This window comes from Hakea prostrata, chromosome 1 (assembly GCF_041222555.1).
Source record: "Hakea prostrata isolate BN-2017 chromosome 1, UWA_Hpros_2, whole genome shotgun sequence".
Classification (NCBI taxonomy): Eukaryota; Viridiplantae; Streptophyta; class Magnoliopsida; order Proteales; family Proteaceae; genus Hakea; species Hakea prostrata.
In genome coordinates, this window is record NC_142600.1 from 33,285,010 (window position 1) to 33,429,188 (window position 144,179).

Genomic DNA, 144,179 nt, shown 5'->3' on the forward strand with positions numbered 1-144,179 from the left:
TTTCTTCGGAGGGATGCTTAGTAGGTTGCACAACGTCTACATCTTCAAGCTCTTTGAGAATCCCATTTACATGCTTACATAGTATGTTATATCCAACCTCCGTTTCACAAAGCTTGGTTAATGACTTTCAAACATGTCGGAGTAATCAGCCTACTTCGCTGTAAGCAACTTAATTTCCCATCAACGTCATTCTCTCTTCCCTGTTCGACAACCGGTGTTAATTCTCGGACTGATCTTCTCCATCTCATCAAAAAATATTTGTTCGGGATGCACATGAGCTGGTGAAAATTGAGCACCCTTAAGATATGGACACAAAGGATCCCAACAGTCTCAAATTTCTTACAACTACATGTTAGGCTTTCTTCTATCAGTATACGCAACACCGTGTATGCCTTACCCGAATAGGAACCAGTCACATCCGCCTTCAAAATCACATATTCAACAAAATTACTTGACACATTCTCGCTGTTGATACCGTGACTATCCACCAATTCAAACTCGATCAAAAATTTTTTGAATATAGTTGGAGTATATAACTGGTAAGCTTGATTCAACATAGGTTTAAACCTATGTGCACCTCCAAGAACCTCATTTCGTGCATCAAATTCTTTTTTCATTTCATTTGCACGTTTTGCCTCCACAACATCGTTGAAATGTCTCATAAACCTTACAAGATCTAGTTTGCGTCCAAGACATTGTTTCAAATCAGCATTCAAACTTTCAGCCAACTGTGTGCTCCTCACACCTAGTGTGAAACAGTCCTTCATGTAACAACAAGCCCATTTATTCCTTATTTCATATGTTCTATCTAGCCAAGCAAGTGTTTACAACCCCATGATTTTCTCTTAAATTCCTCCATGCAAATTCAAATTCCTCAACTTCTGTATAATTGTAGATGCATTTGTACAAAATTCTGGAGAATTGTGACTTCTCACTCATCAAATATCCATGGTGTTTCTTTGCATTTTGCCGTAGATGCCAAGTGCACAATGCATGGACTGTATTGGGTGCAACCTCGAGTTAGTGCCCTTGACATTGCAAAGATCCCTGGTCGTTGAAAATTGTCATTGGCTTCTTGTCACCATTAACTCCAAAGAAAGTTTGAAATAACCATTGAAATGACTCAGTTGTCTCATCATAAAGCAAGGCAGCTCCAAAGATAACCATAGTCCTATGATGATTAAATCCCACAAACACAGCCAACGGTCTATTTTCTTTGTTTGTGCAGAAAGTAGTATCAAACACAACTACATCACCAAAAAGTTGATAATCACATTGCATCTGTGGATCAGCCCAAAATACATTTGTCAACTTATCCTCATTGTCCATTTGTACAGAATACACAAATGCAGGGTTTAAATTTCGTTGATTGTCTAGATATAACATCAAGCTCCCGGCATCCCCATATGCCAAATCATGTTGCCGTTTGGTATTCAAAAAATTTTGCAAGTCTTTCTTTGTGAAACCCAGATTTTCATTGCCCCCTGCTTGCAAACCCATCAAATTATATGTCAACCTGGTCCCCAATCCAGATCTGTCTGCCATTTCTATTTCTGTGGCTTGGGTAGTTGATATTGCACGTTGGGAGCGCAACAAATGTGCAACTTCTTCAACCTGAAGAGCATGGTTGTGTTCCTCACAAAATTTATCTACTAGTAATCGTCCATCATTATCTCTTTTGACAATCAACCTTGCTAAACAACCAGTTCTAGTCTCAGGACGTTGTCCTTTGACTTCTACTTGTTTCTCTCTTCGATGTCCTTCATTACTACACACGTAACACCGTTGCACGATGATACTCTTATCTATAGTACACCTGTGCAAATAATTTTTCCTAATGCTGAACCCAATCATACGCGCATACTTGTTATAACAGTCATATGCTTGTTCAAAAGATGTAAATTCCATGCCTATTCGAGGTGTCACATCGGCATCCATGTCCACCAATGTTGACAGTTCACTATAAAGACACATTTACAAAACTTAGTTATGAAAAACACTTAACATTATTCAAATTCAAAGATGAAGCCAACAAACATTATGAGATGTGAAAAATTTAACACCAACTTCCCATCGCATCGGACACATTTGTAATGAAATCGATGAGATAAGTTGGAACCTGCCATCCGATCACACATTGATCTAGTAGTATATAGGCCTGAACATTTTGACAGAAGCCGTGTCTTAGAAGAACTGAAACAAGTTGTCCCACTCTATCGAAATAAGCCTTTTCATGTTTACAACATGAATGCAAAGAGTTATAAACATTTGATTCAAAACAATTTACAAAAAAAAAATATAGAAGAAAAAAATTTCCAAACCTTCAACACAAACAACCGAAATAGGGAACAGCCTCGGAAAAGAAACGCTTTCACAATGCGAGATACTCGTTAGAGGAAAAAGGCTGGAAAAATAAGTGATCGGACTCACCAAATGCAAAGGGATATCACTGAAGGACCTTAGTTGCACTATTGCGCCGCTTCAAATGTTGAGGGCAAATGGAATATTCAGATTCGGCTGTACAGGGGTAGTTGAAGAATAGTAAGGGAGAAGCGTCGGAGGCGAAAATTTATCACAGACTTATTTGCATCGAAGTTTCATCCAAATCGAGAGTGACAAATGAGAAACCAGAGAGGTTCAACGAACTGCTTTGCGTCAACGAAGCACAAATAGCCTCAGCAAAAAATTGCCAAAAACCTAGAGATTTAATCGATTCAAGGGACAAAGAGAAATCGAGCTTGAATAGGGACAGAGAACGAAAAAGTTCGAGGTTTCGCGCCTTTCTCGGGTTCGCGCCTTTTGTTCCATTATGTATTTCTTCATTACGAGTCTGGATCAAGTGGTCCCAGTGGTGAAATTTTTTATTTTTCATATTTTCCGAATTATTGTTTTTCACCGTGCGTGGTGATGTTTGTGGTGAGGAAGCGTGGGGGGAGCACTTTGTGCACCCCGTCGGGGTCGCTGATCCGTACTCTTCCGAGGCCTGGTCATTCTTTTCGTAGCTGACCAGGCGTCATATGTTCCGCGTGGGTTGTCCCGACATTCCATGTGTGAGGCTGAAGTAGCCAGGCTTCCAATGCCTAATAATGCTTTCCGAATGTGATTAACAAAAGTTATTACGCAGATTGAAGATTATAAATTTGCGGATAAGCTAGTCACCAATTACTAAATGACAAAAGCTTTGATCAAAGAAACACGAAGACAATCTTATAAAAGATACAAAATTCAATGTTAATTTCCTCAAAATATCCTCAAAATAAGGAGATAGATTGACCAATACATCGAAAAAGAGTGACTTAAACAAAAAATAAGAGTTCCTTAAAGTATTCTTTCCAAAACATGATTGACATCAGATATGTGGGTCAGCAGGAGAGTCATCATCCTTGGTTGAACTTGACGTCTCTCCATCTTCGAATCTTTATCTTCACATTCTTCTTCACTTTCTTCGTTATCCCCTTCGATTCATCAGAGTCAGGATATTTGAGATTTCTAAGGTCAAAGAACTTCCGGGAGGGGAGAATCCCCGAAGGAAGCATCTTGAAGTCAACAGATGGACAAATTTTATGAATTTCAGAGAATATCTGATCGGAACAAACCTTCACCATATTTTTGCAGAATCCAAGAAAGGCTGGATTATCTCCAACTTTCTTCAATTGCTGATGTAACGGTACTTTGAACAACTTCATGTTCATATTCAATTCTTTTCTTTTGTAATTCAAAATTTTTCCTCTCTCGATCGTATTTCTTCAACCATAACAGTCTTCTCCTTAACAGTCTCATCCAATTCCAATTTCAAATTTTCCTTCTCTTTAGAAACCAAATCTAAAGACACTCTGAGATTATCCTTCTCCTTAGAAGTCTCACAGAGGGTCAATCCCAATTGGTTTTTCTCGACACTCTAAATCGGATTTTTCCTTTGAAACCGAATCAAAGGCTTTCTCGCAGACATTGATGTTGTTGCTCCAAATCGGACTTAAATTTATCAATCTTCCGGAAATTTTCCAGAATCTCATTTCTTTCTTTCTCAAACTGTTTAGACCAACTAATGGCCCTTGCTAATTTCTCGTCTCAGTTCATCCCTCTCAAGCGTAGCAAGTCCGGCCCTTTCCGAGACCATCGTTCTTCAACATTTCAATCAAGAAGTTCATCCTTATGATTTAGAACCGATGCCCTTAAATTTGACACTTCTTCCCGCAGATCGCTGCATAGATCAGAACACATTTCATAATCACTATGTAAACCATCTATATCGGAACATAGTTCCATTTCTCCGAAATGAGCAGCCTCTAAATTTCTTTCTCGATGATTTCAACCTTTTTCTCGGTTCTTCTACCTCATCAATCAATTCAAACTGCCGCTTTATGAGACTCGTCATTTTCCAAAGAAAGAACCTTCTCTCTTTCCAACACTTCGTAAAAGGCATTAAAGGCAGCACCAAAACATCTCGCATCCAAAGTGATGAACAGCTAACAAAAACTAGATAATAAAAGATGAAAAAAAAACCCTTTCTCTTGAATCAATGAACCTGAATAAGAGAAATGGAAATTCATTCCTTACCCCCGGCATGTGAGTACGTAATGGATCAGCCATGCTGGATGTCTCTCTTTATCTCGAGGAATTCTCGCCTTTTGTTCCCCATTCACGTGCTACTTCCCGGGCCCAGATTAGCGTGATTTTCCTTCAATTTCCAAACCGGGTTAAAGTCATCCCCCGAATCACCATCGGTGTGGGCATCATCTAATCGCCCAAAGACCAATCGGAAGAGGATTGGCGGGTTCAATTACTTCATGGGGGTTAACATCAACAACGGCATCACTAGAAGGAACTTGTAAGTCAACAACTTCAGCCGCAATATTTACCTCGCTCCCCGTTGACCATTGGGAGGATCAACCGGCATAACTAAAAAAGGGGGAGCAAAGATCTTCTAAATCTTTACCGGGGACATTTGGGACAATCTCTTCAACAACATCGGGCACAACATTGATATCTCGGAATAACATTTTCAATAACAGGACAAGAAAAATTAAATTTGGAACAGCAGGATGATCACCAAGTTCCAGTATCATTGTCGGGAACATCCATCGGGATATTTTGTTCATTTTCATCTTCATGATGGGGAACAGAACTATTGTCACCAAACAATTGATCGGACATTTGATCAATGATATTACCCGCAGCATGTGTACCAATTTCGTGAGCCATTCTCTTCATGTGATCAATAAAGTAAGTAGAAAAGTCCTCACCTGGTTTTTCGGCTTCAACCGTATTTTCCGAGGGGGCAACAGAATATCATGGGGAAGATGAGGTGACATGGGGGCAGTAAACGCCTCATCCGCAGAAGAATTTTCAGGATCAATGGCTTCTTCAACAACTTGTTCCATTGAACTTTCTTTTTCAATGGGTACTGTCTCTCGGGGGATACTTCAATTGGGGGACAAACAGAGGATATTTTTCTCTTGCCTTTTTTGGCGATATGTAACTCTTCAGCAAATGAAGGACCCATGGAGCGAAGTCGACTTCTCAAGGTCCTCGCTATTTGAATCGGAGTTTCAAAGAGGGACAACTTTGACAAACACAATATCAGATTTATCAAGATCTTCATTTCTTTCTACCCGATCCTGCTCCCCGCCGATCGATGGAATTTCCTCTTTAGCAACATCTTTTTTGGGCAATTTGCTTTTCTTCTTTGAAGTTTTCTTAACATCCCGCTTTCTTTTCTTCCCCGACTTCCTTGACTTGGATTGAGGTTTCTTTTCAGATTTGTTTTCTTCAAAACAGCCTTTCGGAGTTCGTAAACATTGGGAACTTCGTATACATCAGTTCCTAATGAAAAACCAAATGTAAAAGTGCAAAACAAATATTAATTTATATTAAAAAAACCCCACAATTTATCAAACAATTTAATTGTATACCCGGAAGAAGCCCATGGCTGGCCGACACTCGCATCGCTTCTTAGATCCGCCGCATCAATCGGTTCTCCACAGGGAATTAAACCCCAAGTCTCGTTGGTCATACTCATTTAGTTCAGGACGCTTATTCAAGGGAAGAAGAGAACTCGAGAGAGTGCAAACACCAACGGGAACGATAGTTAGGAGTGGGAATGGCACAGAAAAAATACTTTTCTCTCCATTGTTTGTTGTCACGAGGGATGGAGGAATCGGTAAAAATACGGGTTTCTGGACCCAACTCACTCGCAATACAAGTTCTTCTCGCAAAGTGTATGTAACCTCTCTCACGGGAAACTTTCGAGTATGATAGTTTCTGAACAGTTCTATAGAAGGGAGACGCCCCATTCTACGAATAAAAGCAAAAAAAGTGTAAACCAATCTCCAACTGTTTGGAGTCGCTTGAGAAGGACAGACATGGTAGTAGTCAAGCGAAGGATCGAACTATGGGAAGCAAAGGAACTCTAAAACCAGACTCAAGATGGTCCAGGTAAACAAAGCAATAACTCCGGGCTCGCATCATATGGACGTTCGGAGGGTTCAGGAACCCATACCTTAGCATCGGAGGGAAAGAGATAATCTTCCAAGTACGAAGACAAAAGCGATTTTTTAAGCTTACTTGGATACCACTCCGGACCAGCATATCTTGGATCTTTCTTCTCTACGGACATGTCTACAGTGTGTAAGGAACTATATCTTCATAATGAGCATAAAGAGCGGGTTTCCAGTCTAAGGGGACTAGATCAGACGACAAAAAATTTAGGGTTTCCTCTGTTTGATCGGCAGTAGAAGGAGTATCAGGTCGGTTTGAAGTACTGGGTGCTGAAGGATTACTTGCAGAATCCATGTCTTTCGATAAAAGAGAGGAGTAAAGATTCGAAGACTGTAGCGTAAGAGCAATGAAAATGGCGGATGATTACAATATGTTTTCAAATGAGCGAGAGCAGATCACAAATGGATGAATAAATAGAAGGACGACGTAAGGCGAAAGAGGAGGAGGTGGGTTCTTGAAAATTTGGAGGGAAGTATAAGGCGTTTCAGATCAATGGATATATGTATTCGTACTCGACGCGTGGAGTCAATCAGTTGATTTAAAAGCATTACCTCCGGACACGTGGATGATATCAAACGAAAGAAGAGAGATATGATAACCGCATGTTGGCAAAAATTTTAATTTATGATCAAATGGATCGCGCAAAGGAGGAAAACGTCAAAGAAGACGAAAAGTAAAATTGAAGAGAGAGAACCAACCAAAATGTCTGACATACTAAGATTTGGCTGATCTTACAGAGATTTGTGGGCTGAGCACAGTAATCTATGGTTAGGGTTACGATGCACGGATCGACTCCCGATAAATTTACTGTTTAAATTCATAAATGCAAATAAGTGATGGGTCACCCCATCACCAATTTTTCGACTTAATTATAAGGATTTTTTTTAATTTTTGTTTTTTTTTTTGGGAAATTGACTTAATTAAAATGATTAAGTCTGAGGTTTCAGTATTTAAAATATAATTAATTATGGAAATTACAGGGCGTTCATCAAGTAAAACCCTGCGAGGTGGAGGATATATTAAAAAGTCTGATATGTGGGGAAAATATTTTCTTAACAAAAACGAAATTTAAAATACGATGACGTGCACAACATTCTGGAATGACCTATTAGTTCCAGAAAAAACCTCCTGACCATACTCTCAGATAAGTTGAACCTGATCAGCATGGGGCCAACTTTGTCAATAAAATACCCCAACCTCGGTTGAACGTGATTCACTCCGGTCTAAATCTAAGATTATCGGTTTAATTCCATTATATAAAGCAGTCTGGGTCGGCCAACAGCTAAGAAGGTCATAATAATGGTGGATGCTACTCAACCAACCATTAAAACACAAAAAGGATGTTATATTACAAATGACAATAGATAAATTGATATAGAAAAAGGAACTAAGGGGCAAGATATATTAATATATCGGAAAATAGTGAAACCGACTTTTTTCTAAAACAAAAAATTTAACAAATGACTTTCAATGTTTCTATTCAAAGTTAAACATCAAAGTTTTGGGTCCGCAGGAGTGTGGATATCATCTTTCTTGGATGCTTGGTTGATCGCTACAATCACCATCCTTACTTGAACATTCGGTTTCTTCCTCTTCGAATCATTATCTTCATTGTGTTCTTCACTTTCTCCATTATCATCTGCAGAATCCTCGAGTCGGGATGCTTCAAATTATTGAGATGAAAGAACTTACGAGATGGAACAAACTCTGGAGGAAGCGATTTAAAATCAATGTTTGGACAGATCCTGAGTATCTGCGAAAAAATATTATCAAAACAGACTTTCACTACAGTCTTGCGAACCTCGGGAAAGTTGGGTTGTCTCCTCGCTTCTTCAATCTGCAGAGGTAACAGAACTTAGGAGAAGTTCATGATCATCCTTCATTTTTTTCTTCTCAAGTTCAAATTGCACTTCGCTTCTTTTTTCTCTTCCTCAAACTTCGCAACCATGGAAGTCCTCTCTTTTACACTTTCTTTCCAGGCAACAGATAATAATTTTTTTAATTCCATACACACTTCATTGTAAGAAGTACTCATATTGTCCTTCTCCAAGGACATCCGACTCGACCCAAAGTCAATTTTTTTTTCGGATTTCCAGATCTTCTTTCTCCTTCGAAAGAGAATCAAATGCTTGTTGCAACAATTCATTTCTTCTTTCAAAGTTCAAATTCAATTTCTCCACTTCTTCTAATCTCATTTTCCATTCTCATTGCTTTCTCTTTCAAAACCTTGGGACCAAGCAATTGCCCTTGCCAACTTAGCCTGAATTTCATCTCTTTCATAAGTGGCAAGTCCGGCCCTCTCCAATGCATTATTCTTCAAAGATCTCAATCCGCAAGAAGTCTTCCTTATATTTCATTAACGAATCCTTTAAACCTGAAACTTCTTCCCGCAAAAAACAAGTGGTTGTATCGAAGAAGAAATTTTAAAATCATCTTCCAAAATATATATCTCGGAACATAAATCCTTCTCTCTCAACTGAAATGCAGACTCAAATTTCCTTTATGACGATTTGAAACAATTCTTGAGCTCTCGTACCTGATCATTCAATTCAAAATTACGTTTTATCAAATTGTCATTTTCCAAAGACATAGATTTCTGTTTTTCCAAGACCTCAAAAAAAGCATTGAAAGCAAGCACCAAAGCATCTGCAGCAAAAGTGATAAAGACTTAGCAAACAATGGATAATGAAAGTAAATTTATCTTAACAATAACGATAATAGTTAACTTTTTACCCCCATGCATGTGTGTAAAGCCCATCAACGAGACATGGCAGCAGTCTCTCTTTTGTCACGGGGTATTCTACCCTTGGTCCCCCATTCACGGGCAACTTCCCATTTCCAATTGGCACTATGATTTTCTTTCAAATCCCAAACAGGCTGAAAATGGTCACCAGAGTCAGCAACACTTTGGGCATCTTCTTCTAATTGGCCAGGGCCAATTGGGTGTGGGTTCACATCTTCAACCACATAATCAGGATTAACATCTTCAGCGGCGTCATTCGAATCTACTTGCATGTCAACAACTTCAGCCGCAATGTTATCTTCATCATCAGGTCCATTAAGAGGATCAACTGGCATATCAAATTCAGGGGGAGCAAGATGAACAAAATCTTCATTTGGCGAGCAATCTGGCATTCTCTTCACCAATATTGTCAAAAACGAGGGGCAGCCAAAGCAGGATCATGTATAGGGGGAGCCAAATGAGGGGCAGGCAAAGCAGGATCATGTATAGGGGGAGCCAAATGAGGGGCAGGCAAAGCAGGATCATGTATAGGGGGAGCCAAAACAGGGGCAGGCAAAGCAGGATCATTTATAGGCGGAGCAAAAACAGGGGCAGGCAAATCAGGATCATGTATAGGGGGAGCAAAAACAGGGGCAGGCAAATCATCATCATGTAAAGGGGGGAGCCAAAACAAGGGCAGACAAATCATCATCATGTAAAGGGGGAGCCAAAACGAGGGGCGGGCAAATCATCATCATGTATAGGGGGAGCCAAAACAAGGGCGGGATCATGTATAGGGCGACCCGATAACTAAAACATGGTCATCATCAGCAACAACATTTTCATTTTCAGGAATATCCTTACGGATATTCTCTTCTCTTCATCAATAAATTCAGGGGGAGGAGCGGGAACAGAAGTGTTATCATCAAACACCAGATCAGCCATTTCTTCAATAACATCACCTGCAGCATTAGCAAGAATTTCTTCTGCCATATTCTTCAAATTTTGAATGGAATAATCAGGTACTTCCTTACCTTGATATTCATTCTCAACCAGGACATTTGGGAGAACAAAACATCATCGGGTAGGATGGGTGACATGGGAGGAGGAGTCTCTTCACCTACACTTGTCGGGTCTTCCACAGGAAGAGAGGTTGACTTTTCTTCCTTTCTTTTCTTTGAAGCCGATACCTTGTGGCTTGAAGAGGGACCTGGTGAGTTCACTTTACATCTGAGGCTTCTGGAGGTTCTTGAGGTTCTTGTTCGAACAGGAGGGTTTTTACTTGACATCACTTTCACAATCTCAATATCGGGCATTTCTTCATCAGCATTTTCTCGGTACAATTTCTTCTTGTACTGTTCTACCTTTTGTTGACCGGATGGACATTTTCTCGTCAAGACTCTTCTTACCAACCTTTCTCTTGGTGGGTTGACGAACAATGCAGAATGTTTTCTTTTCTTACCGACTTCACAAGTTGACCTGACTTCACAGGTTTGGAATCACGCTTTTCTTCTTCTGAAGCAACCTTTCGGAGTTCATAAATGTTAGGAATTTGATAAACATCAGTCCACTCAGAAAGAAACAGTTGTGAACAACTGCAACAAAATTTATAGTATTAAAAAAATTTAGAAGAAGAACACGAAAAACCCTATCTTATGTACCTGGTAAGAGGTTGTGAGTTGCCAATCCAAAGCATCAATCTTCGGTTCTGTTGCATCAATGGGTATTCCAGACGGGATGAGGCTCCATGTTTCCTGATCATATGCACTGAGCGTAGGACGCTGGTTCAAAGGACGAAGGGATTCCTTTGTATGGAAACACCATCGAGAGCGGTAATTGGGAATGGGGATGGAACAAAAAAAATACCTTTCTCTCCATTTCTTGTTGTCATGAGGAATAGAGTGCTCTGTGAAGATTTTGGTTGTGTCACCCAACTCAGCAGCAATACTATTTCTTCGAGCAAAATGGAGATAACCACGCTCACGGGAAACTTTGAGTCTGTGAAAATTTCTAAAAAGTTCGATAGATGGGGTGCGGGCCATTTGACGGATGAAGGCAAAGAAACAGTAAACCAACTTCCAACTGTTGGGAGTAAGTTGAGAAGGGCAGACGCGGTAGTAGTCAAGTAAAGACTGGACAATCGGAATCACAGGAACTCTAAATCCAGAATCAAGGTGATGGAGGTAAACGGCAATAACGCCGGGGCAAGCATTATATGGACGCACAGAATGTTCAGGAACCCATAACTTGGCATTAGAAGGAAAATGGAAATCTTGACGGTAAGACGAAAGGTGAGATTCTTTGACCGTAGTTGGATACCATTCTGGTCCAGCAAGTCTGGGGTCCATCTTTGCTTTGGTGGTGTCCAACGGAACATATGGAGTTATTTCTTCGTCCACAGCATACGGAGCAGGACTATCAACATTAACATGTGAAGGCGCATTCACTTGTTCGGAGGTGCTGGGGCCTGATGAATTCATAGAGGGATCCATGAAGAAGAACAAGAAATGCAGCAACGAAGGTTCAGGAATTATGATAATGGAAAGAGTTGCAGAGGAATGCAGTTTGCAGTTTGAGTATGAAGACCAAAACTGCGGGTTATGTGCCGAAGCGGATGACAGGGAGTAAATAAATACAATATGAAGATGAGGTGACATACTGAAAAGACTCTTGAAAACTGGAGGGAAATATGCGATGCTTCAGATCGACGGCTATAACTGTTCGTAATCGACGCTTGGGGTTTATCGGTGGATTTGGAAACATTGCGACCAGACACGTGGATAAAATAAAAACGATTAAGGAGATCATTACAATCGTGCGATGGGAAGCAAATAATATTTATTGATCAAACGACGGAGAAGAAGATAACGTCAACGAAGCTGGACAGGTGCATTAATGAGGTGATTTGATTTGGGACGGTGACCTCGAAATTTGGATGATTACAAAACATTTGGGGCGGCTGACCACAAGAGGCATTATGTGCAATATCGGCGTTAATTGGTTAAATTGATGACAACCTGACAATCCGAATTCCAATACTTGTTTCAAAAATTAATGATTTCTGGAAATAATACGAAAGGTTAAAGGATTGATAAAAAACTTGATGACGAAGATTAGCAATTTTGCAGCAATTAATTTTGCATTGAACTGAACCAAAGGAGTCAAAAGTACAGAATGAACGGAACGGTTATGATTGAGTTAAATCCAACTTCTATTGATTAATATTTCCGAAGTTGATATGAATTGAACTATACTGATGACCTAAAGTACCGAGGATTGGGAATTTTTCACAAACGGTACAAAATATAGAATATTCTACAGTCATGTGAAGGAAAGTTTCAAACCTACTGACCAGACTCTCATACAAGTTCAACCTGATCAGCTTGCTTGTGCGCTCATGCTGTCACAAAAATATGGTCATCCCGGTTATTCCCATTATACACAGATCAAGCGACATTGATCTGTCTCGGACCTCCAGCCCGTCAACCTAATTCAAACTTCCAAAAATATAAGAAACAACATCCAACCTACTCAAAATAAATAATTTCAAAAGCAAATACGTGCTTCTAAAAGAATAATTAAATCATACCAACATTTGTTTACTGAGACAAAGTTCTCTACTACATCAGCTGTAAAACGATTTGGTAAAGTACTGAATGTAATGTGGCAACCTGAAATCCACCAACTTCTGGTATGACACACCAGACTTGAGAAACAGACAATAGAAGTAGCAATATACTTGATAGTACCTTCATAACGGTGATGGGCGATTCCACTATCTGATCGATCTGATGAAACGGAATCATTCCCTTTAAAATAGGTTCGAAACAGAACCATTCAATTTTACCAAGTTTGCCTAAACGTAATCGCAATCATACATACAAAACCTTCATATCTTCATAATTTTTTGGTAAATTAGAATAGCAACTGTACATACCAACTCTTTACGTGAAGACTTTTTGTATTGGAAACCCCAAATAAAAACTAAAAAACATCCCATAATTGACCAACCAATCACTGTTATGCACACTGAAATTTCCAAACGAAGAATTACAATAACGTGTATGGTCTATCATTGTTTTATACAAATTTCAAGGGAATAAACAATGTTTCAATATGAATGTCATGTTTCAATTATTTGTTTCATCAGACTGTAATGTCATATGAAAGGTTGATACGACAAATAAAAGAATTGGATGTCCAGAGCATCATATATAGAAGCTGTGGTTCAGCAAATTGCTGATACCTTAATGTTCACTACACCAAAGACAATATTATTCACCGTGACTTGAAGCCCGACAAATGCCGTTCTGAATGAAATCCACAATTCGCCTTTGAAGATTATGGACTTTGGTTTCAGTTTGTCGATGACTTCACTGACCCAATTGTTGGAACGTTTGCTTCAATTGATTATGTCTCACAAGAGACTTCATCACGTCAAAATTCCACTTTCCCTCCTTTCTGGGTAATGTCTGCAAAATTCATGTGAAATATAGTCGATATTCATGCACAGACTAAAATTTAAATACATTAATAAACTTAAAAGGAATCCTAAATGATTCCTTAATGAATATTAATTGATAGTTTACTATTATAAAGAAGAATACGATGCAGATTATAAGACATAAAACCATGAGTGTATATATATATATATATACCAACCATATGAATTTCAAAGGTTACCATTTTTCAGATCACACCAACCGCTGTCTTGTTCCGGGAGGTGTTTATTTCATGCTGAATGGGATTAGACCTATTTAGGTTCTAATCTTACATTTATTTGTGTCTTCCAATCTCTATTTTATAAACACAGAAGTACAAAAGATGGATCAGTTAAGATGACGATTGATAGGGGGATTATCCATATATGGTTTCAAGAAATAAATGTCAAATTAAAGGAAAAAGAAGGTTCTTAAGACTCTGATGCAAAGGAAAACATCAGTCAAGCATCAGTATTTGTCAAAAGTACTGATTTAATGAAATGAAGTCTGTGAACAACCACCCCCTGTATACCTAAACCAGAAACACCTAAAATCCATCCATATTAGAAAAAAAACCTATTATATGGTGATCCATCAGATGCACCCGATGGATAATAAAACATGCATTCTATAAAAAGAAGTCATTTACAGCAATAACTACAAACATTAATGTGTAAAGACAGAAAAAACCAGAAATGCATCCAAAATGCATTTGTGCATGTTGCATGATTATCACTGATGTAAATACACCACCGACACAACGAGAATGTCTTGTTCTAGGTGCTTGGGCGAGGAGCGGTAAGTGAAGATTGTTAAGTAAGTAACAAACAAAATGCAAGTGGTTTATTGTCAAACTATTCTGGTTAGCACAGGTTCTTATTGTTCCTAAAGCTCTAGACCTCGAAGACAGATATGCCTTTGGTCAGTGTCTAATCTTCAGCTCTGCTGATATCCCACTGTCTAGCCTCTTCACTGATTCGTGAGAGTTAATCCAAGAATCTCTAATTTGTCAAGGTCACCCCGAAAGCAAATAAATCATAAATTTCTCTTTGAAAATTGAAGAGGCAACAAATAGTCATTGAAACCTCAAACATATAACAACTTATAATCTACAAGGGCACAGAATTAAGGATATTGTATCAACTCATATTCGAAAGATAATAAATCCAAACACATCATCACATGTCATCAAACAAAAGAAGTTGGAACCACTCACCTGGCAATCCTAGCATACTCTTCATAATTTTCAAGTAACATCTTGCTAGCCTGTGCATTCAAAGCCGATTCGGAAATGGCTCAATCAATAAACACCTGGCAACCCTGTAAGAATAAAGAGAAACCACCATCGAGAAAAATACCGGATGGGATTTTGAAATGAACCAGGCCCCGGTAAATGCTTGACTTAGAGAAATCTTAAATCACTCATTGCAGCCAAAACTAAGTTGCTGATTCAGAAAATCTTAAATCACTCATTGCAGCCAAAACTAAGTTGCTGATTCAGAAAATTGACTTTCAGTTTTACATGGTAGAGGACAAATGGATTATTTCACAATTCATGAACTGTTGAAACTTTAAAGTCTAATGAACAAAACACAGCTCACTACTCCAAACCTACATAAGCATTTATAAAGGATAGCGATGCCTATCCATAGGGTGCCCAGGATTATGCTCAAAATCTTCTACTCCTCTTGCTTCTCTTCTTCCCTGTAACGGGGCAATCAAATAAACAACCAAGACACCAAAGAAACATTCAAAATCTTTTGCTCAATAAAATCCCAAAACTGGTTGAAACAATGATAACAGAACAAAACAGAACCAACAAGGAAAACTACCTTGAAGGTTTCCTTAGTCTTTTCATAATCTTCCTTCAGCTCTTGTGCCCTATCAATGTAAGGCTTCTTCTCCTTAAGAACCAATGAACCATGGAAATGTTAACTGAAGAATACAAGCAAGAAAATATAAACAGAAACAAATATAGTACTTTTGACAAAGAGGATATGATTATTTACTCACATCATCAGTCAGAGATTTCAATTTAGCTCCACCTTCTTTTGCAACCTTTCTTATTTGATTTACAACAAATGTCAGTAAAGTTAAAATCAGAAATCCACAAGACATACACATAAAAAAAGGAAACGAACATTTTAATTAAGTAATAAATAGATAAATATTACCGATTTATTTCCATTTGGGTTCTCTTCCTTCAATGATTCTCTTAAGCAATCCCTGTAACCAAACTATACTATTAAAAGCCATCAAAATCAATAAGACAGAAACAGTGGCAGGGAAAAGGATAGAGACATACATAAAAACCAGGATGGCGCTTAGGCTTAGGAGCTTTCAGGTTTTTACTTTCTTAACAGATTCGGTCTTCTTTCCCTTTGATTTGGACGACACCAGATATCCTCTTCTTTTCTGCTGGCTTCTTCACTTCTGTACCTTTTTCTATGATACGCACCTCTGAAGGAAACGGAGAAGACCAATCAGAAAAAGATCAAATGCTAGAAAAATGAAAGCAAATACACCAACGTACTCATCGATAAACAGAGCAACCATATAATAGGAACATAGACATGCCAAACGTCATCTTGATTTTTGACTCAATGCTACATTCGTTCATATCAATAAGCGCCACCAACTAATATGTAATTTCCTCCATAGAACCTGACCAAAGAATGATGGATTTATTAATAAAGCCAGAAGGTAGAAGAGCCCGAAGCCACACAAGAATAAAAACAAGCAGATACAGAGCATTACTCCTGGTGCAGTGCCACTCATTTCGGTTGCAGGCTTTTGACGGCCCGTCTTTATCTCTCTCCTCTCGTCTTCTCATCATCTTTGTCTTCCACACCTCCTCTTCGGCTGCTTCTCTGCAATCATCACAAACGAAATATCTGGAATCCCTGTTCACACTTCTGCTTTTCTATCCTTTCAGACAAATAGCTTTGTGGTACAATGGAATGGGTGAAAATTTACATATATCTTCAAACCAAGAAAAAGCTTGGAGATTCTAAAACTATGAACATGCAAGTTAGCCTTCGTCGACCTGATAGCCCCAAGTTTGTCTTCGTCTTCGTCTTCGTCTTCTCCTTCTGCAAGTTCGTCCAAAATTTCTCCTTCTGCAAGTTCGCCTTCGTCGACCTGAAAGCCCCAAGTTCGTCTTCGTCTTCTCCCTCTACAAGTTCGTGTTTAGAGTTGTCAGGCTTTTGATTTTGAAATGAAACAGATGCTTCTCCAAGATGCGATCAACGAAGCGAGTTCATTCTCAAGATGAGCAACTGTTTTCGATCAACGGAAGCGAGTTCGTTCTCAAGAGCGAGAGGGCTTGCTGTTCTTCTCCAGATTTTCAGAGCTCCAAATCGTAAAATGAGTTGGGCGAGGTGATTGCCATGGGTTTTGGGTATTTTCAAAACATTTTGAAAAGCAAAATTGAACCGCGCTCCTTTTGGTTTTTGAATTCGTATATACCAAGCTGGGCGGTATTTTGTGTTTTTAAAACGTATTAACCAAACTTGTATGAAATACCAATACTTCAGTTACATAAGATAACCCAAACCGCCCAACTCGAACCGGTTTAGCGTCATTGGACCGAGCCGTTCCCAAAAAGCTGCTTTTACAGGTTGGACGTCATTGTTTAGATTATTTTAATGGCGAACAATGCGGCGGGGCGGCCCGGTGGCCGCGGGCGTCCCCCGCGCCCTCCCGCCGCCTTCCGCGCCGCCCCCCCCCCCACCGCCCCCCCTCCTCTCCCCCCTTCCCCCTTTTTTTTTTTCTTTTTCTTTTGTGGCGCCGGGGGGGGGGGGGTGGGTGTTGTTCTCTGTGCCCTCTCTTTTTTGGCGGCCCCCCCCCGGCCTGTGTTCCTTTCATTTTTTTCTTTTTTTTCTTTTCTTTTTTTTCTTTTCTTTTTTTTTTAATGAGGTTCATCCGGGCCAGCTTGCGCGCACCACGATTTACATCATCAAGGGAGCTTTTTTATATTAATGCCGTGGAGTGGGTGCAAACCCAATACCTCCCCTAGGAAAGTTGGATCTTTAACCGCTTTAACATAGCACCTTTGGACTGTGCTTTGCATTACAGGAATGCGAAACTTGATGGTCTGATAGACCATGAGTCGCTGCTCCAGATTTCACGCTTGCATGGCTCGCTGCATGTGGGAGGGCCTTACCGTTGGCAGAAGAACTTGCTCGTTGTTTCTATAGCCATAAGGAGTTGGCGAATGCATGCAAAGGGTTTTACCTTAAGAGACATTAATCTTCAATTGACTGATGTTGTTCGATGTTTAAAAGTTCAGATTGCGGAAAACCGTAGAGGTGATCAAAATCTTTTTTTTTTTTTGGTAAATAAATCACAAACCAATAAAGAATTAAAAGAAACTCAATCCACCAAGATCTACTTAGGAAAGGAATAAACGTATAATATTATATGGGTCGTCCATGCATAGAAAGTGTCGGGTTATAAAAAATCCACCAAATAAAGCAATCAACAAATAAATAAGAAAAAGAAGAACACAAGGATTTACGTGGAAAACCCTTAAAGAGAAAATAAAGAAAATTGTACTATAAATAAAGAATTATACAAGAAGGAAGATTCTTTGGGATGAACTACATGTAGAGGGGAGGCATCCTTTTATAGCATCTTCACATCCCACCTTCTCTCACATCTACTCGATGTGAGACTAAAACTCCCAACAAACTCCCACTTCTTTTCGATGTGGAATAACAACTCACATTTCTACTCGATGTGAGACTAAAACTCTCAACAAACTCCCACTTTTTTTCAATGTGGGATAACAACTCACATTTCTACTAGATGTGGGACTAAGACTTTCAACAATCTCCCACTTGAAGATTAGATTGAGAACCAATTAATTTCCATGCCATTCTCTATCTTGCCACCACCATGCTGTCTATGTCTCTATCAAGCCATACAAGGATCTGCACCAAATGAACTTGCCAGTGTTAATTGCCTTTGTTAATGCATCTGCTAGGTTCTCTTTCGTGTAGATTTTCTGTATATTCACCCTTCCATCTTCCACCACTTCACGAACAAAATGATATTGTACTTCTATGTGTATTGTTCTAGAATGAAAAGCTGGATTCTTTGCAATGTGCAAGGCACTCTGACTGTCACAATACAAGAGAGTCTTCTATTGTTTGTACCCAAGTTCTTCCATGAATCTTCTTATTCAGATTGCTTCTTTACAAGCTTGTGTAGCTGTCATATACTCAACTGTGCTATGTAGACAGGACCAAATCTCCATCCTGCATGGAATACAGGACCCACCTTTTAGGTGTGGGACCCATGCCTTCAGAACATCTAGTCCTACCTATGCCCATGTGAGTGGACAATTTAAGCTTTTTCAATTAACATCTAACTTCATTATGCAATTTTGGTATGGTTATGATGAATATTCACAATTCTCATGGCTAGGGTTCATGATGAAATTTATCCAAAATCGTGATCCAGCACTTTGGTGAATACAAAGCTAATAAACAAATTTCTGAGATACCATAGCACTTTATAGAAATTGCTAGAATCTGAAGATTTAACATAAGCAATAATGTAGCAATTTATATAACATTTATGAGATTTCCCACTACATATTTTCAAGATTATATAAACTATAAAAGAGATTTAAATGGATTATCCTAATAGATGGACTCAAGTAATTCTGTAATTTAAAAGAATTCCACTGCATAGAGCCATAGACAGTTGTGGGTTGTAATTTTCTTTGGAGGTGGCTCTGGGGATCCAACAGTTATATGTAGTTCACCTTTTATCTTACACTGATGGTGACCTATACTTTACTGATTCCGGTATCAATTCCCCCCCCCCCCCAAAAAAAAAAATCTTTGCTAGTGAATCGAGTCAAACATACCTAACAAGGACACAATGGAAGGTGTCGTTGAACCATTTGGTTTCATATCTGTACCTGCAAATCCAGTAGGCATAAATGAGGATATCCTGTTACCACTGAGACAATAATCAAGATGCATGGACGTGCTACCCTAAAAGAGAGAAAGAGAGAGAGTTCCATCTTAAACAGAAAATAGTATTAATTTGCCTGTTCCAAAAGCAAGGAAAGCTGCATTAGACACAAAATGTTACGCACAACTTAAGGATAAAAATTTATAGCAGCAGGGAACCAGGAAAAATGGATTAGTAGAAAAAGAGGGCAAGAAAATTCAAGTCGCAGTCAGCTTTTATACATGTACTTATTAGCATCTGCAAATATTTTTGGTCATGGCACTTTCTTCTGGAAAGAAGCCATAGCAATTCGTTTAAGTTATTTATTCTTTTAATTTTTATAATATTACATATTTGATAAGACAATGAGAATGGCACATGTGCTGTTTATCATAGGTTTACAGCTAGTCATATTGCTAGTCTTCAAGGGTTAGACTCTTAAAGAAGCTACAATTTATGGATGCAAACAGTACCTCCAGTAATACTAAAAAAAAAATTTTTTTCCAAAAAAAAAAAACCACCCCCCCCCCACCACACCCCCGTGTGTGTGGGGGGGGGGGTATTGTGCTAAATATGCGTCTGTTCACAACAAGACTACACCATAGCACCCTAACTAATACTTTAAAAAGCCAGAAAATTTTGCCTGTTTTAAATAACCATTGATGAAGTTTCACTAGCATGCTTGAGCATGTAACATTTTTGAAATATGAATTTCTACCAGGAAAATCCTCTATATGGGTGTATTGTGATGAAAATTGTCCTAAGAGACTGCAAAAATTAGCAAGGCTGATCAAACAGTGATTTACTGTGTTGAGATGCAACTCTGATTAAATAGTGATGTGTTGAATTAAGATTATAGAAACAAAAGCCTTGTATAAAATATGTCTGGTGGAATTAAATATGTTTACATTAGGAGTAATCAAGGATGTTTCCCAGGAACAGATTTTCATTTTCAATGTTCTATTAACTTTCTACTACACTTTCAAAAGATTTATGATGACTACATCAATACTATCATTAAGGAAAGGCTCTGCACATTTGGGAAACATAGCCTACCCTGTTTGTCCTGTCCATCCCATAGAAATTCTTGTCAACTGCTAAAATGCATACTCTATTCAGTTTCAAATATACAAATTGGAATTCCTCCCGCCCTCTTATTTAAATCCCAGACCTCCCCCATTGTGCTCATTTCTTGAAGTGCAGAAAATGGACTTCCTTCCCAGAGCATGAAACCTACAATTAGGTTCCCCCAATCACATTTTTCTAATTATCCTATTACGATCTGTTAATCATTCATCTCAATGAGGAGTTAATAAATGAAATTTGATTTACTGTCTAGTCTCTATAGATTAATGTGTCTGACCTCAGAACCCTATGAAATACATGCACCTGACAAATGTGTAACTGAAAAGCAAGTTGGACACCTATGGAATCTACTAATTAGCAGTGAACCTAAGAAAATGAAGAGGTATACAGGATAAAGTGTCTAGGGCACTATGTAGTAGTAGGGAGAAACTCACCTGTCTCTATACAGGGAATAGAAGTTGTAATGTCAGAGAACATGACGTGAGAAAAAAGAAAGTACAGAAGAGTCAAGGGACATAAGAAGTGTTGGAGGTAGTAGCAATTGAATATATTGAAAATCTATCAATATGTATAAGCAAGGAACACTCTATGGCTCTTACAAGGACACTGCATTATCAAGACTTCTGTGTCCATTTTCAAGATCCAATTCTAATATTCTTTATTTTCCTTTATTTAGGAAAATTATTTTATTATTTTATTATTTTATTATTTTATTTTTTTCAAATACTGTTCAAGTGTGTCTGTTAATATCTACAGCTCTACAATCCTTTTTTTCAGTAAACTTTTACGTTGTAATTATTGGTTTCCAAACTTCCCTGAAAAATAGCTATGCTGTTTTATTTCATCTCATCTATTTCCATGGACCCACTCCATCAATATTGATAATAGAGTTCAAATTAAAAAATGAATTATAATCAGAAAATAATAAAAAAAGAATATGGCGTTGCAGCACTAATGTAAAATGGGGAGTAGGCAAACCCATCATGAAAAAAACATTTTACAGAAACGGAAACCTGAATATCAACCCACCTGAAGTTCCAATTGATTTTAGCACATCTGATTTCTTGTAAGTATATCCTAAGAAATTGGCATCTTTTGATGTCAACATCTGCAATATTCAACATAAGAGAACATGTGACGGTATTTACAACTAATAGAATATAGGATACAGATAGCTTGACAGAATTAACAATAAATAAATTCATTTGTCCTATGAAATATAAGAAGATGTGAAGTAAAGAATGTTTATAGATGATGAAAATAGCTCTGTAACTCATAAAATGTGTCTCACGAAAAAGCAATACAAATTTACAGCAAGAAAAATGAGACAATTTTTCCATCTAAGGACCAAAGTTTTTTCTTTAAAGTAAGCAAAAAATATAGAATTGTTACCTAGATATCTGCTCTTAGAGGACAATACTTTCTTTATACAGATTTTTGCAAAAACTTGGCGAATCATAATACCTCAAATCCAACAGACATTTTTTTTGGGGTGTGTGTATTTTGGCCCCCGGGGGGGGGGATTGTTGGTAAATCCAACAGACCCCTTCATCTGAAGAAGAAAAATAAGAAAACACTGACAGAATCGTTTCTCCAGTCACTGGTTCCTTTTACTGCTAAAGAACTGAAAATAGAAAACAAATTGTGTCATCAGGGATCAAACTCCCTAGCTGACAGTACAATTCTACTTGATATAAGTTCTTAATGACATTATAAAATTGAACTTGAGTTCAGAGGTTCCCTTGAGCTTGTCCAATTCCAGGAAGTTGTTAGAAGAAGAGAAGACCATAACAATAGAATATAGGACAGGAGAAAATTTTAATCAAATACAAGAAGATGAATTTTAACTGAAAGAAAGAATATAAAAGAATTTTCCTTGTACCTAGGTGGAAGTTCCATTTAAGCTCCCTCAGTTTCTAGCATTTCATCATGGAGAATACCAATAGATATATTAAACAAATTGCACTCCATAATTTGACAAAAAAGTTGGATACTATCAAGGAAAAATTTCAGTCGAAACCTGGATTTCAACCCGGGGAAAGTGCGAGATTTCCAAGTTTCGACCAATTTTTTTTTTTTTTTTTTTTTTTTGAAGTTTCGACCTTCAGCTTTCAAGCCTTATATGGACTTAAAATGATTTGAATTCTTGCAACCTACATATTTCAAGCATAATAAACACAATGGAACTAGCAGTTTACCACAAAAACATTGAAAAGGTAACATTCAAGTATACAATATATACGAGAAGAACCAAGAATATTACCAAGTGCAAGTTTACCAAACAATTAAAACTAATAATTAGCAACAAAAAAATCTGATTCAACACCATCACAACATAGATGAAGTGATGGTGTCTCACATTCATCAATTTGAAGCATGTACATGAGTGTATACATGTGTATATTAGGGTGTACATATTTTAGAAAATAATTTTTAAATACAAAAAAAAAATGGTAGAAATATGCAAAAATTAATTTCAACTTCACATAATCATAGATCAACACCCGAATAAACATACTTTAATTTGAAAGCAATCTAAGTTGATTTGAGCCATAAACAAAACAAAAATAAAAAATGGAGAACTTTGTTAACTCACCTTGTATGATTCTCAAAAACCCAACAATGGGGGTGCAAGAGTGGAGAAATAATGCAAAGAAGTTGCTAAAATGTGATGAAATGGGGGTAGAATCCAAGAAAAATGAGAAAAATTTTGATTTAGGGTCGAAACATGAAAGGCAGAACTACCGCTGGAACTGTTGGGACCTGTGAAATTTCACTGGTTCTGATCAAAACAGCTAGTTTTCATAACATGTGATTGATCGGTTCGGTCGGTACCAAGATTTTGATTCATTTTGACCAAAATTCCGTACCATTCGGTCGAAACAATACATTCCAAAGAATTTTTTTCAATTTCGTTTCAATTTGGAAAAGTGCAGAAATTTTGACAATTTCAAGCAAAATTTATTCGATGGATACTATACAGCAGTGTTAAGACTATTCAACGAATTAGTCATCAAGCAAGCATCTCCGAGGTCTTGTAAAACAGGAACTTCTAGTCCTCTGTCCTTGACAAGTTAACAAGGTTATCTCTACTAATTCAACCAAGCATTAATAAAAAATATACATTTTCTTCTTCTATCTACCACCACATGTTACTTTAATGGAACATAGAAAACTTAATTTGGTTATGAAATGACAAACTTTGGCAATAGTACAAAACAGAAAGGAAAAAGGAACAAAAGCCAGTACCTTGCGCCAGGGTCCTACCTTTGGCATTGTTGATGATGTACCTACTACCTAATAATGAAAAGAAACTTATTACAAATATAACCTCAGTGTAAGAGAAGAATTAGAAGCAGTTAAAGCTACAAGACTGAAAGAAGCAAAGATATGTGTTGTATGAGAATACAAATTAAAAAAGTCAAAAACAGAAGATGTATATCTGTCCAGAGAAAATTCATTGGTGGTAACAGTAAAGTAAAATGGATAGCATTATCCATTTAGTTACACCCAGGAAAAACAAAATCATGTGTTCTTTTGATGATAATATTCACTTCATCTGATATTTTCCATATTTTAAGAACCATAACTCCAGCGACGTTGAATTACAATGGTTAAATAGAGTAGAACGAAATAGACAGGTTTAAACAATATATTCTTGATTAACAACACTTCTAATATCAGTCCTCTAGCATGTTAGATTAATATGATAAGCCTAAGAAGATTACAAATAGGTGTCTCCAGTATTTCATATCATGATGTCAGGAATCATACTGCTTGATGCGTCAACAAATCTTGATGTAATTCAATTTTGTAGTTACAAAACACGTTTTTATACCATCTGATCAATAAAATCCACTAGGAACTATAGCTTCAATAAATATTGTGAAGACCAAATGGAGCATCTACTATATGGTTTAAGAGCTCACCTCATCAAACTTCTCAAAATTTTGAGTATCTAATTCTCCATTCACAATAGGCTTGTAGGCTGCTTCCATCTCATATAGTGTGTCCCACTGAATGCATCTAAACCATGGATGTGCCTGATTAATCATTCATGAATTGGATTAATATTTTTCTTGCCCAGCTCAAAAGAAATACAATATGAAGACAAATACCTAATGCATGTTGAAAGAGGGGAGGGGGGAAGAAAAGGAAAGAAGAGAAAGAAGCAAGAAAAGGACACGAAAGTCTAACTATATCATTGATAGCTCACTCACTCATTACATTTTATTTTAAAATAAAAAGAACTTTTAGATAAGGTGTTTCTGATATGCAACTCAGCTCACTTGACCCTCATCCAACTAATGAGAGATGGCTAAACAAACTTCACGTTCCTGCTTTGGCATTTAACTAGAGAATCACTGACATCTAAAACCATATTGGCAATCATCCAAAAATAAGAGAGAAGATGCAACCACTGGATCTGTGATTTGAATAGCAAAGACTACGTGTACATTTTTAATAGCTATACCTTTAATTCTTCTACTCCTCTGGATCCCAGTCTTGTGTCAACATCACAGAGTAAGCGACATATCAAATCCCTAGCCTCATCTGATACTTTTGGGTCCTCTGGGAATTTTAAGCATTTTCTCCAGTTTATTATCTGACATGAAACAATGAATCACTTTTCAGGATGAAGGGACCAAAAAGGAAGGAATAAGCAACAAATGGGTCATACCTTTTTGCAAGTGATCCTTGGATCATCAGAAAAAAAGGGAGGATAACCTATAAGCATCTCATACATGATTGCCCCTAATGACCACCTAAATGATAAAGCAACTTATAAGACACGGTTTAGAGAACTCTGATTCCAACTACTGTATCAAAACAACTTCAAAAGTAAATCCCACCAGTCACATTCCATTCCATAACCTTTCTTCAGCAATACCTCAGGCGCCATGTAATCAAGAGTTCCGACAGTAGAATAAGCCTGCAGATTAAAGAAGTCCAATTATTATCCTAACACATCAGTGTGCTCTTGTACAAGTGTAACATATGTAACAGCTGCCAGTTGAAGAAACTCATTTGCTCAAAATATTTGCATCTAAGCACGAACAAAAGCGATCAAAATAACAGATGAAAATAATCATACCAGTACTCTTCGATTGCGTTTCCATTGCTGCAATTGTTCTTTTGGCATTAACCAGGGAGCTCTTTCAACATCTCCATCAGATTCAGTTTTTGCATGCTCCTGGACACTGAAGACTTCATTTTCCAATACAATTGTTGAATATTTACCCTCTAGGGGCTTACATAAGCCAAAATCTGAGAGCTTCAAATGTCCTTTTTTGTCCAAGAGCAAGTTATCTGGTTTAATGTCCCTACAACAAGAATAAATTTGTAAGAAATTCTGCATTAACATGTGGAAAATTTTAGTACTTAAAAAGTTACGTGAACTACAGATTTAAATTACATGACCTCATAAACTGCAAAAGATGGATCCTCTAAAATAGCTATAACTCTAGATATTGCAGATTACACTGGAAGAAACCAAAAGAAGTCAAAGACTTCATATAACGTGTTGCAGAAAGCACACAATGTAGGATTTGAAGAGAGAAGTGAGGGGAGGGGAGGGGAGGAAGCCCATCACTGGCCACATGGAGACAATGTTATCCTGGCACCAAGTGTTACTGTGCTTACTTCATAGCAAGATAAATGATTTTCGGCGATCCCTTGATTTTGTGAAACTTTTGTGAAGCTTTATGTAATCTTTTTCCTTTCTTCTTTATTATACAGTTTTTGAGAAGTATAATTTATCCAGAAGATTATGTTTTTATCCAAGCAACTCAGACATTTTGAACTATGGTAACTGCAGGCGTACCTTGCTTTCCAGAAAGAATCTAGTGGTAAAAGTATTCAAAACAGATTATGTTCTTCTTAAGCATTATACCTGTGAATGTAGTTATGTTGGTGAATAGAATGAATGGCTAGAATGCTCTCGGCTATGTAAAATCGTGAAACATCTTCAGACAGAACATCAGCTCTCATTAGAAGGGCCATGATATCACCACCAGGTAAATACTCCATGATAAGGTACAGAAATTCAGAATCTTGGAAAGAATAGAATAGCTGTACAATGTAACGGCTATCAACCTCAGCAAGTAGGTTTCTCTCAGATCTAACATGCTCAACCTGAAAGAAAGAAACAGATAAGGAAATGAATAAGCATAAAAAATAGAAACCAAAACCACAAAGCCAGTTGAGTATTTATGTTCCAAGTTAAAGCCCTGTTAAAAATTATAAAAGATGCCATGAACATGTCCACACATAAACTGAATTCATTATTTAGATTTATGTATATAGATATACTATCACAAAAATATAATGTGCAAGCAGCATTGTAGCCATATGAGTCTTTACAAAATTTTAGTTCAGAGGATTAGTGACCTGTCCACGACTAAGCATTTCTGACTTCTTCAACTTCTTCAAGGCAAAAATTTCTCCTGTGTTTTTAGAACGGCAAAGCCTTACCTGCATTTATGAAAAAAAACATAGACAACAGATATATTAGGAGAAAAAGAAATGCCAATGAATAAGAATCAATATCCAAAATTTTAAATAATCAATTTTTCCATCATAGCATGATAAGGAAATACAAATTAACAGAGCTGTTGAGCTTTTATATTACAGTCATTCAAGTAACCACGTGCTAATGCAGTTATTCATTTTTGCGTGGAACTACAATAAAAAAAAAAATGCTTCTTGTTGAATTAAGTATACTTCTTGCTGATTGCAAAACTAAACCCAATTCAGCAAATAAGCGTAGACAAGGCGAAGGTTGAACTTATAAACAGATAAAAGAAAATGTAGCTGTGCAATAGTGGATCCCCTCCCTTCCTCCTCTCGCCTATCCATCCCCCCTTCACCCCAACCCCTCCTGCCCCATGGTCTTCCCTGTTCTCCTCGCATTCCAAACCCACCTCCAAAGCTGGTATCCCTTTGTGTTTCATCCCTCCCTCTGTCAAAGATGGGCGTGTTATTGCCTTCTGTCCAAATGGTGGTCTCAACTCTGAAGCTTCCATTTGAAGTTGCCGTCTTGTTGGCAACTTCCTTGGCTCGAGACCCCCCTTCCACATTGTGCAAGCCTCACTGACCAAGCGATGGAGGCCCTCAGGTACTCTTGAAATATTCCTGCTTGACCATAGCTTCTTCCTGTTTTGTTTCTCTTCTGAAGATGTCAAGAACCAAGGCTTAGATGAGGGGCCATGGATGGTTGGCAAGAAACCCGTATTTCTCCGACCATGGCATCCAAATCTACTGCTCACTCATGAGAACCAGTCTTCTCTCCCCCTTTGGGTTTGGCTGCCTCGCCTCCCTCTTCACTACTGGTGTGCCAACGGCTTGAGTATTGTTGGATCTGCTTTAGAAACTCATCTCTTCTCGGACACTCGAACTCTCAAGAAGGATCAGTTGTCGTTTCCATGCATTTACGTTGAGTTCTCATCAATCAAAGAGGAATCTGGATTCAGCTTCAATCAAGAAGTCAAATTTGAATGGAAACTTCCCCACTGCTTGGTGTGTAAATGCTTCGGTCACAACACTTGCACTGCGGACATCCCCTCTGAGCCTTGCAAAACCCCTGCAGCTCCTATTCCACCTCATGATGATGTTCCAATAGAAGGCCATGCACCTCCAACTGTTCCTCGCGGCACTGGCAATCCCCCCCAGTGACTCTGGTCTTCCCTTCACTGGCCTGAATCAATTCCAAGCTCTGTCCACTGACAATGAAGACAGACATTTGCTTGCTGACTGCTCTCCTCCAATTGCTGCCCCTTCTTTGTAGTTGGCTTGCATCCCATTGGTTGCAATCTCACCCCTCTCAATCTTAGCTCTCGTCCTCTCTTCCCCCTCATTCTCAGCCCTGGCCCACCTCAACCCCCTCTTCCTCCCTTCCCCTTCAGTCCACCTTCCCCCTACCCCCGTGGTCCACCCCCTTTCCATTCCCCCCTCCCCTCTTCCCCCAAGGCCCAACCTCCCCTCTTTCTTTCCCAGCCCACCCCCCTTTGAACCTTGACGCTCCTCTCCCTCCCCCCTTTCATGGGCCTGGCCCAATCTTTGTTTCGTCCCTCAATTCCCCCATCCCTCTTGATTCCCCTCCATATGAGGTGGGTATCTCCACTTTCCTCAAATCCATTTCTGGCCGGTATTCTTGCCTCCATCCAGGAGTGGATCACCCCCCCCCCTTTCCCAATGCCATCTCCTTTGGTGGCTGAGATCTCAGAGCCACTTGTTGTCTATTCCTTTGGTTCCCCACTTGAGCTTGCAGTTGATCCCAGCCCTTTAGAGACTGATGGTAATCCCACTGGTTTTGAGGACTCTTAACACTTTCGAGGGCACTAACAAGTTTGATCACGATGGTTGCCAAAGGAGCAACCGCTCTATAAGGGTCGGCATTTTGGTGAAAATTTCGTTGTTGATTTTAATTCTTCGAGGAGAAGGGGAAAAGAAGAAGAAGAATAGAGGAAGGAAATAGCTTTTAGTTCTCCTCTTTCTAGCCTCTGGTTTGCTTTGTTGGCTGCTTGGCTTGTCACTGTTAGTTGTTCCTTTCTCCTTTGGTTGGGTGTGGCCCTGTTGTATTCTTTCTTCTCCCCCCACCTTTTCTCCCTTTTTTGGTTAATGAATTCTTTAACTTGTCGAATCTAACAATTAGAATACACATGCAGTAAAGAAGGAAAATGTTACAAAAAAAAAAAAACTGGAGGACATCAGATTTCATAATACATCCAAGGAAAATGAAGAACAAGTCGAATAGCTGAGCAGCAGCCACACTTTTGCTTCCCTAGATTGTTTATGCATTTTTCCTTATTGAGTTGTAGTAGTCTAAGCTTAGAGTATTTACTTTCTGTGTTTGCTGTAAGCAGTAGTTGCTATTCTCGTAATTAGTAGGTGAAAAGTAGCATCACTTCAGTTTGGGAATTGAGCTCTCTTGTAACCCAAGTAAGGGGTCATGGGTGGAAGTTTCCGTTTCTGAAACCTTCCAATTTTGAATTTTGATATCCTGCTATTTTCTTCCCATTCTAATCTTTAAATTCAACCAGAGAAGCCAAAACAAGCCCCAATATTTACTACTCACTATTGCTGTCAAGCTGAATGCTTCTATCAATTTTCCTTGGTGTTTGATCCTTGGACAAGGGTTTGTGTAAATCCTACTGACTCCTTGCAGTGTGAAGCCCAAGAGATCCTTTTTTTATTTGCTGTTCTTCATCTTTCCAGGCTCTAAAGCCATTAGAAGCAAGGTTTACAGTATTAATATGGAGTATCGTATAGGTCAGGTGATTTCAAGAGTATCATTTCGCATTGAGTATTGTATTGTACTGACCAATGCGTTTTAGTGCAATCCAATAGAGAGTTGTATCAATTGTATCCATATTGGATACATATAGGCTAGTATCTTATCATATTGTGGGATACTTTAAACCTTGATTAGAAGAGTTATCTCTACAATCAAAAGAATCTGCTACGGTCTCCTTTGCAATTCCTTGGTCAGCTCCTAATTTCTGAACCAACATTCAAATTCCATTACCCTCTTCGCATACCAATTCAGCCCCCTTCCTAGGGCACCACTCGATCCCATTCTCAACAATCCCCATCTGGCCTGCAGATCAACCTCCAAAACCATTACCCCAAGACCCCTTAACCCCAGTTTTCCTCGTTGTACAGACTCAATCAACTGAGGCAACAGCCTGCAATAGATTTGTTTGCCTGAATCCCTAGCCCCTTACTTTCCACACTTGTTTCCCTTACTTTCCACACTTGTTTCTTCATAACAAACCCAGACCCTAATCAAAACCCAAACCTACCCAACCCACCTTCTGTACCCCCATCAACTGGAACCTCCCACCGTATCCAGACCAACAATATTAGTTCACCAAAACTTTTTTGGTATTGTGGATTTTCCTCAAATTATGAGAGACTTGATTCAGTTTCCATGAACTACATACCAATGTTTGGGGTCCTTGCCTGAAGATCGACAAATCCACGCTCAAAGCCACAGAACATCAACTCAAAACTATGCGTTTTTATACAGAACCTTGGTACATGCCTTTCTTACAGCCCTTGGGAGTACTTTTATGTCATGGAAGGACATGGATATCTTCTTAAGCATGTCTAATGCCTAATCATTGATGTTTGGGAATTCTTAGCTCATGTTGAAATCAAACTTTCCTTTTTTCTTGGGTAGAAGTTTAATATACATGCTGAAATTCATCTTAAGTTACTATTGTCTATCATGCGCTTTCAGAGAAAAGTAGTTTTCAGTTGTTACTGTAGAAAGTTTTCCTAATAAAATGCCCGCACGGACTGCAACAATATCAAAAGACACAAAATCTAAAATTCTTACTCCTACCATAATTCAGAAGTACCTCACCAAATGCACCTTTCCCAATAACTGTTAATTGCTCAAAATCATCGATTCCCATCTTATGTCTTTGCAATCGCATATACTCAGTTTCTTTGCGTTCCAAATTCCTCAGCATCTCTTGCTGTTCTTCATTTGAGATTTGAGATTCTTTTGCTCTCCTTTGAAGTGCCCAACGTCTGAAACAAATTTAATTGAAACTATATCAAGAAACAGAATTACAGCTTCATTCAATCTATTCAAGAAACGTTACCGAATGTTCAACGACAAAAGCTTGCGAAATAGGTTATTAACTCAATAACAACTTATCATAAGCTCTAAATACTCAAGTAGTAACCTTTCTTTACGATCCTGTAGACCTTGAAGATGGTTCCTATAATGATTCTCAATAAACTGCTTAGCAGCAGCGGCTTTCTGACGAGTTACCGGCGAAGAAACAGAGACATCGACAGACGACACCTCAGTTCCTTCAACACCGACACCTCGATCGTCCTTCAACCTTCGATTCCCCAGTTTCATTTTACCATCCGCACCAACAGCAGCAGCACCTGGTTCCATCTCCCAACACAAGCCGATCAGAATCAGATCTAGCGAATAACAACTCTCTGTAAAGACTTCATAATATCGAAAACAATTGGAATATGACAGTTGTGATTCTGTGAAGCTTTACAGCTATCAAAAACTCAACATCAAAATTTTATTTTTCATTTTTTCTGGAATACAGATCTCAATGGGACCAAGTTGAGCGATTCGCATTGATCGTGAGAGTCTCGAAGAGAAGCGAAGCAAAGCAAGTAAGGAATATACGAGAAAACTTCTTTGAAATGTGAAGCCTCTGAACTGTCAACTGTACCATACAACTGTGAAGTGTTGCTGTCTCCAGTCCAGTATGAGCGTCTCTTCGTCTCGCTTCTTCTTCACTTGTATTCACTGTCACTTGCCACGTGTCAAATTACTACTGGAATCACACCTGTTAATTCAGATTACGAGACGGAGCTGATTGAAATGACGGACACGTGTAAGAATATGGACGAGCTGACAACTCATTTGGTTAAATGAGACAGTTGTTGTCCTGTGTGCCAGTTATTTAATAGAGGTATGGAGAGGTTGATCAAAACCGTTGGATGCGATACATGTGTACATCGGAAGTTTGATCAACAGAGTATGAGAGTGAGAGCTGGAACGTGTCAAAACATTTTATAAAGGTGGCGATGGGCCCGAGCTCAGGTTGTCCCAACACACCGTTGGGGCCCACAGATCTTCCCATCCGTTAAACGATGTGTGAAGTGTGAACCGATTGCACCATTTCGTCGTCACAGAAGTTGGCACAGGAATGGTGAAAAATGGATTCGAATCCGGCTGGAAAAAAAGTCAGTGCAAGGTTGGTTGAGTGGTAAAGTTCTATATTTCTTAGTGAAGAGGTCATGGATTCGATCTTTGCGGATGGCATTAAATTTCCAGTATTAAAACACCGGTACCAAAAAAAAAAAAAAAAACCCCTCCACTAGGACTTAAGATTGATTACGTGCGTTTGACTCTCACCCAGCACGTGTGGTTAGCTTGGACGTAGAGCATTTATCTCTCTAAGGAGTAAGAACACGTAGAGCATTTATCTCTAATTTATGGGAAAAAAAGCGTCTTCTAGTTCTAACAAAAGAAAAAGACAGTAAAAAGTATCATATTATTCCAGCATTATCTTCTTTCACAAACATGGTTAGAAGCAAAATGGGCTTCTAATTAAGGCGGTCTCTAAAAGTGAAATGTTTGGGTCTACAAATGTTGGTGAAGCGCTAGCTCTGAGGTCAGCTATTTTGGACTCGTTGGGAGAATGCCTAGATAGGGTGATTTTTTTTGGTACAAAGGCGCTTTTTATATATAGGGATATGGATATTACATATGTCGCCGATAAGAGTTGAACCCATGACTTCTCCATTGAGAAGGAGGTTCCTACCCATCCTACTACTACTCCTCCATTGGCACCTAGATAGGGTGATTTTCCAATCCAATTGTGAAGAACTTATCCAACTCGTACAATAGCAACGGATATCAATAGCTCTAGATTTGGCACCTATCATATCGGATATCCTACAATTAAAATCCTACTTTTTGGATTCTAAGTTTGTTGTAATTCCTATGTCATACAATGTAATTGCTCATGTCTTAGTCCGGAAGTCCATGTCGATTTTAGGGTCGACTGTATGCCCTCTTTCTTCTCCTTGGTTGTCTTCTTCAACCTCGGCTTCTGCCCACACTTAATGAAATTTATTACCAAAAAAAAAACATGGTTAGAAGCAAGGGATAAAAGTTCGTTACGGTTGGCGGGTTTGCTATCGAATGAACTGCACCAATTGGTTTAGGTATCATAGTGAAGGTGCTACCCATTAATAATTCATCCAGACATGGGTCATCGACCTTGAAAGATGTAAAACAAGAAGATGAAACTTAGTATACTCTGTTTGTTGGATCCTCCCAAAATCATCTTGTTTTCCATTCAGACTTAGTTGCCAGAACTGGATGCATCGACAATGACCCTGGCTGGTGAGGGAAGAGGGTAGAAACTTGGGTTTTCTCCTCGCAAGTGAGTCGCTTCAGGTTGGATCAGTGAGCCAGTTTATTAGACCGGTTTAACAATGTAATCCGAAGACTTAAAGAGTAGATGGTTAGATTTTAAAGTCTACGTGGCGCTCATTCAGTAGTAGCCGCTGGAATGAGCGCGGCATACAATCTCAATCCCCCCACCCCCCAACGGAAAATGATCCAACGGCCCGAAATCAAATGGCGGGGGCATATTAATAAATATGAATTTTTTTTATTTTTACATTCAAGAGTTTAATCTTTTATAAATTTACAAAGTGAAATCCCTGAATTTATTCGATCCCAAAACCCCTAATTCTCAAGCCCTAATTGGAGATTAACATTTCTCTGAGTTATTTTCTTCAAGATTCATTCTCCACCATGCAAGTGCCAGCGTGGGCCTCCTCCTCTGGTGTATGAATACATTCTTGAACAGGTAGCAGTCATCAATTGTTGTGGTTTCTCAGACTATGTTCTCGCCGGTGACCTTGAAACCAGATTCCACAAAACTCAAATCCTTCCTAGTAACGAACTAGAAGCCGAGTTGAGAAATGAGGAAAGTTTTCCTTGCTTGGATTCCAATATCTCGATATTTCTATTTTTATTATCAAAATAATAGGGGTTATTTTTTTCATTAGTGGCAAAATTGTTTACAAAAATCAAAGGTATGATGAGGAATACCCTTTTTTTTTTCTATTTTATTATTTTTTTCTTTTTTTGTAAGATTCGATTTTGATTTTGACTTCGAGCCCTTTGTCACCCTACGTTTTTTAGAAGTAGAAAACACATCTTTTATATCAGAAATTGGGCTTTCTTGTAGCTCAATATGTACAAGCTTAGGCAGGGAATCAGTGTAATCTCCGAGAAGAGCTTCAGAAATAGGGGTTTTGGGATGGGTTACAGCCAGGGACTACATTTCATAAATTTATAAAAGATTAAATCCTTAAATTTAAAAATAAAAAATTATATTTATAAATATGCCCTTACTATTTGATTTCTGAGCGTTAGATCAATTTTTGTAGATTTCAGGGCGTTGGATCATTTTTTGTATTCCAATTCAACAAAATTGGTCTTCACAAATAATGCAATTTTTTTTTAGGCCAGTGAATTAATTTCTTCATTTTCAAATGTCAAAACTTGAGCAAATTGCTCTTAGTTGAGATTAGAGTTTGGCAACCATATTTATTATCTTAATTAATAGGGTAAATGTCACTTACATTCCCTCTTAGCTGAACAAATAACACTTAGATCCCCTCTTAGTTGGATAATGTCATTTATCTTCTCTCTTACCTAGCAAATATATAAAACATCTTCCATCTGTTAACTTTCTTGGTTAAATTTAACTTTTATCGTTAAATATTTTTCTAAAACCTCAAACTACCCTGGCAGAAAACGTTTTTTTAGTTTAAATCATAAATTACAGTCGTCACCCCAGAAGTTAAAATACTAAATTACCCTCAACTAAAATAATTGTTAAAAACAAAAATACTATAGTTAAAACCCAAATTATCTTTAATTATTTAAACCTAACGTACCCTTTTATTTTTTAAATTTTATCAAACAACTAAAAAAACATGTACTATTTGATGTCAAATTGCAATTAAAATTGAGATATTTTGGCTCAAAACACCCTCAATTGATGTTATTTTTAAGACCCAAAACACCCTTAATTAACTTCGATTCTTTAATTTAAATGTTATTAAAAAAAAAAAAAAAGAGAGATCAACGCTTCATCTTCTCAATTTAAATTGTATTTTGATATCAAGTAGTACGTGTTTTGTTAGTCTTTTGATAAAATTTAAAAAACAAAAAAAAGGTACATTGGGGTTTTAATAATTAAAGATAGTTTGGGTTTTAACTATAGTATTTTGGTTTTTAACAATTATTTTAGTTGAGGGTAATTTAATATTTTAACTGTTAGGGTGATTATGGTAATTTAGGGTTTATACTAAAAAAATATTTTCAGCCAATGATAGTTTGGGGTTTTAGAAAAATATTTAATGGTAAAGTTAAGTTTAATCGAGAAAGTTAAGAGAGGGGAGGAAAATGATATTATCCAACTAAGAGGGGGTTTAAGTGCTATTTGTTCAGCTAAGAGGGGATGTAAGTGATATTTACCTTAATTAATATCATATACTTTAATTATAAAAAAAAAAATTCAATCTCAACGTGAGAATTTTTCAAAATTTTCGCTACTATTGATCTATTTTAAAATTTTTCGCCAAGGCACCCATTTAAGTGCGCTAAATTGCACAGCGCCCACCTTCACGTTTTTGTGTAATTCCAAGTTATCCACTCTTAAAGGTCAAAGCTTTAATCGTTATCTTTGTTAGTCAAGTGACTAAAATACCGTTGTATGAGTTAAATGATGAAAATGCCTCTCACTCAATTAAGTGACCCAACCCCCTAGGTTAGAGAGACTCAATTGAGTGACCCACTCCCTCCCTTCACCCATCTTCTTCCTATATCACTGGAAACCACATCATTGTCTGTCCCTGCCGATGACCATGAAAAGGGAAAAAATAGATAAATTTTTTATCCTTTTTCCTGCAATAGAGACAAGCAATCTTCCCTCCTTTTGCTGAATCTTTCTGCCGTTGAAGGGTTGGATCCTTACAACAAACCCCCCAAAAAGAGATGAACAAGAAACTGTAATATGCAAAGGATATAATAAGAAATGCATTGACAACGGCAGAGCAAGTTGATCTGTTGATGGAAAAGAAAGATAAGATGCCACAGGAGAAGCAATAACCATGATTAAGAGAAAAACTCAAAAGATAGATAGCTGTAGAAATCACAAATAAGATCCAAAAATGTAGAAGATTGCACTCATTGCATATCTAAACACCAAGATTGCAAATTTGAAAAGCAAAACTTCATATCTGAACTCTAAGATGAAATCTGCAGAAACAATGTGCCAAGAAGATGCTTGAAAATAAAGAACTCCATAAACGTCTCGTTTGTTTCCGTCTGCTATGGATCTGTTCATCTGCTGGTGACTGGAGCTGATCCAGGTTGGATTTGTGCGAAGAAAAAGAAAATTAGGGGCATTTTGGAAGAGGAAGAAATTTCGATGTTGTTTTCTCCAATTAAATAGAAATAAAAAACCCTAGACATGAACACTCCATTTATCTCTGTTGTATCGTCCTAAGGGTCATGACCTAAAAATATGCAACGTCTTTAGGTTGTAGAGGGTGATGTTAGTGTTGCTATTACAGGGTCTGGTTCGACAATTAGGGTAAGTAGCTGTTATGAGCCAAGATGATATAAGGGTAACCACTATCAATCCTCTCATAATAGAACCACCTAGAAGGCTTTCTAAAAGGGTGGGGCGATCACCTGCATACCTCAAGGAATATACTCGGTAGCCATGACTATAACAGTTGTTTTGTTTGGTTGTTATGATAGGTTCATTACTGTTTTTCTGTTATGCTGTTTGTCTTTATTATCTGGTGTTTAGGAAATTCCATTTGCTGTAACCGACTTGTTATAATATTAAAGGTAATTCCCGCAATGTGAGGGACAAGATTAATGTCCTCTCAATTATCTATATTCTTTCTCTTCTAGGCTCTGTTCTTTTTCTCTGCTTTTCTTAAGACTTATTTGCTCATTCTCAAGGGATCATAACAGTAGCCTTCCCCAATGTTTCCGAAAATGGAAGGTAATTTCTTGCTCTTCTTATTCTTCTTATTCTTCTTTACTCTCCTGCTTGGTTGCTTCAATGGCATTTGAAGGGCTCTTTAGAGAGTGAATTGCAGTATAGGCTGGAGAAAAAGTTGGTTTGGTTTTTCTACTTGGATTCAGTTTCCAGCAACGACAGGAGGAGCGATGGTAATGGGTTTTTTTTTCAGCTTTGGTTCAGTTTCCAACAATCACATATAACTCATTTAGGGGTATATTAGTCACTTGACCAACAAAGGTAACGGTCAAAGCTTTAATCATTAAGACTTAAAAGTGGGTAACTTGAAATTATGCAAAAACATAAAAGTGGCGCCATGCAATTTAGCCCAAAAGCGGTTGGCCGGGATTCATAGGCCCAATTAAGTGGACACCCAGATAAAAAAACTCTTTATCTTATTTTTTTCTTAGGTACCTTCCCTATTTTTTAAGGTACACTTACTTACCCACATGGAAATAATGTCGGTGATTTCGCCCCCTGGCGAACCGAAACTAGGGGGCGAAACGATATTCGCTTGCGATGTATTGGAAAAATCAAAATTTTCAATTTTTTTTGTGATTTTTATGTTATTTCTTGCACTTTTTAGGCGATTTCTCTCGCGATTCTATCACAATCTTATCAATTCTATCCCAATGATTCAAGACTCAAAAGTTAATGTGTTAAATGTAATTAGGGGGAGAATCTACATAGAATAATTTATAAATAAGAAGACATTTTATAGTAAAATCTTCAAAATTAATGAGCAATCTTACCAACTATATTCTAGTGATCTAGTCCTCAAAAGTCAACATGCCAAATGTGGTTAGGGAAAAGTGTATACATGAAATAATTTATGGAAACAATTTAAATTATTAATGAATCTTGTAATAGAATCTTCAAAGTGAGGGATAATCATTCTAATAATGTCCGAATGATGTAGGCCTCAGAAGGTAACATATTAAATGTAACTAGGTAAGAGAATTTAAATAGAAGAATTTTTAGGAAATAATTCAAATTTACCATATATTTGCATCAAATTAGGATAGGCATTAAATATACCAAAATTACTGAGCCTTATTCTTAGGCTTGGCGAAACCCAAACCCTCGCTACCCTGTAGTCTGCCCCTTCAACAACTGCAGCATTCAACCATAAGTGCATGCAAACTAGGTGTAGGTGTTCTCCTCCATTAAACCAAGGTGAAACTTCTTCATCTTCTTCCTCATTCTTCTTAGATCCAACCGTTGGCAGCCATGGCCAAAGATCTCCATGGATTTTTCTAGGCTATGCTTGGAAAAGGTTCTATATTTGGTTGTAAGATTGCATTTTTTGCCTTCCATTCGAGATTGCAGGTATCATGGAGTCTTACTGAGTTAGAGTTACTCGTGCAAATAAGTTTTATACTGATTAGTAGGGCTTTAATTCTTGGGGCTTGGTAGTTCTTTCTATTATAGATAGTAATTTGTACTTCTGAAGTTCTATATCCAGAAATCCCTTCCTCGTTCAATAAGATTTTGAATGACTATTACCCTAAATTCATATCGATTATTTCTCCCGATTTGCAATCTAATCAGATTTTTTTTTATGACGCATGCCACTTCTGGTCTAAGATGAAGATGGACCTCAGCATCCATAAACACTTTGAGTGTAGTGGTATAGTCACCTGTACATGATACCTAAGCTCTAAATCCAGGATACTTTGTTGAACTGAAGCTGGAATACAGCTACTTTGAATCCCATATAGTTGTTTGTTAAATGTTCATAGTCCTTGGCAAAGTTAGAGGTTGGCCCTGGAAAAGAAATTCGTTTCTGGACTTATCACCAAACCCAGCAGATCGAACTCCAAGTAGTATCAACCTTATCTATCTCACCTAAAATTTGAAACAAATAAGTAATAAATTCTAACCAATCAAACAATATCTATATTGTTATAAAATAAAGAGAAAATATATTAGATACAAAGAAGAAAGACAAGATGAGTCCAATCAGAACTAACTCATTTAGTTGAGTGCATTACATATTTATAGTAGAAGGAGCATCTACTCTGATATGGAAATACAATATATGATTCTTGCACACAATAAGATATTCTTGATATGAAAAGATAGATTGCCGCCCAAGATAGAAGGTGCATAGAATGGAAATACTGATTGCCAATATTGTGTAATGAGATGGTTGTGATCTTCACAAATATTGCATCCTGAGGTAATTGAGATCTTCAATTGGAAGTACAATCTCTTTGGGGTAATGGACATCCATAATAAATATTTTTATAACACTCCCCCTTGGATGTCCATCAATAGATAATGTATCTCATTAAAACCTTACTAAGAAAAATCCTGTGGGAAAAAAATCTTAGTGAAGGAAAAAGAGTATACATATCTAAATAATACGTATTGGTAGCTGCCTCATTAAAAACCTTACCAGGAAAACCCAGTGGGACAAAACCTTGGTTAAGGGAAAAAGAGTGTAGCACGTATTTTACTCCCCCTGATGATAACATCATTGAGTATCTTTGAATACGTACATTCCATTATCATATACCAACTTCTCAACATTTGAAGTAGGCAACGCCTCAATAAATAAACCTGTCAAGTTATCATTTGAACGAATTCAATAAACATATATTTCACCATTTCATTGAAGATCAAGAGTGAAAAAGAATTTCGGTGAAATATGCTTCGTTCTATCTTCTTTGATATATCATCCTTTCAATTGAGCTTTGCATGCAGAATAATCTTCATATAATATTGTTGAAATTCCTTTTTCTAGTAGAAGACTGCATGCTTCATGAATGTGTTGTATCATTGATCTTAACCAAATATAAATAGCTAACATTCACTTGAAAATAAATAGCATGTTTGAGATCTAGTTTTATATAGATCAAATAAATATCCTGCATCTGCAAAACTAGTAAGTTGATATCCACATTCATAAAATAATATCATGTCAATAATTTCTCGAATATACTGAAATATATGTTTTATAACATTTCAGTGTCTTCGTATTGAAGAATAAATAAATCTTGTTAATACACTTATAAAAAATACTACATCCGATTGTGTATTATCAGCAAGATACATTAATGCCCCAATTGCACTAAGATATGGTACTTCAGGACCAAGAAATTCTCCACTGTTTTCTTGGGGTTGAAATGAATCTTTCTTTATATTGAGCGATCTCACAACCATTGGGGTACTCAATGGATGTATTTTATCTAGATAAAATCTCTTCAAAATATTCTCTATATAAGTTGATTGATGAACAAATATTTCATTCGTCAAATGCTCAATTTACAAATCAAGACAAAACATTGTCTTTTCAAGATTTTCATTTCAACTTTCTTAAAATAATCTACTGCTTTTGGAAACTCTTCAGGAGTTTCGATGATATTTAAATCATTATCATATATACTTACTAAAATTAGATCCATATCCTTTAATAAAGGCACAGTAATAAATTGGATCATTTTTATGCTTTTCATTTAGTAAATATTCACTAAGAAGATTACCATATATGCCTTGATAATCTTTGAAACCTTATTGAACAAACTTCCTAGGGATTTTTATATGTTTCAGTCATTTTGAATCCTTCAGGGATTTTCATATATATTTCAAACTCGAGTGAGCCATATAAATAGGCTGTAATAATATCCATTAGACGCATGTCAAAATTTTCATATACTGCTAGATTAATAAGATATCTAAAGGTGATTGCATCCACCACAAGAGAACATGTTTCCATATAATCAATGCCAGGCATCTGCAAAAATTATTGTGCCATAATTCATGCTTAATATATCACGATTTCATTCATTTTCTCATTTTATTTTTCGCAGAAAACTCAATTGTACCCCACTGGCTTTATACCTTCAGATATTGGACTATAAGTCCAAAAACTTTATTTTTCAAGCGAATTCAATTATGCTTGAATTGTGTCTCTACATTTTGGCCAATTATTTCTTAATTTATATTCATCAACAAATTTATATTCAAGATCCTCGTCTTGTTGCATTATTTCAACAAAAACATTATATGCAAAAATTGTTGTCGACAACTTTATATTTTCGGTTCCATATTTTTCCTGCAATGACATAACTAATCGAGATCTCTTCATTATTTTCAGGTACTTGAACCTCTTCTGGGGTTTTATAGAAAGTTATGTCTTCAGGATCTTCATAATCAATTGTCTCCATATTATGACCATCTTGATCATTTGCTCATTTCCTTTTCTAGGATTTTATCCTTGGAACCGATTGATCTTCCACGTTTTAAGCGTGATTTAATTTCATTTGCATTTATAGATTGTCCTGCTGGGACATCAATTCTAATTGGAGCATTTACAGCTGGAATATGAGATTTAGTAACTCTTAGCAGGTCAGTAAATCTGGCAGTTGATTTATAATATTTATTAAATTATCCTTTGAACTTCAAGTTCACAGTGCTCAGTGCGAGGATCTAATGAGATAATGATAATGCATACAATCAATCTCTTTTTCCAACTGTTTATTCTCTCCCCATCATGTTGGAAAAACTAATTCATCAAAATAATACTCAGCAAGTATTGCATTAAATAAATCTCCTATCTTTGGCAATATATTGAATTATATAAGGAGATTTATATCCAACATATATTCCCAACTTTATTTTGGGACTCATCTTTGTGCCCTGTGGTGGAGCAATTGGAACGTAAGCCGCACATCCAAAAATTTTAAGATGAGAAATATTTGGCTTTTGACCATAAGCCAATTATAATAGGGGGAATTTATGACAACCTTTTGGCCTGATGCGTACAAATGATGCTTTGTTCTCATAACCGATGGTTTAGCTATTAATTAGAGACATTTAATAAATGATTTTGCTAAACCATTTTGGATATAAACATAAACAATAGGCTATTCAACTGTGATCTCAGTTGTTATACAATAATCATAAAGCCTGAGATGTAAATTCACCAGCATTATCAAGACAAACTGTCTTTATCTTATAATCCATAAATTATGCTCTTAATCTCATTATTTGAGCAAACAATCTCGCAAACACCAAATTGCGAGTTCATAATGAACATACATGTGACCACTTTATAGATACATCTATTAAAATCATATATTATCTGAATGGTCCACATGATGGGTGAATGGGCCCATACATTTCACTCTCTATACGTTTCAAAAACGTAGAATGTTCAATCTCAACTTTAACTGGTGAATATTTAATAATAAATATTTCTTGAGAACAAACAATACAAGAAAATTCACTTAATTGAAGAATCTTCTGGTTCTTCAATGGATGACAATTGAATTTTCAATAATATTTCGCATCATACTTGATCCGGTATGGTCCAACCGGTCATGCCAAATAATAAAATTATTGGAATCAATATTCATTTGATTTACCCAAGCATGTGTTTCAACCATGCGATATTCGTGTAGTACAAATTGGGAGAAATATCTAATAACTTTGTATAGATATTTACTTATACCATTATTTGTAGTCTCAATCTGATAATAATTTTGGCAAATAGCTTTGAAACTTAATAAGTTTATTTGAGACTTACTACAAAATAATGAATTATTTATAACCAATTTTATCTCCCAGATAATAATAGATTAGCTCTTCTGGAGCTTCCAATCAATGTTGTACTACCGATTTTTATATGAACATTGGCTTCCACATCATCAAATAAAAGAAATGTGTATATTTTTCTCTCAGTATAATATGCGTCATAGCATATAAGATAATATTCACATTCTTCATCAAAATGATACAAAATATATCAAAAGATATATAGAAAGTCAATAAAAAAAAATTATAGAGGAAAAAGATTAAATTTAAGATAAACTAACATATGAAATGAAATTTGAAACGAAAAGAATTACATAATCAAATCTTCAACTATTATCTTCAAAGAAGTTTGCAACATCGAGATATGTAGTATCTGTGAGGCCATCAAAATCATTCATTTTATAGGCAAAAATTGCTCAAGTATCATGATTTTGGAAAATCCAATTTATCTCCACATTATTTTTTATTTATTTAATTAAGACTTGACAAAACATAATTAAATATTGTGGAGTATGACAGATACATGTCTAATAGCTTTCATACCACATCGGTAGAAATATTATCTTCACTTCTTGAATTGTTATATTGAGAATCCTTATTATTCTCTTATTTACTTCCATAATAATGACGGTAATTATTCCGTCTTTTGCCTCATCCTCTTCCACAGTTATGACCATAATTTTAATTTTGCATTCTTTCAGGCATATCATGAATTGATGCATTCACTTCAGGGAATGGAACAAAGCCAATAAGAAGAGCTTCATGACTTTTCATTAATAGTCCATTATTTTACTCAGCCACAAATAGGCATGATATCATTCAGAGTATTTCTTAAAACTCCTTTTACAATATTACTATTGTAACAACAAATTTGAAACTTGAAAATTTGCTGAAATATTTTCATGAATAATATTTTCTCCTTATAATTTCAAAAGAGAATTAATTTCAAAAACTACAGAACTATATTTATTTACAGTTTCAAATCTTGCAACTTCATGTGCATCTGCAGAACTGTGTTTATTTACAGTTTCAAATCTTGCAACTTCATGTGCATCTGCAGAACTGTATTCATTTACAGTTTCAAATCTTGCAATTTCAAGTGCATCTGCAGAACTGTACTTATTTACAGTTTCAAATCTTGCAACTTCATGTGCATTTAATAATATTTGTGGTGCAAAGCTAGCAACCACTATATATAATAAATAAAATCAATTGTTAATGACAAATCATAATTGTTAAGGAAATCTAATATCTTATTATTTGTTTGATTCTTAGATTCAATAAAACACACACATTTTTATCATGATGCACTTACATTTCAAGATGGACAAGGTAAACTCCATTGTTTACAAAAACGTGCGAGGAGGTTGATCATTGTTTTCACTTTGGAATAGAAAACATAATGATACATAGTTTGTTGTCTTTCTTCTCAAAACGCAATACTTCGAGCGGAGTCGTTCACAATTACTTCGAGCAGAATCGTGCTGATAACGTGTTATAAAATAAAGAGAAAATATATTAGATACAAAGAAGAAAGACAAGATGAGTCCAGTCAGAACTAACTCATTTAGTTGAGTGCATTACATATTTATAGTAGAAGGAGCATCTACTCTGATATGGAAATACAATATATGATTCTTGCACACAATAAGATATTCTTGATATGGAAAGATAGATTGCCGCCCAAGATAGAAGGTGTATAGAATGGAAATACTGACTACCAATATTGTGTAATGAGATGGTTGTGATCTTCACAAATATTGCATCATGAGGTAATTGAGATCTTCAATTGGAAGTACAATCTCTTTGGGGTAATGGACATCCATAATAAATATTTTTATAACATATATATGTTTATAGCATGAGTACAGTAGAACAAGGCATGACAAACAGTTTCTGGACCAAATGCACTCACCAAACAAATTGGGACTTGAGAGATGCATCTTATAAAAAGAGATTGACTAAGAAGAAGTGCTTGCTGAATTAGCTTGCAAAGACATTGGTTAAGTAATGCGAACTATGTTGATCTTACCAAGAAAACCCCTGACTTGGTTAGGGCCCATCATCTCCATGCATCTGCGGTTAGAGATAATATAGAAAGTGTTGTAATTGTATGAAACTAATCTTGAGTACTAAAAATAAGCCCTTGCATAAGATAAGTTTTCCATCTAAATGTTCTCCAACCAATAAATTCATGCACAAAGAAAGGCCCTAGATTATGGGGAGGGGAGGTGATCCTAAAAGAAGGAAGAGATGGAATGCAAGGATCCTCATACATAGAAGTATTCAGCCCATTTCCTACCTTCTTAATGAGATAAAGTTTGAGAGCATCTTGACCCACAATAATGTATTTCCACCCCCATGAGGCTTCATTAGGACTAAGAGGTTGGAGGGAGTGGTTTGAAAGGTATTTGGCTCTCATAGTTTGGGCCCATATAGAGAATCCCTACAGGTGATCTCCAGCATTGTTTTGACAAAAGAGCTTCCTTGAAGCAATGTAGGTCTCTAAATCCCATTCCCCCATTCTTCTTCCTTTGACAAACAATTCTCCACTTAATTAATACCTTTCCTGAATTACCTTGCATCAAAAGTCCATAATCTCTTTATTTAATTTGGAGCATAAGTCTTTTAGGAGAAGGAAATTTGACATTGCAAAAGAGCATAGGGCAGTTGCTATTGCCTTAATTAGGACCTTTTTGCCCTCTCTGGAGAGAAGGTTCTCCTCCCAACCTGTAAACTTGGAATTCAATATGTCCAAGATAAAGGAGAAAATTTGGGATTTGGACTTGTCAAAAGTGAAGGGCAGACCTAGATAGGTACCTAGCAGTCAACTTCCTGGATGCCCAATATAGAGGAGATATGCTTCTTAGAGTACTCAGGGGTACCAAGACTAAATAGAATAGAAGATTTTTAGTGATTAACCTGCTAACCTGATATAGATTCATATTCTTGTAGTACTTGGGAGAGAAGTTGTGGATTTTGGGCTCTTGCTATAGTGAAGACCATACAAAGATTTGCAAAAAAGAGGTGGTTAATTTTTTTGGCTTCTCCAACAAACATGAATACAAAGAAGTCTAGGAATCCCAACATTGGAGGAAAGTCTCTTGGTCAGGGCTTCTTGACACAATATAAATAAATAAGGGCTTAATGGACACCCTTCCCTTAACCCCCTTTGTGGTATTATTTTTTTTAGTGAGTTGACCATTGACTTAAACCTAATATTCAACTGTAGATCTCCATTGCATTACCAATTTGTCCGTTCTCTGCAAAACCTAGAATCAAAGAGTTTCCCTCACAAAGCTCCATTCTACCTTGTCATAAACCTTATAGAGATCCAATTTGATAGCCATGTACCCTTTCGTTGAGTGTAGTTACTTTATAAAGTGAGAACACTCATGAGTAATGTAAATGTTATCATAAATGGATCTACCAAGAACAAATGAATGTTGAATCTGATTAATAATAGACTAGAGAAAAGGTTTCAATCCATTTGCCAAACATTTAACAATTACTTTATAGAGTATAATGCAAAGGCTAATCAGTCTTAGGTGACTTATTTGAGGTTTATTTCTTTTGGGGATGAGAGTGATATTGTCTTATCAAGGCTTGTCAAAAGATATCCTCTCTGGAAGAAATGCTCGGTGCTACAAACTAAGTCTTCTCTCAGCAATTCCCAATTTCTCTGATAAAATCTAGCTGGTAGCCCATCTACCTCAGGTGTTTTGTTCCCTTTCATTGAAACAAATCTTTTTTTTTAATTCCTTCACACAAGAAGGGTTGACAAAAAGCCTGATCATCCTATATAGAAGAGATGCAATGAGCTAAACTAGACATAAATAAAGAAGGGGATGGGGAGATGATGATGTAAACAAAGATAAGAAGTAAGTTCGGATTTCACCCACAATAGCAGCTTCTTCTGTGATCTAGTACTTAAATCTGAGTATAGCATTATGTTGCCTCCACTAGGCCTTGCTTGAGTGGAGGAAGGTTGTGTTGCAGTCCCCTGATTCCAACCATTTGATTCTTGATCTCTGCTTCAGTACTTGTCTTCTGCCTTCATTAAATAGTCCAACTTATGTAGCAGTTCAAATTTAGTTGGCACAGTCTCCTCAGTTGTGGGTAGTTGTTGCAATTCCCCAATTGCCTCATGGACCCTTGGAATTTCTTTTGATGCTGCCCTAAACATGGCTTTACTCCAATGCTTCAGTGTTCGAGCACAGTTCCATATCTTCTAGCCTAGGAAGGTCTTCTCACTTTATTTCATAGCTATAACGCATAGGTCTTCTCTTCACATATTGAAGTGTGAGTCTAGAGGAGTGCCTAAAGCTCATAAACAAAGATACAACCCTAAAGCTCATAAACGAAGCAAAAGGGGATGAACCGATGAAGACCTACATATCAACAAGCACCACATAAATCAAGTTAGAGAACAGACCTGGGAGTTTTGTAAATTTAAGGTATTCAACCAAAAAAAGATGAAACCATTGATATCCTTCACTAGTAAGCTACAATGGCTTATCTTTTTTCTTGCTAGAGTGAAACCAAGTTTTGATAACACATTGGAAGAATCAAATGACAATCTAATCGATAACCCAACAAATATGTACAAAACAAATAAAGGGGCACAGCATTGAAAAATCTGAACTGATTAAAAAAAAAAAAAAAAAAAAAAAAAACGAGAGCAACATTTAAAGAACAAAGAAGGGTTTTTTTTTTTAAATTTTTTCGGGGGAGGGAACAATGAGTCCATATTGTCTCCCACAGCTGTTGTTGACAAGAATTATAGGCGGGCCCACAGGGTTAGGGTGATGGAGTTTTTTTTTTAAATGTTCTATTATTTTTTACTTGTGGGTCCCACATAATTTATGGTTATAACACTGTTGGGAGAGCACATAATGCTCCCCATTTAGGGAGATGATCCACACTCGGCTTTTTATATAGATATTATATAATATAAGATAGGTTTTGCCTCTGGCCAGGCTGGCCTTGAGGGAATTTGAACTCTCACCTCTTACTCAAAGTTATTTGTTTTTTCCAGAACCACCCCTAGGGGTTAAAAAGGATGGACTTTAGCCGTGTTATAAGCATTACTCCCCAATTGGAACCCTTGTAGACCATCCTATATAAAATGCTCATCATGGTTTAATCAAAACCAACTGTAGAGATTTGAGAGTAGAACACAAGATTCACTACTTAGTGGCATATAAACAAAGAAAGACAAAAAGGGAACAAAAGACCATGTGAGGAGAGAGACGAAGGAACTGGGGCAGAATATACCTCACGAGTGAGTTTTTATTTTTATCTTTGGAAGCTAATTTTAATCTTTGTATGTTCAGAATATTCAAAGGAAGGCTCATACCAACGATTGAAAGAAGCAAGGAGTCCCAACGATGATGGAGAAGCTGTAGAAACCCTAGACACAGGGTAGTTGTTCCAAAGTTTTTTTCTTGGACCGAGATTATTAGCTATACATTGGCATCTTGTGTTTACAGATTGCAGATTGGGGTGTTATTTTTTGGAGATTTTCAGCAATGAACTTGTTTCTAGGTCTCGTCCAACCGTTTCCCTCCACCATAGCTTTGTCGTCTTTGCACATGTATACAATAGACCCATTTTCGTATTTACCCCCTCATGCGTCTTTTGTTAAGACGACACTCTCTTCTTCGTCCCAACAACATTTGGAGAAAAGGGTCCCTGAGAGGAATGAAGTTCGTCTTGGATTACCAAGTAAAGGTCGCATGGCTCAAGACACCTTAGATCTTCTCAAGGTACTATTTTTGTTGTCTTAATTTGACTTTCAGCGATTGTTTCTTTGGTTATACTAGATGTCACTCTTTCATTCTTCTAACATTAATTTGTTTTGAAAAGGATTGCCAACTCTCTGTCAGCCAGGTGAATCCTCGACAATATGTTGTAGCAATTCCGCAGGTGCATACATAGGTCATTATTCTTTTGGCTTACCATACTATTTGTGATGCTTTTTTTTTCAATAAAATCCTTTGTATGCTTGTACTTCTCTCATAGATTGTTTTATGTGTGTGTGGTGTGGTGGTGGAGGCTGAGTGTGTTCATGTTTAAGTGTGTCTATGTGTTTGTGGCATCTGCAACTCAATTTTGCTGTGATAATCTGCTGTCAAATTTATGATGGGGTGGGTCCTTATGTGCATTCCTCTTGCTTTTGTATGATGTTTTCATAGAAGTACATTTCACCTATGTTATATCGTGTATGTTGGAGATGACACTGTGAATGTTGTTGTGTGATCAACTCCCTTTTGAATATGTACTAATGTACTTTGGGTGTATGTTACTGGTCCTTGCTAGGATTCCATTATGTTAACCAACCCTTTGCAGCTTTGGTGGCATCTGCCAATATGTTCAGTGTTGGTAGGGTTTGATTGCACTTATGTGATTTGATTCTTTTTATTCATGGTGTTATAATCTATTTTGTATTCTGTCTATGACTGGGGCATCTTCTAGTCAAATTTTTTCAAGTTAGCTGAATTCAGCTGATGTGAAATCATAGTTGTCACGGCGACGAGGCGGTTTTAGCTAGTTGGGGCGATGAGTTGACGAGGCGCCCTTCGAGGCGCTTTGGAGGTGGTCAAGGCGTTTTAAGTAAATTTTTTTTTTTTTACTTTTTAGTGTACATTACATACACTAATTCATTATAAACATATCTTATATATAATAAAAAGGGTAATTTTCATATGGACTCCCTGAGGTTTGGTCTTTGTCATTTTTAGTCCAAAAAATTTGAGACTTTTTGCATATGCCTCCCTTGTGCTATAGAAAAAGTCAATTTAAGGACAAATTATCGTTTCTATAACCAATTTGCCCTTATTCTTTTTTTTTTGGAGAAATTTCATTTGGACCCCTGAGGTTTGGTTTATGTCATTTTTAGTCCAAAAAGCTGAAACTTTGCATTTGCCTCCCCTGTACTATAGAAAATGTCAATTTAAGGACAAATTATCACTTTTATGACCAATTTGCCCTTATTCATTTATTTTTTTTTTTTTAATTTAAATTTTTTTGCATATACATCCTACCTACCATGAAACTCATGACTCCCCTTTTAGTCCAAAAATTATAGAAAAGTCTTAAAATTCAAATAAATTTTAAAATATGACTAAAATACATTTATATGTTAAAATCACTCAAGTACTCCTTAGCTTAAACCCTATTTTTGGACTAAAAGGGGAGTCACGAGTTTCATGGTAGATAGGATGTATATGTAAAAAATTTAAATTAAAAAAAGAATTAGGGCAAATTGGTTATAAAAGTGATAATTTGTCTTTAAATTGACCTTTTCTATAATAAATGGGAGGCAAATGCAAAGTCTCCGCTTTTTTGGACTAAAAATGACATAAACCAAACCTCAGGGGGTCCAAATGAAATAAGAATAAGGGCAAATTGGTCATAGAAACGATAATTTGTCCTTAAATTAACTTTTTCTATAGTACGGGGAGGCATATGCAAAGTCTCAATTTTTTTGGACTAAAAATGACATAGACCAAACCTCAGGGGGTCCATATGAAAATTACCCTAATAAAAAAACTAATATTAGCCATTTAGCTTACCTCAAGTCATCCAACATACTACAAACCACACATAGTAGGTCCTAAATAAATTTCAAGTATCATACTATCATTAACAAGAATCAAGATACAATAAAATGTAACTAAATAGTAAACACATAGATGCATGAACAAAACAAATAAACACTAGACAACATACCTTCATTAAATGTCACCAACACTAGCACCATCAAATGCAAGGGATAAATAAATAAAAGCAGATAATATCAAAAGAATTGCAGTTCAAAGGAATCTCATGTACATAGTGCATACACCAACCAGTATATCTTAAGAATGCAAACCAAACCAGAAAAAAAATAAAATATAGCAACTTATAACATTGTTACAATGCAGAAAAGAAATAAAAAAATAAAAAAAAATCCAACGACATACCGTCGCCTGAGATGGTGACCAAAGCCGCTGCAACTACGGTGGCTTTCGTATGAGCCTATGAGGGAAAAAGAAAAAAGAAGAAGCAGAAGTAAGAGAGTAGCAGGCTAGCAGCAGAAGTCGATCAATTTTGGACCTTTGAAACTGAAAAAAGCAGTATAGTGTGTCGCCGGTGATATTTCAGGTTGTCGTTGGAGTCGCTGGATGTCGCTGGAGTCGCTAGTTGTTGTCCTCAATCGAGTGGAACTGAAGAGAGTAGCAGAGGAAGATAATACTAGGTGTGAATCTTGATAGAAGAAATCAAGAAATGAAAAGCTGAAGAGAGTTATGGGCCTTCTGGCTGTCGCCGATGATACTTTTAGCTATCGCCGAAGTCGATGACTGTCGCCGGAGTTGATGACCTTCATCGTCGATGAAGAGAGTAGCAGAGGGAGAGGGCCGAGAGACAGAGACGATGAGAGCAGAGAGTTAGGGCTTGCAAACAATTGGGATCGAGTGATTCTCGGTTTTCTTCTTTTTGTTTTGTTTTTTTTCTTCTTTTGGTTAATGATTTAATGTTAGAATGATCCCATGTATCTCATGTAAAACTTATATATATGCACTCAACCATTAGATGATTTCCAATTGGAATCTAATTTCTAATTCATATTTTACCTTTGATTTGGAATGAAAAATATGATGGTTTTTAAAACCCACAAAGGCGGTCGCCTATGGGTTTGAGGCGTTCGAGGCGGCACATAGGCGACGCCACAGAGCCTGAGGCGTCCGACCTTATGGCCTTTATATGAGGCGGTTGTTGCCTCATCTCCACAAAGATCGCCAGGATGCCAAGGCGTCGCTAGGCGATGCCTTGACAACTATGTGTGTAATGCCATTCTCAATGTGTGGCATTTGTATTTGGTGAAAAGATTGCTATGCCGTCCTTGACAGATTCTCATATACGCTTTTAACATAAAACAAAGTGTTTTGCACTTTCACACTGTCTCTTCTATCTAGACCATGTGACCCCATGTGGGCACTGCATGAATACCATTTTCTAACCCCTAATTGGTGCAACAATTAGGATTCTTCCTACAGTGGAGGCAATATTATATTCATATTTGCATATGAGAGTTTAAACAAGAGTTGAAGTAAGCTATTCAATTTTTGTCCCATTAAATATTTTAAATGATAAGTGTGTATTGAGTGTTGTAAGCGGTTGTAACTACCATCTTCATGCATGTGTGTAATGCAATTGACGTCAATATGCTTAGATTTTTCAAAAACAATATTATATTCATATTTGCATATGAGGGTTTTTAAAAGGTTTGTTGTTTTTTCTCAATTTTGACCCCAATATTTTATGATAGGGTGTTTGGGGTGTTGTGGCGGTTGTCTCCTCTTCATGCAGGTGTATGCAAGGCGCAGCTTAGTTTTTCAAAATTTATTTGTTTAAGGTTTGGTGCAGCTTGCAAACTTAGAAGTCTGGTTTCAACGGCCCAAGGATATTGTGCGCAAATTGCTGTCAGGAGATTTAGACCTTGGTATTGTGGGTCTAGATATACTAAGTGAATATGGACAGGTAAGCATTGATGTTATGATATGTTACTTACCAACCTAGGAGAGGTTTTGACCTTCTTCCTTGCTGATCTCGCATTTTTTCTTCGACACTTGTAAATCATTTTATATGGAATGTTATACGTGCACCACCTAATTTTGGACCATATTTCATCACCCCATTGAAAAACTATATATAAAATGATAAATGTGGATGCGAAAAATTAGGGCTTCTTGCATTCTTCCTGGTTGATTTTGTTTCTTTACTTCCACACTTAATCATTTTATATAAAGTTTCTTACATGCAACCCCCCTAATTTAGACTGTATTTGATGAACCACCACTGAAATCACATGAATTCCATGTAATCCCTTATAAAAGAGTTTAGGCTTAGCTTTCTGTGTGTCTGTAGCATTATGTGTGCTGGGGAAATTGTTATGCGAACTCCCTGATTTGGATGAATAAACCCAACTAAATGGAGTCAGCTACATGGATCCTTGCACCACAACAACAACAACCACTACCATATGCCTTGTGCCAACTAAATGGAGTTGGCTATGTGGACCCTTGCCTTCCCATCAGCTCTATTGGAGGCCATGGTATATACAAAGCCTAAGCATCCATATCCTTTCTCACCACTTCTTCTCCTAAGTTTATCTTAGGTATTCCCCCTAGTTCTTTGAATTCCTTCAATTTGGAGTAGATCACTTCTCCTGTTTTGTTTAAGTATATGATTGTTAAATTACTAGGCAACCCATACCTCATGGTTTTTAATTATTGCAGCAAAGTATCCCTCTCAAGATAGAGAGATGAAGCTCAAATTTTTGTGAGTTCATAAAGATAATATTTGTCAATTGTTGGCTGATTTATGAGGGAACCCACTTCAGTTTTAAAATCAGCCCAAGTCAACCTTACAAATTTTGGATAATGATTCCCTTTCTGATGGTTTTTCTTAGTATCCTTTTTTATTACACAATATCCAACAAAAAGACACTTAAGGCTTCTTAGATGTAATTTGGATAGACCTAGGCAATGGTCACAAATAAAGCGAAACAACATGAGGTGGCAACACAAAAGTGGGCTAGAAGGAAATCAACATGCAGTAGGAAATACTTCCCTTTAGGACAGATGAAGACCCTCCGTTAATTAGGTAACATGCAGTTAACACTGCAACAACAACAACAACAACAATAAGCCTTGTCCCAACTAAATGGGGTCGGCTACATGGATTCTTGCCTTCTAATCGGTTTTGATTGAGGCCATGCTAGATACAAGGCCTAAGCTATGCATATCCTTTCTCACCATTTCTCTTAAGATTATCTTAGGTCTACCCCTAGCTCTTCTAGTCCCTTCGATTTAGATTATGTTACTTCTCCGTATAGGGTCATGCCACCTCAAATGACTTTCTTGAAGCTTATCAGCTTATGGGAGCAACTTCCAAACCAACTCTAATATGATCATTCCTTATCTTGTCCTTTCTAGTTTTGCCACTCATCCATCTTAGCATCCTCATTTTTGTTACACTGAGTTTATCTATTTTGATTCTTTTTAACAGCCCAACACTCTGCACCATACATCATAATTGGTCGAACAACGGTCTTATAAAATTTTCCTTTAAGCTTTAATGGAATATGTGGATCACATATGACCCCGGACGCACCTTTCCACTTCATCCACCCTATTTTAACACTATGTCACCCCAAAAAGGTTTTGGCATTCACATTTTAGATAATAAAGAGTGAGTAACCTCCATTAAATATTCTTCCTTTCTGACATGCCGCTTTGTTGAGGGGTGTCAGCATAAGAAGACTGGTACAGAATTCCGTGAGAAGTCATAAAGGTCTGAAAAGGTGCTGCAAAATATTCTTTCGCATTATAACTGCGAAGAACTTTAACCATAATCCCAAACTAGGTAAGCATTTCTATAACAAAACCATAGAAAATATTAAATAATTTGAACACAATTTCATTAGATAAAGCCAGGTGACCTTGGGATAATTGTCCACTAATGTAACAAATTATCAAAAACCTAAGGTGGATAAAATAGGACATGGTCCCCAAGTATGGACCAAAGAAAAAAGTTGATTAGATCCATTATTAAGGCGTGGGAGATAGCTCACATAGTGGAGCTTCCAAATTGATAGGCTTCACAAGGTAAAGTAGAAATAGAACAAAAGCCTTCATCTAGAAATTTTGTATTTTCTAGTGTAGGATTTCCTAAATGACAATGAATTTGATGTGGGTTGGAGATGCTTGAACAAGCCACAGAGTTGAAGTCTTCAAACAAATATAGTCCCCCAAATGCTCAGTCTCTACCAAACACCTACTTCATCAAAAGATCTTGAAATAGGCAATAGCTAGGGAAAAAGGTGATAGAACAATTGTAAGTAGTAATAAATTTATGAACATATAATAAGTTAAATTCTTAGTCAGGAGAATATAGAATTGATGATAATGATGAGGAAGGGGTAAGGGTGATAGTTCTTGTGCCTGTGACGTTGGCATGGGACCCAATGGCGAGGGTGACAATGCATGAAGATGGATGGAAAGAAGAGAAGGTACTGAAACTACCTGTCATATGGTTAGATATTCGTGAATCAATAACCAAAGGTTAGTTTGTGGATGAAAGACATGCAGTGGCATTTACTGTTTGGACAATAGTAGGCATGGGTGAATGTGAGTCCGTGACTGAGCTGCCTGAAGCTGAGTAAATCGTAGGTAGTCCGCCTTTGACATCTTAATTGTCTAATGCAGTACTTTAGCAATCTATGACTCAGATGGATTTCTATGCAACTTCAAACAGAAATGCTGAATGTGTCCAAGTTTTCCACGAGGATGGCAGGCATAGAACAATATTCCATCAAAACTTGCGAAATTTCCACCGAAATTTCCCATTTTGGAAAATGCGAAACGAAATTCATGAGGGCCGAAAAAAAGTCCTCAATTTCGATCGAAACTGTTGAAATTTCGTCGATTTTGATTGAAACTTGTCGAAACCTCGAAACCTGTCGAAACTTGGTTCAACCTAGTTGGACCAGCTGGTTCATGAGGAAAAAAAAATCCCAAATTTTGTGGGAAACTTGAGAAATTTCGTGGAAACCTAGGAAATTTCGTGGAAACTTGGGAAATTTCATGGAAAGCTGGGAAATTTTGTGGAAACTTGGGACTTTTTCCTGTAAATTTTGTAGCTTTCCCAAATTTTCAATTTTTTTGTTTATTTCATGTTTCCCCAAATAGCCCCTTCATCAGGACTTCCCTATCCAAAGTGCGTATTCCCTCAGGTTGGTTATTTTAAGCATATTGATGACCAGACTCATAAAGTTACAGTTGTCGATTAACTTGACATCCATAGGCATAAAATGTCATGGGATGTCTATGTTCGTTGGTTGGAGGAGAGGATGTTATAGCATAGTACTACTCAGCTCACAGGATGAATCCACTCTTGACACTCTTCTTAACACTAAGTTGTATTTTCCTTTTATTGTCAACTATTTTGAAGTTAGAAATTATATATTGAATGTTATGTGCTTAAGTAGTTAAGTTTATAATGTACTTTTTGGACAACTCTACATTGATGTTATGTACATTGAATGACATATCTACAATGATTTTTTTAGCAAAATACAACAAATGTATTATTTATACTCTAATTAGCTTAAATACAAGATCCCACCCCAAAATACTCTCTAAAACCTGTCGAAACTTGATGTCGAAACTTGTACGGAAAAGTCCTCGGTTTCCTCGAAATTTCCCAAGTTTCCATCTAAGTTTCCCATTTTCACCAGGTCGAAACTTGAGTTTCCCTCGAATTTTTTACCATGATGGCAAGTTTTGGTTGGCCTTGAATTATCAGTAGTAGTATTCTTTCTTGTTCCTTGTCCTACTGAAGAACAATGACTCAGTTTAAAGGTTGCAAGAGCAGATTTATCTTCTGGTGCTTTATCATGAGAGTAATTAAAAGAACTCTTCTTGAAATAGAAGACTAACTTATCTATAAGAGTCCTACTTGAAGAAAAGACTCCTAAGAACTCAAGAACTCAACTAACAAATCAACTAAGACTTTTAGATAAGACTGGAGTCCAAAAATTGAATTCCAGCAGATACTTAGGGCTGCAATTGACCAAATTTATCCCTTTTAGGGTTCGGCCAGCCCTAGATGCACCACCTTGGTGAGGCCTTGAGAACCCAAACCAGGGTTTCAGCCAGGGGGTCACCCTGGTTCACATCCCAGCTCACCCCTAACCCTCCCTAGGCCCAACTGTAGGCTTCTCTTTTCATCATAGGGTAAGTCTGGGTATTACTAACATCCCATGATTCTTTGGTGTAGCCCTAACATCATCGGTCCAATTTTATCCCCAGCCCATTTATGTCTTGTTAACTGAACTTCTGCCAAAACCCTAACCATCTCAAATTTCACCCTCAAACCCATCCCATTAATTCCCAGTTTTTTTTTTTTTTTTTTTCAAATTCTGGTTCATGCTAGGACAGGATCTTGGAGTGACCCTAATTTTACGGAAATAAAGTACAGGATCTTGGAGTGACGCTAATTTTAGGGAAATAATTGCACATCTCAAAGCCCTAAAATCTAGATTACATCATGTGTTAGTTAGAAACCCATAACCAAAATAATGGTCTTCATAGGGATTGAGGATATGCAGAAGCAATGAAGATGTTGAGATGGATGCATGCCCAGAACCTAAAAATAGTAACTAAGTATGTTTCAGAAAATTCCCAAGAAAATTCTCATTAGTCTTCTTTTGATTTCTAAACTGAGGATGTATGGTAGTTCTGTGCTTAGGTTGATCATCAGAATATAGACTGTCACTAACATTTTTTTTTCCTAACTACTTGAGCAGGGGAATGAAGATTTGATCATAGTTCATGATGCACTTGAGTTTGGGGAATGCCGTTTATCTGTTGCAGTGAGTAGCTTAATTGCTATTGTGGTTTACAAAAAGTGGCACTGAATCCTACCTATGGCAATCTAGTTTCTACTGTGCAAGTCTAATATATATATTTTTAATTATTATTATTATTTTTTTTGTTGGGAAATGAATTTAAGTCTGTTAGTTGTTTCATCAATTTTCAGATTCCTAAGTACGGAATTTTTGAGAATATAAATTCATTGAGCGAGCTAGCCCAAATGCCTCAATGGACTCATGAGAAGCCTTTGCGAGTTGTTATGGGTTTTACTTATGTATGTTATACTGATGGCTCTATTATTGTTTTAAATTATCTAGTTGTTGTATTTTGATTTTTAAATACACTTGCTTATTAATCTCTGGTTAGATGGTGCCCTATGATCTGATTTTTTCGCATGCCTGCACAGCTGGGTCCTAAGTTCATGAAGGAGAAGGGAGTGAAGCATGTCACCTTTTCAAGTGCAGATGGAGCATTGGAAGCAGCACCTGCGGTGAGACTTCTCTTGGCTTTTCTCTATTTATGTGTTATCCTGTGATGTTCTTCATTATTATGCTGCCTTTTATTTACTCATTTCATACTAGTAGTCTAGGAACCATCTCGAAGAGTTTGCAAGCAGTTTTCAATTAAAAAGGTTCCTTTCAATTTCGCTCAATAGTAGTTTTTTTTTTGTCCTTTCTTTTTAGATTGTTAAAATATTGAAGATCTTTTAAATATTCTGCCTTTTAGCATTTGTACCCAAAAAAAAAAACTATAGTTCCTTGCTTGACCATCATAGGACTTGCATTCTGCCTTGGTTGCTCTTTCAAGATAGATTTCCATCTACATTATTCTGATTAGCGAGTTTTCTTTATTATGTCATTTCAGGAAAATTTTATAGTTTCCCAAGTAGGGGGTTTCTTAGACTGGCACAAATATTTGGTACATGGCATATGGGTGGGGCTGAAATTTTGTTGATAGGTAGACACTGGGGTTCTATAATAGTCAAGTTATAGAGAAAGCAGGGTTTCCTAGGTGGCAAAATAAAGTTGTAGAAATCAAGTGAACAACTTAATTTTTTCTTAACAGAAGGGGCAGTTGAAAATACCATGGTTATCAAGGCATTGGCCAAGACATCTAGGCGGGTTTTGACCCCTAGGTGCTGAGTCGCTTTTTAAACATGCAAGATTTTGGCTGCTTTATTGCCTAGGTGCTGCCACCTTGTGTGTATGTTGTTGCCTAGGCGCTGAATCAGTCACTTTTTGACATTTTGTGCATAGTTGTTTTATTATTATTATTATTATTTTTTTAACATCGTTAGGTGGAGAGTTATTCCGAATAATGCTAAGAATTTTGTTTTACAATTCGGACTTTGACATAATTATTGGTATCATTTGGAAAAATTCGATGTAGAAGAATAATTCAGTAATTACTCGAACAATTAAACAACTATGTGTACCATATAGGTAAAGGTAAGTCAAGGTTTGAACTTTAAAGTATCAGAATTGAGTATCGTATACGGTATTTATGGATACATGTTCTACTTGTGCCACACAAAGTACTTGTATTATAAAAATGTATACGAAAATGCCTTAGTTGCCATATTGTCACCTTCCCCAACCTCTTTGGTCGCCTTATCAGCTTTACAACCATGGAGAATACCCCCAAAAAAATGGAAATACATGGAAATTTAACATCTTACCAGTCTAGCCATGCTTAGATATTCATTTTATCAAATTTCCTTACCACCCTTCCAAGTGGCAAATCTTGGTGCCAGGCTGTAGAAACCCTCTAGACATAACTGTTTATAGAGAAATCTTTGCCATTTTAACTATGATCAGAATATTTCAAGAGATTGTTAAAGGGAAACATAATAATGAATTCAAGGCCTAAGTTACGTAAAAAATTCACCCCAAGATAAAAAGATGGGTCACCCTTTCCCTTCAGTTATCCAATTCCACACCCCAAGGAGAGGGTGATTCAATTTGGCAATACGCAAGTTTGTGCATGCCTCCTTTTCACTTCATGTTTTCTTACCCAAGAGAACGATTTTCATGACTTATTGTTCATTTGTGATTCTTTTTGTACTAGATGGGGATAGCAGATGCTATTTTGGATCTTGTGAGCAGTGGAACAACACTGCGTGAAAATAATCTGAAAGAAATTGAAGGTGGAGTTGTTTTAGAAAGCCAGGTATATTCTTCTAATCCTTGGAACCCATGTAGTGGTAGAGTCAAGCATACAAGAAAGCAACTGAAATCTAGTATTGTATATATATTCATTTTAGTGTTGTAACAATTCACACTCACGACTAGAATGTGTTTTAGACATTACTCATGAGGTGCTTGAAAGACTGGAGGCTCATTTGAGAGCAGCTGGTCAGTTCACTGTGGGTAGCTTTTGCCACTCAAGATAATTTAATTTTCTCCATTGCAATTTTCTCTGTTTTTTTATGCTTTTAATGGTAGGTAGTTGCTAACATGAGTTGAACTAGTGAAGAGGAAGTGGCTAAGAGTATTGTAAACCAGACATCATTAACGGGGTTGCAGGTGAGGTTTCAGAATTGAAGATACTAAACATGCTCCACCCCCTCCTTTCTAACCTTACCCTTCAGTCGTTCACACTTACATTTTTGGTCTAGTCTGTTTGTCCTACTTGGAGGGCAGCATTAATTATTCAAGGGATGCTTCTTTATGTGCTTTTGAATCTACTTGTATGACAAAATTGAGGACAAAAACTAAGAATTGTCTAGATGTCCTTTGTCTATTATGACTTTGTTTCTCTGATGTAATACATACATGCAGGGACCTACTATAAGTCCAGTCTTCTGTAAACGTGATGGTAAAGTTGTTGCAGACTATTATGCGATCGTCATTTGTGTTCCAAAGAAGGAACTCTACAAAGCCGTTCAGCAGCTGAGAGCAGTAAGAGAGACTCATTTTCCTTTCAATGTATCTACTAACCATTTTTGTAGCTGTTTGTTAACCTGGATCACAAAATGGGGGGGAACAATATTTGTCCGTATGTCTTGTGTCATACATCAGTAATTGTGTCCGTGTTGGAGTCATCAGTTTAGGTTTCACATTCTTGTCTCCTTTTGAAAGAATTTTTCGAGCTTCATGATTCAGTTGCATCCCCTGGCCTCACTTGTGCAGGTTGGAGGCAGTGGAGTTTTGGTTTCTCCTTTGACGTTTATTTTTGTTAGGTTTTTTTATTAAAATCTATATTATCTATATATTAAGTTTCAAAATTGGTTTTTGCATTTCTTTTATTTAATTGTTTTGTTTGTGTGTGGGACCCTTGAGGTAAGGGTGGTAATGAGGCACCATGAGGTAAGGGTGGTAATGAGGCACCATGAGTAAAGGAGGCCCTTTATGACTTTGGTTATGAGGCTCTTCATGACATTGGTCATGGGTCTTAAAGGTCTTGATCATGGTGATGAGGTGGGCTAACTTGAATGGTGGAATTACTCAAATTCTAACTCTTGACCTTTATTTCTCATTTCAACTTCATGACCATTCATGGCCATTACCATGAGTGGGGGTTAAGGTCTTTGAATGGGTTAAAGCCTATTCATTCCAAAGAAGTGAATATGAGAGTTACTTCCCCAAGTAGTGGGGAGGTTAGGTCAAGGGGGTTTATTCACATTAGTGGAGGAGGGACAAACCATTGATTCTCCATTAGTGGAGAATTGATTCTCCCCTTGTGAGGAGGTGTGGTTTGGGCCTATATAAACCCAACCCTTCCTTGCATATTGTGTGCTATTGTGACACTCTTCACTCACATTATTTGTTTTACAAAGTTCATTTCTTTCTTGAGTTGTCTAAGTGTTGTGCTCTAGTTTTTGGCTCATTGAAGGGACTAGAAGAACTACCTCATCTTCTAGTTGGAGGTTGCTTTATCTTGGAGGTGGTGGTGCGAAGAACTCTTGGTAGTAGGGTGCATCAATTACCTTAAAGACAGCACTCAAGGTGTGACTCAACCTCTTGGTGGTTCGTTCGGTTGAAACTCCAAGCGCTCCGAATTGGCTAAAGATCTTCTTCTCTCAATTGTATTGTAATTTCATTTGTGTGTATTTGAAGAATTGTAATACAATTAACCCAACAATTTTTTACGAAGAACCTCCGAGGTGGCGTGCACTTCTTACAAAGCTTGGGGTTTGATCTCTGGGAGATGTGCAACTGCTGTAGATGCACATTCTGTTTTGGTTTTAGTGCTTAATGTTTCCGGTTGAATGCTTGGGAGGATGACCAACACTCCTCCATTAGAGACATTTTATTTATCCCATTTGTTCGGGGTTGGACATTGCTACTATTGGTAGCCAGAGATTTTATACTTCTCTGCATCATATCTCTTGCTCTTAATTTCTTTTGTTTCAGAAAGGGTTTTCTTCGGGTGGGTGGGGGGCGTGAGGGGTCCGATTGGTTAAGGTTGGAGGGGACGGTTGTCTACCTTGTGCTTACTAGAGGGCTTTCATTATTGCCCAATGTGTTTGAATCTGCTTTGTTTGGAACTAGGGCTTAGCTTGAAACTTGTGATCCAAACACAAACTGTAACATTAGTTTGTCTATCATATACATAATGGGTTTTGATTTTTGGATTGAATGGCAGATGCAGTAATTCCCTGTAGCCGATTCAAGGGTTTTGAAGGTGATCTTGTAAGTGTTGTGGGTAAGGTTTCCATGGCGAAATATCTCCGTGTACCTGTAGACAGGTTTCCCATTTTTGAAGCTCTGAAAGAGCATTCATGCTGACCATAGAAATGGCCTCACAGGCTGGCTGTATTTTTAATTTTTCCTCGTTGAGGCATGACTTGCCACTGTTCAAGATGAGCTAACCAGAGCCTTGTTGGATACTTTGGTCAAGTGATCCCCTCATTTGTTGAACAATCATGGGTACCGTTGGGCTTTGTTCTGTCAAAAGCACATCCAAACTGTACAAAGTAATTTATATTTTTCGTAAGCCGAGTATACAAATTAATGCCATTACTGGATTTTGACCTTAATTTTTGTAGCTTCGTTTTGACATCCTCAGCTAAACCTAGGGATCGAAAAATACTCTCTATCGGGTAAATCTTGTTTCTTCGATCAAGTTCGATCAAGTTCGATCAATGATATTTTTTTGTTTTCTTTTTCATTTCGTTTGTTCAACGTTAAACCCTAATTTCTACTGTTGCATTTGGTTTTGAGATATAGGGGGTTTTGGGTTTTTGTTCGAAGTGTATCAATGAGATATTGACTCCCCATCAGTTTTTGCAGATGTTTTTTTTGGGTTTTTAGCTTTTAGCTTTAGCTTTAGCTTCAAGGATTGACAACAATGGTGGATGTATGATGGTCCTATTAGGAGTTGCAATCCCGACTGTTTTTGTAGGGTAGCTATAAGGATGAAGACAAGGCGAGCGAAGAGGTGAGAATTAAGAGTGCTTGGGGATGGGAGAAGGCTTCGATGACATATTCATCTGCGAGAGAGTTTGTACTTCAAGAGAATGCTGAAGTAGGTTGAAGGATTCTCTAAAGACACAAGTCCTGATACGTGCATTACCTTTTGTGATGTGTCACAGATCGATGCTTACAGTGATGCTTGTTATTCGTGAAATAAAAGTAACCGCAAGTGTACGGTATTATGTAGCTAATGGGTTGATCAAGGAGATATGTCACTTTAGAGTTCAACATTTTAATGGTAACACGAAAGTATATAAATATAAAATATTTAACTTTTTAACTAATTAATTAAATTAATTTAATAGATCTAAATGAGTGGTCTAACACATACATTTAATGCGATCGAATTGAGAATAAAAATAAAATAAATATAACTTAATCATTCATCATCTAAAAAAATTGCATTAATAAAAAATAAGAATAAAAAATGCGAACAAAAAATAAATAAACAAATAAAAGGAAGCGATCCGAATGTCAGCTCTAGATTGAAGGAAATTGAATATAACTAGGATGACTTTGATCGTAGATTTTTTGAGTTCTTTTAGAGGACCATAAACTAATATTGGGTCCCTTTAGTGCAATATATTACGTACGGGTCCCAAGCAAACTAATTATTAAGTATATTCAAATGTCAAATATGGAAGGACCAAAATGCCCTCAGATTATTTAATATATTGTGTTATTATAATTTTTTTTTAATATATATTTTTTAAGTAGTAAAATTATCTAAATATCCTTAGGTGGTGAAGGAAAAATCCCCTTCACCCATCTTCTTCTATCTCTTGCTAGAAATCACCACGCCCCTTTTCTTGCTGAAGACTACCAATCCCATTCCCGCCGGAGACTCCACGCCCCCCACTGACTTTCCCCCTGCCAGAAATCACCCACCCGAAATCACTTGATGTTTCAAGTGATTTTCTAATTGCCGAAAGACAAACCTACAATTGATGGAGATGGGAAACCGAGTAGAATGTTCAAACTGAAAAGGATTGATTGATTGATTGGCCAATATGGTTTTGTAATAAAATCACAAGATTTTCTTTATTTGCCAATTCCCATCTATATAAGCTTCCCTGCAATTTTCTGTTTGACTTGCGTCGTTCTTGCTCATAGTCTTGTAGAAGAGGACAAAAGAGATAACTAAAAATGAGAAAGTTGGAAGGCAAGATTAAGAGAGAATGAGGCAAGTCAATTGTACCTTTCAATCAAAGTGCGTTGATTTGAAAATCTCTTCTGGGCAATTTGTCAAACACCACACCTGCTCCAACACGTTTCTTCGAAAGTTCAGCCGAAACCCCAAGGACCCAAAGATTACTGAAACATTGATGGAGATTTTTTGATGACTGAGCTTCTTCGTCCTTTCCAACTACTAAAAAGAAGAGCTTCCTCTCTCTGGGTTTCATGGTTCAAGTTCAGAATTCATGCCGTCAACCCTCCTGTGATTATCATTTGGGTTGATTTCAAAAAATCAAAATCGGTTGTGGCTGTTCTTTGCCCCTTGTCTGGGGCATTGACACCTTCAACTCTCTCTAGATCTTTCTTTCCATATGTTTGAATTCTTCCTATGTACCCAATTTCTTCTCTCTCTAATAACGATGGAAGTTCATGTATTAGACTTGGATGACTTTAGATGAACGGTACAAAATTCCTTCACGCGTGATAGAGAAAGCTTTCTCTTCTGTTTTATTTGCTTCTTCTTTTTCCAATCAAATTATGCAAATGCCGTGTAAAAAGCTTTTGTTATTTCAAAAGTGTGTACCATGTAATTTAGGCCATGACAGAAGGTGAATTCTAATTTCACTTCAATAATAGTGAATATCATATAAAAAACTCAAGATTTTATTAATGTGGTACCCATATCAGTGGAGAACATAATAATTTAATAAGACAAAGTGCTTAAAGCATCTTGTCCAATTAGACGAACATCTCTCAATGTATCAAATACTATTGAATCATCACTCAAATGGTTTATGATCTAGTCTTGCCATTTTTCAATTAGAATTAGTTTACACAACTCTTGATGGATCTTATAATTTTGAGGTTCAACATGACTTTGATGTCTCACAATGATTAGAATATGTTTTTTTCTTTTTCTTTTTCTGGATCCAATATATGTTCGTAATTCAATTAAAAGGTGTAAATACGTTTTCGATAATATATATGGCAATGTGAAAATCTCAATTATCAATTTAATCTTGGAGGATGTTGGATTGTTTTAAGTCTATTTGACTAAGTGGACCATTGGACCATTTGCATTATTCATTTGGTAGTTGGTCTTAAGGGCGAAGCCATGATTTATTATTGAGAAGGGCCAAGTATTGATATTTCACACAAAACAAAACATTTTTCTTCTCATAAAGAATCTCTCCAATCGGAGGGCTAAGCACTAACTTCACATATACAAAGAAGGTTGGAGGGAAATTTTCATAAATGCGAAAGGGAGATACTTCAAAAAATTGCTCTACCTTTGAATGGGCTTTTGTAGTCCCATAAACATAAAAAGGAGAGACATGCGATTATGTATCGCATCCAAGGTTTAAAGTGATACTAGTCGATACGTATCTGTATTTGATCCAACCGATACGATACATCTCGAAACACCTCTCCATTGAATTACACTAAAATACATTAGCCAGAGCGATACAAAATTCGATACAGGACGATATGTCTCTTAAAATCACCTGACCGATACGATACTCGATACAGATACTTTAAACCTTGATCGCATCAGTTGTATCGTATCAAATAATGGGATTCTTTAAAGTTTGCCTTCACTCCACTTGAATATTGTTGTGTGGGAGCCGGAGTCAATTTGGGAAATCTAGTTCTACTAGGAAAAAAAAATAATAATAATAAAACTTTTGGAATCTTTGTTATTTATTCTGTATTTTCTATTGCCATGGTGCTGTCGGCAGCGAGGTTTTTTGACTTTTTTTTGTCAATTTTCGTTTTTTACGGCGAAGAAGGTTCTAAGAAATTGCCTTGCTCATTTATTTTTTGTTGATTTAGCAGCGGAGAAAGTAGTAGTAACGGGTTATATAAGGTACAAATTTGGTTGATCTTACATCGCTTCTCGTTTTCAATTCCTTTATCGGGGTAATTGATAGAAGATGAAGTAATTAAGTAGTTTGGCTGAATAGTGGTCGATTGGTACCTTGTACAAGCATTTCTGTAGAAGGTCAGATGGAAATCATAAGCTTGGCCATCGTTCTGAATCCTTTGGTGATGTTGCTATTTCTTTTTTCATTGGTAGAAATAGCCACGGCAGTTCCACCACCACTAGCCTTGCCGGGTTGCCGCAGCAAATGTGGAGATGTAGAGATACCCTACCCTTTTGGCCTCAGGGAAGGTTGCTTCAGTAGCGATATTCACTAGAAACTCACATGTGATGCTCGAAGTGGTACCCTCAAACCCTACTTTGGAAATTTTACAGAGGTTCTTGAGATATCATTATTGGAATCTCATTTTGTTCTGCGTTACCCAGATGTTTCTTATGAATGCTTCAATAATACAGGAAACAATACAGAATCGGTCTTAGAAGGATATTACTTCGAAGATTCACCGTTCAGGGTCTCAGTCACCCGCAATAAGCTCATAGGCATAGGTTGCAACACTGTTGCCATCCTAAATTCAAATTTTGGGGATGATAGCGGAAATTTCAGTAGTGGGTGCATATCAATGTGTGATAAGTTGGATAGTGTGACCAATGGGTCTTGTTCTGGAATTGGTTGTTGCCAGACCTCAATTCCATTGGGTCTGAATGAAATTGATGTGACTTTTGGAGTTTCTAGCAAAAAATCGAATCCAAAGTTCAACCCTTGCAGCTTTGCCTTCATAGGTGATTATGAATCCTTCACCTTCGACTCATCACATCTTTCAAGAAAGGAATTTAACAGGTCGATATCCCAAGCTGGTGGGTCAGGGCGATTGGCAACGAAAGATGCGGGCCAAACAGCTATCCCTCTAACTCAACCAATGCCCCTGGCTACAATTGTACCTGCAACGATGGTTTTGAAGGCAACCCTTATCTCCCTCATCAAGGATGCCGAGGTAAGTAGTATCTTATCTTTTCTTGAGTCCTTAGTTTGTTGTTGTCGGTCATGCATCTAGACTTCGTTACATTCGTTATAGTAGCTAACGACTTTTTCGTCATTCTTGTGATGTGGTAATGCTTTGATGAAGATATAAATGAGTGTGAATCCACTAATAACTGCGATAGGAATGCTATATGCAATAATACCTATGGGAACTATACCTGCCAATGTCGAGAAGGCAACCGTGGCGATGGAATGATCCCCCATATCGATGGCTATGGTAGGCTACGTGGTTCTGGTTGTATTAAAGACACGAAACACATGCTAGTGATAAAAATTGTTGCAGGTAATTTTATTTATTGATAATAAATTTGCTATTTTCTTGCACAGATCTTTTATGAAGTCCTCGTTAGGAAAGAATATTTTTATCAGATAAGCTCAGCATGTAGGCCACCCAACTGTTTGACTTACTAATTTATCGAGTAAACTCGGATTCATTTTTCAATCTACTATGACTTGAATTGGAAAATGTAAGCGATTCAAATCGTGAAATACCAAAGGAGGAAAGAGAGCCAATCAAAAGACCTGTTATTGCATTCAATCCCAATCCAAAATGGGTACTTGTTTATAAATCCTCAAATGTTGAAGGATTACTTATATATATATATATATATATATATATATATAATATATATATATATATATATATATATATATATATATCTAAATCTGACTTTATGCATGTAGGTACCGGTGCAGGTTTCATGGGTTTATCTACCTTTGTTTGGGTTTTGTATTGGGCAATTCAAAGAAAACGTAGACAAAGAGAAAAATTCTTCAATCAAAATGGAGGTCTATTATTGCAGCAACAAATTGCTTCAAAGAAAGGGGAAAAATATATTGCCAAAATTTTCTCTAGCAAAGCATTAAAGAAGGCAACTAATAACTTCCATGAGAGTCAAATAATTGGCGAAGGTGGGTTTGGTAGAGTTTACAAGGGTACCTTATCAAGTGGGAAAGTAGTTGCCATTAAGAAATCCAAAATTGTGGACAAAGGCCAGATTATACAGTTTATAAATGAGGTTGATATCCTCTCTCAAATCAATCATAGGCATGTGGTGAAGCTTTTGGGTTGTTGCTTAGAGATTGAGGTTCCATTATTAGTTTATGAATTCATTTCTAATGGAACCCTCTCTGAACATATCCATAGGAAGAATCAAACACCTAGTCTTTCATGGGGAAATCGTTTGAGAATTGTTGCAGAAATTGCTGATGCTCTAGCGTATTTGCACTCTTCTCATGCAATACCTATCATTCATAGAGATGTCAAGTGTTCAAATATATTATTGGATGATAAATATAGGGCTAAGGTATCTGATTTTGGAGCTTCGAGATTGGTTCCTTTGGATGAAACTCAAAAGATGACACAGATTCAAGGGACTCATGGATACTTAGACCCAGAATGTATTCCTACAGGCCAGCTAACTGATAAAAGTGATGTTTATAGTTTTGGAGTTGTTTTGTTGGAGCTTTTGACTGAAAAGAAACCACTTTTGTTTGAAAAATCTGGGAAGTGTACAACACTAGTGTCATATTTTTTATCTTCAATGAAAGATGGGAATCTTTTTAATATTATTGATGACATAATATTAATTGTTGGGAAGAGAGAACAATTATTGGCGATTCTTTGAACTTGCAAGAGAGGCTCCTAAAGGATAAAAGGGAAGAGAGGCCAACAATGAAGGAAGTTGCAAAAGAGCTTGATTCTTTGAAGATGTTCTACGAACAATCTTCGACACGGCATAATCAAGAGACTGAACCTTTTCTAGGTGAACCATCGACAAATTCTACTAATGCAACTTTTGAAATAGAGATGAGTTATAGTGTAACTGATGATGATCTTAGCTTAGTGGCAAGGTAATCTTTTATTGAAATGGTATTATACTCTATGTTTATAGATTTTCAATATCAATTTATTCTTGAATTTCTTCTATGTGCGAGGTGAGAGAAAGGCAAGTGCTAGTGAAATTCACCGAAGGTGTGTCATGCTTGATGGATTATTTCTGGAGGCTAGATCTATGTTGTTGTACATAACATAACATTTCTCAATCATATCTTAGGAGTTAGTTCGTTTGGTAAAAACCAACACTTCAAAATTAAGTTGTTATAATTTTTTGTTTTGATTATTTTAGATTAAATCACAATCAGATTGAAGTGTGAATATGACTATGATAATCAAATTTGTTCTAAACCTCAAATTATATATCTCTATTCAAAATGAAAAGAAAATTGGCTTCATTGAAACTGTCATGCTTCCCTATTTCCTCAACATCTCCATGAGTCCCTCCTTTGCTTCCTTTTATACTATACAACTTTCTTTGTTCCTAAACAAACTTTCCTTCCCCTCCTCCTCCTTTTCTTTGTAGTTAGTTCAAAGGTGGAAACATATGAACTCCTCATTGAATTGGTTGGATCAACTATGTCTACATATGCCGGGTCCATTTCTCTCTCCCTCGTGGTGTGCTTGATAATATCTGGAAGGATTTATCTACTTTTTATTGGGTGGGCCCAATGAAGGCATGAAATCCATTGGATTTCATGGACAAGATTGTGTAAGTCTAAGGAACAAGGTGGGTTGAGCTTTTGAGACCCTCATTTGCATAATCAAGCTTTACTTGTAAGGGGGGGGGGTGTGTGGAGGCTTTGGGAAATTCTTAATAGTTATTGGACCAATTTCATTAAGTCAATTTATTTCCCAACTCGGCCTCATTACCAGAATAGCCAATGTGTTCAATACTTTTTTTTGGGCCAAATGTGTTCAATACTCGGACTTGGGAAAGCAAGTGGGTACTTGAATTGCTTGGCCTTGGGATGAGTAACTACTGTCGTGAGTCCGAAGGATGTTATTTTTGAGTCTAATTGTCTTCGGTTGGTAAATCTCAGTGTTTGCAATCAATTACGTTTACTACCCTTGGAAAAAAATAATTACAAAGCCCCTTACTATTAAGAATTAAAAGCTATAAATGGACAGCTTGCTAAAGCAGTAAAGGGACATTTGTAATTTATCTTTTTTTAGGGGTAATAGATGTAATTGACTACAAACACGATGGGCAATATGTAATATGCTCCTGAGGTGGTGGCTGTTGTGGAAGATTGTAAGGCTTTTCTTTACTATTCTTCGTGTTGCTCGATTTCATATGTTCTAGAGAATCCAATGGCATTGTTGATTCTTTAGCTAGGTAGACCTTGTCTTTTGGCAAGTAAGGCAGATTGGCCTTCCGTCACTCTGTGGCTTGTTGATGCTTGTGATTGTGTTCTCTTGCCATTCTTTCCAATAGATTTGATTTCAACCGGAAAAAAGAAAAAAGAAATTGTAATCATTTTTGGGCACCTCCTAATGTTAAGTCATTGATCCAACCCTATCCATAAGATTTAGTTTTCCTTTTTTTGTTTATTTAAAATTAGAACATAGATCATGGAAACTAGATTCATTCAATGCAATTGTAGAGCTTAGAATTTATTGAATTGTGGATGTATTGTAGAACCCACATCGGGAAAAAGGGAGAACTAGTTTCTATAGTAGAACTTCCTAATAAGTTCATCATACAAAATGCTGCCAATAATAATTATAAAACCCAAAAGATATTTTTGAAACAATCTATTAACTATTGCGCTGAAGACAATGGGATTACTTCATGATATTTAAGGTTCTAATTGGATGCGTGATTAGTTTTCTTCTATGGTACGTATGTTACGGTAGCATATTCCTTCTTGATATGGTACACTACGCCTCCATGCAAGGCTGGATGTTTTTTGACATTTGTCCCACTCATTCTTTCTCTCTTACAAGTTGAGATCAAGGAATATGATTGCCACACATTCCTAAGTCACTACAACAAAAAGGGCATATTACCGCGGAATTTTCCATGATAAAATGTACCGAAATCCGTAGTAATAGCCAATAACTACAGATTACATGCGGTTTATTATCTGTCGCAACAGGCTTCGTCGCAAACGCAGTAGCTACATATAAAATACTGCATGTACAAGGTTGTCCATAGCTATGGTTTTTTAGTTACAGGTAATTCTTTAGCTATATCTATAGCTACAGATTGTTAGTTACTGAATGTTTCCACACCCAACTTCTAGCTATACATATTGAAGTGATGGATATTTTCGTGGTTATATATCATTTAGCTACGGAAAAAATAATTACGGGTGTTTCCGCGGTTACCCTATAGTTATGAAAAATATAACCATGGACGTTTCCGCATCTAACTTCTACCTACACATATTGTAGCGACAGATAATTCCACGATTATATATCCTCTAGCTGCGGAAAGTATAACTACATATGTTATCGCGGCTACCCTATAGCTATGAAAACTATAATGGCTGGATATTCTACGGCTAACGTCTAACTACACATATTTAAAGGGTAACCGGGTCCTTCCATTATCCAAAGAAGACAGAGCTGCTGTTAGGGAAGATCAAGTCAATTCCATGGTATCAAGAGATACATGGATATGAGATGGAATACAACTCCATCCTTCGATCTTGGGGGCTGGCTCAACGTGAACTTTCTAAGCGCCACGCTTCACTTTCTTGAATATCTGCGAACTTTTTTTCAACTTTCGACTTTTGTCTTTCTTTGTAGTGCCGCCTAGAATGAATCCGGATAGCCTTCGGGTGAGGGCTGCCAAGGTTGTTGTGACTGCAGAGCAACGGTCTCCTCGAGCTTTGAGCTGCAGACGGGTAGCCTCTGTGCCACCTCCGGACCCTTCTTACAAGGGTATCGGGAACCTAAAGCCGGTGGTTGAGGCTTCGTGGAGAGGGAAAAAACCTATGGTGGAAGAGGTGGACATCCCCTCTCTGTTCGAACCAAGAGGAAGCATGACTCGGTCGATGCTTCCGCCCCAAGAAATCCAAGAAGAAAAAAGATTACGAGGAGATCTTCGTTCCTCAATGGTCGGCCGACGCAGGACATACCGAGTCACTCGGGATCCTGAGAAGGCCGCTGAATGGAGCTCTCTCGGCCTTATGCCCGCCCGACCGCCAAGCCTTTGAGACCACGCAAGACGATGCTCTTGTTCATCTTTCCACAAGGTATCATTTTTCTTGAGCCTTTACTACTTGCTTTGTAATCTCTCCTGGGATTTTCCCGATAATCTCCCCTGTCCTTCCAGTAATCTTGTGTTGAGCTTCTATCAACACATGGAGGCATTGAGCCGAGTTGGTTGTAGCGGCTCCTTGCTTGCGGACTTGTGAAGAGAATCTGGCGAAAGCCAATTCTGAGGTGGACCGGCTAAGGGAAGCTGCCGAAGATTGAAGGAGAAGCATGATGAGGAGATAAATTCTTTGAAGAAAGAACTTGACTCGTCAACCATTTGTGCTTGTTGTTGCCGAACATGAGGCCAAGAAAGCAGGGAAGAATGCTGCTATCGCGTTCGGTGAAAGCCTCGAGTTTCGGGACAAGGATAACGAACGGCTGAAGAAGATGGCCTTTCCTAGCAAGCCCAAACATCTTTCACAAGATCTTCGGAAGGACTGCATTCGGAAATATCTGAACAACATTCCCTTTACTGACTTGTTGGGCTCCTTCAACCTTCAAGCTTATCGAGAAGGGCAGAATGATGTCTGGAGAAAGATTATTGAATCTAATCCTTCTTTTGACACAACTCCCTTTCGAGAAGTGTGACAAGGAAATCTTCAAGAAGCTTGAGTTGCCTTTCCCACGACTAGGTTTTGGAAGAGGAGGATCCCATTCCAGCGGACCCCGGATATTGAGAAGTATTTTGCTGATTCGCCGCCTCTTAAAGAACCTCGAAGCACCGCCTCGGATAAAGATTCTAACAAAGACTCTTCGACCAACAATGAGGAAGAACAATAGGAAACCATCTCTAGGATTTTTTTTTTTGTGTGTAATGGTTGGCCCTCTACGATCTTTAATGAAATAGAAATCTATCTTCTTTTTCTCGAACTCTTCCAATGATTGCCTTAATACTTACTCATATCATACCCAGGGAATTGTTTATTCCCTCTCACAAGAGATATTTAATAATGATATAAGAATGATATAAGTTATCACGTAGATTAACTTCTACCTTAGCTGGAGACAATCGTTCGGGACATCAAGGAGATGCGTTCGGGAGAGTTTCGTTCGATCAATTTTGACTCTTCCGAACCTTTTGTGACACCTGAATTTTATCTCCCAACCACTCCCTCTTTTATGACCAAGCCCAAATGTTTTTTTGTATTCGTATACCAATTGCTATTCCCAAGGAATTGGAAATACTCTATTATTTAATCTTTGGTGCGACGGTTGGTATTTGGCGGTATCCTCGTATCGGGTGCATCTTGTTCCACGTGAAAACCTAGTTTAGCCTTCAAGTTTCGAATTTGAAGAGCCGTTGTCCCCCGAACGTTGATCCTGCATTTTTAGGAATTCGAGCGTCTCTTCCATCTTGTCCCTTGATTAACTTGGGCTTTCAACCGTCGCATCTCTCCTTGAGCTAGCTATTTAAGCTCCTCAAGGGGACTTCATCCTCATCTCGCTATCTGCAAGTTATTTACAGTAGATTTGCGAAGTAATATTCTGTCCTCCTTTCTTGTCTCCGTACTCTTGTCCTCCAACAATATCTTCGATCGGAATCGAACAAGTAAGTCTTACGCTCTTCATTCGGTTTGTCACGAACTTCTTTTTCTCCTTGAGTAATCTCCACGGTATTCATCTTTACTCATTACGGAAGTTTCTGATTGGTGTTCGTTACTTCATCCATTCACCGAAATCTAGGGTTTTCCCTTTCTGCCATAAATTGTTAGATTCTCGTGCTGATGTTGCTTTTTGCATTTGCGGTGCCTCCAAGAATTAACTTGGACTTTATTAGGGCAAATTCTGCAACATGGCGCCCTAATGCCGACAAAGGTTGCTTCCTCCGAGGTGACCGCTGCTTTGGTGAATCTTCTAAACGTGGGGATATTGCTTGTTGGTGAATCTTGATTAGATTCCCACGGTTCCTGGATGCTTCTCCCACGCTTCCTCTGCTGAAGAGACCATTCAGTCTTCCAAGGAGGGCGTGGCCCCTTCCGTCGTTGCTTGCATTGTTGATGCCCTGTTGGAGCTACGCTAAGTCTTCTTCCATGATGAAGACCCTTTGGACATCCGAGGGATGTGGTCCCTACGGGTGCCGCTCATATTTCCAACTCTAGTGCTTGTTTGGCATCCTCCTCCACTCCTTCCACTGGGTGGAGGATTTTGCCACTAGGAAGCGCCCTCGGTTGGCCGATGACATGTTCCATCCTTCTTGGTCGCTGAAGAGGTTTGACTTGGTGACGAGGCGATTTTGACAAGGCCTTTGGAATGGTGCCTGCTTTGTTCAAATGCTGCCGAGAGCAAAGCCCTCTCCACGATCCCAGGCAGGGATTTTATGAATTCATTGGTGATGTAAGTTTTTCCTTTATTACCTTTCATTCGAAGATTTTTCTTTTGCTCTTGACTAACTTTGAAGTTGTTGCGGGAGTCTCACTTGGTAACTTTCACAATCAAGTGGGCACCTTTAGACTCGGTGGGCGAGTGATGAAGTTTCCGGGCTTTGGGAAGACTCCAAAGCCAAAGACACCGAGATAGCTCGTCTTGGAAACCAAGCTTGGGAGATTGCCGAGAAGAATTCCGAGAACAAACATCTTTGTTCGGTTGGATGATGCCAAGGAGAGTCCGCGCTAGAGCGGGAAGTAGGAAAGCTTTCAGGGCGAAAGTGGAGCTGTGTCATCGTCCCAAAGGCAAGCTACCATTTTGCCCGAGTCCCTCTCAACTGATGTTGCGGGCTCGCATCTTCAAATATTTGCCCGATGAAGCCTTTTGTTGACATGCTGAACACTTATAACTTGCGGCATACCGAGATGGCGAGACAGGTATGGGAATCGATACTAAGGAGAAATCCTTATTTCAACACGACTCCCCACCGCGAATTGTCATCTGGGTGTTTGCCAAGCTAGGACTTCCTCTTCTTGCCTGGACCAAGGATGCAACGGACCCTCCACCTCGGTCCGGATATCATGCATCATCTTGATGATTCTCCTCCCTATTCTCCTCTCAAAGGTTCACTATGAAGGCTTGCCTTGAATGCGGGTTTGATCAAAGATCAAACTTCTCCCGGGAAAGCTGGATAAAGGTATAGATTGCAGAGGATTTTGTACTTGCAATGCTTCGCAATCCTAAAATGATAACATATGTTTTCCCACTCTTCTTCTTCTTCTTCTTCTTGAATACGAGGCTGCTTCTTGACTACTGTGTTGCTTTGTGGAAGGCTACTTTGATCACCGATGATGACTTTCCTTTTTGAGTGAATGAAGATTGTATCTCAACACTTGTTATCTCATATGTATACTAGATGTAAAGGTTGGCCCCTTCTAGTCATTTAGAGGAATAAAGAATTAATCTTTATCTTTGAACTTTGTCAATCACTTGAGTCATTGTTGCAGTAGGTCTTAGTTGTTTCAAAACAATGCCTATACTTAGAGATTTCCGTAGAAATTCAATAAGTTTTGGGAAGGAACTCACTCGGGTTTTAAACCGATGCCTTGTAGAAAGGTCCCACACGGGTTTTAAACCAATGCCTTTACTTAAGAATTTCCGGAGAAATTCAATAAGTTTGAGAAGGAACTCACTCGGGTTTTAAACCGATGCCTTTACTTAAGAATTTTCGAAAAAATTCAATAAGTTTGAGAAGGAACTCACTCGGGTTTTAAATCGATGCCTTGTAGAAGGTACTCACTCGGGTTTTAAACCGATGCCTTGTAGAAGGTACTCACTTGGGTTTTAAACCGATGCCTTTACTTAAGAATTTTTGGAGAAATTCAATAAGTTTGAAAGGAACTCACTCGGGTTTTAAACCGATGCCTTGTAGAAGGTACTCACTCGGGTTTCAAACCGATGCCTTTACTAAGAATTTCCGGAGAAATTCAATAAGTTTGAGAAGAATTCACTCAGGTTTTAAACTGATGCCTTGTAGAAGGTACTCACTCGGGTTTTAAAATGATGCCTTGTAGAAGGTACTCACTCGTTTTAAACCTGCCTTTTGATTTAGTCGTTGGATCGATCTTGAGTGTTGTATGATGCCCCCAATCAAAAGACGGTATATTGAAACTCGAGAATTGTATTGATTGAGTTTTGTTGCATCATGAATGAAAATGTGAATCTCTTCAAGGATAATATTTCTTCAAATGCACGGCATTCCACGAACGATCCAGCTCTTTACGAGTTGTCATGTTCTTTAGCTTATAAGCTCCCGAACCGACCGGTTTAATAACCATATATGGACCTTCCCATGAAGGGTCCAATTTCCTTTGATGGCGTGGATATGAAGCTAAGGTATTTCTTAATACCAAGTCTCCTGCTATGTATCGAGCGATTCCTTACTCGGGAATTATAATGTGATGCTATCATGCGTTGATAATGTTGAGTTCGCGCTATTGCTTTTGCACAAACTTCATCTAACAAGTCAAGGCTATCTAGCAATCCTTGTTCGATTCGCTTTTCTTGAACTCTCTTTCCCGTGTGTTCCGCCATTACTTCAACAAGTGCCAACGCCGGATCCATAGCCGTTTAAAGGTTTCTCCTGTGGGTGTCGAGCGTAGTCCGATAGGCCCACGTACATTTTGCAAATCTTCAACCCACAAGGCTTTATTAGCTTTGGTCTTCTCTTTATTCCACTCAAGTAATGTTGGTTTGTAACCTCTACTGGCCATTGCTTTGGGGTATCCCCGATGACATACGATGCTTGATCAAGTAAGTCAACAAAATTGTTCAAATTGTGGGTTATCGTGAGTGCCAGATCGGTCCGCGATTATTTTTGGCATCGAATATATGATTGCTCAGACACGAACTTCTCCACCTTTCTTTCGGATGGTTGCGGCGCTAGCCTGCCCATTTGTGAGTATGTTCTTATGTATTCTCTTCCAGGCCTTGGTGATACTCCCATATGTGACTTTTGGAGTTTCTAGCAAAAATCGAATCCAAAGTTCAACCCTTGCAACTTTGCCTTCATAGGTGATTATGAATCCTTCACCTTCGACTCATCACATCTTTCAAGAAAGGAATTTAAGTCAGCCGATATGCCCAACTGGGGGAAAAGGGAAATTCCATCCCTCTAACTCAACCAATGCCCCCTACTTGTACCCGCAGTGGTTTTGAAGGCAACCCCTATCTCCTCATCAAGTGCGGTAGTGTATCTTATCTTTTCTTGGTCCTTAGTTTGTTGTTGTCATGCATCTAGTAGACTTCACACATTGCTAACGCTTTCGTCATTCTTGTGATGTGGTAATGCTTTGATGAAGATATAAATGAGTGTGAATCCACTAATAAACTGCGATAGGAATGCTATATGCAATAATACCTATGGGAACTATACCCGCCATGTCGAGAGGCAACCTGGCGATGGAATGATCCCCATATCGATGGCTATGGTAGGCTACGTGTTCCGTTGTATTAAAGACACCAAACACATGCTAGTGATAAAAATTGTTGGTAATTTTATTTATTGATAATAAATTTGCTATTTTCTTGCAATCTTTTATGAAGTCCTCGTTAGGAAAGAATATTTTTATCGGATAAGCTAGCATGTAAGCCACCCAACTGACTTCTTTCAAAAACAAATTCATTTTTCAATCTACTATGACTTGATTGGAAATGTAAGCATTCAAATCGTGAAATACCAAAGGAGGAAGAGAGCCAATCAAAAGACTTTTTGCATTCAATCCCAATCCAAAATGGGTATTGTTTATAAATCCTCAAATGTTGAAGGATTACTTATATATATATATATATATATATATATATATATATATATATATATATATATATATATATATATATATATATAATATATATATATATTCTAATCATGCATGTAGGTCCGGTAGTTTCATGGGTTTATCTACCTTTGTTTGGGTTTTGTATTGGGCAATTCAAAGAAACGTAGACAAAGAGAAAAATTCTTCAATCAAAATGGAGGTCTATTATTGCAAAAACAAATTGCTTCAAAGAAAGGGGAAAAATATATTGCCAAAATTTTCTCTAGCAAAGCATTAAAGAAGGCAACTAATAACTTCCATGAGAGTCAAATAATTGGCGAAGGTGGGTTTGGTAGAGTTTACAAGGGTACCTTATCAAGTGGGAAAGTAGTTGCCATTAAGAAATCCAAAATTGTGGACAAAGGCTAGATTATACAGTTTATAAATGAGGTTGATATCCTCTCTCAAATCAATCATAGGCATGTGGTGAAGCTTTTGGGTTGTTGCTTAGAAATTGAGGTTCCATTATTAGTTTATGAATTCATTTCTAATGGAACCCTCTCTCGAACATATCCATAGGAAGAATCAAACACCTAGTCTTTCATGGGAAATCGTTGAGAATTGTTGGAAATTGCTGATGCTCTAGCGTATTTGCACTCTTCTCATGCAATACCTATCATTCATAGAGATGTCAAGTGTTCAAATATATTATTGGATGATAAATATAGGGCTAAGGTATCTGATTTTGGAGCTTCGAGATTGGTTCCTTTGGATGAAACTCAAAAGATGACACATTCAAGGGACTCATGGATACTTAGACCCGAATGTATTCCTACAGACAACTAACCGATAAAAGTGATGTTTATAGTTTTGGAGTTGTTTTGTTGGAGCTTTTGACCGAAAAGAAACCACTTTTGTTTGAAAAATCTGAAGTGTACAACACTAGTGTCATATTTTTTATCTTCAATGAAAGATGGGAATCTTTTTAATATTATTGATGACATAATATTAATTGTTGGGAAGAGAGAACAATTATTGGCGCTGTTTAACTTGCAAGAGACCTGCCTAAAGGATAAAAGGGAAGAGAGGCCAACAATGAAGGAAGTTGCAAAAGAGCTTGATTCTTTGAAGATGTTCTACGAACAATCTTACACGGCATAATCAAGAGATCAACCTTTTCTAGGTGAACCATCGACAAATTCTACTAATGCAACTTTTGAAATAGAGATGAGTTATAGTGTAACTGATGATGATCTTAGCTTAGTGGCAAGGTAATCTTTTATTGAAATGGTATTATACTCTATGTTTATAGATTTTCAATATCAATTTATTCTTGAATTTCTTCTATGTGCGGTGAGAGAAAGGCAAGTGCTAGTGAAATTCACCCAAGGTGTGTCATGCTTGATGGATTATTTCTGGAGGCTAGATCTATGTTGTTGTACATAACATAACATTTCTCAATCATATCTTAGGAGTTAGTTCGTTTGGTAAAAACCAACACTTCAAAATTAAGTTGTTATAATTTTTGTTTTGATTATTTTAGATTAAATCACAATCAGATTGAAGTGTGAATATGACTATGATAATCAAATTTGTTCTAAACCTCAAATTATATATCTCTATTCAAAATGAAAAGAAAATTGGCTTCATTGAAACCGTCATGCTTCCCTATTTCCTCAACATCTCCATGAGTCCCTCCTTTGCTTCCTTTTATACTATACAACTTTCTTTGTTCCTAAACAAATTTCCTTCCTCCTCCTCTTTTCTTGTAGTTAGTTCAAAGGTGGAAACATATGAACTCCTCATTGAATTGGTTGGATCAACTATGTCTACATATGCCGGTCCATTTCTCTCTCCCTCGGGTGTGCTTGATAATATCGGAAGGATTTATCTACTTTTTATTGGGTGGGCCCAATGAAGGCATGAAACCATTGGATTTCATGGACAAGATTGTGTAAGTCTAAGGAACAAGGTGGGTTGAGCTTTTGAGACCCTCATTTGCATAATCAAGCTTTACTTGTAAGGGGGGGGTGTGGAGGCTTTGGGAAATTCTTAATAGTTATTGGACCAATTTCATTAAGTCAATTTATTTCCCAACTCGGCCTCATTACCAGAATAGCCAATGTGTTCAATACTTTTTTTGGGGCCAAATGTGTTCAATACTCGGCTTGGGAAAGCAAGTGGGTACCGAATTGCTTGGCCTTGGGATGAGTAACTACCGTGAGTCCGAAGGATGTTATTTTTGAGTCTAATTGTCTTCGGTTGGTAAATCTAGTTGTTTGCAATCAATTACGTTTACTACCCTTGGAAAAATAATTACAAAGCCCCTTACTATTAAGAATTAAAAGCTATAAATGGACACTTGCTAAAGCTAAAGGGACATTTGTAATTTATCTTTTTTTAGGGGTAATAGATGTAATTGACTACAAACACAGGGCAATATGTAATATGCTCCCGAGGTGGTGGCTGTTGTGGAAGATTGTAAGGCTTTTCTTTTACTATTCTTCGTGTTGCTCGCGTTTCATATGTTCTAGAGAATCCAATGGCATTGTTGATTCTTTAGCTAGGTAGACCTTGTCTTTTGGCAAGTAAGCAGTTGGCCTTCTGTCACTCTGTGGCTTGTTGATGCTTGTGATTGTGTTCTCTTGCCATTCTTTCCAATAGATTTGATTTCAACCGGAAAAAAGAAAAAGAAATTGTAATCATTTTTGGGCACCTCCTAATGTTAAGTCATTGATCCAACCCTATCCATAAGATTTAGTTTTCCTTTTTGCTTATTAAAATTAGAACATAGATCATGGAAACTAGATTCATTCAATGCAATTGTAGAGCTTAGAATTTATTGAATTGTGGATGTATTGTAGAACCCACATCGGGAAAAAGGGAGAACTAGTTTCTATAGTAGAACTTCCTAATAAGTTCATCATACAAAATGCTGCCAATAATAATTATAAAACCCAAAAGATATTTTTGAAACAATCTATTAACTATTGCTGCGAAGACAATGGGATTACTTCATGATATTTAAGGTTCTAATTGGATGCGTGATTAGTTTTCTTCTATGGTACGTATGTTCTGGTAGCATATTCCTTCTTGATATGGTACACTACGCCTCCATGCAAGGCTGGATGTTTTTTGACATTTGTCCCACTCATTCTTTCTCTCTTACAAGTTGAGATCAAGGAATATGATTGCCACACATTCCTAAGTCACTACAACAAAAAGGGCATATTACCGCGGAATTTTCCGCAGTAAAATGTACCGAAATCCGTAGTAATAGCCAATAACTACAGATTACATGCGGTTTATTATCTGTCGCAACAGGCTTCGTCGCAAACGCAGTAGCTACATATAAAATACTGCATGTACAAGGTTGTCCATAGCTATGGTTTTTTAGTTACAGGTAATTCTTTAGCTATATCTATAGCTACAGATTGTTAGTTACAGATGTTTCCACACCCAACTTCTAGCTATACATATTGAAGTGATGGATATTTTCGTGGTTATATATCATTTAGCTACGGAAAAAATAATTGCGGGTGTTTCCGCGGTTACCCTATAGTTATGAAAAATATAACCATGGACGTTTCCGCATCTAACTTCTACCTACACATATTGTAGCTACAGATAATTCCACGATTATATATCCTCTAGTCATGGAAAGTATAACTACATATGTTATCGCGACTACCCTATAGCTATGAAAACTATAACGTGGATATTCTACGGCTAACGTCTAACTACACATATTTAAAGGGTAACCGGTCCTTCCATTATCCAAAGAAGACAGAGCTGCTGTTAGGGAAGATCAAGTCAATTCCATGGTATCAAGAGATACATGGATATGAGATGGAATACAACTCCATCCTTCAGTACTGGGGGCTGGCTCAACGTGAACTTTCTAACTGCCACGCTTCACTTTCTTGAATATACTGCGAACTTTTTTTCAACTTTCCGACTTTTGTCTTTCTTTGTAGTGCCGCCTAGAATGAATCCGGAGATAGCCTTCGGGTGAGGGCTGCCAAGGTTGTTGTGGATCGCAGAGCAACGGTCTCCTCGAGCTTTGATCGCAGGAATGTAGCCTCCGTGCCACCTCCGGACCCTTCTTACAAGGGTATCGTGAACCTAAAGCCGGTGGTTGAGGCTTCGTGGAGAGGGAAAAACCTATGGTGGAAGAGGTAGACATCCCCTCTCCTCGTTCGAACCAAGAGGAAGCATGACTCGGCCGATGCTTCCACCCCGAAGAAATCCAAGAAGAAAAAAGATTCTCGAGGAGATCTTCGTTCCTCAATGGTCGCCGACGCAGACATACCGAGTCACTCAGGATCCCGAGAAGGCCGCTGAATGGAGCTCTCTCGGCCTTATGCCCGCCGACCGCCAAGCCTTTGAGACCCCGCAAGACGATGCTCTTGTTCATCTTTCCACAAGGTATCATTTTTCTTGAGCCTTTACTACTTGCTTTGTAATCTCTCCCGGGATTTTCTCGATAATCTCCCTGTCCTTCCAGTAATGCTGTGTTGAGCTTCTATCAACACATGGAGGCATTGAGCCGAGTTGGTTGTAGCGGCTCCTTGCTGCAGACTTGTGAAGAGAATCGCGAAAGCCAATTCCGAGGTGGACCGGCTGAGGGAAGCCGCCGAAGATTGAAGGAGAAGCATGATGAGGAGATAAATTCTTTGAAGAAAGAACTTGACTCGTCAACCATTTGTGCTGTTGTTGCCGAACATGAGGCCAAGAAACAGAAGAATGCCGCTATCGCGTTCGGTGAAAGCCTCGAGTTTCAGGACAAGGATAACGAACGGCTGAAGAAGATGGCCTTTCCTAGCAAGCCCAAACATCTTTCACAAGATCTTCGGAAGGACTGCATTCGGAAATATCTCGAACAACATTCCCTTTATCGACTTGTTGGGCTCCTTCAACCTTCAAGCTTATCGAGAAGGGCGTAATGATGTCCGGAGAAAGATTATTGAATCTAATCCTTCTTTTGACACAACTCCCTTTCGAGAAGTGTGACAAGGAAATCTTCAAGAAGCTTGAGTTGCCTTTCCCTGACTAGGTTTTGGAAGAGGAGGATCCCATTCCAGCGGACCCAGATATTGAGAAGTATTTTGCTGATTCGCCGCCTCTTAAAGAACCTCGTAAGCTCCGCCTCGGATAAAGATTCTAACAAAGACTCTTCGACCAACAATGAGGAAGAACAATAGGAAACCATCTCTAGGATTTTTTTTTGTGTGTAAGGGTTGGCCCTCTACGATCTTTAATGAAATAGAAATCTATCTTCTTTTTCTCGAACTCTTCCAATGATTGCCTTAATACTTACTCATATCATACCCAGGGAATTGTTTATTCCCTCTCACAAGAGATATTTAATAATGATATAAGAATGATATAAGTTATCACGTAGATTAACTTCTACCTTAACTGGAGACAATCGTTCGGGACATCAAGGAGATGCGTTCGGGAGAGTTTCGTTCACCAATTTTGACTCTTCCGAACCTTTTGTGACACCCGAATTTTATCTCCCAACCACTCCCTCTTTTATGACGAAGCCCAAATGTTTTTTTGTATTCGTATACCAATTGCTATTCCCAAGGAATTGGAAATACTCTATTATTTAATACTCAAGTGCGACGGTTGGTATTTGGCGGTATCCTCGTATCGTGTGCATCTTGTTCCACGTGAAAACCTAGTTTAGCCTTCAAGTTTCGAATTTGAAGAGCCGTTGTCCCCCGAACGTTGATCCCGCATTTTTAGGAATTCGAAGCGTCTCTTCCATCTTGTCCCTTGATTAACTTGGGCTTTCAACCGTCGCATCTCTCCTTGAGCTGGCTATTTAAGCTCCTCAAGGGGACTTCATCCTCATCTCGCTATCTCAGTTAGTTTTTCGGTAGATTTGCGAAGTAATATTCTGTCCTCCTTTGTCGTTTCTCCGTACTCTTGTCCTCCAACAATATCTTCGATCGAATCGAACAAGTAAGTCTTCTCGCTCTCATCATTCAGCTTTGTCACGAACTTCTTTTTCTCCTTGAGTAATCTCCACAGATATTCATCTTTACTCATTACGGAAGTTTCTCGATTGGTGTTCGTTACTTCATCTGTTCAACAGAAATCTAGGGTTTTCCCTTTCCTGCCATAAATTGTTAGATTCTCGTACTGATGTTGCTTTTTGCATTTGCAGTGCCTCCAAGAATTAACTTGGACTTTATTAGGGCAAATTCCTGCAACATGACTGCCCTAATACCGACAAAGGTTGCTTCCTCTGAGGTGACTGCTGCTGGTGAATCTTCTAAACGTGGGGATATTGCTGTTGGTGAATCTTCAGATTAGATTCCCACAGTTTCTGCTGATGCTTCTCCCACGCTTCCTCTGCCTGAAGAGACCATTCAGTCTTCCAAGGAGGACGTGGCCCCTTCCGTCGTTGCTTGCATTGTTGATGCCCCTGTTGGAGCTACGCTAGAGTCTTCTTCCATGATGAAGACCCTTTGGACATCTGAGGGATGTGGTCCCTACAGGTGCCGCTCATATTTCCAACTCTAGTGCTTGTTTGGCATCCTCCTCCACTCCTTCCCTGGAGCTGGAGGATTTTGCCACTAGGAAGCGCCCTCAGTTGGCCGATGACATGTTCCATCCTTCTTGGTCGCTGAAGAGGTTTGACTTGGTGACAGGCGATTTTGACAAGGCACTGGAATGGTGCACTGCTGTTCAAATGCCTGCCGAGAGCAAAGCCCTCTCCACGATCCCAGAACAGGATTTTATGAATTCATTGGTGATGTAAGTTTTTCCTTTATTACCTTTCATTCTGAAGATTTTTCTTTTGCTCTTGACTAACTTTGAAGTTGTTGCAGGAGTCTCACTGGTAACTTTCACAATCAAGTGGAAGCAGCCTTTAGACTCGGTAGACTGAGTGATGAAGTTTCCAGGCTTTGGGAAGACTCCAAAGCCAAAGACACTGAGATAGCTCGTCTTGGAAACCAAGCTTGGGAGATTGCCCGAGAGAAGAATTCCGAGAACAAACATCTTTGTTCGGATTTGGATGATGCCAAGGAGAAGATCCGGCAGCTAGAGCGGGAAGTAGGAAAGCTTTCAGCAGGGGCGAAAGGGTCTGGAGCTGTGTCATCGTCCCAAAGGCAAGCTACCATTTTGCCCGAGTCCCTCTCAACTGATGTTCGCAGGGCTCGCATCTTCAAATATTTGCACAGTAAGCCTTTTGTTGACATGCTGAACACTTATAACTTGCAGGCATACCGAGATGGCGAGAACGAGGTATGGGAATCGATACTAAGGAGAAATCCTTATTTCAACACGACTCCCCACCGCGCCAATTGTCATCCTGGAGTGTTTGCCAAGCTAGGACTTCCTCTTCTTGCCTGGACCAAGGATGCAACAGACCCTCCACCTCCAGATCCGGATATCATGCATCATCTTGATGATTCTCCTCCCTATTCTCCTCTCAAAGGATTCAGCTATGAAGAGCTTGCCTTGAATGCAGGTTTGATCAAAGATCAAACTTCTCCCGGGAAAGCTGGATAAAGAGTATAGAATTGCAGAGGATTTTGTACTTGCAGAATGCTTCGCAATCCCTGAGGGAGACAAACAAATGATAACATATGTTTTCCCGACTCTCTTCTTCTTCTTCTTCTTGAATCTGGGCTGCTTCTTGACTCTGTGTTGCTTTTGACGAAGCTACTTTGATCACCGATGATGACTTTCCTTTTTGACTGAATGAAGATTGTATCTCAACACTTGTTATCTCATATGTATACTAGATGTAAAGGTTGGCCCCTTCTAGTCATTTAGAGGAATAAAGAATTAATCTTTATCTTTGTCAATCACTTGAGTCATTGTTGCAGTAGGTCTTAGTTGTTTCAAAACAATGCCTATACTTAGAGATTTCCGTAGAAATTCAATAAGTTTTGGGAAGGAACTCACTCGGGTTTTAAACCGATGCCTTGTAGAAGGTCCCACACAGGTTTTAAACCAATGCCTTTACTTAAGAATTTCCGGAGAAATTCAATAAGTTTGAGAAGGAACTCACTCGGGTTTTAAACCGATGCCTTTACTTAAGAATTTTCGAAAAAATTCAATAAGTTTGAGAAGGAACTCACTCGGGTTTTAAATCGATGCCTTGTAGAAGGTACTCACTCGGGTTTTAAACCGATGCCTTGTAGAAGGTACTCACTTGGGTTTTAAACCGATGCCTTTACTTAAGAATTTTTGGAGAAATTCAATAAGTTTGAGAAGGAACTCACTCGGGTTTTAAACCGATGCCTTGTAGAAGGTACTCACTCGGGTTTCAAACCGATGCCTTTACTTAAGAATTTCCGGAGAAATTCAATAAGTTTGAGAAGGAATTCACTCAGGTTTTAAACTGATGCCTTGTAGAAGGTACTCACTCGGGTTTTAAAATGATGCCTTGTAGAAGGTACTCACTCGGGTTTTAAACCGATGCCTTTTGATTTAGTCGTTGGATCTGATCTTGAGTGTTGTATGATGCCCCCAATCAAAAGACAGTATATTGAAAACTGAGAATTGTATTGATTGAGTTTTGTTGCATCATGAATGAAAATGTGAATCTCTTCAAGGATAATATTTCTTCAAATGCCTGGCATTCCACGAACGATCCAGCTCTTTCTGAGTTGTCATGTTCTTTAGCTTATAAGCTCCCGAACCGACCGGTTTAATAACCATATATGGACCTTCCCATGAAGGGTCCAATTTCCTTTGATGGCGTGGATATGAAGCTAAGGTATTTCTTAATACCAAGTCTCCTGCTATGTATCGACGATTCCTTACTCGGGAATTATAATGTGATGCTATCCTTCGTTGATAATGTTGAGTTCGCGCTATTGCTTTTGCACAAACTTCATCTAACAAGTCAAGGCTATCTAGCAATCCTTGTTCGTTCGCTTTTTCTTCGAACTCTCTTTCCCGTAGTGTTCCCGCCATTACTTCAACAGGTGCCAACACTTCGGATCCATAAGCCAGTTTAAAAGGAATTTCTCCCTGGGTGTCCGAACTGTAGTCCGATAGGCCCACAGTACATTTTGCAAATCTTCAACCCACAAGGCTTTATTAGCTTTGAGTCTTCTCTTTATTCCCTCAAGTAATGTTCGGTTTGTAACCTCTACTTGGCCATTGCTTTGGGGGTATGCCACTGATGACATACGATGCTTGATCAAGTAAGTCCAACAAAATTGTTCAAATTGTGGGTTATCGAATTGAGTGCCATGATCGGTCACGATTATTTTTGGCATCCAGAACCGATATATGATTGACTCGAGCACGAACTTCTCCACCTTTCTTTCTGTGATGGTTGCCAGGGCGCTAGCCTCGACCCATTTGGTGAAGTAGTCGATTGCTACTATAAGATATTCTCTTCCGCATGACGCCTTGGTGAATTCTCCCATGATGTAAATTCCCCACATCACAAAAGGGATGGGGTATCGAAGTCAAGGTTTCAGTTGGGCGTTTAGATACTGTAGCATGAATTTGGCAATTGCTACACCGACGAACATATTCCATAGCAGCTTGCTGGAGCTTAGGCCAATATAACCTGAGCCTCAAAATTTTGTGTGCCAAGGCCCAACCACCCATGTGAGCGCCACAAATCCCTTCATGTACCTCGGCTAGGGCTGATTCCGATCCTTCGGGACCCAAGCATCTCAACAGGGGTCCGGAATAAGATCTTCTGTATAGCCTTCCATTCTGCATAATGAATCGTGCGGATCACACTTTTATTAATCTTGCTTCTTTTGAATCTTCCGGTAATTTATCATCTCTCAGATATTCTACGATCGGATCCATCCAAAGAACACTCCGCTTCAATATAGGATATTTCTGTCTCCCGATAACTCGGGAAGGTTATCTCTTCTATGTAGACCGAAGGGTCTAAATTCTTTTCTTTGGCATTGGCTAATCTGGATAGCTCATCTGCCATTGTATTTTCTTTTCTTGGGATCCGACATACTTTCGCATTCTTGAATTCTTTCGCAATACTTGCACAATCTCTTGATATTTCAGTAACCGGGGCTCTTTAACATCCATACTACCCTTGAACTTGATTGACAATAAGCTGTGAGTCACTAAAAATAGTCACATATGCTATCGCCAATGCTTTTGACAATCTAAGTCCAACTATTAGGGCCTCGTACTCGCCCTCATTGTTACTTGCTTCGAATGCAAATCTTAATGCATATCGAATTATAAATCTTGTTGGACTCTTCAGGAGAATTCCAGCCCCTGCTCCTTGCTTGTTACTCGAACCATCCACATATACCTCCCATACAGTCGGAATAGTGGGTTCGGCAATTTCCTCCATAGGTGCAGTAGTCTCTACTACGAAGTCGGCCAATGCTTGAGCTTTAATCGCCGTTCGAGGCTTAATGCTTGCTTGGAATTCACTAAGTTCAACCGACCAGGCTACTATTCTTCCAGACAAATCAAGTTTACGGAAAACTTTGCAAATGGGAAAAGTAGTAAATACCTTAATTGGATGAGCCTGAAAGTATGGCCGTAGCTTTTTAGCTGCTATCATAAGAGCCAGAGCTTGCTTTTCGATATGAGAATACCTTGTCTCCGCATCGAGTAATACGTGGCTAACATAATAGATTGGCCACTGTTTTTTGTCTTTTTCCCAAACGAGGACTGCGCTTACTGCCGAAAGAGATGCTGCAAAATACAGCTGTAAAACTTCTCCCTTCTCGGGTCGGGACAATAGCGTGGTCTTCCCAATGTCTCCTTTAGGTCTTCGAAAGCTTTCTGACATTCCTCAGTCCACTTTGCCTCCTTACTGCCCCCCTCAAATCTTTGAGTGTTTTGAAAGAAGGTAGGCACTTTTCTCCCGACTGTGAGATGAAATGATTCAACGCAGCTACTCTCCCCGTTAAGCATTGCACATCCTGAACAGTTTTGGGGGCTTCCATATCTACGAAAGCTTGTATTTTGGCCAGGTTAGCGTCAATACCTCTTTGTGATACCATGAAGCCCAAGAATTTTCCTGACGAAACTCCGAAGGCACACTTCTCCGGATTCAGCTTCATTTGGTATTTTCGCAGTACTGAAAAATACCTCTGTTAAATCTTCAATGTGTTTTGTTCTCGCAGTGCTTTTTACCAGCATATCGTCAACATATGCCTCCACGTTCTTCCCGATCAAGTCTTTAAAGATTCTGTTGACGGCTCTCTTATAAGTAGCCCCTGCATTCTTCAGGCCGAACGGCATGACTTTATAATAAAAGCTTTCACGATCAGTCATGAAAGCCTTAAATTTTCCGTCCTCCTGATTCATGAGGATCTGGTTATATCCTGAGTATGCATCCATGAAACTCAATGTTTCATATCCTGCCGTTGCATCTATCAATAGATCAATCTTGGGCAACGGGTAACAATCTTTAGGGCAAGTCTTCTTGAGATCTGTGTAATCTGTACACATCCTCCATTTGCCATTTGCCTTTTTGACCATTACCACGTTGGCCAGCCAGATTGGGCATTCAATAGGTTCAATGAAACCAGAGTTCTTTAGTTTCTCAACTTCGCTCCGAACGGCTTCGTAATTTTCTATGGAGATATTTCTCCTCTTCTGAATAACGGGTTTCACCTTTGGATCTATCCAAAGTTTGTGCTCTGCAACTTGCTGATCAATTCCTGGCATGTCATCCGCAGACCACGCGAACACATCACTATTTTGTTGAAGGAAAGACTTCAACTCCTCTTTGAATTCTTCCAGCTGCTCAAACCCGATATAAGTAATTCTTTTTTCATTATCGGGATACAACTGGATTTGTTCCAGTTTCTCTCTTGGCTTGGGCCTTTGCATTTCTGCTTCGTCCTGATCATCTCGTACCTCAATTGGTAACGCTGTACCTTTCTTGGGCCCTCCTTATCCTTTAAATATGCAACATAACATTGCCGAGAAATTCTCAGGTCAGATGAAACTTGACCGATCCCCATTTCCGTCGGGAATTTTATTTTCAGGTGCTTCGTTGAAACAATAGCACCTAGCTTTGATAAGGATGGTCTCCCGAGGTGACGTTATAAGTCGGGAGCTCTCGAACCACCAAGAAATTTACCTGAACGGTAGCCTCCTTGGGGAAGCTTCCAATTGACAGGTCTAACTGCACCGATCCTTCCGCTATTGCAGACGATCCTGCAAAGCCATACAGATGCGTGGATGACGGCTCCATCAAGTCTTCATCCACTTTAAGCTTTTGATAAGCTTCATAAGATAAAAGGTCTGCAGCAGACCCGATGTCAACCAACACCCTATGTACTTCACGGCATGCAATCTCTACCTTGATGACTATGGCATCATCATGAGGTAAACAAACGCCTCTTTCATCTTCCTCGCCGAAGGTGATCGAACCCTCACCATTCGGCCTCTTACGCTTCTGAGTCTCTCCGGTGCCAACGAACTTGGATTTTGCTTTCAGCTTCCGGAGTGACTCAGGTTCGGGACCTCCGAATATTGTTAGGATGGGTGATCGAGTAGCATCGATCACCTCCTTACCTTTCTTAGACTTAGGAGCCTCCGCCGGTTGTTTTGGGCTAACCGAACGGTCCCTTTTGTTACCCGCATCTCGCGGTTCTTCTGGTCTTCTTCTGACGAAATTGGACAAATGTCCCTGAGATAATAATCTCTCAATATTTGCTTTTAGATGTCTGCAATCATTAGTATAATGACTATAATCCTTGTGGAAACGGCAATACCTTTCTCGATCCTGCTCCCCAGGCTTTGTAGGAAGCTTTGGAGGCCACTTCAAGATATTCTGCTTCTTGATAATATTCAGAATATCAGCCCGAGGAGTATTTAGTGGAGTATACTCACTTTTACTGGGAGATCTTTGCCGCCACGCTTGATGAGGCTTTCCGACTCGATCGCGAACATTCTGTTTTGGCTTCTGCTTGTTATCAGGAGCCTTCTATTCTTTTGTAGAGGCTTTATTGTCCCCCTGGCGTGCCTCTAGGATCTCGGTGACTTCTGCCTGCTTTTGGCATCTCTGCACCAGTTCAACATAAGTGGTAGGCATATCTTGAAGTAATAACTCCAAGAGTCGTCGGTTAGTGAGTCCAGTGAACAAAGCAGTTTTAGCTACTTGTTCATCTAGATTCTCTATCTCCATCGTTACCCTGTTGAATCTTTTAAGGTATTCCCGAATCGATTCACACTTCCCTTGTCTAATAGTAAACAAGGTCTCCTCGGTCTTTTTGATTTGGATTCCACTCTGGAATCGTCCTATGAATTTGCGCGCCAATTCGTCAAAATCCTCGATCTTTCCCGAAGGGAGATTCGAGAACCACTTTTGTGCTGCTCCGGTCAAGGACAAGCCGAAGACCCTGCAAAGAACTTCATCAGAATTACCCACAACTGCCATAGTCTGCTGATAATAACTGATGTGGGCCGTGGGATCTCCCGAACCATCAAACGTGGAAAAAGTCGGCAATCGAAAATTATGAGGAAACTAATAGCTGGCTATGGGCCCAGCAAATGGAGTTTTTCGGATAACTGAGTAGATATCGTCGGTTATTCTCCCTCTCGCCAATTGTCCGAGCTTTTGATTGATATTGGCCAATTCTTAACCTATATGTGCTGACCGATCTCCAACGACACGATAATTACCTCGAGGAACAAGATCATTATCTCGAGCAACGCGTCTGATAGTTGGTGAGTGAGTTCGTACTCCTGTTACCAACCTTGTATTTGAATCGGTTGTACTTCCTTGCGGTCCGTTGAACTGATTGTCTCGCCTAGGGAGATCTTTAGTTCTCCTAGGTTCTCTTTCGCGTAATCGGTCGCCTTCTCGGAAATTTTGACCGACATTCTGCTCATCGATCAGTCTTTGATCCCACTGTAATGCACATCTTTCTGCATCAAGATGATCGGGTGCTTGTGGTATCACCACTTGTCTGGTCAGCACACGGAGTGCCTGACTTATCTCCAACATCTGGAGTTTCAGTTGATCCAGTTGATACTGGAATGGATCTGGAGGATTATTACCCCCTGACCACCATCTACTTTAAGGGGTCGACTTCCCTGTGGAATATCCAGATTGTTCACTCCGGGAATTTGGACCCCAGCTTCTTGCTGGGCCGCAGCAGTAGCTACTGCTGCTGCTGATCTAGTCACCATAGCTTTCTGAAACGTTTCCCACAGACGGCGCCAAATGATGCGTCCAAAATCTGCTAAGCCCTTAGATCTCTTGAGAATGACTTGCAAAAACGAACTTCAGATGTGGCCCGACCGCTGGGATCGGGAGTCCACCTCCGAAGGCTAAGTCAGTTGATGAACTTAATCACAAACGGCTCTGCTAAAGCACAGAGCTAAGGAATGAATAACAAGAATAAGATTCAAATTATAAGCATCTGAGTGTTTTCGTCCGTCCCTACCTTGTGGGTAGGTGATGTCTTATATAGAGTGTACCTTTGAATCTCCTTCGTTGGATGTATTTGAGCCTTCTTCGGATAGTTGTTGGATCTCAACAGATAGATCCGTTGAGCGATAGATCTCTACTAGGTTGGACTAGTAGATGACTCCTTTGATAATACGATTGTTATATGGTAGTTATCCATATGATAACGATGAGTGACAGCCGCCAAATATTGCTAGCCGCCTTTAGGTTGATTAACCTATTCCGATCGCATCGGATTAGGGCGTGCTTGTGACTGAGTTAGTATTCTTCCTCAGCAAGCTATCTCCTGGGCCCGGCTCGCTCGGAAGCGAGTCGATTCCTTTTTTCCCGATCGGAGTCGAGGGTCGAACCAAGTCTGAACCAAGTTCGGTTATATTTTCTCCATATCAGTTTCGAATCATTAACTTATTATGGAGAGCCCGAAATCCTTTGCCTTCACTAGATACAAAGGACATCCTTAAATGACCAAGCAGATGACAGACAAGCAAACACAACAAAACCATTCAACACCGGTTAGTCAACTTAGACATTCGCATAACTAGTCATAATGCACCTCTAGTGCGTTGTCTAAGAAATCATAATATATCACAGCGTTACATCCCAATTTGTGGAGATGCTCTTTCCCAACATAAACCTATGACTAGGTCACAATGGAGCAACCTCAATGTGGCGCTAAGGTTTCCAACCTTACAATTTTTTCACCATAAGTACCACAAAATACCTACTGCAAATTAAACCCAGCTAAGCATCCAAACATGCTTTCCCCACCAAATCATGACAACAGTTGTTCCACCACATACCTAAAACGTAGAGTAGAGAGAGAATATTGCAATGGACCTCACTAAGTAAAAATTCAGAGTGACTAGCAAAACATGGAGATTCCTCTAGTTGTAGAAATCAAGTGAAGAACTAAATTTTTTTTCTTAAAGGAAGGGGTGTTGAAAATACCATTGTTATCAAGGCATCGGCCAAGACGCCTTGTAAAATCCAGCCCAAACCTAGCCTGGACACCCTACCTGTTTTGGGTGAAGAAGGGCTTATTTAATATTTGACCTAGAGTTGGACCTTAAGTACCGTTTTGTTATCCTTGGAAGGTCCTAAGAAGTCTTTGTGGGCCATCTCAATAGAAGACATGGTGTTTGATCCCAAAACCCATGGATATTGATGATAGTGGTTCCCTATGGAAACCTTACTTGATTTGGAGTTGAAGTGCCCATTGATGTAGAAGAACTTGGTTGATGGGCCTAAAGCCTAGTTGGACCTGGTTTAAAGACATCCCTCCATGATAGGTAAGTAGTATGATGTGTTGAAAGAAGCCCATCCAAAAATATTGAAGTTAGGCCCATTAAATCCCTATTTTTGGGCAAGTTGTCCGAGCAGGGGCAATTTGGTAAAATTCTGTTTTTAGAGTTTTTAAAAGCTTTAATTCTTGGAATTTCGTGGTAAACAATCCCACTAGGTTTCTAAGTCTCTAGAGAACGTGGAAAGGACCTTAGAACCTCTTCCTTGGCAACCAAGCAACCAAGCAACCAACAGGGGCAGTTTGGTCAATTTGGTGAAATCCTAGTAATTTAGGGACTTCTTATGCTATTTAAAGGGGGGGAATTCCATGATTTTCACTCACAATCAGTTCTAAGCCTTTGAAGAACGTGGGAGGAGCCCTGAAACCTCTCCTCCAAAGCCAAGGATGATCCTCAAGCATCTGTTCAGGTTTCTTCATTGGTTCTTCTTCTAAAAGGTTAGTAATCGATTCGTTTCTTCTTTGATTTGTTCTTTCTTCTATACTTCTGATCTCCTGTCTATGAGAAAGATATTACGCTAATGTAATGGCCTCTTTTCTAATTCTATTAGCCCTAGAGTGAATCCCCCAATTCACTCTATGTTCTTGAAGCCATATGGCAATGATTCTTGAATTTGACTTTACCCATGATCTTGATCACTTCCTCATTATTATTCTATTGATTCCCTCTTTCCCCATCCTTGGAAAGCAAAAGTAAGGGTTATTCTATGAGAGGTGATTTTGGGTAACTCTCATGAGAGGTAACCAAATTAGGAAACCCTAATCATTTATTAATTCCAAAGCCATTTTTTATTTTGAAATACTAAGGAGATGTTTCCCTCATCTATCTTGGGTGATTTGTGAGAGTCCAAATTGGGTACTCTCATGAGCAGTAACCAAATAAGAAAAACCTAATCCTCCTCTAAATTATTGGATCCTCCCCAAGACTTTCTTTATTATGATTTATTTATCTTTATTCCCTAGGGTGAATCTTTATTCTCCCTAGTCTTCCCGTGGGATATTAGAATTTCTTTCCTTTGACTTTATTTACATTGTTTCCTCTCATTGTTAGACCTTTCCAATACCTTCTTGATTTTAAAATACTATTCTTTATTTCTTAGAGTGAATCCCACATTCACTCTATATTCTTGAAACCATATGGTCATATTCTTGTTTCTTGATTTATATTCTTATTTCTTGATGTTGTATGTCTATGATCTTACCTGAGATCTTGATGACTCTTTCCATGATTTTCCTACCTATCTTTATGATTGTGGGGAAGGTCTCATACCATTACCATGACCTTCCCTTGTGTCCCCATGATTATTGGATGAATCCCTTTTTTTCCTAAATGAGTAACCTTAATAGTTGAATTTGGGAGGAAACCCTTGGGTAACCCTCATGAGAGAATATCCAAATTGGGTAACCCTCATGAGAGTGTATCCAATTGGGGACCCTATTATTTCTAATCCTCCCCAATTGCATTCTTTGTTTTGAATTACTAATGAACCTACCTTGGGTTATCTTGAGAACCAATCTAGGGGAACCTTCATGAGAGGATATTTATTTGAAAACCCTAACTTCCTTTATTAATTATTGGGTCATCCCCAAAGCTTTTCTTGACATGGTTAGTACTCTTTATTCCCTAGGATGAATCTTTATTCACCCTAGCCTTTCCATGAGAGTCATGGACTATATTTTGAAACCCTAATCCTTAGGACTCAATCAAGAACCTATATTCTTACCTTTAATTGATGCTTTGACCTTCTTAGATAGTCCCAATATGTTCTAGGAAGCTCCATTTCGAATTTCGGACCAATTGGACTTCAAACGAAGAAGTTATGACCAAATTAGTATATTCTGTCCGTATTGAATCTGCTTGGTTGATCCTCTGGTCGATCCCATCAACCAAGGCATCGACCAAAGGGCTGCTAACAGCAGAGTTTGCCCTGTTTTGTCCCTGTTTGACTCCTAATCTTCTAGGGCTTATTCTTAACGATTGTTATATGCTTGTTTAGGGTTTAATTGCTAGTCTTGGACCTCTTCCTCCTTATTCTTCAGAATTTCTTCGACGTTCGTTTAAAGTAAGGATGGTTGATCCCTAATAACCTAATATGCATGTTTAGTTGTATTTGATTTAGAATACATGATCATATTACTGCTGTAGTTAGTTTCTTATAACTATATTGCTGTTGTAGTTCTTTAACTGCAATACTACTTGTTCTTATTGTTCAATTGTTATTTCAGTTCTGAATGATTATATGTTGTATTATCTGCTATGCTTGTGAATGACTGAATGACAATGTGATTGCCTAGGTTGTGATTGGGGAATGGGGAATGCCCTTTTGGTGTTTCTGTCATTGGACACCAGTGGAGGTGGTATGGGACGCTTTCCTATGGTGCCCCTTGGCACTTTCCCTGATTACTGGTTGACATACCTAGGGCATGTCTAGAAGTGTTTGGCTAGGATGTCCCTATTATATCAAACTCGATCGGAAGGGAATTGAGTCCGAGCAACCTGTGGTTACAATGTGGATTTGTGGATACTTAATAGCGGTGCGTAATATCCGTGAGGAGGACATGAATCCCATTGTGGACAATCAATACCGGTGCATAATATCCGTGAGAGGCCATTCATTGGTACAATTGCAGATGTGGAACATGGGCCCCTGAAATCAAGACCGGTGAAATGATCCGTGAGAGGAAACGGGAACTTCCTGTTAGCGTGATGTAACTGACCAATAGGGTTGATGAGTCCGTAGTCCGAGTTGGTGGCCACCACGAAGATACGCTGACTCTAGGGTGAAGGATACCGGAAAGGATCCCGGGATGGGAAGAATGGAGGTATCTGGATCTAAGTTGATATAACTAAGTAGAAGACTTGCATTTGGATAGGCTTAACCCTGACATGTGCCAGTACTCAGACCAAACGGTGATGTGAGAGAGTGTTGACCTAAACCCCAGCCATGGAATGTCCGTGAGGGATGCCTTACCCATTGCCAACAGGAGAACCCAAGATACCGAGATGGTTGAGAGAGAGTGATTTTGGACCCTACCCATGGGAGTATGGTGCTATGACTTAAAGCATGTCTGCCAATAGAGACCAGCATACATAGAGTTAGACGCATATTTGCATTGTCTGTTTCATATCATGTTGCATTTTGTATGGTTTGCTTTCATGTATTATTATGTTATTATGGATTGAATTGCCTTGCTGATTTCTTTTGAACTCACTCCTTTTTGCAATATCTCCTGTTAGACTTCTCTGCAAGTAATACTACTACCGTTGATTATGATGGTCAATATCATGAAGACCAAGTTGAGGACTCATACTATGATAGATATGGTGATTACGTTGGTGAAGACTATCAGTACGAGACTGATACTTATCAGGAGTAGTTCGGCTTTAGCACTTGAGTGCTAGTGATGGGATATTATTCCATCCTTCTTTTGACGTTTATTAGTTTCGCTGAGATTTTAGTTGTCCATTTCCCTTTCATTTTTGGGAATCGGTTGTAGTCTTCATTTGCTTTTGATCTACCTTCCGCTTGTGTGTGGAGTGAATTTTCCACCTCACTCTACATTTGATTGGTATCATTTTCCGCACTCTGATTGTATTCTTGAACCTTATCTTGATATTTTGATTAATAAAGTTAAACATTCGATTTATTCTTGCTTTTGATTATATTATTGTGTTAAGTGGATATGATCGTTCCTAAACTTGATCTTCGGGGCTGTGGATCACTCCTCCGGGTATTCCAGATAGGGTACCGGTTGACTGAATGTGACACGCCTAGGCGGGTTCTTGACCCCTAGGTGCTATGATGCTTTTTTAACATGTAAGATTTTGGCCTCTTATTGCCTAGGTGCTGCCACCTTGTGCGTAATATTGCTACCTAGGCGCTAAAGGAGTCACTTTTTGACATTTTGTGCCTAGTTGTTGTTATTTATTTATTTTAACATCATTAGGTGGGGAATTATTCCAAATAATGCTAAGAATTTTATTTTCCAATTCGGACTCTGACATAATTATTGGTATCATTCGGAAAAATTCGATGTAGAAGAATAATTCAGTAATTACTCAAACAATTGAATAATTATGTGTACCATAAAGGTAAAGGTAAGTAAAGGTTTGAACTTAAAAATATCAGAATTCAGTATCGTATATGGTTAAGTGATTTATGGAATTATGGAGACATGTCGGAGATGCGTATCGAATGGAGCAAAAAGACCCTTTTTTTTTTTTTGGTAAAAAAGACCCTTTTTTTGGGATATGAATGGAGCCAATACACTTGGTCATGGTAAAAATAGTCATGAAAATATAATTTTGGTATGAAAACAATGATATTAAGTAGTATATAATGTTTGCACCGAAAAGTATTGAGATCTTTTTTTTTTTTTTTTTGGGGGTTGGGTGGGGGGTGGGAGGAAGTTACCAAAGCCTAATTGAAAGTGGCTTTTCCAATAGTCTCCAAAAGTCCAGATCGCAAACTCAGAATCAACTCTTCTTCTCAGTACACTCATTCAATCACAATTTGATCACAGGAGGAAAGAATTGATGAACTTAGATCGTGATTAGATGGAGAGGAAATTAAGTAGATACAAAGAATTCAAACGAATAGAATGATCTAGAGAGAGTTGAAGGTGTCAATGCCCCAAATAGGGGGCTAAGAACAGCCACCACCAATTTTTACTTTTTGAAATCAACGCAAAAGATAATCACAGGAGGGTTGACGGCATGAATTCTGAACTTGAACCATGAAAGCGAGAGAGAGAAAGCTCTTCTTAAGGTTATGGGATTGGTACCCGTCAATTTGGTTCTGAATCAGAATGAAAGAAAAATCAGCCTAGGATCTTAGAATTTGAATATGTTGAACAATGAAAGCGAGAGAAAGCTCTTCTTATGGTCATGGGATTGGTACCTATCATTTTCGTTCGCAACTCAATTAAAAGTGGTGAGTCAAGCCCATAGGCCATAGGTGCCCTTCAAATATCGTATTATTTTATTTGATAATGTGCTTAGAGATGTAAACAGGTTTTCCGATAATAAATGTGGAAACGTTAAAGTCTCAATTATCAATTTAATCACGGAGAAGGATGGATTGTTTTCAGTCTATTTGACTAAGCAAACCATTGGACCATTTGGCTTATTCATTTGGTGGTTGGCCTTAAGGGCGAAGCTAGGATTTAATATCAAGAAGGGCCACGTATTAATATTTCACTCAAAACAAAATAACTTTTGTTCTCATAAAGAATCTCTCAAATCGGAGGGCTAAGCACTAACTTCACTTATAGGAAGAAGGCTCGAGGAGAATTTTCAGAAAATGGGACGGGAAGAAACTTCAAAAAATTGCTCTGCCTTTGACTGTGCTTTTGTGGTCTCATAAACCCACTCCCTTTAGAAAGAATAAAAGCAAAATCATCAGGCCCCCTCCCTCCGACTAAAAAAAAAAAAAAACGGGGGAATAAGAAGAAAGAAACTAAGAGAAAAAGGAGAAGTGAAAGGGGGAAAACTAGAGAGACCTGACGCCAAGTCTCTTATTTGGCTTCTTGTTTTTCTCTATCTCAAGGTTTAGTATTTTGTATTGAGTATGTTATGATACTCTCAATACATTTTGGTGCAATCAATATGTGCCTTCAGAAGAGGGGAAAAAATGAAAAAGAGAGGCATTCGATTATGCATCGCATTAATTGTATCGTATCAGATAACGGGATTCTTTAAAGTTTGCCTTTCACTCCACTTGAATTATGGTTGTGTGTGAGAGCCGGAGTCAATTTGGGAAATCTAGTTCTACCAGAATAGGAAGTAAAAAAATAAGGATAAAAGTGTTGGAATCTTTGTCGCTTATTCTGTCTTTTTATTGCCATGGTGCCTTTGGCAACCGAAGTTCTTTGATTTTTTTTTTCTTTCAATTTTTTCCCCCAATAGTAAGATGGAAAGCTAAGTGATGATATGAAAGGTGTTTAGTACTAGTTATTCAACCTTTTATTTTCCAACAATAATGGATGATAATGAAAGCTCATTAGAGTGGTTATGCACATTTTTCAAGATATGAAAGTTCCATTGTAATTATCTAGAAATTTTTGAATAAGAAAATGGAAATGAGCTTGGAAATTGTTTTTTTTTAAGGGGAAGAAGGTTCTAAGAAATTGCCTTGCTCATTTTTGTTGATTTAGCAGCAGAGGAAGTACTAGTAGCGGGTTATGTAACCAAATATTCAGGTACAAATTTGGTTTATCTTACATCGCTTCTCGAGCTAATTGATAGAAGATGAAGTAATTTGTAGTTTGGCCGAGTAGTGGTGGATTGGTACCTTGTACATGCAAGCATTTCTGTAGAAGATCAGATGGAAATCATAAGCTTAGCCATCGTTTTGAATCTTCTGGTGGTGTTGCAATTTCTTTTTTCATTAGTAGAAATAGCCACGGCAGTTCCACCACTAGCCTTGCCGGGTTGTGACAGCAAATGTGGAGATGTAGACATACCCTACCCTTTTGGCCTCAGGGAAGGTTGCTTCAGTGATCCTAACTACGACATCACATGTGACGACCGGAGTGGCACCCTCAAACCCTACTATGCAAATGTCACAGAGGTTCTTGAGATTTCATTATTGGAAGCTCATTTCGTTCTGCGTCACTTAGATGCTGCTTATGACTGCTTTGATAATACAAGAAACCTAACAGAATCATTCGATGACATATATAGCGTGGCAGATTCACCATTCAGGTTCTCAGACACCCGCAATAACCTCATAGGCATAGGTTGCAACACTATTGCCTCCTTAGATTCAAATTATGATGGAGTCGACGAAAATATCAATAGCGCATGTGTAGCATTGTGTAATAACTCGAAGAGTGTGATCAATGGGTCTTGCTCTGGAATTGGTTGTTGCCAGACCTCAATACCTTCGGGTCTCAAATATTTTGGTGTGACTGTTGGTGGTCAAGCTTTCTACGACAAATTGAATTGGATTTTTAACCCTTGCAGCTTTGCCTTCATAGGTGATTATAAAAACTTCACCTTTGAATCATCACATATTTCAAGAAAGAAACTTGACAGATCAAATATCCCAGTTGTGTTGGACTGGGCGATTGGCAATAAGACATGCGGGCCAAACAGCTATCCCTCTAATTCAACCAATGCCCCTGGCTACAAATGTACGTGCAAGGATGGTTTTGAAGGCAACCCTTATCTCCCTCATCAAGGATGCCAAGGTAAGTAGTATCTTATCTTTTCTTGAGTCCTAATTAGTTTGTTGTTGTAGTTGTGCATCTAGACTTCGTTACAGTAGTTAACAGCTTTTTGTCATTCTTGTGATGTGGTATGGTTTTGATGAAGACATAAATGAGTGTAAATCCCATGATATCTGCGATACGAATGCCATATGCAATAATACCTATGGGAGCTATATCTGCCAATGTCGAGAAGGCTACCGAAGCGATGGTTTCCTTTATGTCCGTGACCATGGTACGGCATATGGTGGGTGTACTAAAGACATGAAACGCATGCTGGTGATAAAAATTGTTGCAGGTAATTTTATTTATTGATAATATTTTTCTATTTTCTTGCATGGTTCTCTTATGAAATCCTCCTTTGCGAAGGAATATTTTTATCAGATAAGCCATGTAGGCCTTGCGAAGGAATATTTTTATTAGATAAGCCATGTAGGTCATCCAACTGTTTTGACTTACTAATTTATCGACTAAACTTGGATTTATTTTTCAATCTACTTTTGACTTGAATTGGAAAACGTAAGAGATTGAAATCGTAAAATACCAAAGGAGGAAACAGAACCGATAAAAAGACCTGTTATTACTTGCATTCAATCCCAATCCAAAATGGGTAATTATTTGTTTATAAATCCTCAAATGTTAAAGATTACTTTTGTTTATGCATGTAGGTACCGGTGCAGGTTTCATGGGTTTATCTACCTTTGTTTGGGTTTTGTATTGGGCAATTCAAAGAAAACGTAGACAAAGAGAAAACTTCTTCAATCAAAATGGAGGTCTGTTATTGCAGCAACAAATTGCTTCAAAGAAAGGGGGAAAATATATTGCCAAAATTTTCTCTAGTAAAGCATTAAAGAAGGCAACTAATAACTTCCATGAGAGTCAAATAATTGGTGAAGGTGGTTTTGGTAGAGTTTATAAGGGTACCATATCAAGTGGCAAAGTAGTTGCCATTAAGAAATCCAAAATTGTGGATAAAGGCCAGATTATACAGTTTATAAATGAGGTTGATATCCTCTCTCAAATCAATCATAGGCATGTGGTGAAGCTTTTGGGTTGTTGCTTAGAGGTTGAAGTTCCATTATTGGTTTATGAATTCATTTCTAATGGAACCCTCTCTGAACATATCCATAGGAAGAATCAAACACCTAGTCTTTCATGGGGTAATCGTTTAAGAATTGCTACAGAAACGGCCGATGCTCTAGCTTATTTGCACTCTTCTCATGCAGTACCTATCTTTCATAGAGATGTCAAGTCTACAAATATATTACTGGATGATAAATATAGGGCTAAAGTATCTGATTTTGGAGCTTCGAGATTGGTTCCTTTGGATGAAACTCAAAAGATGACACAGATTCAAGGGACTCATGGATACTTAGACCCAGAATGTCTTTCTACAGGCCAACTAACTGATAAAAGTGATGTTTATAGTTTTGGAGTTGTTCTGTTGGAGCTTTTGACTGGAAAGAAACCACTTTTATTTGAAGAATCTGGGGAGTGTACAACACTGGTGTCATATTTTTTATCTTCAATGAAAGATGGGAATCTTTTTAATATTATTGATGACAGAATATTAATTGATGGGAAGAGAGAACCATTATTGGCTATCGCTGAACTTGCAAGAGACTGCCTAAAGGATAAAAGGGAAGATAGGCCAACAATGAAGGAAGTTGCAAAAGAGCTTGATTCTTTGAAGATGTTCTACGAACAATCTTCGACACAACATAATCAAGAGACTGAACCTTTTCTGGGTGAACCATGTACAAGTTCTACTGATGCAACTTTTGAAGTAGAGATGAGTTATATTGTAACTAATGATGATCTTAGCTCAGTGGCAAGGTAATCTTTTATTGACATGGCATTATACTCTATGTTTATGGGTTTTCAATATCAATTTATTCTTGGATTTCTTCTATGTGCAGGTGAGAGAAAGGCAAGTGCTAGTGAAATTCACCGAAGGTGTGTCCTGCTTGATGGATTATTTTCGGAGGCCTGATCTATGTTGTTGTATGATTGAACATAACATTTCTCTATCATATCTTAAAGAGTTAGTTCATTTGGTAAAGACCAACACTTCATAATTAAGTTGTTATAATTTTTAATTTTGATTATTTTAGATAAAATCACAATCAAATTGAAGTGTCAATATGACTATGATAATCAAATTTGTTCTAATCCTCAATTTATATATCCCTATTCAAAGTGAAAAGAAAATTGGCTTCGTTGAAACTGTCATGCTTCCCTATTTCCTCAACATCTCCATGAGTCCCTCCTTTGCTTCTTTTTATACCATACAACTTTCTCCGTTCCTAAGCAAACTTTCCTTCCCCTCCTCCTTTTCTTCGTAGTTAGTTCAAAGGTGGAAACATATGAACTCCTTATCAAATTATCTGTGTCAACGATATCTACATATGCCGGGTCCATTTCTCTCTCCCTTGTGATGTGCTTGATAAAATTAGGAAGGATTGATCTAATTTTATTGGGTGGGCCCAATGAAGGCATGAAATCCATTGGATCCCATGGACAAGATTGTGTAAATCTAAGGAACAAGGTGGGTTGAGCTTTTGAGAGCCTCATTTGCATAATCAAGCTTTACTTGTAAAGGAGGGGCTGGAGGCTTTGGGAAAATCCTAATAGTTATTGGACCAATTTCATTAAGTCAATTTATTTCCCAACTCGGCCTCATTACCAGAATAGCCAATGTGTTCAATACTTCTTCTTTTGGCCAAATGTGTTCAATGCTCAGACTTGGGAAAGCAAGTGGGTACTGATTTGCTCGGCCTTGGGATGATAGTAACTAGTGTCGTGAGTCCGAAGGATGTTATTTTTGAGTATGATTGTCTTCGATTGGTAAATCTCAGCATTTGCAATCAATTATATCTACTACCCCCAGGGGAAAAAATCAATTACAGAGCCCCTTACTATTAAGAATTAAAAGCTATAAGTGGACAACTCTGCTGAAGCAGTTAAGGGACATTTGTAATTGATTTTTTTCTAGGGGTAATAGATGTAATTGATTGCAAATATAGAGGGTCTATATGTAATATGCCCCTGAGGTGGTGACTGTTGTGGAATATTGTAAGGCTTTTCTTTAGTATTCTTCGTGTTGCTCAGTTTCATATGTTTCTAGAGAATCCAATGGCATTGTTGATTCTTTATCTAGGTAGACCTTGTCCTTTTGCAAGTAAGACAGATTGGCCTTCTATCACTCTATGGCTTGTTGATGCTTGTGATTGTGTTCTCTTTCCATTCTTTCCAATAGATTTGCTTTCAACCGGAAAAAGAAAAAAGAAATTGTAATAATTTTTCGGCACCTCCCAATGTTAAGTCATTGATCCACCCCTATCCATAAGATTTAGTTTTTATTTTTCTGTTTTATTAAAATTAGAATATAGATCATCAAAACTTGATTCACTCAATGCAACTGCAGAGCTTAGAATATATTTGAATTGTGGATGTATTGTAGAACCCACATCGGGAAAAAGGGAGAACTAGTTTCTATAGTTGAACTTCCTAATAAGTTCATCGTACGAAATGTTGCCAATAATAATTATAAAACCCAAAAGATATTTTTGAAACAATCTATTTACTATCGCGCAGAAGACAACGGGATTACTTCATGATATTTAAGGTTCTAATTGGATGCGTGATTAGTTTTCTTCTATGGTACATTCTGGTAGCATATTTCTTCTTGATGTGGTACACTATGCCCCCATGCAAGGCTGGATATTTTTTGACATTTGTCCCACTCAATCTTTCTCTCTTACAAGTTGAGATCCAGGCATATGATTGCCACACATTCCTAAGTTCAGATCCACATGTTTATGGGTGAGACCCACCTCTGCCCATCAATATTAGGGGAGCACAATCCTCTACCCCGACGTATAGAAGATCCCAACTCTTCTTAAAGGCATAATGTTATAAGTCCAATGGGAATTTTTCTCTTTCTATTCACCCACTTCTAGTGATGAACTTATACGCAATAACAATGTGTGCTATTTGTTCTTTGATTGGATCTTTCAAGAACTAGTAGCAGCTAGCAATGGGAGCTCGTGTCTCAGTGGAGTGGGCTTTCTTTCTCTCTGCTTCTAAAAAACCAAGAAAGCTTCAAAGAGCTACAAAAAAGTTGGATTGGATAGTTGAGAGAGAGAGAGGTTGAAGAGAAAGACATCCCCATCTACCACAGCTAACACCTCACCAAGCTCAAGAAGATTGCAATGTTACCTTTTATAATATTAGAGTAGGAGCTAGAGCACAAGTTAGCCAATGGACTATAGGGAAGGACCAACACTTTCGGAAACACTAGAGAAATTCCACCATGAGGGGCATTGGAAAAGCAATTGATGTAAAGGAACATGATTTTGAGCTCTTGACCTTTGGATCAGGGAGGAGGATGTGCTTTGGCTATGAGCTTGGACGGTGGACTAAGTAATATGGTGTGAAATCTAGCCCAAACCTAGTTAGGACACCCTATTTGTTTTGGGTGAAGAAAGACTTGTTTGATACTAGACCTTGATGTTGGACCTTGATTTCAGTGTTACTATCTTTGAAAGCTTTAGGAAGTCATGTAAGACCTTTCCCTTATGGTAGACCCAATGTCCCGAAGTGAAGGAAATGTCTCTATGGGCCCTCTCTGTAGAAGACATGGTGTTTGACCTGAAACCCATGGATATTGTTGATGGTGCTCCATACTTGGAAGCATTGCCAGTGATTGTTTTGAATATGCAGCCTGAAGAAGGTAAGCTTAGTTGGTGGACCTAATGCACTCCCGGACATTATTTTAAGGTAATTCTCTGACCTAGACTTGTTGATTGACTTGTAGGAGAAAACCCAAGTGAATTCGAGTTGATATCGGCCTCCAATTCCCTCCCCCAAGTTGCTGTCCTTGCTTGGTCGATTGGGCCAGTCTACCAGTCAGTCGACCAAAGGATTATAAGCCCGAGAAAATCTGGTTTTTTGGTCATTTTGGGTTCTATTTATGTAGATCTTCGGGGCTTTAACCCTATTCTTCTGTTGGGACTCTCTTGGTACGTGGGAAGGCTCCTCTTAGGCTCCTCCTTGAAATCTTGTTTTTTGGTCATTTAATTGCATTAATATTATATCAAATCCTTTATATTTTAATGAGACTAATTGGTTGTTTTATTTGGACATAAACAGATTATAGCATTTGGACATCAAATCTATAAAAAGAATGGTTAGAACCATATTGGCACATTTTTAAATCAAATCAAAGAATCACACCCAAATTAAGATGGAAGATTTGATTATGTCCAAAGCTAGAGGTTTGATCTTGCCCAAATCAGAAGGATTTTCGTAAAAAGTCTTAATTCAACAAGCAAATATTTCGTTCTCTCTTGCGATCAGACATCTAAAGGAAGAAGCTGAATTGGAAAGTGACTAAATTGGAAACTATTGTATTGGCAAAGATGAAGAAAGGAAACAACTGAATTGGGAAGAATTGCATTGCCAAAGCAAACGATGGAAATAACAGAATTGGCAAGAATCCTCTATAAGAAGGAACGCATTTTCAGAGATTGAAGGAGACACTCACGCTACAACAAGAGGAAGCCACAGTTCTGAGGAAGAACGGCACAATGTTTTCTATTTTCATTTCTTTGTTTTTCTTTTCCATGTCTAGCTAATTCCAATCTTTCGATCAAGATTAATGGAAGTTTGGATTATTAGTTTTCTTTAAGTCTCAGGTATTTATGCGTTTTCAATGTTTATTATTTTATTGTATTAATCCTTAGACAAGAGGCATGTTGTTTTATGATTAATACAATACCTAGTCAATTAGAATAATCATTTATTATTCTTATATAAGTGACAAATAGCATCCTCGAATGGGTAATCAATGCCCTGGAGAGTTTGCTATGAGAATGTATATCCTAGTTTAAATAAACAAGGTTTTTCCGGGTTTATTGACTAGGGATTGGGTCTTTCAATTTTTTTATTCGATTAATAGACATAACTCAAAGGACAGATCCAAAGGTTATGTTTATTAATTAGGGAATAACTCAAAGGACGGATCCGAAGGTTATTGATAAAGTAGGGAAAGATTGGTTGTTAGAGGACTGATCCTCAATGACCATAACCAATCTACCCGAAATTAAAGTTTTTATTTTTTATGTCAATGATCAATTGAGAGAATCAATACTGAAGTTAAATCTTGATTGAAAGTTTTATTATTCTGATTTTCTTGTTAACTACTGCATTCGTTTATTTTTATTTAATTTGTTGATTCAAAATCCCCCAATTTTTATCAAGGGATAAATCTTCACCAATCTCTGTGGATTCGACCCTACTCACTACTAATACAAATTCAGTTGAGAGAAGGATTATCTTTGGTGCATTCGACACCCATCAAATTTTGGCGCCGTTGCTGGGGATTGGTTTTTTTAGATTTATTCCTTTTGCTTTATTTTATTATTTTTTTTCCCTTAATCTCTTGGTTGTTTGTTTTATGCCTCGATCCACTCGTACATGTGAACTTCAATTTGATCATGAGATTGAGAAAACAGCCCATAGATTGAGGAAGGAAACCAAACAACATTTTCAGGGAGTATCATCTTCTTCATCTTCTAGTATTGATTTAATTGGATTATTTGGGTTTGAAGAAGAAATCATGGATGCTAATAATATTAATGAGAGGACCTTAAAAGATTTAGCCATGCCAGATTTGAACCAACAACCATTATGTATTGAATATCCAAATATTGAGGTTGCTTTTGAATTAAAATCTGGTTTGATTCATTTACTCCCCACTTCGTGGTCTTGCAGGTGAAGATCCTCATAAACATCTCAAGGAGTTCCATGTGGTGTGCTCCACAATGAGGCCACATGGTGCAACTGATGAACAAATCAAGTTACAAGCTTTTCCATTTTCTTTATCTGAAAAAGTTAAAGATTGGTTATATTACTTACCTTGTGGTTCAAAAACCACCTGAATTGAGATGAAAAGGCAGTTTCTTGAAAAGTTTTTTCCTGCCTCGCGGGCTGCTACTATAAGGAAAGATATATGTGGGATCAGACAATATCATGGAGAAACTCTTCATGAGTATTGGGAAAGATTTAAGCAATTGTGTGATAGTTGTCCCCAACATCAAATTTCTGACCAACTTCTAATTCAATATTTTTATGAAGGGTTATCTAACATGGATAAGGAATATGATTGATGCTGCTAGTGGAGGTGTGTTGGTACATAAAACCCCTACTGAGGCAAGAAATTTAATTTCTAATATGGCTGCCAACACACAACAATTTGGGACTAGACGGGATGATCCACCAAGAAAAGTTAATGAGGTAAGTGTCTCTTCCATTGACCAACGTTTGGATAATCTAACTTCTCTTGTGGAAAAATTGGTTGTAGGAAATATCCAACAAGTGAAGGCTTGTGGTATTTGCTTCAAAACAAATCATGCCACAGATACATGCCCAACACTTCAAGATGAGACTCATGAACATGCCAATATTGTTGGAGGATTCCCAGGTCCACCACAAAGAAGATATGATCCATACTCAAACACATACAATTCAGGATGGAAGGATCACCCAAATCTGAGTTATGGGCCTAGAGCTAATAATTTCCAACAACAATATCAGCCTAGGCAGTCCGATCAACAATATCAACAAGCTCCTAAGCAAGGTAAGTCTCTTGAACAATTAGTTGAATCTCTTGCTCTTAGTTCTCATCAATTCCAACAGGATACAAGAGCAAGTATTCAGAACTTGGAGGGTCAAATCAGTCAACTCGCATCTTCAGTAAGTAAGCTTGAGAATCAAGGAAAATTGCCCTCACAAACAATTATCAATCCAAAGCAAAATGTGAGTGCCATGACATTGAGAAGTGGCAAAGAGTTAGAAGGACCTATTGCTCGTCATTCAAATTTAAGAGAGGAGAAAGAAAAAGAAGTAACATCTCCTGTACAACATGTAAGCCCAAAGGTAACACCCCCTCCTTTTCCAACAAGACTTTCTCAATCAAAAAAACTTGAAGAGGAAAAAGAAATTCTTGAGACATTTCGCAAAGTTGAGGTAAATATTCCTTTAATTGATGCTATCAAACAAATTCCTCGCTATGCTAAATTTCTTAAGGAATTATGTACTAATAAGAGAAAGTTGCAAGGCAATGAGAAAATAAGTGTGGGGGAGAATGTCTCAGCTGTGTTACAAAAGAAATTACCTTCAAAGTGCAAAGACCCATGTATGTTTGTCATTCCTTGTAAAATAGGTAATGTGAAAGTTGAGAAGGCTATGTGTGATTTGGTTGCTTCTATTAATGTTATGCCTTTATCAGTTTATAAATCTTTGAATGTTGGACCTTTGAAGAATACTGACGTAATAATTCAATTGGCTGATAGATCAAATGTTTATCCTGAAGGAGTGTTAGAAGATGTTTTAGTTCAAGTAAATGGATTAGTTTTTCCTGCAGATTTTTATGTAGTTGATATGGAAGAAGACTATTCTCCTAATTCAAGTTTGATTTTATTGGGGAGACCTTTCTTGAAAACTGCTAGAACTAAAATCGATGTGCATGATGGAACATTAACAATGGAGTTTGATGGCGAGATCATTAAATTTAATATCTATGCTTCCATGAGATATCCTAATGATGTATATGCTGTTTATGCTTTTGATGCCATTGACACTCTAGCTCAAAAAATATTTAATTTTTGTGATGAAGACAAGTTAAAAATTGCACTTAGTAATGGTTTAACTCTTGAAAAAGTGCAGCTTGCAAAAGAAGAGTTTGCAATAGAGGATGAATTGCAAAATACTATTTTTGAATTAGAGTCACTTAGACCTATGAGGGTTGATGTTCCTTTTGCTAATCTTCCTATTTCTAACACAACTTTTACCCTCTATTGTGCAGGCCCCCAAGTTGGAACTCAAAACATTGCCAAATCATTTAAAATATGCATTCTTTGGTGAAAATAAAAATCTCCCCGTAATTATTTCAAGTAAGCTGAATGCATTAGAAGAAGAGAGATTGCTTAGAGTGCTTCGAGAATATAAGGAGGCTATGGGATGGAACATAGCGGACATAAAAGGTTTAAGTCCCTCAACATGTATGCACAAAATCCTGCTTGAAGAAAATTGTAAGCCTTCTAGGCAACCTCAACGCCGTTTGAACCCACCTATGATGGAGGTAGTGAAAAAAGAAATTCTAAAACTCCTTGATGCATGTATGATGTATCCAATCTCAGATAGCAAATGGGTAAGTCCAGTTCAGGTAGTTCCAAAGAAAACTGGTATCACTGTGATTCAAAATGAGAATGGTGAGTTGGTGCCCACCCGAATCCAGAACGGACGGAGAGTTTGTATAGATTATCGTAAATTGAATGCATCAACTAGGAAGGATCATTTTCCTCTCCCATTTATTGATCAAATGCTTGAACGTTTAGCGGGAAAATCTCATTATTGTTGTTTGGATGGGTTTTCAGGTTTTCATCAAGTTCTGGTTGCACCAGAGGATCAAGAGAAAACCACATTTACATGTCCTTTTGGTACTTTTGCTTACCGACGGATGCCATTTGAACTTTGCAATGCGCCTGCTACATTCCAGAGATGTATGGTTGGTATTTTTTCTGAGTATGTTGAGAACATCATAGAAGTGTTTATGGATGATTTTACAGTCTATGGTGATTCTTTTGACATATGTCTAACTAACCTAACAAAAGTGCTGCAGAGATGTATAGAAGCTAATCTCTTTTTGAATTATGAAAAATGTCACTTTATGGTAGATCAAGGACTTATTCTTGGACATATTGTTTCTGCAAAAGGTATAGGGGTTAATAAGTCAAAAATTGATATTATAAAATCATTGCCTTATCCTATAACTGTGTGGGAGATTCGTTCTTTTTTGGGGCATGCAGGATTTTATCGTCGCTTTATCAAGAACTTCTCCAAAATCACACAACCTTTGTGCAGACTATTGCAGAAGGATGTAGCATTTGACTTTGATAAAGCGTGCAAGGAAGCTTTTGACATTTTAAAAGACAAGTTGACTTCAGCCCCCATCATCAGATCACCAGATTGGAACCACCCTTTTGAAATCATGTGTGACGCAAGTAACTATGCAATAGGAGCTGTTCTTGGACAAAAATTTGGAAGAGAGTCTCACGTCATTTATTATGCTTCAAGAACTCTTGACAGTGCACAATGCAATTATTCAACAATGGAAAAAGAACTATTAGCTATTGTATTTGCTTTAGAAAAATTCCGTTCTTATTTATTGGGTACTAAAATTGTTATTTACTCTGATCATGCAGCTCTGAAATATTTGTTTTCAAAGAAAGAAGCAAAACCGAGGCTGATCCGTTGGATACTCTTGTTACAAGAATTTGACTTGGAAATACGTGACAAGAAAGGTGCAGAAAATTTAGTTGCCGACCACTTGAGTAGATTGATGTCAAGTGAAGACTCATCTTCACTACAAGACAATTTCCCAGATGAACATCTCTTTTTCCTTAATGAGGTTCCCTGGTATGCAGATATAGTTAACTATTTAGTTACTAAAACTCTACCTAAGGATTTATCTAGAGCTCAAAAAGATAAAATAAAAAGTGATGCCAAATATTATGTGTGGGACGATCCTTACCTTTGAAAGCATTGTTCGGATTCAATTATTCACAGATGTGTCAATCAACAAGAAATATCATCCATCTTACAATTTTGTCATTCATATGCTTGTGGTGGACATTTTGGTCCAAAAAGAACGGCTCGAAAAGTTCTAGAATGTGGGTTATATTGGCCAACTTTGTTTCATGATGCATATAGGTTTTGTAAATCATGTGAGCGTTGTCAAAAAACTGGGAACTTAGGACATAGAGATCAATTACCCCTTATCCCTATACTTATTTGTGAAATTTTTTATTCTCGGGGTATAGATTTCATGGGTCCTTTTCCTAATTCTTTTGGTAATTTTTATATAATTCTTGCTGTGGATTATGTCTCTAAATGGGTGGAGGCTAAAGCTACCCAAACTAATGATTCTAAAGTGGTTGTGGATTTTGTCAAGTCACAGATTTTTGTCAAATTTGGCACACCCAAGGCAATGATTAGTGATAGAGGCACTCATTTCTGCAATAAAGTGATTGAAGCATTGTTCCGCAAGTATAATGTCACTCATTGTGTTTCCACTGCATACCATCCACAAACAAATGGGCAAGCTGAGGTGTCAAACCGAGAAGTCAAGTCCATTCTTGAGAATACGGTAAATCCAAATCGAAAAGATTGGAGTTTAAGACTTAATGATGCATTGTGGGCCTATCGGACAGCCTACAAAACACCTATAGGTATGTCTCCTTACCGTTTAGTGTTTGGGAAAGCTTGTCATCTTCTGTCGAGATGGAGCATAGGGCATTTTGGGCTGTAAAACAATGCAATATGGAAATGGACAAAGTTGGAGAACAACGAAAGCTTCAGTTACAAGAGTTGGAAGAAATTCGCAACGAAGCCTATGAGAGTTCAAGGATTTACAAAGATAAAACAAAGGCTTTCCATGATCAGCAATTGCGAGGTAAGAATTTTACAATTGGTCAAAAAGTTTTGCTCTACCAATCTAGATTGAAATTGTTTCCAGGAAAACTGCGTTCTAGATGGTTAGGACATTTTGTCGTTATTAATGTCTTCTCTCATGGTGCAGTTGAAATCCAAAGTTTTGAGACTAATAAAATTTTCAAGGTTAATGGTCATCGGTTAAAACCTTTTTATGAAGGTTTTCAAGTGCATAATGTTGAAATTGAGCTTGGTATTCCAGAATACAAGGAATGAAAAGGCACCAGGTCTAGCCAAAGACATTAAATGAAGTTATTTTTTAACTCTCCGCCTTCCGCTTGATTGCTCAAATCAGGTCCACTGTTCTATATATGAGGGGAGTATTCCTAAATTCTCTTATTTCTATGACAATGGGGACATTGTTAAATTTAAGTGTGGGGGAAGGGATCACATATTTATACTTTTTGTAGGTGAAATTTTCTGAAATTCTTTTTAATGATGTTTCATTTTCTATGAGTTCAATGGAATTCATGACCAATATTTACAGGTTGAATTCAATTTTGATGAATCATGATCAATTAAATTCTTTGAAATCACATGCTAATGAAAGATTGTTTTAATTTCTGATTTAGAGGAAAAAATGCTAAAGATTCATATATACAAACAATTTTTGTGAGATTTTGAGCCTAAGAGCATATATCATTAGTTTTGCTTTGATTTTCTTGATTGAGTGATAATCTTTTATGGTTGGATACTTCTAGAACTTGTTTAGTTTTGCATGCTGAAATCACATAATTGGATTAAATGCATACAAATGACAAGGGCACCTAGGATTTACCACTTTTTAGCTTTCTTTTGATAGCCTATCCTTGATTATTACCTCTAGGAGCCCACTTTGAGCCTTGACCTTTTCTTTTGATAATATACCACTGTATAAATCTCATTAACTTTTTTTGTTCTTTTCATTCTATTGAACCTAAATCGAAGGATGGTTGAGTTACTGATATGCAATATCAATTAATAGTGAGAAGGAAAGGCAAGTACTGTCAAACTTAATGCATCTTTTACTTAAAGTGCATCACCAAAAAAAAATAAAAATTTGGTGTGGCTGCATTTAGAGAAGAAAAAAAAAGTGAAAAGAATCAGTTGCTCCGAAAAAAAAAAAAAAAAAAAAAAAAGGAAGAAGAAGAATCAGTTGTTTGGAAAATAATATCATTGAGCGAAATACTTTATTTTTCCAGTGCATACTATTTTGCCATTTTTCTTTATGGCTTCTATAAGATTTTGAGAACCTGAAAAAAAATATTAAAAAAAAAAAAATTTTGATTATGACATATTATTGTGATTCAACTCATTCTTTGGTTTCATTTTACCCCAGTTTCCTTGTTTTTCCATACCCTACCTAAAGCCTCATTACAACCTATTAAAGACCTTTGGATGTATGTGTTTAATTCAATGCTTAGTGGTGGAGGTGTGATTTCTTTACAAGCATATGGTAATTATCCTTCTGTGATTGATTTGAGTGACTTTGTTACCCTTAAACACTGAGTGTATGGAGTGAATCCAAATGAGAGGGTATTGGATCTTGATGCATCTTGAATCTGATTATTTATTGAAACTAGTTCATTCATGTCGATTGATGAAGTTTAGTTGAAATTGTTGAGTCTTAGTTGAAATTCAATATATTTTTGAAATCTTAGAAGAAAAGAATTTTTAAAATAATGCTTGAGTACAAGCAATGGTTTAAGTGTGGGGGAATTTGATAGGTCATTTAATTGCATTAATATTATATCAAATCCTTTATATTTTAATGAGACTAATTGGTTGTTTTATTTGGATATAAATAGATTATAGCATTTGGATATCAAATCTATAAAAAGAATGGTTAGAACCATATTGGCACATTTTTAAATCAAATCAAATAATCACACCCAAATTAAGATGGAAGATTTGATTATGTCCAAAGCTAGAGGTTTGATCTTGCCCAAATCGAAGGATTTTCGTAAAAAGTCTTAATTCAACAAGCAAATATTTCGTTCTCTTTTGCGATCAGACATCTAAGGAAGAAGCTGAATTGGAAAGTGACTAAATTGGAAACTATTGCATTGGCAAAGATGAAGAAAGGAAACAACTAAATTGGAAGAATTGCATTGCCAAAGCGAACGATGGAAATAACGAGAATTGGAAAGAATGCGAGAATTGGCGGGAATCCTCTATAAGAAGGAACGCATTTTCGAGAGATTGAAGGAGACACACACGCTACAACAAGAGGAAGCCACAGTTCCGAGGAAGAACGGCACAATGTTTTCTATTTTCATTTCTTTGTTTTTCTTTTCCATGTCTAGCTAATTCCAAACTTTCGATCAAGATTAATGGAAGTTTGATTTTCGCCAATTGTGAGACTTCGGATTAGTTTTCTTTAATTCTTAGGTATTTATGCGTTTTCAATGTTTATTATGTTATTGTATTAATCCTTAGACAAGAGGCCTGTTGTTTTATGATTGATACAATACCTAGTCAATTAGAATAATCATTTATTACTCTTATATAAGTGACAAATAGCATTCTCGAATGGGTAATCAATGCCCTGGAGAGTTTGCTATGAGAATGTATATCCTAATTTAAATAAATAAGGCTTTTCCGGGTTTATTGACTAGGGATTGGGTCTTTCAATTTTTTTATGCGATTAATAAACATAACTCAAAGGACAGATCCGAAGGTTATGTTTATTAATTAGGGAATAACTCAAAGGACGGATCCAAAGGTTATTGATAAAGTAGGGAAAGATTGGTTGTTAGAGGACTGATCCTCAATGACCATAACCAATCTACCCAAAATTAAAGTTTTTATTTTTTAAATCAATGATCAATTGAGAGAATCAATACTGAAGTTAAATCTTGATTGAAAGTTTTATTATTCTGATTTTCTTGTTAACTACTGTATTTATTTATTTTTATTTAATTTGTTGATTCAAAATCCCCCAATTTTTATCAAGGGATAAATCTTCACCAATCTCTGCGGATTCGACCCTACTCACTACTAATACAAATTCAGTTGAGAGAATGATTATCTTTGGTGCATTCGACACCCATCGGGGAAAAGATACGGCATTTTTTACCATGGCTTACTTGCCTATGGTCTAGTACGTCCGTAGGCAATATAATTTTTTTCTAAAAAAATACTGCAATATAGCTTGTAATTGCATACGTGTCTGCTTTGAAAATTCATAACATATATTGGGGAAGCACACACAAACATAACCAAAATACTAAGACTTCCATATTCAATATTTTGAAAGTCACAAATTCATTTACAAAGTTTGTAAGTCTCCATGACATTGTTGAAATATATAAAAAACTAAAAGTTTGGAACAAAAAATCTTCCTTGCTCTCAAACTATTTTATCCAACCAAATCTTCAGTTTTGAACTCTTTATCTCAATGTTCTCAAGCTAACACATCTGCAAGAAAACCAAAGAATGAGTAATATGAGACTCCACAAACCAGGAAAGACAACTAAGCCTATGCATCTCATAGGTATCTTATAAGTAGCAAGCAAATGCTCAAGACTTTTATAGTGAGTACAGACAAAGCAAGAATTAAGTAAGAAATAAGGGAAGAGCCTTTTGATATTATATGGAAATTCTACCAGAAGAAGTGGATGGCATTTTAAAAGTTTTAGCTTTAAGAAAGGGAGGACCATCTAAGAGAGGTGGGGGATTATCAGAATCAGTAGTTGGTACAAAAGCACAAAACTGTAACAAGAGCAAGGGAATTTTTAGACAAGACCCCTACATCACGCAGCAAGTGTGGATACCTCCCCCTTTGGTCATTTGAAATTGAATATTAATCAAAATAAGCAAAACAGAACTGATGGGTCCACTGAGATTCTTAATTGGGCCTTCCTAGAATAAGCAAAGCTAATAACAAAACAGGGCTGTGTATCCTGCTGCGGAACAGTGAAGGTCTGCCACTTCTTGCAAAATCTATTACTTACAACAGCACCCAGTTCCTAACGTAAGAGTGCTTCCTACAGCAATTTCTTCATTTGTTTTCTGTTCTTTTCCCCTCTGCCATGCTTCTTGCTTTGTATCTCTTCCCAGCTTCAAATAATGAAAATGGACAAGGTAAATTCATAGCTTGGTTGAAGCCAACCATTGATTCCTAAATCCAGGTAAGGTCTCTACGCTGTCAACCTGTTAAAGAAGTAATTTCACTGCAGAATTCTACATTGGTTTGTTTTTATTGTCTAAGAATTCAATGTATAAATACACAAGTGATTCCCCCACATACGCCCACTAAAATATTTAAGAAACACGAACCATTTCATCAAAACTGAAATTGCACTAAATTAAAAATCAGCTCTAAACCTGAAATTACTGGAACCTACCACTGATTGGAATTTCAAGATTAACAATCAGAAGTGACTAGTGTAAGAGAACATTGGAGGTAAGGTAAGAATTCTTATTTACAGTTAGATTACATAAAAAAATGAGCTCTAACCCTATATTTACTTTTTTAATGGAAGATAAATTATGTTAATATGTTAGAGATCATAGCCTAGGATGCATGTTTTTTACTGGTAATATTATTCAATATATGCAAGAAGAATAAGAAGTCCTGATTCAATTATATCTTAATTCTTTTTTAACTCAAAAAGATTCTATTTCAGAAAGGAAAAAAAAAATCAGATGTGCAAGAAGAAGGTAAACCAGTGGAGATGTTTTCTAGATGTATTTTATTGTTGGGAATGGATGTACAACCATGAAAAAAACACGAACAAAACACACTCAAGGATTTTACTGTGATTCAGCATGACCCAAGCAAACATCACCAAACAAAGAAGAGGAAAGAAGCTAACATATCAGGCCTTCCTCAAAAATCAGAAGAGTCTACCCACACAAAATCAATTCCTACAGGCCCAGCTGGACCAAATTTATGTAGAAGAAAAAACAGAAAATAAAGAAAGATGGAGAGATGGAAGGAAAGGAGTTTATGGTTATACCTGCATCTGGGTCACCCTAAAGCCTTAAACCAGCAAGGAACAGTCTCGCTACATGCAAGAACAATGGCAACTGTTCTATTGAAAGACCCTTTGATCCTACTGAACTTTACATTGCTTACTTGAACAGCCGATGTCTTTGCGTTTTTGACAACCAATTTGTCAAAGAGCACCAACACAGCCAACCACATACAAGTTAGTGAAGAAAAATAATCCTTCAGACATTAAAATGCAAGTAATATTCATATCATCAGCTTAAAGGAAAATGCGGGGAGGGATACGAAGTAGTCCTTACCCGATTCTTGCAATTTTGTCCATTGCAATCATTGTAGTACTGATCAATGACTATTGGATGATCAACTGGGTGACATCCTCAAATGATATTCCTCTAGTATACCAGATCCACCCTACACAATACAACCCAACTCAGAAAGATCATGCGTGCACTTAAAGTGTAAAAGTTCAAGAACCCAAAAGCAAAGCACATCAGAGTGTTAGTGATGAACATTCCTGCTAGCTTATCACAGTATAGCAAAACAAGGATAAGCATGTAAGTCTCTATTTTGTTACCTGCCGTGTCTTAATCTGTGCCCCATTCATCGTTCCCTCGAATTGACAATTTGAGACATGAACATCTCTTACTTGAGTTCTGAAGAATCATCCCCTAAGCTTCCAATACTAGTCAATACAACAAAAAGATGATTAGGATTTGATCCTGGAAAAACCCTGTTTCCAAATCACATAAAATTTCAAGAACTCGTTGTCATACTGAAGTTTGTTTAAACAATTTGAAAATAAAGCTCAGATGAAACACCTTATTCCATGTCAGGACCACATTTAATTCCGTGATAACCACGTGAGAGCTTCCGTAATCAATTGAAATACGGTCATCCCATAAAAAACCAGATTGATCATAAGTATATAGATATTTGATACATGGAAGTTAATAGTCAAGTTATAGAGAAAGCAGGGTTTCCTAGGTGGCAAAATAAAGTTGTAGAAATCAAGTGAAAAACTAAATTTTTTCTTAACAGAAGGGGCAGTCGAAAATACCATGGTTATCAAGGCATTGGCCAAGACGTCTAGGCGGGTTTTGACCTCTAGGTGCTGAGACGCTTTTTTAACATGCAAGATTTTGGCTGCTTTATTGCCTAGGTGCTGCCACCTTGTGTGTATGTTGCTGCCCAGGCGTTAAATCAGTCACTTTTTGACATTTTGTGTCTAGTTGTTTTATTATTTATGTATATATTTGTTTTAACATTGTTAGGTGGAGAATTATTCCGAATAATGCTAAGAATTTTGTTTTACAATTCGGACTTTGATATAATTATTGGTATCATTTGGAAAAATTCGATGTAGAAGAATAATTCAGTAATTACTCAAACAATTAAACAACTATGTGTACCATATAGGTAAAGGTAAGTCAAGGTTTGAACTTTAAAGTATCAGAATTGAGTATCGCATACGGTTAAGCGATTTATGGAGACATGTTCTACTTGTGCCACACAAAGTACTTGTATTAAAAAAATGTATACGAAAAAGCCTTGGTTGCCATATTGTCACCTTCCCCAACCTCTTTGGTCGCCTTATCAGCTTTACAACCATAGAGAATACCCCCAAAAAATGGAAATACATGGAAATTTAACATCTGACCAGTCTAGCTATGCTTAGATATTCATTTTATCAAATTTCCTTACCACCCTTCCAAGTGGCAAATCTTGGTGCCAGGCTGTAGAAACCCTCTAGGCATAATCGTTTATAGAGAAATATTTGCCATTTTAACTATGATCAGAATATTTCAAGAGAGTGTTAAAGGGAAACATAATAATGAATTCTAGGCCTAAGTTACATAAAATATTCACCCCAAGTTATAAAGATGGGTCACCCTTTCCCTTCAGTTATCCAATTCCACACCCCAAGGAGAGGGTGATTCAATTTGGCAATAGTTTGTGCATGCCTCCTTTTCACTTCATGTTTTCTTACCCAAGAGAACGATTTTCATGACTTATTGTTCATTTGTGATTCTTTTTGTACTAGATGGGGATAGTAGATGCTATTTTGGATCTTGTGAGCAGTGGAAGAACACTGCGTGAAAATAATCTGAAAGAAATTGAAGGTGGAGTTGTTTTAGAAAGCCAAGTATATTCTTTTACTCCTTGGAACCCATGTAGTGGTAGAGTCAAGCATACAAGAAAGCAACTGAAATCTAGTATCTATATATATATATATATATATATATTATATATATGTTTTTTTTTTTTTTTTTTTTTTTTTTTTTTTTTTTATATATATATATATATATATATTTTATACTTTTAGTGTTGTAACAATTCACACTTCACGACTAGAATGTGTTTTAGACATTACTCATGAGATGCTTGAAAGACTGGAGGCTCATTTGAGAGCAGCTGGTCAGTTCACTATGGGTAGCTTTTGCCACTCAAGATAATTTATTTTTTCTCCATTTCAATTTTCTGTGTTTACTTATGCTTTTAATGGCAGGTAGGTGCTAACATGAGGTGAACTAGTGAAGAGGAAGTGGCTAAGAGAATTGTAAACCAGACATCATTAACTGGGTTGCGGGTGAGGTTTCAGAATTCAAGATACTGAACATGCTCCACCCCCTCCTTTCTCCCCTTACCCTTCGGTCGTTCACACTTACATTCTTGGGCTAGTCTGTTTGTCTTACTTGGAGGGCAGCATTAATTATTCAGGAGATGCTTCTTTATGTGCTTTTGAATCTACTCTTATGACAAAATTGAGAACAAAAACTAAGAATTGTCTAGATGTTCTTTGTCTATTATGACTTTGTTTCTCTGATGTAATACTTATATGCAGGGACCTATCATAAGTCCAGTCTTCTGTAAACGTGATGGTAAAATTGTTGCAGATTATTATGCAATCGTCATTTGTGTTCCAAAGAAGGAACTCTACAAAGCCATTCAGCAGCTGAGAGCCGTAAGAGAAACTCATTTTGCTTTTAATATATCTACTTACTATTTTTGGAGCTGTTTGTTAGTCTGAATCACATAATGCAGGGAACAATATTAGTCCTTATGTCTTGTGTCATACATCAGTAATTGTGTGTCCGTGTGGTACTCGTCAGTTTAAGTTTCACATTCTTGTCTCCTTTTGAAAGAATTTTTCAAGCTTTCTTGATTCAGTTGCGTCCCCTGGCCTCACTTGTGCAGGTTGGAGGCAGTGGAGTTTTGGTTCCTCCTTTAACTTATATTTTTGACGAAGAACCTCCAAGGTGGCGTGCACTTCTTACAAAGCTTGGGCTTTGATCTCTGGGAGATGTGCAACTGCTGTAGATGCACATTCTGTTTTGGTTTTAGTGCTTAATGTTTCCAGTTGAATGCTTCGGAGGATGACCAACACTCCTCCATTAGAGACATTTTATTTATCCCATTTGTTCGGGATTGGACATTGCTACTATTGGTAGCCAGAGATTTTATACTTCTCTGCATCATATCTCTTGCTCTTAATTTCTTTTGTTTCGAAAGGGTTTTCTTCGGGTGGGTGGGGGCGTGAGGGGTCCGATTGGTTAAGGTTGGAGGGGACGGTTGTCTACCTTGTGCTTACTAGAGGGCTTTCATTATTGCCCAATGTGTTTGAATCTGCTTTGTTTGGTATTAGGGCTTAGCTTGAAGCTTGTGAATCCAAACATAACTGTAACCTTAGTTTGCCTTTCATATACATAATGGGTTTTGATTTTTGGATTGAATGGCAGATGCAGTAATTCCCTGTAGCCGATTCAACGGTTTTGAAGGTGATCTTGTGAGTGTTGTGGGTAAGGTTTCCATGGCGGCATATCTCCATGTACCTGTAGACAGGTTTCCCATCTTGGAAGCTCTGAAAGAGCATTCATGCTGACCATAGAAATGGCCTCACAGGCTGGCTGTATTTTTAATTTTTCCTCGTTGAGGCATGACTTGCCACTGTTCAAGATGAGCTAACCAGAGCCTTGTTGGATACTTTGGTCAAGTGATCCCCTCATTTGTTGAACAATCATGGGTACCGTTGGGCTTTGTTCTGTCAAAAGCACATCCAAACTAGACAAATTAATGCCATTACTGGATTTTGACCTCAATTTTTGTAGTCTCGTTTTGACATCCTCAGCTAAACCTAGGGATCGAAAAATACTCTCTATCAGGTAAATCTTGTTTCTTCGATCAAGTTCGATCAATGATATTCTTTTTGTTTTCTTTTTCATTTCGTGTGTTCAACGTTAAACCCTAATTTCTACTGTTGCATTTGGTTTTGAGATATAGGGGGTTTTGGGTTTTTGTACGTAGTGTATCAATGAGATATTGACTCCCATCAGTTTTTGCAGATGGTTTTTTTTTTGGGGTTTTAGCTTTAGCTTCAAGGATTGACAACAATGTTGGATGTATGATGGTCCTATTAGGAGTTGTTATAGGGCAAGTTATAAGGATGAAGAGAAGGCGAGCAGAAGAGGTGAGAATTAAGAGTGCTTGGGGATGGGAGAAGACTTCGATGATATATTCATCTACGAGAGAGTCCGTACTTGAAGAGATGCTGAAGAAGGTTGAAGGATTCTCTAAAGACACGAGTCCTAATCGTGCATTACCTTCGTGGTGTATCACGGATCGATGCTTACTGATGCTCGCAAGTGCATGGTATTATGTAGCTAATGGGTTGATCAAGGAGATATGCCATTTTAGAGTTCTCAACCTCTTGATGGTAACGAGAGAACATATAAATATAAAATTTTTAACTTTTTAACTAATTAATTAAATTAATTTAGTAGATCTAAATGAGTGGTCACAACACATATATTTAATGCGATCGAGTTGAGAATAAAAATAAAATAGACAACTTAACCATTCATCATCTAAAAAAATTGCATAAATAAAAAATAGGAATAAAAAATGCGAACAATAAATAAATAAAAAATAAAAGGAAGTGATTCGAATGTTAGCCCTAGATTGAGGGAAAGGGAATATAATTAGGATGACTTTGATCGTAAATATTTTGACGGAGCTTAATATCGGAAGAACGGATATTAAAAAAGAGTTTTTACGTTTGAGTTCCTTTAGTGGACCATAAATTAATGTTGGGTCCCGTTAGTGCAATATATTACATCGGGTCCCAAGCAAACTAACGTTGTTGTTAGGAGTTCGGATCAGCTCCCCCGCGGTTTCGACCACACAAAGCGGTGGGGCCCACGGTGAAAAATACTTTTTGGAAAAACACAAAAAAATTTAAATTTTACCCGTGGGCCCCACGTTTGTGTGGTCGGACCCGTTGGGGAGCATTCGGCTACCCCGCGGGGTGAGGATCCGGTTCGTTGTTAGTTGCTATTAAGTATATTCAAATGTCAAATATGGAGGGACCAAATTGCTCTCAGATTATTTAATATATTGTGTTATTATATTTTTTTATAAATATTTTTTAAATAGTAAAATTATCTAAATATCCTTAGGTGGTAATGGAAAAATCCCCTGCACGGCTGCACCCATCTTCTTCTATCTCTTGCTGGAAATCACCACACCCCTTTTCTTACTGAAGAGTGAAGAGTCTGAAGACTACCACCCCATTCCTGCCGCCGGAGACTCCACGCCTACCACTGACTTTTCCCCCTGCCAGAATCCACCCACTGACAAACCTACAATTGATGGAGATGGGAAACCGAGTAGAATGTTCAAACTTAAAAGGATTGATTGATTGATTGGCCAGTATGGTTTTGTAATAAAATCACAAGATTTTCTTTATTTGCCTATTCCCATCTATATAAGCTTCCCTGCAATTTTCTGTTTGACTTGCGTCGTTCTTGCTCATAGTCTTGTAGAAGAGGACAAAAGAGATAACTAAAAATGAGAAAGTTGGAAGGCAAGATTAAGAGAGAATGAGGCAAGTCAATTGTACCTTTCAATCAAAGTGCGTTGATTTGAAAATCTCTTCTGGGCAATTTGTCAAACACCACACCTGCTCCAACACGTTTCTTCGAAAGTTCAGCCGAAACCCCAAGGACCCAAAGATTACTGAAACATTGATGGAGATTTTTTGATGACTGAGCTTCTTCGTCCTTTCCAACTACTAAAATACGATAGGTGTTTGTTTAAAATCTTTTCTATTTCAACCCTCCTGCGATTATCTTTTGGGTTGATTTCAAAAAATCAAAATCGGTTGTGGCTGTTCTTTGCCCCTTGTCACCTTCAACTCTCTCTAGATCTTTCTTTCCATATGTTTGAATTCTTTCTATGTACCCAATTTCTTCTCTCTCTAATAACGATGGAAGTTCATGTATTAGACTTGGATGACTTTAAATGAACGGTACAAAATTCCTTCACGCGTGATAGAGAAAGCTTTCTCTTCTGTTTTATTTGCTTCTTCTTTTTCCAATCAAATTATGCAAATGCCATGTAAAAAGCTTTTGTTATTTCAAAAGTGGGTACCATGTAATTTAGGCCATGAAAGTGGGTGGATTCCAAATTTACTCAAATAATAGTGGGCCATGAGAGTGGGTGGATTCCAAATTTACTCCAATAATAGTGGGTATCATATAAAAAACTCTAGATTTTATTAATGTGGTACCCATACCATTGGAGAAGACAAAGTGCTTAAAGCATCTCGTCCAATTAGACAAACATCTCTCAATGTATCAAATACTATTGAATCATCACTCAAATGGTTTATGATCTAATCTTGCCATTTTTCAATCAGAATTAGTTTGCATGACTCTTGATGGATCTTATTTTTTTGAGGTTCGACGTGACTTGGATGTCTCACAATGATTAAAACTTGGGGTGGTTTCCAGTGAAGTATATGTAAAAGATGGGTGAATCCCTTCACCCACCTAAGGGTTAGGTATGGAAGAGCTTAAATGGGTAATTAGGTCATTTTATTTTATTGAGGGCAATATGTTTATTTGCCATGTCACTTAACTTTATTCAAGCCCTAATAGTGTGCAACTTGTAATTTAGGCCAATAGAGTAAAGTACCCAGAGTTTAACCTCCAATAAAGTGTGCAACTTGTAAAAATTTTACGATTTTTTTATTAAGTGATGAGTAAAATGACCTAAATGCCTTTACTCACATTTAACTCATTTTAAATATAAATTACTCAAATGCCCTTTGCATGGTAAAATGACATTATTGCCCCCATCTTTTGCCTACCCCTTGTTGGAAATCACTCACCACCTTCGCCAACCACAAGTCCTCTCCTACCAACGACCACCACCCCCACCTTCCACCTGTCCCTCTATCCTTTAGATAGGAAAGTTTAATAAATGAAGGTCAAGAAAGCACAATTTGATCACAGGAGGAAAGAATTGATGAACTTCCATCGTGATTAGAGGGAGAGGAAATTTATTAAGTACATACAAAGAATTCAAACGTATAGAATGATCTAGAGAGAGTTGAAGGTGTCAATGCCCCAAATAGGGGGCAAAGAATGGCCCCATCAATTAATTTTGACTTTTGGAATCAACCCAAAAGATAACCACAGGAGGGTTGATGGCATGAATTCTGAACTTGAACCATGAAAGGCAGAGAGAAAGCTCTTCTTATATAAGGTTATGGGATTGGTACCCGTCAATTTGGTTATGGATCAGAACGAAAGAAAAATCAGCCTAGGATCTTAGAATTTGAATCTGGTGAACAATGAAAGCGATAAAGAAAGCTCTTCTTATGGTCATGGGATTGGTACCTATCAATTTCGTTCGTAACTCAATTAAAAGTGGTGAGTCAAGTCAATAGGTGCCCTTCAAATATCATATTATTTTATTTTTCTGAAAAGTTCTTTGATTTTTTTTCTTTCTTTCAAATTTCCCCCCAATAGTAGGATGGAAAGCCAAGTGATGATATGAAAGGAATTTGGTAGTTAGTACGAGTTATTCAACTTTTTCCAACAATAATGGGAGGCCATGCGATGATAATGAAAGCTCAATAGCGCTTATTCACATCTTTCAAGATATATATGAAAGTTCCATTGTAATTATCTAGAAATTTTTGAATAAGAAAATGGAAATGAGCTTTGGAAAGCTTTTTAGGGGGAAGAAGGTTCTAAGAAATTGCCTTACTCATTTTTGTTGATTTAGCAATAGAGGAAGAAGTAGTAGCGGGTTATGTAACCGAATATTCAGGTACAAATTTGGTTATCTTACATCGCTTCTCGTTTTCAATTCTTTTATCAGGGTAATTGAAGAAGATGAAGTAAGTAGTTTGGCCGAGTAGTGGTCGATTGGTACCTTGTACAAGCTTTTCTGTAGAAGATCAGATGGAAATCATAAGCTTAGCTATCGTTGTGAATCTTCTGGTGGTGTTGCTATTTCTTTTTTCATCAGTAGAAATAGCCACGGCAGTTCCACCACCACTAGCCTTGCCGGGTTGCGACAGCAAATGTGGAGATATAGACATACCCTACCCTTTTGGCCTCAGGGAAGGTTGCTTCAGCGATCCTGACTACCAAATCACATGTGAGAATGGTAAACCCTACTATGGAATCAATTCCGAGGAGGTTCTTCAGATATCATTATTGAAAGCTCATGTCGTTCTGCGTCGCCCATCTTTTTCTGGTGAATGCTACTATAATAGAGGAAATCAATCACAAAAGATCTCTTATGGATATCCCGTGACTGTCGTGGCAGATTCACAAGCAGATTCACAAGCAGATTCACCATTCAGGTTATCAGCCACCCGCAATAAGCTCATAGGCATAGGTTGCAACACGGTTGCCTTGTTAACTTCAAATTTTAATGATGACGGAAATTTCACTAGTGGGTGCATATCATTGTGTGATAAGTTGCAAAGTGTGATCAATGGGTCTTGTTCTGGAATTGGTTGTTGCCAGACCTCAATACCTTTGGGTCTAAAAGAAATTGATGTGACCGTTGACTATCAAGTTAGAAACAGTTTCGAGTTGGAAGTTCAACCCTTGCAGCTTTGCCTTCATAGGTGATTATGAATCCTTCACCTTTGAATCATCATATCTTTCAAGAGAGGAATTTGACAGATCGAAGATCCCAGTTGTGTTGGACTGGGCAATTGGAAATAAGACATGCGGGCCAAACAGCTATTCCTCTAAATCAATCAATGCCCCTGGCTACAATTGTACCTGCAACGATGGTTTTGAAGGCAACCCTTATCTCCCTGTTCAAGGATGCCAAGGTAAGTATCTTACTTTTCTTGAGTCCTTACTCCTTAGTTTGTTGTTGTCGACTCGTTCATCTAGATTTCGTTACAGTAGCTAATAGCTTTTCTTCATTCTTGTGATGTGGTATGGTTTTGATGAAGACATAAATGAGTGTGAATCCACTAATAACTGCAATACCAATGCTATATGCAAAAATACCTATGGGAACTATACCTGCCAATGTCGAGAAGGCTACCGTGGCGATGGAACGGTACATGGTTCTGGCTGTACTAAAGACATGACAATTATAATTGTTGCAGGTAATTTTTATTTATTGATTTATGAAATCCTCCTTTGCAAAGGAATATTTTTATCGAATAAGCTTTGGCATGTAGGCCACCCAACTGTTTGACTAACTAATTTATCGAGTAAATTCAGATTTATTTTTCAATCTACTTTGACTTGAATTTGAAAATGTAAGGCTGCGTTTGTTACTGGAATAAAGGTGGGGTGAGAAAATTCTTCAAAAAGCAAACTTTTCCTTTTAATCCTAAAAGTGTAGTTTGTTTGGTTGCTTGGGATAGGAAAGTTAGAGACAAGTTTCCTCTGCTGATGTGACATGCTAACTTTCCCACCTCAAGCATTTTCAAAATCCCAAAAAATGTGTGCGACTTTGTGGAAAAGTGTGGAAAACTATAAGGTAGGACCCACAATTAACACTTTTCCACTAAATCCCTTTTTTTCCTTTCCATTCCTTCTCCCTCACCCCACTACACATGGGATTCACATGTCTTTTTTTTCCCCCCTTTTTTTTCCGACCCCACCTTTGCAAACAAATGTAGCTTATAAGAGATTCAAATCGTAAAATACCAAAGGAGGAAAGAGAACCAATCAAAAGACCTATTATTGCATTCAATCCCAATCCAAAATAGGTAGTTATTTGTTTATAAATCCTCAAATGTTAAAGATTACTTACTTTTATATATATATATCTAAATCTTACTTTATGCATGTAGGTACCAGTGCAAGTTTCGTGGGTTTATTTGTCTTTGTTTGGGTTTTGTATTGGGCAATTCAAAGAAGACGTAGACAAAGGGAAAAATTCTTCAATCAAAATGGAGGTCAGTTATTGCAGAAACAAATTGCTTCAAAGAAAGGGGAAAAAGATATTGCCAAAATTTTCTCTATTGAGGCATTAAAGAAGGCAACTAATAACTTCCATGAGAGTCAAATAATTGGCGAAGGTGGGTTTGGTAGAGTTTATAAGGGTACCTTATCCAGTGGCAAAGTAGTTGCCATTAAGAAATCCAAAATTGTGGGTACAGGCCAGATTATACAGTTTCATAAATGAGTTTGATATCCTCTCTCAAATCAATCATAGGCATGTGGTGAAGCTTTTGGGTTGTTGCTTAGAGATTGAAGTTCCATTATTGGTTTATGAATTCATTTCTAATGGAACCCTCTCTGAACATATCCATAGGAAGAATCAAACACCTAGTATTTCATGGGGAAATCGTTTAAGAATTGCTACAGAAACGGCCGATGCTCTAGCGTATTTGCACTCTTCACATGCAATACCTATCTTTCATAGAGATGTCAAGTCTTCAAATATATTACTGGATGATAAATATAGGGCTAAAGTATCTGATTTTGGAGCTTCGAGATTGGTTCCTTTGGATGAAACTCAAAAGATGACACAGATTCAAGGGACTCATGGATACTTAGACCCAGAATGCCTTCCTATAGGCCAGCTAACTGATAAAAGTGATGTTTATAGTTTTGGAGTTGTTCTGTTGGAGCTTTTGACTGGAAAGAAACCACTTTTATTTGAAGAATTTGGGGAGTGTACAACACTAGTGTCATATTTTTTATCTTCAATGAAAGATGGGAATCTTTTTAATATTATTGATGACATAATATTAATTGATGGGAAGAGAGAACAATTATTGGCAGTTGCTGAACTTGCAAGAGACTGCTTAAAGGATAAAAGGGAAGATAGGCCAACAATGAAGGAAGTTGCAAGAGATCTTGATTCTTTGAGGATGTTCTACGAACGATCTTCGGCACAACATAATCAAGAGACTGAACCTTTTCTAGGTGAACCATCGACAAGTCCTACTAATGCAATTGTTGAAATAGAGATGAGTTCTAGTGTAACTGATGATGAATTTAGCTTAGTGGCAAGGTAATCTTTTATTGACACATCATTATACTCTGTGTTTATGGATTTTCAGTCAATTTATTCTTGGATTTCTTCTATGTGCAGGTGAGAGAAAGGCAAGTGCTAGTGAGATTCAACGAAGGTGTGTGCTGCTCGATGGATTATATCCGGAGGCCTAATCTGTGTTGTTCTACTATTGAACATAACATTTCTTTATCATATGTTAAGGAGTTAGTTCATTTGGTAAAAACCAACACTTCGTAATTAAGTTGTTATAATTTTTTATTTGATTATTTTAGATAAAATTACAATCAGATTGAAGTGTGCATATGACTGTGATAATCAAATTTGTTCTAATCCTCAAATTATATATCTCTATTCAAAGTGAAAAGAAAATTGGCTTCGTTGTTTCTTCGTTGAAATTGTCATGCTTCCCTATTTCCTCAACATCTCCATGAGTCCCTCCTTTGCTTCCCTTTATACTATACAACTTTCTCCGTTCCCAAGCAAACTTTCCTTCCCCTCCTCTTCTTTTTCATCATAGTTAGTTCAAAGGTGGAAACATAATTTATTGACTCAAGTAGGCCATGAACTCCTCATCAAATTGGTTAGGTACGTCAACTATGGCTACTTATGTTGGGTCCATTTCTCTCTCCCTTGTGGTGTGCTTGCTAAAATCGGGAAGGATTTATCTAATTTTCATTGGGTGGGCCCAATGAAGGAATGAAATGCATTGGATTTCATGGACAAGATTGTATAATCTAGGACAAGGTGGGTTGAGCTTTGCGCCTTCATTTGCATAATCAGCTTTACTTGTGGGGGCTGGGGCTTTGCAAATCCTTGTTATTGGGCAATTTAATTAAGTCAATTTATTTCCCAACTGGGCCTGATTACTAGGATAGCCAATGTGTTCAATACTTTTGTTTTCTTGGCCAAATGTATTCAATACTCAGACTTGGGAAAGTAAGTGGGTACTGATTTGCTCGGACTTGGGATGATAGCAACTAGTGACGTGAGTCCGAAGGATGTTATTTTTGAGTCTGATTGTCTTCAGTTGGTAAATTTTGGTGTTTGCAATCAATGACATCTACTACCCAAGAAAAAAAAAAAAATCAATTACAGAGCCCCTTACTATTAAGAATTAAAAGCTATAAATGGACAGCTATGTTAAAGCAGTAAAGAGACATTTGTAATTGATTTTTTTTTTCTAGGGGTAATAGATGTAATTGATTGCAAACATAGAAGGTCTATATGTAATATGCCCCCGAGGGGGGGGGTTGTTGTGGAAGATTATAAGGCTTTTCTTTAGTATTCTTCGTGTTGGTTCATTTCATATGCAGAAGACAGCAGGATTACTTCATGATATTTAAGGTTCTAATTGGATGCGTGATTAGTTTTCTTCTGAGGTACATTCTTGTGGCATATTCCCTTTTGATATGGTACACTACGCCCCCATGCAAGGCTGGCTGTTTTTGACATTTGTCCCACTCAATCTCTCTCTTACGAGTTGAGATCAAGGATTATGATTGCCACACATTCCTAAGTTCAAATCCACATGTTTATGGGCGAGACCACCTCTGCCCATCAATATTAGGGGAGCACGATCCTCTACCCCAACGTATAGAGGATCCCAACTCTTCTTAAAGACATAATGACTAGGTTGTTGTAAGAAGAAGAGTTGGCTACAAATGTGACCTTAGCCTGCTCCTGATTTCTATTATGCTATGAATAGCAAGGTGTGGGATCCCCATTTTCTAGCCCCTCAATTTTTGAAAAACTGTGTTGCATTGTCTTCTCCTTTGGTGAAGAGTTCCTTGTGTCTGATCAAGGAAACCTTATATTTGATCAAGTTTAGTTGGTGTATGATTCATCCAACTACCATGTGGATGTCACTATCCTTCATGTTCTTCCCTTTAGTCAAATCAAATAAATTAATATTCTTATTAATGTTCTACATTTCATCTTCTATTACCTGCTGTTTAAGTTCCTAGATTACGATCCGTCCTAGTTGAGGTTCGTGTTCAAGACTTTTTCCTTATTAGAGAAATCCAGCCACAGGGCACAAGTCTGATCTATACTTATAATGAATTTGCCATTTTGGTCTTATCCCTAGATATATGTTCTCTGCATCAGCACTCTAACCTGCTTTATAATGTGGTAATCTGTTACTGCATGATCATGACCTCTATTCAGAATTGAGTGATCGGTTTAAGTCTATTTTCTGACTTCCATTCTAAGTGGATAATTATTGATACCTCATTTTCTAGAATAACTAGGATTGAATCAACTGACTCATTTTTCATCAATCCTTGTTGGTCATCCTCAAATTTTCAGCATCTATTCCACCCCACCCCCCAGAATACTAGACTCAATTCTAGTTCCAGCCCATCTCTCCATCTGGTTTCATTGTAATATTTTATCTCCCTAACCTGAACATTACCCAGTCACATCTCGCGGCACTAAGATCTTTATCGTGTAGACGTATCTGACCAACCCAAATACCATCCAAAATGTTTGGTGACTGTACACAACTCACCTTGCTACAGATTAAGAGTATTTTTTTTTTTGTGAAAGATTTAATATTTGTCTTGTATAATCTAGATTCACATGTGAATCAAAAGAATCTTGGTGGATTTGAACCACCATCTCCTTGAAATATGCTCCTGTTCCAAGTGCTCTACCAATTGAGCTAAAGATCCATAAAATAGAGTTGTCAAGTGAAGGTGCAAAATTGTCAAGTTCAAAAATGACAAATAAGTTCCAAGACGATGCTTAAAGACTGAATATTTACACATCAATAGTCTGAATTAAAACTCAACCTCAGACATCCGATGATAAAACCATCATGCTCCTCACAAATCACCCTAATGCACCACCAAACTCTGTTTTAGCCACATTGTAACATAAAATACAAACAAATGGCACCAAACTATTCAATACAGTAAGCATTTAAGAACATTTTGGCCTAAGCCATATGCAGCAAGAAGTATGATGTTCCCCCAGAACTGCACATGGAAGACATATTTTAGGCATCAGTTGCTGATATTAACCTAAAGTCAGATCCTTATTAAACATGAGAAAAGAAAACAAAGATGGGACACACATAAGCAAATTTATCAATACAAATTTCTACTCTGCCAAAATAAGAGCTTAAAAATCACGGACTAAGAAATTCAGCTACTCAAAGTTATGCTCTAATTCAGTGTATACCAGACGAGTGGGAGAGAGGGACCTTTAGCAGGAACATGAAAACTATTAGGAGCAGAAAGATGAAATGTTGTGTATGGAATTCTTTTCTTTAGAAGTCTTTTGTGCTACGAAAAGGTATTATCCCTAGCGAAATTTATCGATTTATGTGATTTTTTCCTAGGGGTATGGGGAAGCCACAGTAATTTATTGATTTATGCCTACTGCTTAAATGTAACCGTAGGTAAAAATCATTTTTTCTTACGTAATTTAAGTGTATGTATAAATGACCAAAATGCCCTCACTTATATTTAAAGCATTTAAAATTTGATTTTCAATGATGATATTACTGCCATTTTAGATTCAGTAAATTACATTAATACCCTTACTGTAAATTTATAAATCACACAGCTGAAGTAAATTTACGAAATTACCCTCCCTTATGTGAAACTACTAAAATACCCCAATTTGACTCCCGAATAGTGTCTCTACAAACACTGTTTCTCCGTCATTGTCTCCTTCGACCACCCTCCAGTACTCTCCATTAACGCCACGCCTCTCTCTGCTCTATAGCTTCTCGAAGTAAAAGTGTCGATTCCCCTCTCCATTAACGCTTTGATGACCCAGATGGAGCGTTCTCCAATTGGAACAAGAGAGACGACACTCCATGTAAATGGAAAGGCATTAAATGCGACTCAGTCACTGGTTCTGTCGGCTCTGTCAACCACTCTAGCACCAACATCGCCAAACCTTTTCATACCATTATTTGTCACTGCATAACCTCTCTTACATCACGCTCTACAACTATTCCATCAACTCTTCCCTCTCAGACGGAATCTCTATGTGTCGAAATCTCCAACATCTCAACCTCGCTCAAAACCTTCTTGTGGGTGCCCTTCCATCTTCCCTCTCCAACATCCCAAATCTCCTCCACCTCGGCCTCAACAAAAACAACTTCTTCGCCAATATTCCGGTTAGCTTCGGCTAATTCCCACATCTCAAGGTGCTATCACTCGTTGGGAATCTCTTTAACGAAACCAGTCTATCGTTTCTCGGAAACATTTTCACTTTGAAACAACTTAAGTTGTCATACAACCCATTCTAAAAGAGGGGAATCGACGCTTTCACCCCAAGAAACTAGAGAGCAGAGAGAGGTATGGCGTTAATGGAGAGCAGATAAGGGTGGTCAGAGGAGACGATGGAGAAACGGGGTTTGCAGAGATACACACTATTAGGGGGGTGAAATTGGGGTATTTTAGTAATTTTGCATAAGGGAGGATAATTTTATAAATTTACTTCAGCTGTGAGACTGATAAATTTACAGTGAAGGTATTAATGTAATTTAGAAAATCCAAAATGTGGGTAATATCATCATTTTCATACCTAGAGCGTATTTAGGTAATTTGAAAATCAAATTTTAAATGCTTTAAATATAAGTAAGGGCATTTTGGTTATTTTACATGTACACTTAGCTAAAAATGTAACAATGGGTAACTTGTAATTTTGAGTGTGGGTACCGTATAATTTAGAAGATAAAAGCGGGTGGTCAAGAGTTTTACCCCCTTTATAGCGGGTGCTGTGTAATCTGCTCTATAATTTTCTTTTGCAAATTTACAAATCCAAATCCCTTATTTTATCAAATGCTAATCATTTATCGCAAACCCTAGATGGAGTTCGATTCTCCAGCCCTATTAGAAATCCTATAAAATGAATAACCTTCGAATGGTGAAGAGTGAGAAGATGAAGTTGCTAAAGAATCGAACAAAGAAACTGATAATATGGGGAAAAAATAACGAAAAATGAATGACCTTACTAGGAATCCTTCGACTATCGAACACCAAATCTTCAAGATTTGTTCCAATAAAAGATGGATTAGAATGAATGTAAATGGAGTAAAACTGTAACAACCCCCGTATTTCTAACCCGGAATCCGTATTGCAGGTCCAAGATCCCGAAGGTCTAGTCGAATTAATTTGTGGAGTGTCCGAATAGAAGTCCATGATCCATCTCCAAAACCCATGGATCTGGATTCTCTTGTTGATGAACCTGCCTTGCTGGGAAGTTGGATCTCTAGATCAAGGCATGGGGTGTCTCGAGATGTTCGGAATGAAGGTAAGACCTCCCCCATGTGTTAATTAGGGTTAGGTTGAGGTTGGGGTTCAACCCCTTGAGCAAAGCACCCTTGTACAGCAGTACTAGGGGGCGGTTTCTTAAGGCGGTTGATTGAACCAAGCAACTACCCCAAGTGACCGCCATGTCCTTTTTGCGAGGTTTTGCCCTAAATTGCCCCCAGACCTCTATAAATAGTAACCCTCGCCTAATTAACGAATATTATATTCATGATTGCTATTTTGGGCGGTTAGGAGGCGGTGGAGACACTCTGGAAGGTGAGGAGAGCATGGTTTGAGATCTGGAGATATCCCTCTACTATATTTGGTGATTTTGGTTAAGGTAATGAATCTCCATCTCCCATTCTCTTCTTTTCAACTTCTAATTGATATGAACACATCCCCATTTTGTTAGTGGTTACCCACTTGGTTAGTTGTAGTTCTCTTTCCAATATTCTTGATGGGATCCTGTCCAGAAACGAATCCCCGCATTTGTTAAATGGATGGATCTAATCAAGGGGAATGATTTGGGTAATAGATTTGCGTTAGGTTTAGGATTTCATGTTACCCCTTTATTATAGATCTATTAAGATTGAAATTCGGACTAAGATCATCCCAAAACGGATTGAAATCGGATGATCAAAAGTCTGATTTTCGGAGTTGGAAACTGTATGTAACAGGGGCGGTCGCTTGTGGAGTTCGCTTGACCCAAGCAACTGCCACAAGCCACTGGATGGTTTCCAGTGACTGTGTAGATTTGATTTTTGCTTTGATTTGACTATTGAGTCTTATACATTCTTGTAACCTTGTATATAGGTGTCCACTGTTTCTACTTAAAGTTTTATAATTGTGTTTGGATTGCAATTTAAAGGACTTCTACTAAATTACAAGGTAAGGACATGCATTCTTATTTATATGCAATTACATATACATGATGATTTAGCTGTTCTATTTACTATTCCATTGATCATGTATCTTACTGTAATTGTATAAAGCATGTGAATCTTATTGTATACTTGCTGTTTGTGGTGTTCCTTGATGTACTTCATCTTTTATGATATATCACAACTATTTTGGTATGATGATGAGTGATGTAGTGTAGTTGTGATGGAAGGGGTATTCCATTGGGATATCTTGACTGGAGATATCAGAGGGATGTGGTATGGGACACATGCTCACTGATGCCTCTAGCACTATCATGATTATTGGATGACATACCTAGGAGAGTCTAGAATTGCATGTCTAGGTACCCCACATGCTATTACCATTTCGGTAGGGGAATGAAGCCGGGTGACCCGTGACCATGGTGACGTGACTCTGTTTCATCCTACAACAGTAATCAGTCCCGTGCGGAGACTCAGTGGTCCACTGTTGGTCATGCAATGGTAGGGTTGCATATGTTAGGGTTGGGCTCATAGAAGTCCAAGGAGCGGACCAGGTGTCGTGATGAGTCATGAGAGCATTCCGTCCACACAATATGTGGATGACCATAGGGTTAAGGAGTGGAGTCCAATAGCGGTAGCTAATCCATGAGGGTTCTCACTCCTAGGTTGCGAAAGATACTAAACCGAGTTGGTTGGTGCCATTGGGGAAGTATATGGACTCCATATAGTATGTTACTAGTATGACTTACATTGGATTAGAAACCCCGACATGCGCCGTACTCATGCCAATGGTCGTGGTAAGAGAGTGTTGACTTAAACCCCACCATGTTTGTGAGCCGGGCGTGGACTTACCCTTTTACCCGAATCCCAATAGAGGTAACCAGTCCTTGCGCCTACCCAGAGGAGGGCTGGTGTTATATCTTAAAGCATGTCAACTATTAGAGACTTGCATAGTTAGATCTTAGTGGCATTCATATTTCTACATACCATCCATATCATTTCATTTGTGCATTTGTGGATTGTATTGACATATATATGAAAATTGTCTGTTCCTTGCTGAGTTTGTCAGAATTCATTCATTTCATTGTATATATTATATGAGTTATACAGATAGTGGCACAACGTCAAACGTTGGAGATGATTCGTATGAAAGAGCCTTCTCGTATGAGTTGATGTGGCACGCGGTGGTACATGAACTTGCGTATGAGCCTCTGCGGATGCTTGGAGTGTGCTTTAGCACTCATTGACGAACGAAGGAGGCGTTGCCGGATTTTGAGGACCGCATTGAGAAGGACTGGAGGACCCCCCCCCTTCCATATTATTCATGAGAAATATCATTTAGATATGGAGAAATAATCTGGAAAGAAGATTATTTAGTTTTGTTTATTTTTCTTCTGCTGAACTCGATTATACATTTGATTCTTGTTTCTTTCCTTTGATTCATTCATTGACTTTATTGGAGTATTTGGACTCCTGTAATCCTTTTATTTAATTATTGAACTTATTCTTGCTCATGATTATCTAGTATTTGCATTAATTATTATTGATTTATGCCTACGGCTTACATGAAACCACAAGTAAAAATCTTTTTTTGCTACAAGAATGAGAAGCCGTAGTCATTTATTGATTTATGCTAGGTAAAGTCATTTTTTCCTACGGGAATAAGGAAGCTGTAGTAATTTTATTGATTTATGCCTATGGCTTAAATGAACCCATAGGTAAAAGCATTTTTTGCTCGGGGATGAGAAAATCATTGTAATTTTATTGATTTATGCCTACGGCTTAAAGGAAACCGTCGATAAAAATATTTTTTTTGTAATTTATATGTTTATGCCTACGGGTATGGGGCCCGAGGTAAAAATCAGTTTTCCCTACTGTAAGTGCAGCTTCCGTAAGAGAAGTTGTAGCCTAAAACCCTTTTTTGGTGTGACCAGTCATAACACACATCCAGTGTGGCATCTAAGAAATCATAATATATTGTTGTTCCATTGGCCTAAATGAAGGTGTTGTCATTGTTGGCAACTTAAGTGGGCTTTGATATGATACAGCAACACACAAAAAGGTTCCGAGAGAAAGAATCCAATTCAAATAAATAAAACTCAAGAATCTCGTTTTTGAGGGTCTCTGTCCAGTTTTGATCAACCTCTTCATCGAATGGTCATTCAGTGTCCGATTGAGCCGATTTTTGGAGGAGAGCTTCACGACGTCTTGATCTTCAAATCCAACAGTGGGATTGTTCATTGTAGATCTCTGTTAGTCCGATTGGTACGTCAAAACACTCCTTGTTTAAGTCGAGTAGGAACTCGAGTTTGATTCAAACTCTGAGTCCAGTTTTGATCAACCTCTTCATCGGATGGTCATCCAGTGTCCGATTGAGCCGCTTTTTGGAGGAGAGCTTCATGACTTTTTGATTTTCAAATCCAACGGTGGGATTGTTCATTGGAGATCTCTAAGTTAGTCCGATTTGTACATCAAAACACTCCTTAGTTAAGTCGAGTAGGAACTCGAGTTTGATTCAAACTCCGAGTTTAATTAATCTATAAAGGAGAGCAAACTCCAGAGAAGAAGAGGACGTTTTGAGGAGCTTGGGAAGAGCGTGGAGGTCGAACCGAAGACGTTGGTTGGCTTTGGAGATCTGAAGCTTGGGAATAAGAAGTCTTTTGTTTTGTTGAACAAGAAAGAAAGTGAAAGAGAAGGAAGAAGAAGCAGCAGAAGAAAAGAAGGGAACATGGTTGTAGTTACTTACTTTCAAGAAAGATAAAGGGCTGTTGCTAGCCTGTCTGGAAAGTGCAGCGGAAGCGTGGTGGGCCCATAACCCAAGAGAAACAAGTATTGTTACCATGCATCTTACACAAGTTGAGGTAACCCGTATTCACAAGTTATTGTCTATTATTTTCTAGGTTATGGTTAATGATGAAGAACCTAGATCATGAATGTAATTTGGGGAACTTGAATTATTGGTTTACATTGTGACCTAGCAAGTTAGAGCTTGTCTAGGGGGTTGGGGTTGGTTCCCTTGTCTGAATTGCATTTTAGACTATAGCAGGGATTGGTGTTCCTGGACTGTTGTAGCAGTCAAAATATCTAGGAGTGTATTGAGTAATATATGAAACCCTAGGTAGGGTATTACTCCGTGGATGTAGGCAATTTGGCCGAACCACGTAAACTCTGGTGCATTGCGTTTTTGGTTTATTTTTTCTTTGTTGCACATATTGGAGTGCCTTGATTGCAGAGTGGTGGTACACTGTCTGGTAGACCCAGCCACATTGTGGTGTGTGGTGGACGTGTCCTTGTGCAGTTGTTAGCTACGAGAATGTTCTAATTAATCTTGTTTCGAGATTAAAGAAGCTTCACATTGAAGTGAATTTTTGAAGACACTAATTCACCCCCCTCTCGGTGTCAATGGGAATAACAATTGGTATCTGAGCCAGGTTCCCGTGAAGAGAAGTGTAACCACTTCGGGATTTGATTAGAGAGTTTGTAAGAATGGCCACAAGTGAAGGCAGCTCCAAAGACTTTGGGAAAGTTCCTATTTTTGATGGTACAGGATATGTTTTTTGGAAAAGAAGAATCCAGTTATACATTGGATCTCTAGGGTATGATGTATGGCAGTCTGTGATTAATGGCTATGAGGAACCAGTAGCTCCGCTTATAGACAATGAGGCAAAAAGGGCTTATGCACACAATCTCATGGCGTTAAATGCTATCATGTCTGGGCTGAATGAAGAAGTCATGGCTAAAGTAATGGACTGTGATACAGCTAAAGAAGTCTGGGACAGGTTGATAAGCATCTATGAAGGGGACATCAAAGTTAAGAAAGCCACACCGCAAATCTTAGAGCACAATTTGAAAGTCTTAAGATGAATGAAGAAGAAGACATAGACAGCTACATGGTCAAAGTAAATGAGGTTGTAAACTCCATCAGAGGAGTTGGAGAAAAAATTGAAAATTCTGTGATATGTCAGAAGATTCTCCGATCTGTGCTTCCCAAATATGACTCCAAAGTCTCGGCCATTGAAGAAGCCAAAGATTTGGATACAATCACTCTTGATGAAGTACATGGAACACTTAAAACCTATGAGATGAGAACTGAAAAGGGCAAGTTCACAAAGAAGGAAGCAGCATTTAAAGCAATGAAGAAGCTAAGGGTCAAAGAAGAAAAGGAATCTGAAGACTTTGATGATGAACTTATAGCTTACTTAGCTAGAAAGTTTAAGAAAGGAACATGTAAACACAAGGGAAAAGCACCTTTAAGTGCTTTAGTTGTGGTGGAATAGGACACTTTGCCTCTAAATGTCCTAAGAGAGGAAACATAGAGGAAGATGAAGAGGAAGAGAGAAATGATAGGAAGGGAAAGAAAAATTCTTACCAAAGAAAAAGAAAAGCCATTTCAAAAGGAGAAGTCTTTTGACTAAGAATGAATGCTACTCCTCGAAGAAGAATCGATGAAGACAATGACTCAACCGATGAGGTTTTATTTATGGCTATTGAACATGATGAATCACCTCAAACTAAAGAAAAGTTTGATGATAATGAAGACACTGAAGGTGAAATTGATTATGTTGGTGAGTTGTACTCTGCCTTGCTTGATCTCAAAAAGGAAAGGAAGAAAAATAGAGAAATGAAGAATCAACTTGAAAATTCTGAGACAACAATCAAGGAGTTGATTGTCACAATTAGTGAATTGGAACATGTTATAAATGACTCATCATCTTACCTCTCTCTCAAGTGTGAAAAGTGTGAAGAACTTGAGAAAGAAGTTGGAAGGTTAAGATCAGAACTTGAAGGAGAACAAAAGAGGAGTTATTTAGAAGCTACCACATCATCCACTCCAATTACATTGAACTTTAAGGACAAGACAGTTGAAAATCAAGTGACAGGGACTACTCACTTTACTTCTACTTGGGGAAGAGATAAGGTACTAGATGAGATCTTGAGTGTTCAGAGGTCACCTCATATTAAAACTGGTCTTGGATACCCAAAGGGGGAATGTTCAAATGTAAATAAGACCAATGGAAATAGAAATACAACAAATTCAATGGGTCTTGATGAGGAGCACCAAAAGAATCCATATATTGTGAAGACCAAGTCAAAGATGAGTAAAGAAGGCTATACTGGAGCTTATCATAAAACATTTAATGGTCAAGGCTTTAATGGGTATTGTTATGGATGCAATAACTTTGGACATAAAGTGGCAAACTGTAGAAGACAAAACAAGGTTGTGGCATTCAACAACATAAGCAGATTTGCTCCATTGGATAAGGTTAAAATAGAATGCTTCAGGTGTTTCAAGTTGGGACATATTGCAAGGTATTGTTGGACTGCTCTTCCTTCACAGAAGGAGATAAACCTTCCTCAAAAGCTAGCTCAAAGACATGCACAAACAATTCAAAGAAAATCGAGGGAACCTATTGATGTATCAGATAAAGCAGTTTGGGTTGAGAAAGAACAAAAGGGAAAAATGATAAATTCCTTGGTAGTTCAAACAGCTTTCAAGGCTCATAGTAGTGAGGCACCTTGGATTCTTGATAGTGGGTGTTCCACACATATGACAGGTGACATGAATAGGTTCTCAAGCCTTGATGTAGTGAAAGGTGGTTCAGTGAGATTTGGCAACAATGATGGGGCCAAGATTGAAGGTAGAGGCTCAGTTAAGCTCTATGAAGGAAAGTTAAAATCCAATAATGTTCTATATGTGAGTGGGCTCAAACACAATTTTCTTAGTGTGAGCCAAATTTGTGATGGTGGATATGAAGTTCTTTTCACTAAAGAAGGTTGTGAAATCAAGAAGCCAAAAAAATGGCAAAGCAGTGGCTTTAGGAACCAAAACAACCGGAAACTTATATGTCTTATCAAACACTAGTGAAGACAGGTGCATGGTGAGTCAAGAGGATGAAAGCTTGTTATGGCATAGGAGATTGGGGCATATAAATTTCAAGAATCTTGCCAAGCTCAGTAAAAGGGAAGTTGTGAGAGATCTTCCAAAGATTAAAAGGCCTTCAAATCATGTATGTGGTCCATGTCAAAAAGGGAAGCAAACTAGAGCCACTTACAAGCCCAAGGAGTATCACATATGCAGCTCCCTTGATTTAATTCACACTGACTTATGTGGTCCTATGAGAACAGAAGCTTTTGGAGGAGAAAGGTACTTCATGCTTTTCATTGATGAATGCACAATAATGACTTGGGTATCCTTTCTAAAAGAGAAGACACAGGCATTGGACAACTTTATAGCTTTCAAGAAGCTAGTTGAAAATAAAACAAGGAAGACTATAAAATGCCTAAGATCAGATCAAGGTAAGGAATATATATGGAGAAAATTTTCAGAATTTTGTAGTAAGCATGGCATAAAAATCCAACATTCAGCTGCTAGGACTCCACAACAAAATGGAGTAGTGGAAAGAAAGAATCGAACTATTCAAGAGATGGCAAGAACAATGCTCTCTGAAAGTAATATATCAAAAATGTTTTGGAGAGAAGGAGTCTACAGTTCAGTCTACATCTTAAACAGGTGCATGGTGGGACCAAATAAATCAAAAACTCCATATGAAATGTAGTATAGCAGGAAGCCAACTGTGAAGCATTTTAGAGTTTTTGGGTCCAAATGTTTCATCAAGAGAAAGGAAGAAAATTTGGGAAAGTTTGATGACAGGGCTGATGAAGGTATCTTTTTGGGGTATTCTTCTAAGAGCAAGGCATACATGTGCTTCAACAAAAGACTTCGAAAAGTTGTAGAAAGCTCATATGTGAAGATAGATGAAAATCTACCTCAGCCCAAATATTTTACAACTGAGGACTCGACCTTGGACAATGTTGAAGATAATGAAGAGTTTGAAAATGAGACTCCACATGGAGTAGAGTCCGATGAACATGAGTCCGATGTTGAACCAGAAAAGAGATGGAAGACCCAAGGATAACAAATGGAACAAAGTGCATCCTCCTGATCAAATCATTGGTACATTAGATGAAGGGATACAAACAAGAAAGCTAAAGAAAAAGAAGACTACTTTCTCACTGATATCTCAAGAAGAGCCCAAGTCAGTCCATGAAGCTTGTAAAGATGAAAATTGGGTGAAAGCAATGAATGAAGAGCTTGACCAAATTGAAAAGAACAACACTTGGGAACTAGTTCTTAGACCAACTGATAAGAATGTTATTGGCACCAAGTGGGTATTTAGAAATAAAATGAATGAAGAAGGGCAAGTTGTCAGAAACAAGGCCAGATTGGTGTGTAAGGGATATGCTCAAGTAGAAGGTATAGATTTTGATGAAACTTTTGCTCCAGTGGCAAGGTTGGAATCCATTAGAATGTTCCTAGTTTTGGTAGCCTTTAAGGAGTTTAAAGTTTATCAAATGGATGTTAAATCAACCTTTCTAAATGGTGATTTAGAAGAACAAGTCTACATTGAGCAGCCGGATGGATTTGAAATAAGTGATGATCCAAATATGGTATGCAAACTCAAGAAAGCATTATATGGTTTGAAACAAGCTCCAAGAGCTTGGTATTCACGACTTGACACTTACTTGCTACAATTAGGTTTAAGGAAAGGAACCGTGGACATCAACCTCTATGTCATGGCTAAAGATTGTAGTAAATTGGTAGTTGTTGTGTATGTGGATGACATCATCTTTGGAGGTCACTGTGATGAAGTCTGTCAAGGTTTTGCAAGGAAGATGAGTACATAATTTGAAATGTCCATGCTTGGAGAGTTATCCTACTTCTTGGGTTTACAAGTAAATCAAATGGAAAGTGGCATATTCATATCTCAAATGAAGTATGTTAAGGAAATGTTAAAGAAATTCATGATGGAAGATTGCAAACCAGTGGGAACTCCTATGGTGGTTGGATGCAAGTTGAGCTCAAGTGATGAGTCCCCCTTAGTTGATCAAATTCACTATAGATCTATGATTGAGAGTCTCTTATATCTAACAGCATCAAAACCAGACATTTTACAAGCAGTGTGTCTTGTGTCAAGGTTTCAAGCAAACCCAAAGGAGACTCATCAACAAGCAGTGAAAAGGATTTTCAGGTACTTAAAAGGGTCTATGGAATATGGGTTATGGTATCCTCAAGTCTAAAGACTTCACACTTGTATCCTTCTCGGATGCAGATTGGGCTGGAAGCATTGATGACAGAAAGAGCACTAGTGGAGGTGCATTCTACTTGGGGAGAAGTTTGGTTGCTTGGCATAGTAAGAAGCAAGATTCTATATCTTTTTCTACAGCAGAAGCTGAATATATAGCAGCTGCAACCAGCTGTACTCAAGTGATTTGGATGAAGAGACAAATTTCTGATTTTGGCGTCAAATGTGATAAAGCTATAGCTATCAAGTGTGATAACATGAGTGCTATCAATATCTCCAAGAATCCAGTGCAACATTCTAGGACCAAGCATATTGATATAAGATATCACTTTTTGAAAGAAAAAGTGATAAAAGGTGAAGTGAGCTTGGAGTTTGTTCCCACAGAAAATCAAGTGGCTAATATCTTCACAAAACCACTGTCCAAACATAGTTTTGAGAGATTAAGAGTAAAGCTTGGGGTTGTGGCTCCAAGGGAGAGTATGTGAGAAAATATATAGAACATCATCTCTCCATAGGATAGGAAGGTGCGGTGGGCACTCCTATGGAAGAGTCTATGTAGGGGGAGCTCTATGGTAGGGGGAGCACAAAGCACCTTTGTGCTTGTTGTCAAAGGGGGAGAGAAAAGAGAAAAGGAGGTTGAGTTGCCAACAATCCCAAAGGGGGGGGATTGTTGTTCCATTGGCCTAAAATGAAGGTGTTGTCATTGTTGGCAACTTAAGTGGGCTTTGATATGGTACAGCAACATACAAAAAGGTTCCGAGAGAAAGAATCCAATTCAAATAAAGAAAACTCAAGAATCCCGTTTTTGAGGGTCTCTGTCCAGTTTTGATCAACCTCTTCATCGGATGGTCATCCAGTGTCCGATTGAGCCGATTTTTGGAGGAGAGCTTCATGACTTCTTGATCTTCAAATCCAACGGTGGGATTTTTCATTGGAGATCTCTAAGTTAGTCCGATTTGTACGTCAAAACACTCCTTGTTTAAGTCAGATAGGAACTCTGAGTTTGATTCAAACTCTGAGTCCAGTTTTGATCAACCTCTTCATCGGATGGTCATCCAGTGTCCGATTGAGCCGATTTTTGGAGGAGAGCTTCACGACTTCTTGATTTTCAAATCCAACGGTGGGATTGTTCATTGGAGATCTCTAAGTTAGTCCGATTTGTACATCAAAACACTCTTTGGTTAAGTCAGATAGGAACACTGAGTTTGATTCAAACTCTGAGTTTAATTAATCTATAAAAGGAAAGCAAATTCCAGAAGAAGAAGAGGACGTTTTGAGGAGCTTGGGAAGAGCGTGGAGGTCGAACCAGAAGACGTTTGTTGGCTTTGGAGATCTGAAGCTTGGGAATAAGAAGTCTTTTGTTTTGCTGAACAAGAAAGAAAGTGAAAGAGAAGGAAGAAGAAGCAGCAGAAGAAAAGAAGGGAACATGGTTGTAGTTATTTACTTTCAAGAAAGATAAAGGGTTGTTGTTAGCCTGTCTGAAAAGTGCAGCGGAAGATTGGTGGGCCCATAACCCAAGAGAAACAAGTATTGTTACCATGCATCTTACACAAGTTGAGGTAACCCGTATTCACAAGTTATTGTCTATTATTTTCTAGGTTATGGTTAATGATGAAGAGCCTAGATCATGAATGTAATTTGGGGAACTTGAATTATTGGTTCACATTGTGA

The 144,179-nt window shown here is 37.8% G+C and overlaps 2 protein-coding genes and 3 pseudogenes across 3 annotated transcripts; 4 read left to right on the plus strand and 1 right to left on the minus strand.

Annotated features, from left to right (window-relative positions):
* Nucleotides 1-19,556: 19,556 nt before the first annotated feature.
* On the minus strand, nucleotides 19,557-31,984 carry LOC149028785 (Protein kinase family protein). The gene is made up of 12 exons (XM_089162535.1): nucleotides 31,452-31,984; nucleotides 31,119-31,293; nucleotides 27,145-27,228; nucleotides 26,648-26,889; nucleotides 25,850-26,078; nucleotides 25,608-25,687; nucleotides 25,436-25,520; nucleotides 25,229-25,360; nucleotides 24,684-24,797; nucleotides 24,004-24,051; nucleotides 21,784-21,862; nucleotides 19,557-19,633 (listed from the first exon to the last, which is right to left on the minus strand). The coding sequence occupies exons 1-12, from the start codon at nucleotides 31,670-31,672 to the stop codon at nucleotides 19,557-19,559; spliced, it is 1,566 nt and encodes a 521-aa protein (XP_089018661.1). The 5' UTR covers nucleotides 31,673-31,984.
* Nucleotides 31,985-48,424: 16,440 nt separating this feature from the next.
* On the plus strand, nucleotides 48,425-120,272 carry LOC149028786 (ATP phosphoribosyltransferase 2, chloroplastic-like; annotated as a pseudogene).
* On the plus strand, nucleotides 65,753-69,029 carry LOC149028787 (wall-associated receptor kinase 2-like; annotated as a pseudogene).
* Nucleotides 99,400-102,522, plus strand: LOC149028788 (wall-associated receptor kinase 2-like). Its single transcript, XM_089139016.1, has 4 exons — nucleotides 99,400-100,471; nucleotides 100,596-100,787; nucleotides 101,158-102,325; nucleotides 102,409-102,522. Exons 1-4 carry the CDS (start codon nucleotides 99,604-99,606, stop codon nucleotides 102,410-102,412), a joined length of 2,232 nt encoding a protein of 743 aa, XP_088995142.1. The 5' UTR covers nucleotides 99,400-99,603; the 3' UTR covers nucleotides 102,413-102,522.
* A 4,719-nt stretch (nucleotides 120,273-124,991) lies between the features above and the next one.
* On the plus strand, nucleotides 124,992-128,589 carry LOC149028789 (wall-associated receptor kinase 2-like; annotated as a pseudogene). The gene is made up of 4 exons (XR_016170554.1): nucleotides 124,992-126,120; nucleotides 126,247-126,405; nucleotides 127,102-128,270; nucleotides 128,352-128,589. The product of XR_016170554.1 is annotated as a wall-associated receptor kinase 2-like (transcript).
* The last annotated feature ends 15,590 nt before the right edge of the window (nucleotides 128,590-144,179 follow it).

Bases quoted from the DNA above. Each gene is read 5' to 3' on its own strand.
- LOC149028785 (XM_089162535.1), bottom strand. From the start codon at position 31,672: ATGGAACCAGGTGCTGCTGCTGTTGGTGCGGATGGTAAAATGAAACTG. The intron at 26,890-27,144 runs GTCACTAATCCT...TCTTTCTTTCAG, and splicing joins AAATGCTTAGTCGTGGACAG to GTTGAGCATGTTAGATCTGA. The intron at 24,798-25,228 runs GTATAGCTATTA...ATGATTAATCAG, and splicing joins GAGGAGTAGAAGAATTAAAG to GCACATCCATGGTTTAGATG.
- LOC149028788 (XM_089139016.1), top strand. From the start codon at position 99,604: ATGGAAATCATAAGCTTAGCCATCGTTTTGAATCTTCTGGTGGTGTTG. The intron at 100,472-100,595 runs GTAAGTAGTATC...GTTTTGATGAAG, and splicing joins CCCTCATCAAGGATGCCAAG to ACATAAATGAGTGTAAATCC. The intron at 100,788-101,157 runs GTAATTTTATTT...TTATGCATGTAG, and splicing joins GGTGATAAAAATTGTTGCAG to GTACCGGTGCAGGTTTCATG.